Source organism: Eulemur rufifrons, chromosome 6, assembly GCF_041146395.1.
Source record: "Eulemur rufifrons isolate Redbay chromosome 6, OSU_ERuf_1, whole genome shotgun sequence".
Classification (NCBI taxonomy): domain Eukaryota; kingdom Metazoa; phylum Chordata; class Mammalia; order Primates; family Lemuridae; genus Eulemur; species Eulemur rufifrons.
Genome location: NC_090988.1, coordinates 9,264,799 through 9,397,861, shown reverse-complemented (window position 1 = coordinate 9,397,861; position 133,063 = coordinate 9,264,799). Strand labels below are relative to the sequence as shown.

Genomic DNA, 133,063 nt, shown 5'->3' with positions numbered 1-133,063 from the left:
GGACAGGACCTGTGGCGGGAGAAACTGCCCACTGGGGTGCGGGAGGGATGCTGCTGTCCACGGCTCCTTGGCTGGCTTTCCCAGGGACTGACGGCGAGTGTTGTGTCGCTCCGGGCCTTCATCCTGCTGTCCGAATTTAATCTCCTCACGCCTGGGTCACCGGGTCTGAGCTTGAGGTGGAGACCTGAGTATTAGGAGACAGGGAGCCCACCAGCTTCAGCCCCGAGATGTTTATCCCGTCCTAGAAAGGCAATCCGCGCATGCGCACACGCACACGAAGGCCACCCCGTAGTTCCACGGTTCAAAATTCAAAAGGTGCAAATGGACTGCAGTGCAAAGTCTCCCCCACTCTGCTGCCCCAGCTTCCTAGGTCGCCTCTGCAGAGTTTAAGGGTCTCCAGTGCCCTTCTGGACCTGTTGTATACATACACTCACATACTTTCCACATCTGGTAGCGTATCATACATATTGTTCCACACCTTGCTGGTTTTCACTTTTTTTTTAAAGATGGAAGGAGGAGGGGAGGGGAGGACTCTGTTTTTCACTTTTTTAAATGGCTGTGTAGTATTTCATTGAATGAATTTCCATCATGTATTTAGTGAGTCCTGTACAGATGGGCATTGGTGGTTTCCAATCTTTTGTTATTATAAAAAACAAAGTTGATATTTTGATCCTCACATCTTGTGTTTATTTCCCAATGGCTCAGTGCTCAGAGGAGAGAGGAACGTGGTCCACACTCCACCTCTCTGCCAAGCCTGGCACTGGATTCGAAGTTCCATACCACTGAGTCAAACACATCCAGGTTTGCTTTTTCATTCCCCCTAATGCTCTCCAACTTGCCATGATGCACAGAATTTATGCTACTAATTCCAGTGTTCACTAAATTAGGTCATTTTATGTTTTTCTTTCTCCTCTTCTGCCCGCACTCTCCTCCAACCTTGGGATTTAGTTGTAACCAAAGCACTGTTTCAGTTAGTGATGTTACCAATCTCCTAAGGACATAAGCTATCGAATTCCTTACAATCGTGTGGCGTGCTGTAATTTGCAAAGCACCTCCATATAGCATTCTTTCATTTGATTCCTACACAAAAATTTTGAAGTCAGCAGGACATTTTCTAGATGAAAAACTGTGGCTCAGAGGAACTGTGTGGCTTGCCCAAGGTCACCTACTTAGGTAAATGGCAGAGACAAAACTTAAAACCAGACCATCTAACTCTCTGCCTACTGCTTTTCTAACATACATCTAACCCTTTGCCATGTATGTGACATCAAACTCAGGCAGAGTGAGGCTATTCAGACAAGAGGAATTAGGGACTAATTTATTCACATTGATTTTTATTTATTTATTTATGACAAAATTTTTTTTTTTTTTTTGAGAGACATGTTCTTGCTCTATCACCCAGGCTGGAGTGCAGTGGCCTGATCGTAGCTCACTGCAGCCTCAAACTCCTGGGCTCAAGCGACCCTGCCTCAGCCTCTGGATTAGCTGGGACTATAAGTGCCTGCCACTGGCCTCAGCTAATTTTTTTTTTTTTTTTGTAGAGATGGAGTCTCATTATGTTGCCCAGGCTGGTCTTGAACTCTCGGGCTCAGGCGATCCTACCTTGGCTTCCCAAGGCCTATGAGTTTACAGGTGTGAGCCACACGCCCGACCCACATTGGTCTGCTGGGATAGTACACAACATAATTAGGGCAATGCCCGTTGTCTAGGGAGCAGGAGAAAGTGTGTTGGGGAGCTGCCAGGGCTGGAAGCCTCTGACCTCAAAGCACATGCCTAATGTGGAAGTCAGGGTGTGGGCCTGCAAGTTGGGGAACAGCAAGAGAGGAAAAGAATGTACACTTACGGAGAGTTCACCATGTGCATGCTTACTCATTAATCACTCACAGCACTTGGGAAGGACGCTCGTAGAGATACGGCAAGGCCGTGCCAGGTCCCACAGGTCTCATGGTGCTCTGCCCAGCAGATGGGGGCAAATTCTCAGGGCAGGCAAAGGGCTTTGTAAGTGGTGATGCCCAGTGCTGAGCGATAGATTCCAAGCTCCTCTTAGAACCATGTCTTCTTTCTGGGACTCAGGTCCAGTTTCGTGTGTGTGTGGCTCTTTCCTCCCTCAGGATGGGGTTTCTCTCCAGCAGCTTCTCAACTCTTGGAGCACAGGCTTCTGTCAGCTCTGCCACGTCTGTTCACTTCGCATGCTCCGGAGCACTGCCGGGCTGCAGTGATTGGTTCTAAGAAGGAGCTGCGAACGAGGTTCATTGTCACCGCCCCCCCCCCCACCCCCCTGCAGACAGCAGAGCAGCCCCACGGCAGGCGGGGCTCCTAGAGAAGACGTGAACACTGGGCATGCTCTGGAAGGAGACAGCCACGCTTCCCGGGGCACTGCTGAGAGAGTGTGGAGAGAGGCCAGGGCTGGGTTATCACAGACTCAGATGCTCAGACTTAGGACTTATTCTGCGGGTAGTGGGGATGATTGAGGAACTCTGAGGAAGGGAGTGTCGAGATTAGGTGTGCGTTTTAGAAATACCCCTCTGTCAGCAGTTCACTGATTTTTTTCTCTGAACACCGAGAGCACGTGCTGATGACCTGTGCTTCCCCAAATTCGTATGTGGAAGGCCCGACTCCCAGTATGATGGTATTTGGAGCTGGGATCTTTGGGAGAGAATTAGGTTTGGATGAGGTCATGAGGGTGGGCCCCTCGTGATGAGATTAGTGCTCTTAGAAGAAGAGACACCAGCGAGCTCCCTCTCTTCTCCACATGGGTGCCTGGGGGAAAGGCTGTGTGAACCCACAGTGAGAGGGCGGCTGTCTGCAGGCCAGGAAGAGGGCTCTCAGCAGAGCCCCACCATGCTGGCAAACTGATCCTGGACTTCCGGCTTCCAGAACCACGAGAAAGAGATTTCTGTTTAAGCCATGCAGTCTGTGGTACTTTGTCACAGCCACTAGGACAGTGCACGTCCATGTGGCCAGCAGCGAACACAGATCCCTTGCCCTCGTGGAGCTTGCAGGGGGGTGGGGAGGAGGGGGGAGGCATGAAACGCACAATCCAGGTGAAATACACATAGTTACTAATTGTGAAAGAGAGTAACAGATTGGGGAAGACTGGAGAAGACTTTCTGAGGCTATGACCTTCAACCTGGGACCACAAGGATGAGCTGGGGAAGCCAGGGGGAAGCAGGGGGACAGAGCACCGCAGGCCTGGGAACAGCGCGTGGGAAGCCTTTAGGTGAGAAAAGGCTTGGGGAGCAAGTGACAAGGGAAAGTGTCACTAGAGGGAGAGAGTGACATAAAATAAGACTGGGTGCTGGTAGGTGATAGTTCATGTAGGAACCTGTAGGTCTTGTTAAGGGGTTCAGATTGCTACTCTCAGTACATTGGGGAGCCCTTAAAGGGTTTCAGTGAAGAAGTGACATGATCCAGCGTTCATGTTTGAAACTCACTCTGAGTAAATAACGTGAGGCTGGGGTCAGAGGGCTGTCAGGTGGAGCGGGGCAGGGCTGTTGCAGCCCTCCTGCGTCCTGCGGCGAGGGGTTGGAGAGCGCCCTGCAGGCTGCAGGAACAGAGAGATGTGTGTGCGCCTGAGGGCCGGTGGGCAGATGGGTGGGGAAGAAGCAGTGACAGAAGACAGCTGTAGGCACCACGGCTGGAAGGAAGAGCGTGAGTCTAACTTTGAGCAAATTGATTCTGGTGGGAAGTTGGAAACATACCCAGCCTGTGCAGAAAGGAGTTAACACAGTGGGCCTGACACTGCTGTCCTTAGAAACACCTGTCTGCAAGGTTGGCCCTTGGCTGGTGTCTGGGAACTGGGCTCTCAGAGTGTCCCAGTCAATGGTTAACTGATACAGTGGTCCTCCACGGCTAGACTGTTTGTGCAAACAATACGATTTATTCTGGACAATTACCGTCCTTCTGGGAGTCTAGAGTTTTGGTATGTGCTGGGCAGGGGGTGCGGATGTGACCAGCCCCCGGTGAAGACCTTGGGCACTGAGTCTTTAATGGGCTTCCCTGGGCAGAAACATCACATATGTGTTGCTGCATTTTTGAGGCTGGGGGAAAGTGGGCTCTGTATGGCCCCTCCTGGGAGGGAAAGGGGACAGGAGAGCCTCCCATGTGTCCCTCCAGACTCTGCCTGTCTTTGACCTTGTGATCCAGCTTCTGTCCTTACTACCCCACATAGTAAATCTTAGCCATGAGTTCAACTGCATGCTGAGCCCTGTGAGGCCTTCTGGAGAATCTCTGAGGGATGGGGTGGTCTTGGGGGCCTCTGACCCACAGCCTCAGGATTTATTTATTTTTTATTTTTTTGTAGAGTTGGGGTCTTGCTTTATTGCCCGGCTGGTCTTGAACTGCTAGCCTCAAGTGATCCTTCTGCCTCGGCCTCCCAAAGTGCTGGGATTACAGGTGTGAGCCATCATGCCTGGCCTAGGCTCAGGATTTAAATTTGGGAGTAATCAGTATGCAGATAAAAAGGAAACCATGGGAGCAGATGAACTCAGCCAGGAAAAGTGAGTAGAACCCTGAGGAATTGCGTGACTTAGGGATAATCAGAGGGAGAGGATGTGCAAAGGAGAGCCAGAACTCAGACCGTAGCATTGAGGAATGTCTGCTGGATTTAGCACAAGGTCATCAATGACCGTGGCAACACAGTCCCCGTGGGCAGTTATGGGGAGAGGTGGCTCCTTAGGGAGTGTGTGAAGGGGAGCAATTCTCTCAAGTGTGACTGTGGAAGGAGCAGAGAGGAATGTGGGGAAATAGAAACCTATTTTTTTTTTTTTTTTGAGACAGGGTCTCACTTTGTTGCCCAGGCTAGAGTGCAGTGGCACTATCATAGCTCACTGCAGCCTTGAACTCCTGGGCTCAAATGATCCTCCAGTCTCAGCCTCCTGAGTAGCTGGGATTGCAGGTGTGCACCACCACAACTGACTAATTTTTTTATTTTTTTTGTAGAGACGAGGTCTTGCTGTGTTGCCTAGGCTGATCTCAAACTCCTGGTCTCAAGCTATCCTCCCACCTTGGCTTCCAAAGTGGCTGGGATTACAGGCGTGAGCCACCGTGCCTGGCAATTTTTTTAAGGTGGAAGAAAACATGATTATTTATTTTCTTTGCCCACTATATGACAGACTCCAGGCTAGACTCCAGTAATGCAAATGGACACTAGGTGTGACCTGGGACTCATGGAGTCCAGCGCAGAGACAGAAAGGAGCCCAGTGTGCTGAGCATTTGAAAAGCAAAGTGCACAGCACCATGGGGTGTTTAACTGAACCTCAGAGTTTCTTTGAGGGAGGGACTTTTAATCTGGAACTTGAAGAAGAATTTTTAAAAGGATGGATATATAGATGGTTCTCGATTTATGATGGTTCAACTTAAAATTTTTGACTTTATGATGGGCTTATGGGAATATTAAATGCATTTTCATTTTGTGATATTTTGACTTCTCATGGTCTTACTCGGACACAACCCCATTGTAAGTCGAGGAGCATTTGTAGCTACAGGCAGGACTTCAGGATTGGTGGTAAGAAGTGGGCAGTGTTCTTGTATGGTGACTTCCATGTTCTTGTGGGCAGGGTTTTTTATTTTTCCTATCTCAACCTGCTTCCTGCGGTCTGGCACATCTGTAGTCTTTGGTCCTATAGCTTCAGATGGAAACGTTGTTTCAGCATCACAACACACCAAAGGCAGGCAAGCAGGAGGCCCGGGTGAGCATGGCCCAAAGTCAATTGTCTTTAAGGTACATTGTCCTTGGTCCTGTCCCTGCCAGGGCTTCCCCCCCCCTTTCCTTCTCCCACCCTTGGATCTGAGGAGCCAGGTACACCTGGCAGTGAAGCCGGACAGAACAGAGTGACCAGCAGATCAGGCCAGGTGCCAAGCGCAAGACTCCTAGCGCGTGGCGGAGAGCAAGGAGGACCGGCGGGGAGGCTGGGCCTTGCGGGAGCCCTGGTGCTGCGACCGGGTGTGTTGCGCCCTGCAGAGAGCTGGGGATTGTCTTAGCAAGGTGGACGCTTATCTCCTGCGTCTTCATCCTGCTACGGACTTGCCAGAGATTAGAACATGCCTCTTGAATCCAAAGTAAGGTAGAGTTGTAGTGTTCCTCTGGATTTGTGTCTGTACGAATCTGTGAACAGTGAGACCGTGTCCCCTCTCTCCCTTCTGTGGTAAGAGATGCCGTGCTGGGTTCCACTTAGCAGTAGGGGCGAGGCCATCTCACAGTGAAATGTGGCAGGGCCGCGAGCTCGAGGAGAAATTGTAAAATGATTTCCATGGAGCACTGCCGACAGAGCTTCCTGGGGAAGCCTGCTCGGGCTGCTGGACGGTGTGGAAGCTGCCTGCTGGCATGATGCTAAGGAGTATGAGGGTGGGGGGTGCTTGCTGAGCACCCAGACGGGAGGGCAAGGACGTCGAGAAAACGGTCAAGACTGAGGCCGAGGTGCTGGGACGCGGCGTCTGAGCAGCGCAGGGAGAGAAGTGGAGACAGAGGAGAGGTAAAGACAGGTGGGGGAGAGCACACACATGGGGGTGGTCGAGGGACTGGGGGCCCCCTGTGCTGAGGAAGGATACATTTAGTGGGAGCCGGGGAGAGATCTGGAAGGATGGGAGGTGGTGGTTGGGCAGGAGGGTATTTGCGTGCGTGACCTCAGAAGTGGAGAAGTTCTGAGTAATAAGCAACTTCAGGATGTGGCCTCAGGAGGGGCCTTGTTGAGCCTTGTCATCAGTGGGACCCTCTCTTTGATCCGACAGTCACATGGCTTTTCTCCTCCTTCCAGTCTCTGACGCACCTCCCTTCCCAGCTACCCTTTTCCCACTTTCTGGTCCAGCAAGAGGCACTCACAGCATCTTTTCTTACTTCCGGAGAAATTTATTCCACATGTGTCTGATTCATTTGTGTATACAGAAAGTCGAAATCTTCAGTGTCCAAAAACCCTTTCAACTATTTTTTTCTTCCCTTTCTTAGAAACAGGAAGTTGTGTTTGGCTGAGGACAAACTCTGTCGGTGCCCCTGGGACTTACAAGTTGTTTGGAATGAGGAACGGTGAGGTCTGGGGAAGGCTTATTTACTCTCTCTTTTCCTGGGGCAGTCGTGCGTCTGCCAGGGTAGGCTGGACAGCTCGTGGGGATGGAAGACTGGCCAGAATGTTCCCATCTCTTCTTGCTGAGCCCACGGCCTGAGGGAAAGTATGTTCTAGAAGAGACAGGTGGCTTTCTCCCTCCCTGCTTATCAATACAGTTCAGCATGTACTTGTAGGTTGGGTGGCATCTCTCTTCCCAGTACGTGAGCAGTGGCTGGAAGGAACTCCTTTGTTTATTCTGGGGAGTGTGGGTTGGCCAGAACTCAACTTTAAGCAAGGTCTGCTACTTCCTAAGTGGAGTGTCGGAGAAGCTCCCCGTCTGTAGAAGAGTGAAGTGGGAAACACGGCACAAGTTGTAAAGGGGCACACCTGTCTGAAAAGTCTGGCCAGGTCCTTCTGCAGGGTTGACCTAGAAAGCGGACAGGTGCCTGGGAGGGGCTGGTGAAGGGACAGCGTGGGACTCACGACCACCCACGCTGCCTGCTGGGCATTCTGGTTTTACTTCCCTTTGGCCTGTTTGCTTGTATTGTTTAGAATATTTTCATGTGTAAGGTCAATACAACCATGGTATTTGTCGCTTTAATGATCACCCACATTGAGCCAGCAAAAATGTCAGCTTAGATCGGTGACCTCTTTCTTTTTCACGTTCCAGTGCAGCTTTCCTGAAACTGTAAGCTCAGCCAGGGGACGGCAGGAAAACGTGTGGTGCTCGGGAAGAGTTTTCCCCGTAAGACATGCCGTTCTTCAGCCGCCGGCCACCAAAGGAGCAGCCTCTGTTTTTGTTTCTCAAGCGCTGGAGTGCTGCTGCGTCGCCCCCTTCTGCGCTTTCTGTCCCAGTGCCTGAGGAGGGTGCGTGCTCAAGGTCCCTGAGGAGGGTGCGTGCTCAAGGTCCCCGAGTGGCTGGTCGTCTAGCCACGGTGGAGCGAGGGGCGGGGACGCCGGGCAGGGACGTGCTGCTCTGCACCTGGGGAATTCCCTCCCTCTGCACAGAGAGCCGAGTGGGCGTGGGGAAGGACAGAGGAGAGGTCTCAGGGACAGTAACTTAGCCCTACCTAAGATGTCACCGTCACTGTCCTCCTGGTGTTCACCCTGTTCCTGGGTTTTGGGGTTACGTATTCAGTAATTCGCTTCAAATCACCGTAGAGGCAAAAGGTTGTGATGAGGCTGTGAGGGCAGAAATCTGGAAATCCACGGGTAATACCGCGTCCGGTTCTCTCTGGCAAATTCCACATTCCTGTTCACTCTTATAGAGAAACTATTGTGAATCCCCAGACAGCAAAGGGGACCCTGCTGGCTCCTAGAGGGACTTGGTAAGCTGGGGCAGAGCACATGAAGCAAGGTCACAGCAGGGCTCACGAGCCTCCCCTCCTGGGGCCAGGGGAGACCTGGGCCCGGGGAGTCTGGGCCGTGTGGCAAAGCCTGGGGCACCCGGCAACGCTGCTTTAGACTCAACCGTGCAGCGCCCACCACGCCGCTCTCCTTATCTGCCTTTCCACAAGTGGAAAGTGTCAAGACAAAGCAAAAGCCAATATGCCCTTGAGAACTTTCCGATTGTTCCAGTCATGTGTGGTTTTGGTTTTTCTTGGCGGGGGGTGTGGGCATTTAGAAACAATGATGGGTGCCACAGAGGACAGCGGGAAGAACCACGTGTTTGGACACTGGGAAAGAGGAACAGTCCTCATTAAGGGCCCACTTGGTTAAAAATCCGCACGTGAAGGATATAGATCCTAGTGGACATCATCAGAGAATAAGTGAGGATCTAGTGGGAACACGGGTCCCACCACTGCTGGCAAATGTTTCTGGGGGAGAGGGGTGGCTGGCTGCAGTGGGTCAGGGGACAGTAATATTGTACACTTCCATAAATCCACAAAACTCTTTGGTCAGCTATGGAGGAGTAAAGGGCAGAGAATAAACCCGAGACAGAGATTCAGTTATCTTAAGGATGAAAAGTTTGCAAATTCACTATGATGTTAGTGACACCTTTGAAACACGTCTGGCAGGTTCTCGGAGGATTCAGATTAGTGACCAAGGTGCCTACCGAGTCCGGGCCTTCCATCAGAAGGCAGCAGCACCAGCAGCCACGAGGCGCACTGGCTGGAAAACGCAAATCCTCAGCAGAGGAAATACAGTCTTTCCTTCTCTGCGTTGAGAAGGTGGTCGTGGTTGGCCAGGGCACATAATGGTGTGTCTGCCTCTGCGGATCTGTTTTCCGAGTCCCTGGGCTGCAGCTGTTGAGTTTCCAGACACAAACAAGTATGCGTTCTGTGAGCCTGGCCGGGCCCACACGGCCAGGGAGAGCCAAGCTGGATTCCATTCTGCTTTGCACATCAGCAGCTCTGCTGCCAGCTGAACTCCAGGGCAAAAGCTGTGCCTGGTAATGATGCAGGCAGTGCGGATGGCACAGCTGGCCTGGCCTGGGCCATTGGTGGGGGGACACACACGTTAGCGGGGGGGGGGGTTATTGGGGGAGAATGAGAAATGGAAGGAGATGAAGAGTTGCAGAAACATTCATCAGCCTACACAAAACTGGTGCACGGCAAGGACACAATCTGGTTTTGCTAGTCATCAACAACATGCCTGTGTGTGTGCTTGTTTATGCTTAGGTAAGCCGGCCTCCCACTCGCTAGGAAGAATAGGCAGACAGGAAAATGTGGTCAGCTCCATGTCCGCTGCCACCATGCAGGGACCAGCTGCTGGGACAGTAGGGGGCGGAATCCCCTTGTGCCCCAAAAGCCTGAGTCGCCGTTCACACCAGGGCTCCGTATGGCATTATCTCTCCCCATGGCACCCTATCTGCGAAAGGGCCTTGAGAGAAACCTGCAGGGAGGTCAAAGGGGTCAAAAGTGAGGAAAAAAGAGAAGATGCCAATTCAGGTATTTTCCTTCTTTTGCTAGAATGTCCTTTCTTGATGTCATCCCTTTCTTCTCATCCATTTGTGACCAAGGACCACGTCCCTCTACACCAGGCCGTATGGAAAACAGAGCCAGAGTCCCTCTGAGCCGGGGGGAGAGATGAAGGGGGGATGGAGCAGAATAGGGGATTTGGGAGGCTCCCAAGCAGCTTTCAGGCACCGGGCAGGGGGCACCATCTGGGGTCAAAGGCTCACTGAGACAGTTGCAGGTGGCTTGGGCAAAAAGAGTTGTAAGGTGCGGATGAAATGTGGTGTGGGTCGGTGGAGAGCAGGCGCTGAGGTCCTGGGGATGGTGTTACCTAGATACAGGTTTAGAATTCCTGGGATTCTAAGAGAATCTGTGCTTCCAGCTAAAATAAAACGAGGCAGGCCAGCCTGTGAGGGCAACATGGGGAAGCTCAGAGTGGAACGGGATATTCTTTTTTAAGGGTTTTTTAGGAGCCCAGAGGCATCGCATAGCTTTTGTGACCTCTGAGTTAGAAGTTTCTGCTGGCACAGGGATTTTTCAGAGTGTGGTCCCTAAACTAGCAGCCTCCACCTCACCTGGGAACTTGTTAGAAATGCAGATTCTCTGGACACCCCAGCCCACTGGATCAAAAAGTCTGGGGTGGGGCCCACAATCTGTGTTCTAACCAGCCCCCAGCTCACCCCAACGCCCATCAACGCCTGAGAACCACTGGTCTAGATCATGCAAGTGGAAGGTCGCCGGAATGAGTTGGATTCAGCAGGCTTGCAAGAATCCGAAGTAGGCAAGATGCCAGCTGCCCTGCGTGAGTTCAAGGTGAGCTGACCTAGTTTCAGCCTCCATTCTTGGGCTCTGGGTTCCTGCCCTTTCCAAAGAAATAATGAACCAGACCAGACCACTACATTGGCATAAGATCACACTTTAGTTCAGAGACACATTTGCATAAATACTTGAAATGGATCCACCCCTGCAGGTGGCAGCCTGAGAACATGTGGCTCTCCACAGCCGGTGCCGCAGCCCTGGAGGCGATGGATTGTAACGCTGAAGACAGCCACGGTCATTTCTGAAGACAGCCTGGGGCGCAGCTACGGAGCTTGCGTTGACATTCACCATCCTCTCCCTGCCCCACACCTCTCTTGTACTAGTTTTTTCCCCTCTGAGGTAGACTATTTATCGGGGGAAACCAGATAGAAAAGAATTTTCTTCATTTAACTTTGCTAGTCCTTTGCAAACAGGCTGACTCTGTCCTGTTTGGGTCAATAAGTGCACTTTTACCTTTTAACCTATGCCCTCTACTTGAACCCGAGCAAGGTCCAGTCCACTAGACAGCTGACGTTAGGATCTGTTGTCCCACCCCCTCTCCTCCTCCCCTTATGAATTCATGCAGTACCCGAGGGGCTGCGGCAATGGGAGGCCTGGGTGGGCCATGCCATCTCGATACGTACAGTCACCACAGTGGGGACCTTGTCTGCACCCCAGCACCCCACGTCCAGCACAAGACCAGCCCCCGCCCCACTGGATCACAGGGGGCACGGCTGGCTTCCGCAGGGCTTGGCATCCTCAGGTTTCAGAGCCTTGTTGCAGGCGGCGGAGGCCTGGCCGGAGGGGTCCCTGCACTCCACAGTTCGCCGCTGCCAGCCAGCTCCGCAGGTGCCCGAGCACTCAGACCAGTCCCCCAGCACCCACTGCGCGTGGAGCAGCGGCTGGATGACGTTGGTGGTTGCTCTCTCTTTGCTGTTCTGTACGTTGAAGTCCACGTCGTTGGGAACGAAGAAGGTGTATTTGACTTTGGGCGGGAAGACCTCACCAGGCACCGTCAGGAGCTGCACGGTCAGAGGCTCAGGTAGGGGCCGGAAGCTCTGCAGCCGCTCCAGGGTGGCAATGGAGCCGCTGTACTTCAGGATGGTCCCCTTCACCAGGATGTCCTGCTCTATGGCGGAGATGGCCAGGTTGCCGTTGAGCAGGTACCGCCCGTCGGCCGTCTTCACCGCTAGGTAGTTGCCATCGTTCTGCACTCCGGGGTGGCTGCGCTGTTTCACGTCGATGTTAGTGGCACCAGCTGGGATGGTGACAATGTCATTGTAGCCGTAACTACAACAGGAGCAGAAAGACACCGTTAGGACCAGTGGCAATGCAGTGTGGGTCGTGAAGGTGCCTTGGACACTGAAGTGGGCACCCCAGAGGGCTGGGGGTGGCAGGCAAAACCCACGAGCAAATAATTAAGCAACTGCCCCCACATTCTAAACAAATTAGCTGCCGAGGCAGACGGGAATGGCTTCTATGTTGGGATTTTCAAGGATTTTTGCTTCGTCTGGCAATTCTGTTTCGAATGCGTGGGTTGAGGAGTTTAGCTATGTGGTCTTGACGGTGGCACAGAGAGGAGAGGGCAGAGGGGCTGGAAAGCCGCCTCGGAGCAGCCAGACCTGGCGCCTCTCAAATGAGATCTCAGTGTCGCTAGTTCCTGAGATAAAACTGTGCTAGGCCACCGCCATACCCAGAGCTCAAACCCACGTGGGGAATCTGTTCCACACACCTATTCTAGATCCGAACATGATGGAAATCTCACGCCACCTCTCGTCTTGGAGTCAGCTGCTAGTATTTGGTTACTATGGCCCCAGGGCAGGATCGGGGTGAAGCCTGCTGCTTCTGAGCCGCCTTCTGGGTGTGTCCAGACACCGTGAGCACTGTGCTTCGGGGGGATAAGATGTTTTGGGAAACTATTTCAAGTCCATTATAGGCATAGGGCTTTATGTGGGCCGGAGAAAGCTTAGGTCTTTGTTCCCTTCTGGGGCTCCAGGCTGCGCAGGCTAGGGGCATGTCTGCTTAGTGTGGGGCCGGGAAGCTATCCACAGCCCCATCTGTCTAATGCCTCACAGAAGGCGGCTGAGGAACCCAGCTCCTGAATAGCTCATGCTTCTTTTTTCTATATCCTTTGAGCTTAGATTTGAAAACGTCCCAAATTGTCTGCTATAGGCTGATCTGTTCTCTGAGGCTGGTGAGATGAGAGAGTTAGAGATAAAGATAGACACACACACCCACACCCACAGAACGGGGCAGGGCGGGTAAGCTTCAGGAGGTAGAATACTAAGAAGTGAGTGCTTTTCAAAACCCCGAGGGATGCGGGTGGGGGCAGTGGGAGGAGGGATGGATGCTCCTGGAGCCGCCAGAGGTACAGGTATATGTACTGGATGCCGGAGGGCACCGTGTGGCCCATTAAAACACCTGTCCTTGCCCCTGCTCTCCAAGAAGTGCATGGAATGGCAGGAAAAAAACTGTCTAGAACTTAAGAAAACTGGGTTCTTTCTGGCTGTCATTAACTATCAATATAACCTTGGAAGGGTCACTTAATATTTTTGTGAATTAACTTCTTTTCTTTCTTTCTCCTTTTAGAGATGGGCTCTTGCTGTATTGCCCAGGCTGGTCTCGAACTCCTGGGCTCAAGTGATCCTCCCACCTCAGCCCCGCTGTGTAGCCGGGGCCATAGGCATGTGCCACCGCGCCCAGCTAAGTGCCTTCATTTCTTCATCTGTAAAATGATGAAGAATAGTATTGGCCTTGCCCACCTCATAGACTTATTTTAGGAATCAAACGAGACCACGGAAGTGAAAGCGCTTTGGAAAATATTGGCAGTTTTATGAATGGGGGGCATTACTATGTCAGAAAAGTATCTGGAGTTTGCGGATTCATGAAAGCTCTGAGGCTGCTGAGGCCCCTCCTTGGTACCCCTTCTCTCAAGATCCTGCAGGAAGGACAGGGCCTGCCAGGCTTCGGATGAGACGCCCTTCCCAAAACAGGCCTGGAAGAGAGGTTTTCTGGCAGAGGTCCAGGTTGTTCGGCGCAGCGCTGTTGCGGACTGACTCGGAGACGATTCCTCCCTAGCCACACGGCTCCAGCTCTCGTAAAAGTAACCGCTGCTGTGTGTCCGTCCTTCCTACAGGCTAGACACTGTGCCCAGTGCTCCAGCCATCCCACCTCACGCAGTCCTTACGGTGACTCTCGGGCAGACAGGACTGCTGACGTTTTATAAAGAACTGAAGCTCAGCTATGCCCAACCCACATAGCTATTAAGTAGCTGCCACAATTCAAACCTGGGCCTGTCAGAGTCCGAAGCCCATTACGCTCTCCCACCTAGAGACGCCACTCCCGGGACACTCACCTGGAGGGGCTGAGGGAACCGGAGACCTTCCTGCAGGAGTTGCCTTTGCCCCCACACACCCCGCACTTGTCCAGCTTCCTAGGTGAGTCCACCACGTGGTCACAGCCAGCCTTGACACACTGGCCACGGACGCAGATGGCCAGAGTCTCCGGGCCACACAGGGTCCCGTCGATCACCTGCAGTAGGGAGAGGAGAGGTGACAGAGGGTGTGCTCAGCACAGAAGCAGCTGGCAGGTGGGGCGGGGATGGCGACCTCCCTCCCTGTCTTCGGAGCTGAGTCCCAGGGGGATTCTCACCTTGGCCTCGAACACTTTGAACTCACTCCTCCCTCGGGCTCGGCAGAACAACTTGCAGCGGTCCCGGGGGGACACCCCTGCGTACTTGGGGACCCACTGCAGGAGATTCCCGTCCATGTCAGTGTAGTTGTAGGCATTGTACTTCTCACACTGCTGCTCCCTGAAGCTTTTCCCTGAAAACGGCAAGAAACGGCGCGGAGATAACGCACATGCTGCAGCAGGGAGGACCCAGGTGGGAAATGCCTGCATCCCGGGCGCCTTTCTTCCTCTTGGTTTTGGACTCGACCCACCGACGCAGGCCCAGTGTCATCTGGGCCCACCATTCCCAGACACACCCCCAGCTGCATGCGTGACCCTTACTGAGAGGGGCAAGGACTGCAGCCCTCCAGCCTCATGCTACACGTTTTGGGATAAATATCCTTTCCATTTGGGAAAGATTTTCATTCTGTTTTGGAGATGAATAAACTTAGGTAGCAACAGGGAACAATTCAGTAAGCTTGGAAGGCACAGATGACACAGGGAGCTCTATTTTCAGGACTCTGCTGATCATGCTCTATCTTGATTTCCTCATTGACACTGGACATTGGCCAGAGCCTCCTAAATCTACATTTCTAGCTCTGCTCTTGCCCCTCACCCACCTTCTGTAACCCTGGTCCCTGGGGAGGAGCTGCATTTGTATGCACTGCCATCACCTCCAGCCCCAGCAAGGCCAAGCTCCAGATGGTCCTCCCACTAGCTGGTTTGATTTTCATCTGGTGATACGACCATATGCAAGTCTGACGCTGCTGCCTGGTCAGCAGAACATTTGGTGTCTCCAGAACATTCGAGCACCTCTCTCCACCATTTCCAACCTGTCACAGAGTCCTACACGACATCCAGGACTGCTTGTGATTTCAAATGCCTGCCTCCCACTCTCACCGTCACAAGCCCAGGCCTTGCGGCTTCACAGGAACCCTGCATCTAGCCTCCCACACATGCATCTGAAATCATGATGTCACCTGTTGCCCATGCCTACCTTGTCCCTTATGTTTATTCCTACCTTCCCCTTTTCCCCAGGAATATCTCACCCCATATGCCAGGCAAGCCCTCACCATTCCAGGGCAAAGTTTCTAAAGCCTTAATCCATTGTGGATCCTTCTTGTCTTGCAGAACTGCAAAGCCTACAGATTTAACCCAATGCCAGTGTGTCTTTGCACTTCGTTGAATCTCCCTTAAAGCTTTGCTTGTCTTTTCATGCCTGCCAATGCTTCTTGGAGCTGCATGAAGGGCAGTTGGATGGGATGGTGGGAAAAAAACTAATGCTTCCCTCTGATAGTTTGCTGCTGTCCCTTACCACCCCTAAGTTAATGTGTGTGCTCTCTAGCAGGTACTAGGGGATAGGAATACACCAAGAGGAGGTGGAGGTAGTGTTGCTTCCAGCAAGGTCCTGTCAGGCAGTTGCCATGGCCCTAAGGGAAGATGTGCAACTCTTTTCAGAAGGAATGTGCACAGGAATCAGATTCAGAAAGCCTCCCTCCGCCCTGGGCTGAATGTTGGCTGGAAAGACCTTGGAGGTTTGGCTCTGACACTTGCTTTGCAAAACACTTCCATCCTGCACACAGAGGAGGGTTCAGATGCCTCCAGAAAGATTACTATCTTAGACACTGGCCCCTCTGCAGAGGCCCCTCCCTAGTAAGTTTCGTTGGGAGTGACATCCTCTGTCTCCACATCTTGGAAGGCTAGGGCAATTTCTCTCCTTGACTTTGCCAGGTTCTTTCAACATAATGAGAACTGTTTTGGGTCCCTGAGGGCTGACCCCAAGCTCGGTGCCTTGCAGAACCTTTAGGTCTAAGTCACAGGCAAAACCCTGCATCCTGGGAGACCTACCCTCCTCCTCCTCTGGGGAATCTGTTGCAGCAACAATAGCATTTGTTCTGGCAGGTGTGGCCCTAAGTGGCAGTTACCATCAGAGGGGCATTCCTCCGTGTGGCATGACTGGTACTTGGCTCTCCGACCCAGGCAGTATCTTCCTCCGTTCTGAGGCTCAGGGTCCTTGCACTCACGGTGTGAAAACTGTACTCCTCCTCCGCAGGTCCGAGAACATTCTCCCCAGGGTCCCCACGGGGCCCAGCCTCCATCTACCACAGCCTGTAAGATACAAGATCGCATTGAATCAGGAGCAAAGGAGAGGCTTCGGTCTCTGTACAGCCGGGTGGCTGTAGCCCTGACTCCTCCCTCTAGCTGTTCTTGTTTCGGTGCATGGGTTCTGTGAACTGCCTCGATCGTTTGTTCACTCACTGTGTGGCCTGCTGGGCTGTAGGCTCCGTGAACCCGGAGACTGTGCTGGACTCATTAACTGTCCTCCAGGGGACATTTGCCAATGTCTGGAGACACTTTGGATGTTACAACTGGGGAGGGTGTATGTTACTGGCATCTCATGAGTGGAGACCAGGGATGCTGCTAAGCATCCAACAGTGCCCAGGCCTCACAGTAAAGGCTTATCCAGCCCCAAATGCCACAGTGCCAAGGTAGAGAAACCCTGGTCTAAAAGAGTAATCACCAGGGGGTGTTGTCACTAGTCTACCAGCTATTGGTTACGGTGACAGGATAATGTCTAGGAAATAAACAGAATTGCTTTCCATTTTACAACTGATCTATGAGAACAAAGCTTTGCCCTTTGATAGAGTCTTCAAAATGATTATAATTTTTAAATAACTGGCCAGGCGCAGTGACTTATGCCTATAATCTCAGCACTTTGGGAGGCTGAGGTTGGAGGATTGCTTAAGGCTGACCAGCCTAGGCAACACAGTGAGACACTGTCTGTACAAAAAAATAAGTTAAAAACATAGCCAGGTGTGGTGGCAGGTGCCTGTAGTCCCAGCTACTCGGGAGGCTGAGGCAGGAGGATCACTTGAGCACAGGAGTTCAAGGCTGCAGTGAGCTATGATTATGCCACTGCACTCCACCTGGGTGACAGAGCAAGACCCAGCCTCTAAAATAAATAAATAAATTATAAAAGTAATACTTGCTCTTATAAAAAATACAGGAAAATGTAAAAAAAAAAAAAATTAACTCTTCTTAAAAATACTGCTACCCAGATAAAACCATTGACATGATTTTTACCAATATCCTTTCATACTTTTGTTCTCGATATATAATCACACAGATGTGGTGCTTTTATTTTACAAAGATATGCTTCTGCATACATAGAGTACTTTATGATCTGTCTTCTCTCCTTCAAAGCAGATGATAAACATCATCCATGATCATTTCATGTCAACCTCTCCCTGCATTTAGCTTGGCTCTGCCTCTGGGGATGGGTGGACAGACCCCTCTGCTCTCCTCCACGCAGTAACGTGTGAGGAGACTGAACGGGGCAGCGGAGTCCAGGAACCCTGTGTCGGCTGAGGCTCAGGACAAGCGTGCGCGGCTTACCCGGCCCAGGCAGGCTCCCGGGCTCAGCACAGAAGCCTGAGGACGGCCCTTGGCGGGCGCCTGGCAAACAGCGCTGGCCTGGCCGAGGCTGCGAGGCTCCGCGGCTGCTGTTTCCTAGCAATGGCTCCGTGATTCACAGTCGGAGAAATGTGAGCAGCCTCGCCGTTTGGACGTATTAAGAGCCGGGCAGAGAAGCCAATCATTTAAAAACCCTCACTGGCATGGCCTTCATTTTCTTGTAAGCTCACTCTCTTCTGGGCCCAGTTTTCTCTGCCTGGTCAGAGGTGGCTCTGATTCCGTCCCCTCCTCCTAAGTATGGGATTCCCACCATTGCAGTCATTCCCCGGACCTCTAATTATGAGTTCAGCTCTAACGTGGGTGGGCTATGGATAGTTTTTGCTCAATTCTTGAGGGAATGCTCGCATTCCAGGTGGCTCTGTTTGTAATGGGATTCGTAGTGGCTCCGTGTGTGAGTGCCGCCTTCCTGTCTTCACGCGTCTCACCAATCTGCACGAGCCATCGAGTCAGCCCCAAAGCAGCTCCGAGGGGGAGTCCCCTGACGCCTGGAGCAACAGCAGTGCCACCCCATTGACTACGAGTATGGCCCCCAAGGGCTCCTCACTTGTGGATACGTATGCTTTGGTTTGTTAACAGATGGGTGATTTTTCTTAGAAGTCTTGTGTTGCAGCCTGGCCAAAGCCTCTTAGTTCTTAACTCTCAAGTGTGGTTTTCCCCTTGAACACAGCCCTCTGTCCGCCTCCCCTCTACTTTCTCCTTCTCCTCCCCGCTCCCCACAGAGGCCATCTCTCACCTTGGGCCTCTCCACGACCTCCTCAGGCAGACAGCTGCCTTCCAAGCAGAGGTGCCCAGGCCCACAGGGCGTGCCGTCCGCCCAGGGCAGGCTGCCGTTCTTGGTGTGGCAGAGGGGCTCGGCCGCATCCGTGTGGCACCAGAGCTGGGCGCAGACGTCCTGTGCAGAGGTGTTGGGGCAGTGGCGGAAACCCGGCCCAAAGATCTGCTTGCACTGTTGGTCCAGCTCATAGAGGGCCCTGCGGCCTGGGAGGTCTGTGGGGAGGGGCAGGGCCGCGGTGGGGGCGTCTAGGAGGCAGTCTCCTGAGAAACGGGGAAGCAGAGGAGCATGAATGAGGACAGGGCCTCCCCCTCTCAGCTCTCCGTGGCCTCTTGACCCACGGGCTTGACGGTCTAGGCATCATGGCTTCCCTGACCTCCCCCTAAAAACTGTCAATAGTCAATCATCTATGTAGAGCTTATCTAATTTTTGACTATTAGTTGCAAAGTTTTTCAGGACTGACTTTCCTTTGCTATCTAGGATGCATTCCCCTGACATTCAGTGTGTGCCCAGTGAATACCAGCTTGACGATATTAACCCACAGCACAATATAATTGGGATGTAAACGTGCTCTTAAAACCCGGCATGCAAATAAAGCCCAAATATTGCTGTTTGAGTAATCTACTATTTTTGTATCCTATGTGTCCCCACCTCCGTTAATGAGAAGACTCTCGAATGCATTGCTTCAGTGCCTTACTCCAACTGTAATTCCAGCTGCTCTAACCAGGCACCTCCCTCCCACTTGTTGCTCTTCCATGATGCGTCCGCTGCCTCCCTGCCATTGCTGAGCTGGCGCACGATTCTCCTCTGTGCTGTGTTCTTCTAGTCCTGCGAGCTCCGTTCACACCCCTCCTCCAGACAACCTTCTCAGACTAAGTCCACCTGCCTCGTGACTAATGATCTAAACCAGCCTGGAACTCAGGCTGCTGGAGGATGGAGCAAGGGAGAACAGGCTCTGGGGGCTGGTTTGAATGCCACGACATGGGGGCCGGGTGGGACAACCTCCTAGACACACGTCTAAGAGCTCTGTGAGAAAGCACAGCTGGACGGGGAGAAGCAGGGCAGGAGCCAGGCGGTGCCTACCGTGCCCACCGTCCAGGAGCTCCGTGAGGTACATGGCGCTGCAGGGAGACCAGGGCAGCGTCTTGTTCAGGTGGACGAAGAGTGGCGCCATCATGTGGTGCTTGCCCATGGGCCCGAAGAGCCGCGTGCAGGGCTTGGAGTCGTCATGGGGCATGCTGAGGACGTGTCCTGGGGGAGGACAGAGGCTGCTGTCCGCTTGCCCGCCCTGTTCTGCCCGCGTGCTCCCCACCTGGCCCAGCAGGCGGGACAGACGGGGGAGGCATGCGCTGTGCTGACCCGTCGCCAGCTCCTTGTGGGAATGGCCACCCCCTTACTCTCTGAAGATGTTTGTTTCCAGCGTCCCCCTGGGCTTCTCTCTTCTAGGAAGCTCGCTCAGATGACTGAGGAGCACTGACACCCATTTTCCCCCTGTCTCAGCCTGTCTTGAATTTGCATTCACCTCTGTTTCTCTCCTACACGTCACTCTGCACAACTCCTCTCTCCCAGATGCACAGCACCAGGAATCCCCCCGCACGTCTGTCTCGTGCTTTGGCATTCTTCAGGTGACCCTGGATGACAGTCCAGGACACTATTTTAGTATTCTGGACTTATGCCTGGTGTGGGAGTGGAGTTATGTGCAACGACATCAAGTACAATATCTATTTGTATACATTAACACTTGCTCTGTCAGAATTACGAGGAGACCGTCGCTCAGTGTGAGGGCTGCATATTCCTCGGGATCTGGGCTACCTGGGGTCTGGAAGGGGCAGTTCCCTGGGATGCGGTGCCGTGGGCTTTGGCACGGCAAATCTCACCTAGTTCATGGGCCAGAGTGTGTGCTGCCTGCAGCCCCTCATCCTCGATCACGGAGCAGCTCTTGTTGGGGTCGCAGATGGTGCCAATGTCTGCCACGCCCAGGGTATCGCACAAGCCCTCCTTCCCGCAGAAGTTCTGCTTGGTGGGAAGAGAGTGAGAGCGCGTCAGCGTGTGCGTGTGGCTGGCAGGTGGGGCCGGCATGGACACGGAGCTCACCCTGAGCAGCTGGTGAGCCCCTCGCCCGCCGGCCTGTGCGACACCTGCACTTATTGAGTTTTAAGGGGGGGGGAGCAACAGTAGGGCTCGACGTGTCTGGAACCCCACCTAGTGTCCTCGCTCTGTTGGGTTTTTCTGTCTCGTTTATGGTCAAGCCAGTTCACCCACCCTCGGTCTTTCTAACTTAGAGAGTGACCCATGAAATTTACTTTTGTTATAAAACAAAACAAGACAAAGAGCCCACAAAGGCTATGAGGATGGATTTCTGAGTGACACAGCACAGAAGGTCTCCCTCTGTCTTCACACAGGCACTTGTGTGAGGCGGCCTGTTCCTCTGTCTAGGCTGGTGGCAGCCCGGGGCTGGACAGGACTTCCAAGGCTTGTTTTGGGAGGCAGGACAGCGCACAGTGGCTCAGAGCATGAGCCGACAGCAGGGCCGCCAGCAGCCGTGGGTGCTGCCACCGTGGGGGAGGGGCCTCTCTGCGCCTCAGTTTCCTCAGTTGTAGGAAGGGGATAACACCAGTGCTTGCTTGGTGGGGCCGCCTGGGGTGGCACATATTGTCACCCTCTCTTGCCATCAGGAAGCTGTCCAATTAAATCATACCAGATAGGTGTGCAGCCCCCCTACAGTGGGGAAATCTTGGGGGGAGCCCTGGCTACCTGCCCCTATGTTTAGCAGCCACTGACGATAGAACCCCTCTCTTCATTCCAATCCCAGATCTCTTGCTGGGCAGTTTGAGCCCATTTCTCCTTGTTATGTATGACCTCAGCAGACAGCTGGTCACAAACTTTTGGAAAAGCGCCCTTACGGGATTCTTCTCCCTTCCCTTGCAAATACCTCACACTTGTCCTCATGACCTCCTCCCCGTCATTCTGAGCGTGAGGCTTCTGGCGTCCAGCTGGGGCCAGCAGGGAGACAGTTCCCATGTTTGGGCAGGCCCAGTGGTCCTCCCTTTGATCTGCCCGTCCCGCCTCCCCTCCTCCCACGGGCTTCCGGAGCCGGGCACAGACCTGTCTGGTGAGCAGGATGGCCGTGTCGTAGTGCTCAGGATGGCGGTCGCTTGGCTGGTTGAAGCGCCGCTGCCAGTTGCAGAAGTTGCGCAGTGTGAGCCCACCGTTGTCCGACACCTCTGGGCCCCATTTTTCATCTTCCACTATCAGCACCTTTACCACCATCAGGTTGATGGAGTTCCTGATGCTGGGGTGCTTGTAGATTCGCGCTGCCACAGACATTAACATCAGCATGTGGTTCTGTCGGAAGGAAGGAGCAACAGGCAGACAGAAGGGTCAGATCTCACGGCTTGGCCTGCCCACTGCCACCACCTCTTGTCCTTGGGCATTTACTGTGTGCCAGGCTCTGGGCTGAGCATCTGGTATATAGCGTCTCGCCAAAGACCCACAAAATCCTGGGGCCTCCGTGTTATTTCCCTTCATTTTACACACAAGAAAACTGAGGCTCAGTAACTGGCCCAAGATCACAAAGCTAAGGCAAGTGCAGCCAGCATTTGAACCCGGATCTGCCTGGCTCCAAAGCTTGTACACTTACTATCCAGACCAGCTTCATACGGCTATCTAAATCCAAATTAATTAGAACTCAATAAAATTAAAGTTACAGTGTGGCACCGGCCACATTTCAGGTACATTAATAGCCATACATGGCCTGTGGCTACTGTACTGGAGTGTGCAGACAGAAAGTTCCATTAGACTGCATGGCTTATTCCGCCTTAATCTCGACACCAACTGTCTCCCTGCCCACCACCCCACCTCTCCCTGGCCTCAGCCCAGAAGCAACTAGCTGTGTGCTCAAGGTCAGTAGAATCTCCCTCTTAGAATCCAGCCGAACACTTTCCTGCTGTCTGTTGGGGCAACCTCTCCTCTTCAGGGTGGGACTGGCTAACCCTGAAAACTGTGCTCTAAAGTTAAACTCCTCACAGTAGCTAGTCCGCACCAGTCACCGGCACACTGTACACCTGTCACCTTGTCAAACTCTCACGTGGACTCTGTGAAGTAGGTGTCGTGTTAATAATTCCCATTTGATGAATGAGGACGTAGACGGTCACACAGCGATTAAAGCCAGGATGCCAGCCCGGGCGTGTCTGTTTCTGAAGTCCACACTCTTCGCATTAAGTTTTCCGGGGCTCGGCTTCCTGATTTGTCTGGACAGCCTGGAAGGGTCCATGCCCTTCTGCCCAGGGCTTGAGAGAATCTGGGGCCCTGCAGAGACCTGTGCCGGCAGAAAGGGCCCACACCATTGCTTGGCCTCTTCCTGTCCTTGGGCTGCCTACTCTCCCCTGCTGGATTCTGAGGCTGGAGGAGGCCAGATGGCACTCACCCCGCTGCCTCAGAGGCCGCTGGGAGTGTTTTGCAGAGCGGAGAGAAGGGGCAGGGGCAGGCACGTCTGGAGCCCAAGTGTGGCCAGCTGAGCTGCCGCTGGCCTCCCCTGCCTCTGTGCGGCCCCAGCTCTCGGGAACCTCTTTTTCTTCTCCTGTGGTCTGGAAAGTGGGAGTGGAAGGAGGGAAAGGAAAGGCTGGAGAGGGACATTCCATGGGGTGAGGCCATGTGTGGGAGTTCCAGAAGAATCCCATTACTTGTGAATGGGATCTGTCTGTTCACCTCGCAGGCACCGCGCCAGGGATTTTGTTAGCCCCACAGACGGGGTAGGCAGGTTGCTGAGCACGTCAAACACTCCGGCTATGTTTAGGCTGATGTAAACATCTTATCAGCAAGCTAAACTTGGCACTGGCTCCTGGAATTGGATTCCGGAGGGAAAAAAGCAATCACATCATTATGCAACTGGGGTGAGCGCTGAGGAATGGTAGCTTGCTGAGGCGAATTCCTGGCCAGGTCTTTGCTGCGTCCAGGAGGCAGAAAGTCTCCTGGTCTCTCTAGGAAGGGCCAGGATCTGATGGGCCAGGGACCAACCCTTAGAATTTCTTCCAAGGCAACCAGCAACTGTCCTCAGAAGATTTCTTCCCTTTGAGTCCCAATTTCACACTCTGAAAACTGGGGAAGACGGGGTCTTACGAAGAAGGTGTGAAGCCAAGAGATGCCAGCTGCTAAGCGTCGGGCCAAGGCAGCTGAGCACAGGGAACCGGAGACTGGCGGTCTGGGGCGGTCTGCGCGCCGCACTGAGCGGAGGGGAAGCACAGGTCTGCGTCACGCTGATTGTCTCAGGAGATCACTTTCATTTCCAGAGGGCTGACAGGGTTCTGTGGTCCAGCGTTCCTTTCCAAATCCCAAATCCCGGTCCCACTGCCCTCCCCGCCATCTTCCCTCCCACCTAGCTCTTCTGAGAGACAGTGATGGCAACACCTCACCTTTGCAGCGCATCTCACGGTTCCCTCTCGGGAAGGACCATTGAGCCTGGGCAGGGTGCCCGGGGTTCTGTGAGCCTCTGAGTCTCCACCAATCTCCTGAGCTCCAAAGGTGGCCTGACGTACAGCCCATGGGGCCAGGCCACAACCAGTCCCAGAGAAGGTCAGGCGAGCCCCACCACCTGGCATCTACTTACACCTCCCTGCTCCCCAGCCAGTGCAGGCTGCTTGCTGAAGAAGTGAACAGGATCCTGTCCGCCCCCCGCCCCACAAAGTGGGGGGCTCCAGCACAGCAGGTAACCTCCAAAACCATGTCAGGGAGGTGGGAGCCCACTATCAGCCCAGCCAGGGGTGGCCAAACAGCCTTTCTCTGGAATGGCTTGGGGCTCTCGAGCCCTTAACCAGTGGAAGTGTCCTCTTCTGTTGGTGCCCCAGGGAGCTGGAATAGAGAACACCCGGCCAGCTGGCTGGGACATAATCCTCTTGGGTTCATTGAGATACAGACAAGGAGATTCCTTCCTCACAGTCCCCGTGGCAGCCCAGGTCGGCTTCGGTGGGAGTCTAGGGGAAGGCCAGGCCCCGGCCAGAAGCGTGGCCGGCAGCTCCTTCTCCCGTGCAGAACGTTGCCTGTTACACTTCACTCTTCACACTGAAGGTCCCACGCTTTCCCCGCAGCTCGCCTGGGGGGCCAGAAGGAGCAGAGTGGCCATGGGGACACTCTCCCACCTCAGCACCTGGTGTATTCCTCTGTCCTCCCTGAGTCTCTGTCGGGCCTGAGATCATGCTGGGGTTGGGTGGGGAAGAGGTAAAGGAAGAAAAGTGAGAGGAGAAGAGAGAGGGGCCTGCATGGACACCCTCCATGTTCCCCGGGTGGTGTCACCTGTCCAAAGCACACAGCTGTGCAGAACTACCTTAAACACTCAGAGCCAGGGAAAGCTGGAAAAGAAGGCCTCTCTGTTGTGTGGGACAGGAAAGCTGAAACAGCAGTGACTGGCCCCCCGATGGCATATGGCCCTCCTGTCTCCCCACTCTGACAAAGGGTTTCCATCACCAAAGGCAACTCTAGTAACAGCTACGCCTTGTTGAGCACCTATCTGTCCCAGACAGTGGGTCAGGTGCTTTCCATATTTTGTTGCATCCTCAAGACAATGCTAGGACTTTGGTGTCACTGCTTCTATTTTGCTGGTGAAGAAATCAAGGTACAGAGAAACAGGCACCTTGCTCAAGGACACTCAGTACTACTTTGCTCCAAAGTCTATGCCCTTGGTCTTCATACTCACTGCCACCCATCCTTGCTGCTGCAGGGAAAACTGCAGTCCAGCCCAAACAAACCTAAGGCATGCACGCAAGCCGGCACACACCCCACCCCAGGGCAGGGGGACGTGGTGACCTTTGGATACTGAGACATTTTCTTTGGGAAATACTCCCTAACTTTGATCATTCTGACAGCACCAGACACAAGAGATGGAAAAGACTCATTCTTTTGCCAGTGGGCGAACACCATTCACGCATGTATGGCACTTGGCTTTCTCCCGTGAAGACACGGGTAGCTACAGAGCTAGTGGGGCAGTTATCTGTTCTCTTATCATTCCAAACCTTGAGAGTGAAAGATGGTACTGTTAATAATTACGCCAGAGCAGACACAAACTGTCCCAGTGCTGGGCAAACTGGGCTATACAGTGGCCTTAGTGTTCAGAATCTTTTCCCCAGAGGACATAGGTAAGGGGCAGTTGAGATGGCTGTGACAGTCTGACCTGGGAATGCTGTGGTCTGCCTTGGGGAAGAGGAGTGCTACTCTTAGGACTCTCTCTGCTAAGAAGAGAATTCAGAGGCTCTGCTCGCTGCCGAACGCTGGCGGGACAGATTTCCCAGACGGACACCTGGCGGGCACTGCTCATTCTGCTCCAGGTCCATCCGGGACGACGAGCAGCCGCCCCATGAACACAGAGTTAATGGGCTCTTCCGAGGTGGGCCCTCTTTTCAGAAAGCCCCCTGTGTCCGAGCTCGTTAACTCTGAAACCAGATAAGAAGGTGGGAGGTAGGGGCCCCTTTTGTCAGGGGATTAAGTGAACTCAATTGTACAGAGTTCTGGAAAACTTCATTGTCGCTTAGCACTGAGACCGGGCTCTGGAATGGCTAATTCTTTCTCTCAGCCTTGAAGGTGGTTTCTTCTCAGGATAGACAGGGGCTCACACTTTGGCTGGATGCCTTTGGACTGCTGCATTTCAGGACCCACTCCACTACGTAGACAAGTGTCAGAGGGTAAGCAGAGTTCCGGACCCTCATTCTGAGAAAGGAGCAGCATGGCATGAGAACAGAGCCGGACTCAGAGGTTCTGGAGACCTGGGCTGCAGACTCAGCCCTGCCACTTACGAGCTGTGTGACCTTGGGGAGATCACGTGTCCTCTGTGAGCTGCAGTTTCTTCCTGTCCCCTCCACAGGTATTTCCACTGAGGTGATGCCTGCAAAACACTCTGTACATTGAACGTACTCAGAGAGTGGCTGAACCTTCCAGAAGACTGGCTCATCATGAAGCAGCCTCACAGACGCTTAGACTAGAACTGATGGCCTAGTCCAGGCGTCTTGCTTCCCAGGTGAGGACATCTAAGCCCCAGAGAGGGTAAAGGCTCTTTTCATCATCTTCACGTGCCCCCAATTACTAAGACACCCCAACGTGCCTTCCATCTGTGTGCATGAAGTCTCCAGGGGACTCCTTGGAGAGTTATGAAGAACTGGCTTCCATCAGGGGAGGTGGGTCTGGGCAGGCAAGATCTTGGGGCACCAGGACTTGATTTTCAGTCTTCTCTCAGCTGAGCTCATGCATCTGTTTTAGGAAGCCCAGAGGATTGAGCTGTCCTGTGGCATCTCCATAGCTGGTCTGCTCATCAGAGCAGAGGGGCCAGTAGGTGGTCACAGAAACAGCTGTGCACCCCCACATGGTGGCAGCAGGGGTGCAAGTAGGCCAGGACACAATCAGCCAAAGTGCAGGTGGTGGGGCTGGTTCAGCTGAGGAAAGACTTTTTTTTCCGGTTCGAGACCTAGAAGTGGACCCCCCGCCCCCCACCCCGAACCCAGGGAGAGGAACTCAGCCTTCCCAGGTGCCTGGGGCCACTTCTGATGCACGATCCTGATCCAGGTTGGCTGGCTGGGTGTGGAGGTACCTGTGAGTGGCTATGAATGGTCCAGAAACGTGTTTATGTGGGAGTGGGGTGGAGCAAGCATGAGCTAGGCCACACATGAGGATGGAATACCCCGGTGGCCCTGCGACAGAGAAAGCCAACTCGTTTGTGGCAGTAAACCTGGATCTGAAGCTGAAGGGAACAAAACCTGGTGCAAAACATAGCTGAGCCTCCTGCTTCAGCGCCTGGAGCCTGGCACCAAAGCATGTCTGCCTCTAGCAGCTGTGATGTCTGGAGACACCATGCATGTCCTTGAGGCCAATAGTCAACGTCTCCTGTGTCTAGGTGAGAGCTCAAGAGTGAGGTGATGGGTTGGTGCTAAGGAGGACATTTTGGCTCTAAATGCTGAAAAATGGACTTTTCTGTCATATCTTTGAGTTCTTGTTGGTGCTCCTATGTTTTGGTTTTCAGGCAGATGTTAGAAGTTGATCTATGGGTGGGGGGCGTCAGGTAGGGGGGCACAGCATCCCAGCTCTGGGTTCACAATGAATCTGTCTCGGCTTCTTTCTGGTGGAGCCTCCTAGGAAGCAGGAGTGGGGGTCCTAATGAGATGGGAGAAGCCCTCTCCTCGCCCTCTCTCCTGCTACCTTCTTGAGTACTTGCTTGGGGAAAGGAGTCTCGGGGTAGGCAGGGAAACAGATATTAGATCAGCATTGACCCAAGGCTCATGGGGCAGCCTGCCCTGATGGCTCAGAGTGGCCTCACAGTGCTCTGGGAGGGCACACAGCGGAGACTGCCCCAGAGTGTAACCGGCCCCTGCAGTTGCCAGAAGAGCAGCCACATGGACCTCTTACCCGCAGCGCTTCCCCTGCTGTCCATGACATCAAGGTGGGAAAGATCTGGACAGAAAACTTGTCTGCACAGGTGATGCTGATGCCCTTGGTACCCCCAACAGTAGGGCACAGGCTGAGCCTAGAATGGGGTCCCCAGCCAAGGTTGCCATCACTGCAAAAGTGTCAAATGAGCTGCTGCGGTGCCAGGATCCCAGGAACCTGTGACCTCTGGGCAGGTCAGTTCTCCCTGGCACATGTCTGGTTCGGGGCTCCCTAGGGGTAGAGACAGTGCCACCCTCTCCTGGAACCCTTATCTCCTTTCCTCCTGGAAAGACCTTCGCCTGGTCTTTGGGGGAAGTATTGAGACTTAGGGCAACACAGACACCTCCTGTTAATCCAGCACCATTTTTGCATCTAGCTAGAAACAGTCTGGCTACAGCCATCCCTTGGGCTTGGTTTATCTGCCCAGCTCAGTTGAGAGCTGTGTCTGGGATGAGGGCAGCTGGGTGGACCAAGTGTGGTTCTGGCTCCATCAGGAATACAGACCGAAAGGGCACATCCCAGCCCCTCTCCCCTCCTTTTTCCACCAAAGCTTCAGTTTTCCGGGCTGAGCCCCCAGGCAGAAATTCTGTTCCCCTCCCTTTTTGTGCTGGATGTTGGCACTGCCAAGTTCTGCCAGGGCTGAGTGCCATCTTGGCAAGGTAGCCCATGCCCCTTGATCAGAACCAGCTGGGCACACAGAAGTTGGGCAGCCCCTTTCCAGGTTTCCCCTGCAAACAATGTCTTTTACTTATGGCAACCTGGGTTCTGTACCCAAAGGGAATCAAATAGCCATCTCTTTCCATCCATCTACCTTTCCCCACAGCCTCTGGGATCTGGACACAGTAGAGGGCTGAGAAAATAACGGGTGGGGTGGGTGATCTTTCTCAATGTGCAGCTTTATCTCAGCCCCCAGAGGCAGGTGCCTAGGGGGTGTGCTCAGTCCGCCAGGTGCTGCAGGAGATTCAGGATGTGGGGACTGGAGTCTCACCTCCATTTTAAATTGGAAGGAGTATGGGGTGGCAGAGTGGAAGCCAGGGTGGCAGAAGTTAAGAAAAGAATTACTGCTCTTTCTCAGGTGAAAATCTTGTTTGGGGTCGAGCTTGGGAGGATGAGGATTGGGAAGGGTTTTTTCTCGCAGGGATTGGGAAGGGAAGAATTCGTAGACGCTGGGAGGCGTCTGGGGGCCTCCAGGCAAGGTGACTGGGGAGGGCTCTCGGAGTCCTACCTGCAGGTCGGCCCCATAGAAGGCAGCCATGGACGCATCGGCCACCAGCAGCGTTTCCACGAAGCGAGCCTCAGACACAAACCGCTTGGTCCTACTCGTGGCCCCCAGGGGTGGTGGCAGCTCGGTGGCACCTTCTGCCTCCTCTTCTTCGCTCTCCTCCTCCTCGTCCTCCTTTTCCTTCTCCCCCTGGTCGTCGCCTCCCTCCTGCCTCCTCCTCTCTCCGGTCTCCACCTCCCACTCGGGTCCTCGAGGGAGGGGGCGGGCTTCAGCTGCCGCGGCGAGCCCGGAGGCCCCGCGGTTGGTCCCGGGGCCCCAGCGCTGCACGCGGTGCGGCTGCGCCAAGGAGCCCCCCGCGCCCTGCGGCTGGATGGTGAACTCCTCGCCGTCCAGCAGGAAGGAGCCGCTCAGCCCGCGGCACAGGCTGACGGCCGCCAGCGACTCGGGCTCCCCATTCACAGTGCCCGAGTAGAAGCAGCCGCGCAGCCCCCGCTCGCCCCCGGCCTCAGGGCCGGGGCCCCCGAGGCGCTGGATCTTGAACTCGGGCGCCAGGAAGCTGTCGTCGGGCGCCAGGCGCAGCACGAAGCCCTTGCCGAAGGCGGACAGGTGGAGCGCGAGCTCGCCCGCGCTGCCGGGCAACCGCGTGGGCACCACCAGCTCCGAGGCCTGCCCCTCCGCGCCCGGCCGGGCCGGGGCGCCGCGGGCGAGCTGCGGCAGCAGCAGCAGCAGCAGGAGCGGCGGCCACCGGGGGGCAGCGGGGGCGGGGAGCATGGGGGCTTTGGCTGCGGCGCGCGGGGGAAGGAAGAAGCCGGCCCGGCGCGGGCAGGTGCTGGCGGCCCGAGCGCCGCCGGCCGCTCTCTCCAGGAAAAAGCGAATCAATCAGAGGCAGGGCCGGCTCGGCCCGCGGGGCCCGGTGGCGGGAGGCGGCGGCCGCGCTCCCCCGGCGGCCCCTCTGGCTCGCGCAGCCCGCTCCTCCCGCGCCGCCCGCCGCGCTGAGCTCCAGCAGCTGGCGCCCCGGCCCGCGCGCCCGTCCTCCGCCCCTGCCTCCTCCCCGCCCCGGGAAGCACCGAGTGGGCTGCTGAGCCCTTTGTATTTATACTTCCTTCCCGGCTTGACATAAGAGGTTTATTTTTGATCTCTCACTATTCCCGTTTCCCCCCCATGGGATCAGAGAGAAACTGAAAAGAGGGAGAGAGGGGAGGAAAAAAATTTGGATGAAATGTAAAACCAATCAGGAGTCAGCGAGACCCGTCCGCCTTGCCCCTCCTTAAGTGTCAACTCCAACTTTTTTCCCTTCCCTTTAAGCGCGGACCCACGTTAACCCCTCCAATGCTGGACTGACCCTTCAGGCAGAGTCCTTGGGGAGACTCCAGCGCCTCCCTCCTCTGGGGCCAAGTGCCCAGGACGCATCCTCCCAAGAGGCTTCCGCACTGGTCTCAGCGACACTCGCAGGATCCTTGCAGAGACACTCTGGAGATCCGACTGTTTGGAGAGAAGTTTCCAGGGCTTTTAATTGTAAAGCACACGATGGAGGTGGGAAAGGGAATACTGGAATCATGCTCTCCCTAAAAACCACTGCACAGCCTTCCTAATTTTCACTCCAAACTAAAGATCTGGGAAAAAAGGACAACAAAAAACCACCTGGCTAATGCTACCAAGGACTCTGGTACTGCTATGTTCGAGGGCTGGTCGGACAGAGCTCAGCACAGTGGCAAATTACCAGCAGTGAGGTTGGAAAGTCAACATTCCCCTAGGAGGGAAGCGCGTCTCCGGTCCCTGGGAACTGTCTTCTGGAATATTGCTAGTTGCCTGGGCACCTTCACGAAAGGTGGCAAAGCCCCTTTCATTGCACTGGCCACAGCTCCAGGTACATTTGTGTATGAGATCGATTCCTTCTGTCCCACACTGCTGTCTTTCCCTGGGGAAGGGCGTGGAACCCAGGAAGACAGGGATGACATGGACACAGGACCCCAAAACTCAGCATTTTCATCCCACCCCAGTCTTAATGGCACAGGTCAGGATTGGGTCCAGGGTCCTGTCCTCTAATTACAGACTCTAGACTCACCCCTCTCTGCCTTCCTCAGTGTGGGAGATCCATTGGGATCCCCAGCACCGGGGCCTTTAAATCCTTTGCCCAATCACCTGCCCCCAGCTGCCCAGCTCTGTTCTTATCCTGGGGATATTGATAGTTGAGGTCATGGCTGATTCTTTTTAACTCATCTGACCCCTTTCTAGCTATGGTAGTTTAGCATGCACCTGAGACTCTCAGGGCTTGTTACCTGCAAAGTACCTTTGTGACTACGGAACCTGGGGGGAAGCCCTGGCAAATTCCCTCTGAGTGTCCCTTCTTTTTGCTTTCTCAGAAACACAGAGGACAGCTGTGAATTAGACAAAAGGATGAACTTCCCAACCTAGCATGGTGCAGGATCTCTGTTCTTGCATAACTTACAGGATAGGAATAACTTGAGTCTGGGATGTTTTGGGGAAGCACTTCTAGAGGCAGGGGATGGAAGAAATGGCCTCCTCAACCCTTTTCCCAAAACAGGCAAAACACTTCATCACAGCACGACAGTGTAATAGCCTTGGGACAGTCTGACCTGGGCAGGCAATGAGTAATCCCATTTTGCCTCAGCACTCTTGTAACATTTCAGTCATTGGTCTTTACCTTCTTGAAGCCCCTTATTCACCATTTCCCAGATTAAAACTCCCTTTCAATAGCGACGAGGTCCTTTAGGCTTTCCTCTCCCCCCTGTGTAAGCATCTGAGGGGAGTGGGATTGAGAAGCATGCCCATTTCCCCCTTCTCTCCTCCTAGATGTATATTAATGCTGTTAGAGGGAGACTTAACCAGACCACGGAAAGTCTGGAATGTCCTTAGAGCATTCATTGGGAAGGCTCTTGGAGTTGCTGCTGCTTCTTTTTTTTTTTTTTAATAGAATGGAGTGCTCCCAGGGACAGCGTTTTGGAAGCTCCCTTTGGAGAGAGAAGCTAAATAGTGAACTCTGGACTTTATGACAATAACAACAACAACTGCTGCCTGGCTCACTGCCCCTTGCGCCTGCCTGACTTCCCTCTCCCTCCTGGATTTACCCTTCCCCACGGGCTGTGCCTTGCTGGTAGCTTCCAGGGTAGCACCTGCTGTTTGCAATGCAACCACAAGGTGTCAGGCTTACCTTGGCTATGCTTAAACCTAGGGCCCTTGCAGTAGGGACAAAGGTGAGTGGTTTGTAGTAGAAGCCCTTACAGGAGTAGCAGGTGAAAACAGTACAGCAAAGTAAACAACAACAAGCCAATTAGTGAAAATCCCGTAAGGGCATTCTGCCAATTCCGGATTTCCTACGTTACCACTTTCTTCCCAAAATATAGAATTACAGGAGGCTGGGTTGGTAAACTACGGCCCGTGGGCTAAATCCTGCATACTGCCTGTTTTTTTACAATCCACAAGCTAAGAATGGTTTTTACATTTTTAAATAGCTAATTTTAAAAATTAGGAAAAATATTAATATTTCATGATACTTGAAAATGGTATGAAATTCAAATTTCAGTGTCTATAAATATAGTTTATGGGAATATAGCCATAGCCATTCATGTGTGCATTGGCTGCTTTTGAGCTGTAAGAGAAGGGTTGAGTGAGCCTAAAATATTTACTATCTGGCTCTTTGCTGATTCCTGAATATAAAACAGCATTAATTTGGATTCCTCGAATTTGGAGTCTGGGATTATTTAGACTCAGTACCTGTGATTCTTAGGAAATAAGAAACTCAATTTCTAACTTTGAATAGGAAGGGGAAATTATACAAAAAATTAAAATATCTTTGTTTTGTCTTTAATTTTGTATTTAGCAGTTATTCATCATTTAATTAGTTCTTAAATAATTAAAGAACTTTTAAAATTTATGGTACTTTGGGCCTTTTGTGAATTTTAAGTTTTTAATTAACTTATAATATTAGTGACTGGCTATTTTTAAGTTTATAACTGGAGTTGTTTTTTAAAAAAATTTAAATTTTTTTGTAGAGGTTGGGTCTTGCTATATTGTGCAGGCTGGTCTTGAACTTCTGGCCTCAAGCCATCCTCCCACCTTGGCCTCCCAAAGTGCTGGGATTACAGGTGTGAGCCACCATACCTCGTTAATAACTAGATTTTTATGTAATGTATATTATACATTTTTACTATATATTAAATTCTGGTATTATCTAGAATTCCAAACTCCTTATAATTGGAAGAAACTTTAGGGGTAATCTAATCTACTTCTACTCACTTTTTTCAGAGAAAAAGTAGAAATGCAGAGGTTTCAGTGATTTTACCCAAAGTCAAATAACTAGTGGTGGATTTTTTTTCCCTAAAATACTATGGTAGTTCCTACATAAAGTTAAAGAAATTGTTTTACTTCGAAAGTTCACTTATAATTCATACCTTTTCATTAAAATTGAATGCTTACTTTGGGCCAGGTATTATTCTGAGCACTCATTTTCATTTAATTTTCATTTAATCCTTAGTAATAATATCTTCCATCTTTTGAGTGTTTGTTGTGGGCTAGGTACTGTGCTGAACAGCTCACAAACCTTATCTTACTTAATCCTCATGAAAACTGTTGAAAAAAGACATCTTGGAGGTAGATGAAGTTTAGAGAGGTTAGATAACTTTCTTAGGATCACCTAGCTAATAAGTGGTAGGGACAGAGTTCTTAACCAAGGTTGAATTCACAAACTACCAATTAAATATAAAATTTTTCTGGTGAGAATGTCCTACCCAGAATTAATGTCCCTTCGAGCAGAACCAAGGATTAAATCATGGTCTTGCACAGATGGAAGGGACTCTAGGATTTAATCAGGGACAGTCTCCAAAGAAGTCTTCTAAGACTGGCCCTTCTTTAAAGATCTCAAGGAAGGGAATAAACAACTTCTTTCAAAAGCCTGTTGGAGCACTTAAATATAAACAGAGCTCTTTCTTTCTAAACTAAATTATACCCCGCCATTTTTTTTTTTTTTTTTTTACTACAATTCACGTCATTTTCTATAACTTGGGCTATTGTGCAATGGCTGTGACTCTGCATTGCCTGCAGTAGAGAAAGGCTTTCCTGGTCCTTCTCGATCATATTAATGAGCTCACACCCCGGGCAGGCCACGTCTGATTTTTGCTGTTACTTTTGTGCTGATGTTCACCTTGTCTTCCCTTTGGGATACAGGTTTTTGTGAGAGCCACTTATGTGTATGCAAGCATTCCTGTGTATCTTTATCTGCTTAATTCTTTCTTAGTCATAAATAGTCTATTTTTTGGAACCTTTAAAATTTCACTGAGTATTTTGGGAACTATTAATTTGTATTCTTGAGACCACTTTAAGTTCTATCCCCTATAATATGCTAGCTAACTCTGATTACTTTTCCTGCCTTCATCTGGCTGCTCTGGTGGCCACAGTCTCAATGAGTATGTGCCCAGTCCTGCTATCTATGTCACTGAGAACCAGATCTAGTACAAACTTTACTGTGATATTGACACTGACTTGCTTGCTTGCTAATGAGATTTTAATTGATTTTAATACACTGAGAAACAAAAGCACAAACAATCCTTTTTGTTCCTCCTATTTGTATTTTCAGACATTTAGTTGCTGAAGTATTGGGTGCCCAAAGTTGCATAAGAGACGCAAGACTCCAAACACAGTCTAATGGCAGAATATATGAGCAAGACACATATAAAAGCTGCCCAGCATTCCATGTGGAATGCGTCCGTGATTACAATCTGTGCAATCTGTGATTATTACTGTAAATGGCCAGTAAGAGTTATATACACATTTTTTTTTTGAGATAAGATCTTGCCTTGTCATCCCGGCTAGAGTGCAGAGGCATCATCATAACTCACTGCAACCTCAAACTCCTGGGCTCAAGCCATCCCTCCTGCCTCAGCCTCCTGAGTAGCTGGGACTGCAGGTGTGCACCCCCACACCTGGCTAATTTTCCTATTTTTCGTAGAGACGGGTCTCGCTCTTTCTCAGGCTGGTATCCAACTCCTGGCCTCAATCAATCCACCTCCCCCGGCCTACCAAAGTGCTAGGATTACAGGCGTGAGTGATGGCACCCGGCCCACACGCAACGTGCAGTAACAACGGCCACTGTAACAGAGCCTTAGGTCGGGCCTGTCTCACCAAATTATGACCAGAAGGTGGCACTGTTGGAACTTTCTATTAAATCGTTATTCTCCACGCACCAGCACCCGCCTTTTTTTTTTCTTCACTATTTTCAGAGCAGCTTTCTTAAAAATTAGGCATCTCTATCGTGTCATGCACGTCTAAGGCAGCAGTTCTTTAAAACTGTACAAACAAAAAAGCTGAGCGTTGGTCAGAGTTCTGACAGCCAATCACTAGAGAAGGTAGAAGGAGGCGGGCTGCTGTCTTGTTTAACGGAACTTGTGCTTCTCTCCTACTGTCCTTTCTTCTCCTTGATTTCTGGTCTTCATCAGAGCAGTGTCTCTCAACTCAAATTGTCAGTCTGGGAGAGCTGGCCTGGCTGAGATGTCTCCAGGGTCTAGGGCCACCTTAGTCAGGAGGATGCCTGTGTTTCTGTGCACCTGGGTTGGTTGATGCAGGCAACACCTTTCCCCTGAATCTTCACTATTAATTCTAGCCACCAGATGGGAGTCTTGACTCATTTAGCTTTTACAGCTGCTACAAGAAGAGGGTCTGAAAGCTCCCTAAACAATGGACCTCACTTACCACCACTTAACCATTTCTGATTTTATATATACATATACAAATTATGTCAACATGTAAAACTGCACTTATATATCCTTGTTTTAGAAAGGAAGAAAAGAGAAATGAAGGAAAGGAGCTGGGACCTTCAGGATGGAGGGAGATTTCTCAGAGCAAATGAGAAGCTTATTCAGTCATCAAGGGACTTGATGTAAAAACTATTCGGTTTGTATAAATGTGCTTACAGTGAGTTAGAATGCGAAGTGTTAAGAAGATGCTTGGCACATGGTAAGCATATGTTTGTTTTCTATCATCATCATCATCATCATCATTATCACCATTGTGTATACTCCCACCTGGCCTGGTAGAATAGTTGTCAAATATCTGGAGTTTATCTTGCCACCTTTCCCCTCATCTTCAGGGTTTCTCTTCTTTTAGAGTGGCCCAGGGTTCTCATCTGATCTTTTGCTATCACGAACAAAAGGGAATCCAATAAGTCAGGAACGCTTCAGTTTGATAGGAAATACTACTAGGAATGTTTGAATTTTAAGAGATCTGAGAAAGGGGAACCAAAAGAAATAAACAACTAATAATAGAATTTCAGACACTGTGGATCTAGCATGAGGGGGAAACCTGGGAGCCAGGGGCACGTGGCAGGGCCCCTAAGTAACTGTGCTACCTGTTCCTGCTTGCAGCTCTGCAGAACTTTGTGCACAAGGAGCTTCATCATTGCAAGTGTTCAAGCAATGACAGGGGGCACCTGCAGGGTGTTAAAAGAGAATTGTTGGATTGGGTGGGAGATGAAATTACAGGACCTTTAAGGATCCATCTATTCTAATTTTTAAAACACGCTTGAGTAGTGGAGGATTCTTTTGATTCTGGATAAGAAACCTAGTATTTTGTTTTTTGTTTTGGGTTTTAGACATTTATGCCCCATGCAAATTGTGCAGCTGTCCACCGATCCCATTTCCTGAAATTACAAGAGTTGTTTCTTTTTGTCAGAACATTCTTCCTGGAGGTCTGCTCTGTCTGGAGTCCCATCATGCTTGCTGGCATTAGGGAATTTTAAAGAGGGGCACAGACGTTAGAGTGGGTTGGAACCTAAGCGATCCCTTTCTCTAACCTCTCACTTTACGGATGGGGAAATCAAGACCTAAGGATGTCATTTGACCAGAGTCACACAGCTGGATAGCAGGAGATTCTGGGCTAGAATGTGGGCTCTCAGCCAGTGTTCTCTCCTTGTCACATTTAATTCCACTGTGTCCTGCAGAGCAGGATTTGAGCATGACATGACCAAGGTGCTCAAGCTGCCTGGAGGCAGCGCTGACAGTCAAATCTGGGTCCATGGAGGGCAGCGGAATGTACAGACACATTTCAGCATCCTCCCTAACCCAACAGACCACGTTATCTTCACAGACTGCTCCCTTTTGATGTGTTTGTTTTTCTTCAGTAAAAGAATCTTCCATTGTGGAGATATTCAAAATATTTAAAATTTAGCCATACTTAGCAACTTACAAAGGGGTGTTTTACCTTGTGTGAAACTATCTAAGCATGTGAAGGTATCTTCTGATTGTCTCTGAAGGTGATGGAGAAGGAAGAGAGAACCAGGGACTTAGGAAGAGAGTGGGACTTAGAGTAGCCATGTGGCAGGAGAGGAAGGGGGGTAGGTAGATGTGCCTGGTGCAATTGATGGAAAAGCATTTTAATTAGTATTGAAGCTTCATATGTCAAAGGCTTTTTTTCAAATGGTGCTTTATGTGTGTATATGGATGGTCACTCACACCCAAACTCACTCACCCACCTACTCATGTGTGCGCACACACATATTTTGGTGGTGATGGGAGAGGTGGTAGGTATGTCTCTCTGTTTCTCCTCTTTCTCATTTTTCTTCTCTTGCTCCCATCTCTGGGCCACCCCAGTCTTCTCTCTTCTCCTTGGACTTTACTGAATTTTCTTCTTTCCTCCCTTCCTTCCTCAGCTCCCCACTCCCTGTATCTTCACTGTCAGGCAGCAATTCCGTAAACCTACTCTGTGCCGGAGAAGGGCCTAGACACCAGGGGCAAAGAATGCAAAAGACAATTCCTGTGTTCTCATGGTCGGGTCCATCAAGACAACTCCTAGTCTGGTGAAAGAGAGAGTTGAATAGCTAAGTAACTAGAATATCATGTTGCAAGGACAAGAATAAAGCTATATGCAAAAAGCCTGGTATACAGAGTAGGAGTTCAGTAAACATTTGTTGATGGAAGTAATGAATACGTTATGAGAGTTGAGAGAAAGTGTGTTTTGTGTTTTTTTTTTTTTTTTTTTTTTTGAGACAGAGTCTCGCTTTGTTGCTTGGGCTAGAGTGAGTGCCGTGGCGTCAGTCTAGCTCACAGCAACCTCAAACTCCTGGACTTAAGCGATCCTACTGCCTCAGCCTCCCGAGTAGTTGGGACTACAGGCATGCGCCACCATGCCCGGCTAATTTTTGGTATATATATATTTTAGTTGTCCATATAATTTCTTTCTATTTTTAGTAGAGACGGGGTCTCACTCTTCCTCAGGCTGGTCTCGAACTCCTGACCTTGAGCTATCCACCCGCCTCGGCCTCCCAGAGTGCTAGGATTACAGGCGTGAGCCACCGCGCCCGGCCGAAAGTGTGTTTTGATGGGTAAAAGGAAGGTTGGGAAAGATTCCATTTGAGTGATATTTTTGTTGGACTTTGATGAATGAGTAGGAGTTTGCCAGGCCCTGGAGGGAGAAAGCCCATTCCATTTCAGAAAGGTGGAGGCACACACACACTCACACACTCACACACATGAAGACATTAAAAAGCCTGGTACGTCTGAGCAAGGGAGGAGTTTGTCAAGTCTCTCAGGTCTGGAGTGTCAGGGGCTGTCGAGGCACGCAGGCAACAGAGCTGGAAAAGTTTGTTGGGGCTGGTGGCGTGTAAAGGGGTGTATTTGTCACCCTTTGTACTGTGAGCTGTCTTCTAGAGGGCGTTGCAGACTTGTTAAAGACTTTTAAACAGGGAAGTGACATGATCATATTTATCTTTTAGAAAAACAGCTCTGGCAATTACGTGGAATGAGGATTGCATGAAGGGAGAGATTGGATAATGGAGACCTGTTAGGACGTGACTTCAGGAGATGGCAGGAGTCTGAGCTAAGAGGCAGTGGGATGGAGGGAAGACACAGGCGCCCCTTTGAGTTAGCACTGTGGGGACCTGGGAGGTGTGTGGGGGCCAAGTGAAGAGGGGTGAGGTGAAGACAGATGCCGTTGACCTAGTTGAGGAAGACAGGAGGGAGAGGGTGTATGTGGACATGTGTGTTGCTTTGGGCACGTGCATGGAGGCAGGAAGAAGTTGGGTTTTAGGTTTGTTAAGGACCCTCTGGGATATAGGCGTGGAGATGTGACACGTAATGGAGCTCAGGCGCTGAGGGGTTGGAAAGGCGGATATGGGGCCAGATGCAGACATGCGCAGTTGAGGTTGAAGTGAAAGCATGTCCTGCTCTATGGGTATATGGGAAATTAAGGGTTCCCTTCTTTCCTTTTGAAAAGTCTACCCATCTTTGTAGTTTTCCCAATTCCTCCACTTTTCTCTTTTTTCATATTTCCGAAAGCACAGGTGAAATCTGCCTGTCAATCACCACTCTTGCTCTCTCCTCTCCCCCCACACCTGGGGCCTTTCCAGAAACACTAAGCACCTCGGTTTTCCTTTTCAGAGTGCAGTAACTTCCACCCACTTGGGCTTTGTGGGTCTACAAGTGTCTTCCACTTGGCCTGTTGGCTGATTCAAGATGTCAGGGTGGGATGTACCCACAATGTGAAGGAGGAGATTCCTGGTCAGTTCAAGGAGAAAACAGGGAGGGAGGCAGGAATCTCACCTGGGAGTGACTTGACTTTTGGAGTCTCACCAATCACCACTTGAAAGTACTGGACAAGTTGCTGGGCTGCTCTTGCCGGCTTGGCTAAGAAGTGACATTACTGGATCCTTTCACCTCTTGGCGCTCAATGGTGACAAGGGAGGTCTGCACAGAGGTGCAGAGAGGAGGGAGCAAGGGAAGGCAGAGTGTGGAGAGCTTTTATGAAGGGACCCAAGGGGGGAGCACGGCAGGTGTTCCGGGCACCTGGCTCAGGCTGTGCTCTGGGACCCACGTGCAGGTGGGAGTGGGCCTGGGCCAGGGCATTCCGAAGCAGCCTTTCTCCTGTGACCCGCCTGGCTCAAATGATAGTTTCATGTTCTTCTTTAGTTAAATACCAGAGTTGTCTGCCCTTTAATTTCCAGTGTCCTTGAGGACCAGAGAAAACTCACGCCTGTAAGCCTCACGCATATTGTGTTGTGGGGGCTCAGTTGTAAATTGCATCCGCCACTTTGGGCTCATGCTCTCCCCTCGACCATCACGATGCTCATTTCCATTGCACACTCACTTCCACACTTCTGGAGGGAAACTGAGAGGCAGGAAGCCTGTAGTGAGGCAGTGAGGCAGTTCACACTGGTGGTTAGTGAAAGAGAGGGCCAGAGGAGCTATGCACCCCACTAAACCTTTCTAAATGAGGTGCCAGACATTGAGGGCAATAGTGCACTAAGTAGAAGCCCTTTGGATTCAGAAAAAAACCTGATGGATGAGAACGGGGCGGGGGGTGGGGTGGGGTAGATGGAATCAGTTGCTGTGCATGTGCTTTGTTTTTGGAGTCCTTGTTTATAAGAATTGCGCCATCTAGGGCTGTGCTGTGCACAACCCGCACAACTGTCCACGGTAACCCTGCCTGGGAAGGTGTTTTTACCACTCCCTTTCTCCCTCCTGCCACCTTAAAGACCCTTGCTTGCTGGCTGCTATTTGAATTTCTCTCATCAGAACTTTATTTTCAAAAAGACTTTGAACCTTTTAAGGTGTAAATGTACACAAATGGGAGACATCGAAAACTGTTATCAGCTACTTTCCTGTTTGTAAATGAAAAAAATGGCAGCAAATTTTGAGCAAAGGGACTGAGGATGCATGAGAAGAACTAGAGAGCAGAAAGCATAGTGGGGGGGAGGGGGCGTGCTGGGAGGAGACAAGAATGGAGGAGCGGGGTGCAGACGGCAAGGGCTGCTGCCCTGGGTTTCCACAGGCTGCACGCCTACCCCTGATTTCACCTCGATGAGAACAAGAGCTTGCAGCTCACCTCAGTTTGTTTTGGCAGAATAAATTGAATAAATCACAAACTCCTGAAGTGAGAACTGTATTGTATTTAATACTTTCTGATTACAAGAGCCCCGAATAATGCTATTCACTCCGTGGGCTCAATATGTCATTACTAATGACAAGAAGAACATTCTTCTTCTTTCATAAATAAGGAACTCAAAACTCCAGTAGACGGGGTCATTTAAGCAGCACCCCCAAATAAACCAACCTCAAACAGAGCTGGGCTGGGCCCTGGCCTGTGGGCCTGCCATTTGGGCATGAGCTAGACTGTTCCCTGCTCCCAACTTCTCAGACACAGAAGGGCTGGGTGTTGGGCTTGGGTCCTGCCACGGTCTTTTCTGATTTTCATGTATTTTAACAACTTACCCCTTGCAGGAGAAGAGATTTTCCTCCTCGTTGGGCATGGGCAAGGCTTGCTAAACATTCTAGGAGCTGAAGAATGGGATTCTGAGAGCTTATATGAGCCTCCCAAAGTTGTGGGCAAAATTTTGTGTGTGCATGTGCCCCGATGTTTTTCAGGGATGAAGTTCCACGGTGTCTACGACATTCTCCAAGGCCCCCAGATGACCGAGAGATGCTGCATCAGAGCCCGTGTGATTGATGCTGTCTCCAGTGAATGCAGTCCCCTTCATGTCATAGCACTCAGGGAGGGAAGTGACAATGAATGTAATGGAAAAAAATGCTCTTTTAAGACAAATTAATCATACTCCTCTGCTATGAGTGTTCTTTGTGGCTTCTTATAGAAGCTCCAAAGACAGTGGACCGAGACACTTTAGGGCCATCAAGTTAATTGTTAGGCTCGGCTGAAAGGCAACTCATTGGATTCTCATAAATTCCATTTAAAGTGGCTGGTGAGTGTGTGTTCAAGGAGAGTGTGAAGGGAAGGAAGGCAGGAAGAGCCGAGTGTGGCCGGGCGCATATAATAGGCCCGCATGGGGTGCGCCCACGGTGCGAGTGAGCATGGAAACGGGATGGGCTTGCCAGGGGGAAGGCAGCTGAGGTCACGGGAGTCCCCAGGGCTGGAACATGACATGAAATGAGTGTTTTAGTCTAACTCCTGCTACTCAGTGAGCAGGTGATCTTTACCAAGTCACTCAAACTCTTTGCGTCTTAAGTGGCGACATTAATCATTCCTGTCCTATGCTCCCCTCCCCAAGTGTTTTGGTGAGGGTAAAGTGAGATAACATATATCAACTCATTTACAAACTATACAGTATTTTGTATACATCAAATATTTTTATTAGGAGTATTTTATTAATGGGCTGGTGGAAGAGACCACGGTACTTGGAGAAATGATGAATTTTATCCTGGAGCCTTGTCTAAGGTGAAGAGGGGTCTGGAGATGGTCCTTTCCTACTGGTGGGTGGGAGCTTGAGGCTCATGGCCAAGAGCATCTGGAAGCTACTATTGTGGATGCTGATGGCGATGGGAAATGGGCATCCTGGGAGGAGATGAGATAGGAGCTTATTTAGCAGCACAAACTAATTGCTTTCTCAATCCCTATACAGGAGTTGAGGATTTAGCATTCATTTCGTCTCCATTCTAGGCATTTACCCTCCACTGACCTGAAGACTAACGGCACAGCTCTATCCTGAATAGCCAAGAGTGCCCAAGTAATTTGCACTGAGGGGTGTGTGTGTGTGTGTGTGTGTGTGTGTAAATCTATAAAATGCATTGCTAAACTGGGAATCCTGAGATATGAGGGTGGTGGTTGTGATTTAAGACTGTATAAGCGGGGTTCAGGGTGGAGGCAGGCTGGAAATATTTGTTGAGTTTGCCCAAGCCAGATCAGGACCCTTTGTTCTAACCTCCTAGCATCCAAGAGAACAAGTCCAGGAATTAGTACCAGAGGAATTTCTACTTAAATACTTAGCCCCAGGGGCAAAAAACAGAGTGGGTGGCTGAGAAGGAAAAAATAGAGTTAAATATTTCCTCTGAGCAATGAAGAATGGACCCAGGCCAGGGCTATGACATGGGGCCTTAGATGAATCCCCAGAGCTTCAGCCATCTCCACATCTGGGAGAAGATCCGCCAAGGGCTCCAGCAGCCCAGAAGCCAGGCGAGGATGGCAGCTCAGTCGCTCAACACATCCTGGGCCTTCCAAGGGGCTCCTAAAGTTTGTGCTTTTCTAGATGGTGTCTGCTTTGCCCACTTTTGTGGCACAGATTCCATGAAGAGCAGATCAGACACATCTGAGATTTTTTTTTAGGGATCTTTGATAAAGAATGATAAAGATGTAAAGCATGAAAAAAAAATAAATTTGTAAATCTTTTTCCATGTTGCTGCACAAAACCTGCTTTAAATCTGATCTGGGGAGCCGGGAGACTTCCTGCAGTCACTTCCCTTCCCGTTAAAATCTTGCCTAGATAACAGTGCTTGTCCACCCCCCACACCCTCCTTTTATCCTTAATTCTTTTCCCCTATTTTGGGGAGATCCTCCAGGATGCTTGACTTTATAGGTAGGCAAAAGTCATACTTGGTCCTGATGATGGTGGATAATCAGGATCTAAAAGAAGTGAAATCTCAGTCTCCAAACCCAGTCCTGTGGCTGCTTCCTTCTGGCCTCGGGACATCACCTTTTGGGGCTGATCTGCTACCTGCACGTTCCTGGCTCACCCAAGCAGTCAAGTCCTCGGGGCAGTACCATGGGGACCGATACAGAAGTAAGGGAGCCCTGCTTCTGATGAGTTTCCCATCCAGCGTGGCTGTGGCCCCATCTCAGGAGAAGGGTTTAGCACAACTAGCAAAGGGCAAGCAAGTTCAAATTGAACACGCCTGTGCTAGAAATGGAATACATACATGCCAAGAGGAACTAAGGAAAAAGAGCACCAGGAGCTGTGTGAGTTAAATCAAGTGGCTTGCTATAAGAGGTGAGGGTTATTTGGGTAGGCAGGGATGAGGTTGAGAGGGCATCCCATTTGGGAGAAATGCCTTACAGGAATATGCATACTGAGATAACAGGTTCTGCGCACAAGCAGCCAAGCGGATTAATTTAGCCTAGAGCCAGGTTCGCAGGTAAAGAGCAAAGAGAAATGATTTCATGAGATGAACATAGCAGCTGGCTGGGTGGCCTTGGACAAGTAACTTCCTCTCTCCGGCCCTCAGCTCTCTCAAGTCCGACATGAGGGCTGGGTGAAGAGCGTACTGGGCTGAGGATTCGGTCAGAGGGCTAGGAGACTAATCATGTGGGAGTGGTATTCTACGCACTCAGCTCCATGAGATAGCCTTTCCCTATTTTAGAGATGAAGTATCTTGTCCAAAGTGTTACAGACAGTGAGTGACCAAGTTGAAATTAGAATCAGGTCTAATTTCATTTGTTCAGTATCTATAGAGGGTTCCTGTGTGCCCAGCACTGTGTCAGGCCCTGGGGGATTTAATAATGGATGAGACAGATAAGTTTCCACTCTCATGCTAGCGGGAGGAAGTCCGGCAATAAGCAAGTAAAGATCCAATTAGCCCGCGCACCTGTAGTCCCAGTTACTCAGGAGGCCGAGGCAGGAGGCTCATTTGAACGCAGGAGTTGGAGGTTGCAGTGAGCTATGATTGTGCCCCTGCACTCCAGTCTGGGCGACAGAGTGAGAGAGCCTGCCTCTTAAAAAAAAAAAAGAAAGATCCAAGTGAACAAAATAGGTTTAGATAAAGGTAAATGCTAACGGAAAAAATAAAACATGCCATCATGGTTGTGATTTGGGACTTCTTAGATTCGGTGGGCCTGGAAGGCTCCTTTGAGGAGGCTGCATGTGGTCTGAAACCAGGCTGGTGGGTGAAGGGCACAAAGGCCTAGGCCCCCAACCGTTACCCAGGGTGGGAGTTTTGTTTTTTTTTTTCCTTTTCTTTTCATTCTCATATGTTAATAGGGAGTTGCATTTTCATTTCCTAAAGATCTTAAGACCACGAAAAACAGAAGAAGCAAGAGGGTGGCAGCTGTGGAGTCCTACCGTGGAAGGACTGTTGAGCCAATGTGGAAGTCCCCGAGCAGAGCTGGGAGAGACACTCCCGTTATTAGCTTTCCTCCCTTCCCTGTTAGGAAAACCAGAGAACTTCAGAGGATGATGATGGCAATTGTCTTTGAGGGCTTAGTAAAGCTTGGTAGTAGAAGTAGCAGTAATAATAACAGCTAATAAGGATATTAACAGTACTATTAGATAACATTTAAGAATGATTTTAATGTACTTTGAGTGCTTTGGAAGCATTAATTCATTCAATCCTCACAACAACTATAGGAGGTACGTAGTATTATTAGCCCCATTTTCATAATGAGGAAAATGAGGCTTAGGGAGATACAGTAACTTACCCAAGATTGCACAACTAAGGTCTGGTGGAGGGACGCACACAGGACCTCTGACCCTGGGCTCTTAGTCATCACGCTTGTTGCTTCCGAGGGCCTCCAACAGTCACGTAATATTTGACCTGGAAGTGATCTTAGCTATTATCTAGACCAGAGGTTTTTGATGCAGTCCTTTGAAGACCTCTGATCTAGGATAATCTCTCCTCTTTTGGCAGATGAGGAGATGCAGAGTCTGAGAATCAGATCAGTGATGGAAATGGAGTGTCAATCCTGAGTGCTCCTCACCTATACTCAGGTGTTCAGCATGTCCCAAGATCCCCCATTTCTGGTTAGGAACCCCCGGCAAAATTGATTGGGTGAAACTACAGGTTCCCAAGGGGGACAGGCAAGCATTAAATAAGACAATGCACATAAAACTCTAGGTGCAGTGCTTAGCACACAGCAAGTGTGCAAGACATGCTAGTGCCTTTGAGCAATTCCACGTGGCCAGTTTCTGTGCTGAGGAGTGAGGACAGTAGGCTGTGACTGGGGAAAGAGACGCAAAGCACACTGGTGGGGAGGGGCTTCCTCTCCCTGGGCCTGCTATCTTGACTGCCATGCTGCAGCTCTTGCCAAAACCCACTGGTCACAGTGAAAGTAAAACGTCGTTGGAAACCTTGCAAGCCACCATTAAAACTGTTAGGTGTAGGAAAACAATCTCTTGCCCTAAATAAGTGACTTATCATTGCCCTTCGTTGTCTGAGTTTCTCTTTAATTATAGGTCTTCTTTGAACACTCAAACACACAGGGCCTTTGTAAACTTGAACTCCTGCTCTCTCACCCACAGTCCTCCCATATGGTACTCTCCCTTTCATTTACAGATAAACACCCATCTCTTACTCAGTCACATAATGACTTTCAGCTCTTTGGATCTCAGTCAAGGAGGGGACCCCAGCAGAATTATGGGCATCTGAGCCGTCTTCCTGTTACAAGGCCCCTGGGGGCTCTTCTAAGAGTGGGTCCTTTATGGGGAGAAGATAATGGACAAAAAGACACACCGGTCCCCGCTTTCTCTTTCCTTCAACGATAGAGTTATTTATTTGAGCAGCCACTTCCCTAAGAAAACTCCAAAATTCTTCCATACCACCCCTTCTACGCTTAAAATCACTGCACATTCCCCTCTCCTGTCCTTTCCTCTTGCAAACTCAACTCAGAGCCCTTTGGTTCTAGAAAGATTTTCTAAGTCTCAGGAGGGACTAGGAAAGCCTCTTTCTTCCTCGTCAAGAGAGAGAAGTCAATTGTTTGGAGAGACAGGGAGGATCCTGAGGTCGAGAGCCTGTACCAGGGCTCCTTTCACACTAGGTGAGGACTTACAGCTTATCGTATCTTCTCCAGCTGATCCACGCTCGGCCTCGACCAGTGCCCTGGCCGACACTTGGCAGCAATCAAAGCAGAGAATCCCATGGAAGAAGCACCGCTTGATTTTTCTACTGTTTGCCAGTCCCTCTGCCCCTTCCTGGCAGGAAGACGAGCCCTTTCTCTTGTACCTGCAGCCCCAGCACCTGCTCTCCACATCCCCTTCATGCAGGTAAGTGTTTAACCTGGACTCCTCTCCCCCAGCCCGCAACCCCTGATTGGTAGCATTTGCCTATTCGGGTGGTGTAAATCCACCTGAGCTCCTTGTCAAGCGTCGGTTGTGACGGCCCTGAGTGGGGAGGTGCAGAGTGGCACTCCACCTAGTGTTTCCCTCACGTTCCACCTCCCCCTGCTCTCTTTTCTGGGTTTTGACCACTGTCCCAGGGGGTTGGTGGCTCTGGTGGCTCAAGATCATAGATAATAAGTAAAATACTTAGGAAGAGATGGGTTTTGAGTATTGATTGCCTTTGTTTAAAACAGAATTTGTTTAATTGTAAGTTTATATAATTTAATTAAAAATGGCTATTTAACAGCTGGCTGGCAAAATTCCTGAAAATTGAACAGTCTGCAGCTCATACAGCACACCCCGACGCCAGGGCAGAGGCTTGTCCCAGGCGGCCCTGGGTTTGAGAGAAGGGCTCTCCACGTTCCTTGGAAGTTGCTCTTCTGGTAATAGGACATTTACAGGGAGAATTCTTGATTCTGGGTCTTCTAGGGGGACGCTGTGATCAAGAAACAGCAGGAATGTTGCAACAGGACAGAGGAGGAGGGCCTGGGGAGGGGTCAGCGGGAAGTCCTCATTCCTCACTCCTGACCTGAGCTGGTTAAGAGATACAGGTTAAGACCCAGAGGACGGGTAGATGTCCACCGGGGCAGAAGTAACTGATGTGTCAAGGCACTGGGGCATAACCGAGGGCAAAACGCGAACCTAGACTCCAGCACTGGTTTCTCTGGCCAGCCCACGCCTCCTGCCTGAGCTCAACGCCACTCCCTCCCCGCCAAGTGGCTCTCCGCTCTGGAGGCGGGACTGAGTTCTCGGGTGGCCCCTGGAGGCTCGGGGCTGCGAGCTCTGGGAGGCTGGGAGGGGAAAGAGGGGAGGGGCGCCGACTGGGCAGTCCAAAGAGGAGGGGGCCTTTAATAGGCTCACCCAGCGCCTGGTTTGCTGCGCTGCGAGTGGCTGCGGTTTCGAGAAGCCGCTCGGCACCTCCCGCTAGTTCTCGGCTGCAAATTTTCGTCCTTGCACTTGACAGCGATTGCACTTAGCTCCCCAGGGCGCGCTTTGCTTGGAAAGGCACAGGTAGGAGGCGCGGGCTGCCCAGTGCGCGCTCGCTGCTATCGGAGGAGTCCCCCTCCCTTTGGTCTCCTCTCTGGGAGCTGCCGGCTGACGCGGAGCGTTGGTGGTTCCAGTGTGCTGGCTGCACGGAGCCCGTGTCGGCGGTCGGGCAGCCCGGCCAAGCCCCTTCCCAGAGCGCGGCTGTGCGCGGCCCGGCGCCATGCTTCTGCTGGGCATCCTAACCCTGGCTTTCGCCGGGCCACCCGCTGGTGGCTCTGAGCCAGAGCGGGAGGTAGTCGTTCCCATCCGACTGGACCCGGACATCAACGGCCGCCACTACTATCGGGGGGGTCCCGAGGACTCCGGGGATCAGGGACTCATTTTTCAGATCACAGCATTTCAGGAGGACTTTTACCTACACCTGACGCCGGATGCTCAGTTTCTGGCGCCCGCCTTCGCCACTGAGCATCTGGGAGTCCCCCTCCAGGGGCTCACTGGGAGCTCTTCAGACCTGCGACGCTGCTTCTACTCCGGGGACGTGAACGCCGAGCCCGACTCGTTCGCCGCTGTGAGTCTGTGCGGGGGGCTACGCGGAGCCTTTGGCTACCGAGGCGCCGAGTATGTCATTAGCCCGCTGCCCAACGCGAGCGCGCCGGCGGCTCAGCGCAACAGCCAGGGCGCACACCTTCTCCAGCGCCGAGGTGCCCCCGGCGGGCCTTCCGGAGACCCCACCTCTCGCTGCGGGGTGGCCTCAGGCTGGAACCCTGCCATCCTGCGGGCCCTGGACCCTTACAAGCCGCAGCGGGCGCGCTTGGGGGAGAATCGCAGCCGGCGCAGGTCTGGGCGCGCCAAGCGCTTCGTGTCTATCCCGCGGTACGTGGAGACGCTGGTGGTGGCGGACGAGTCAATGGTGAAGTTCCACCGCGCGGACTTGGAACATTATCTGCTGACACTGCTGGCCACGGCGGCGCGACTCTACCGCCACCCCAGCATCCTCAACCCCATCAACATCGTCGTGGTCAAGGTGCTGCTTCTCGGAGACCGTGACACCGGGCCCAAGGTCACGGGCAACGCGGCCCTGACTCTGCGCAACTTCTGCGCCTGGCAGAAGAAGCTGAACAAAGTGAGTGACAAGCACCCTGAGTACTGGGACACCGCCATCCTCTTCACCAGGCAGGTGAGTTGATCTGCCACCTCTTTGGACCCAGATAGCCCCGTTCTCTTAGGGTCACTACCCTTAGCGCTTCAAATCCTCTTTGTGCCGCGCAGTGTCCCCGAATTTAAATTTCGTTGATCTCTTCCCACTCCAACTTTGGAGCATCCAGGGAGAGACCTCTTCTAGGCTCCGCGGAGCTCGGGCTCACGTGCATCTGGGCCACTGGAGGAGCGCCGCTCTTTCCGAAAGTGTTGGCCTGGCGCGGCCAATCAGCGCCTCCTGGATCAGGCGCTAAGGGGCTGGAACCCAGGAAGTTGCCGCCCCGGAGCCGCAGTTTGTCTCCACAGCCGATAGGAGGCGCTGTGAGGATGGTGTTGAAGAGGCGGGAACCGTCTGCCCCAGTTTATGGGGCGTCTAAGTCCTCTCAGGCACCTCTTCCGAGGCTTCCTTTCACTGGCTGTAGAACTGGAAGGTGATCCAAGGTCAGCACCTGCTACATTTCTTGCGGGTAACATGTTGTCCTCGCTCTGTCTTGGGCCGGGAAAACCTGGATTTGGATGGAGGAATCATTGGGATATTTTGTGGGTTGCAGTAAAAGGCCAGACAAGTGCTGGGAGCATCCCTCCTTCACTGCTGTTTCTCCTGCTCCCTTCTCTGCTGGGCCTTGTCCAGGGGCTTCCAGATTGTTCCGAGCAGGCAGTTTAGTTAGGGCACCTGTTTGGGGCTGGGTCTGTTTCGCTTGGAGTTTCAAGTGGAGTTTCACTTGGAGCTGAGTTGGGAAAATCTCTTCTTCCAACCTGTCCATATGCTGTCAAGGGTGACTCGTTTGCCCAGATGTACGCCGCAGAGGAGAGAAGGCAAGGTTCCTCCTGCTCCCAACTCGCGAAAATTCTTATGACCACACTTGACTGCAGGGCTCTACCTTCTAACCTTGCTGGGGTGGAAGCGATGTGAGCTCAGTCAAGAACATTTGGAGACTCCAGCTGCAGGGTGAGAAGGATACCGAGCGTTGGGCTTAGAAAGAGGGACCTACACCGGGAAAGCAGCTCTGCCCTTTTCAAGTCTTTGCCTGGTATATTCTGTCTCAAATAAGCTATGCATCTGTAAACCTTTAGAATCATAGGTGTTGGAGTGATCAGGCACTGTAAAGTTTTTGGATTTTGAGATTTCTCAGATACAAGAGGCTGGAAGGAAAAGGGCCTTCCAAATGATCTGCTTCCTCTGATTTTAGGGGCTGGGACTTTAATCCATGCCATGCTCTTGTTTTGTCATTATCATAACCACAGCATTCTGGGGATGGCAGAGAATCCTTGGTTACTTCTGGGGCTCTAAAACTCCACTGTTTCCACACGGCCACTCAAAGCTGGACTGGCGCACACGGGCTGGAGCTGGAGTCTTCCACAGTAACCCATTTGGCACAGCTAGTCCCTTTCTGGAGTCGAACTTCCTCCTTTCCCAGCCTTCTTCTCCTCCCACCACCTGGTTTCTCTAGGGAGGTCTTTGGCCTGAGTCTATTTCCTTGCTCTCATTCTTCCAAGTGAGGTCTGCTGAGCTGCCACTGCCCAGCCCCTGCGAGCACTGCCTGAGTCATGGGGGACTGCAGAGGAGGTGGCTTCGACCTCTGCACACAGACCAGCTCGGCAGTCAGATTGCTGGGCTAGAAAAAAAAGCAAAGGCCACAAACAGGATATCTGAACAGGCAAAGCAGCTGTTGCCCCATCCGGATGCCCCTGTCGAGGTCATTCACTGGCTCGAAAGTTACGGACCTCAGTCTCTGCAGCCTGGTGGCTAAGGCTGGCTTTTGGAACCAGCCCTAGGAAGAGGACTTCTGCTGGAACGTGGGCCATGCTACCAGAAGGGTTCCGCCTTTTGAAGAAGAAGCAATCAAGCAGAGCGACAGCTTCTGTTTCTCAGTGGGGTGTGCTAGACTCCCAGGGGGCTATGTTGTCCATGCGTAATGTGTACAACATGCGTGACCACTGGGTCAGAAGCAGGGATGTACGAGATGTGACTTTTAGAAGCTGTCTTTGCCTTAGGCGTCTAGAGGGCAAAGCCAGAGAGTGGGGCGGCTGTGTTGGCAGGTCCATCGTAAAGGTACGTGCTTTATGCTTTAGAGCAAACACCTCTTCCCTACCTCCTCAGCAGCACAGACTTCAGAGCCTGCTGCATTCTGAGATTCTCAGGAATGTCTCATTCCTGAACTCCCCTAGGAGGAAGGTACAGTATTCGATGAGAACACCAGTGAACAGCTGCTCTTCCTAGACTAAGTCAGATGTGGTCTCCAGGAACCTTAACTGTCTGGAAAGGAGAACACATTGATCATACAACAAATATTTTGACAATTTGGGGAGTTTACTTAAAGATTCAGAATAAGTTCATGGAGAAAGAGTGCACGTCTAATTTTTCAAAGCAATTGGCCTGCAGGCTCATAACAGCAGGGTGAGGTCAGCACAGGATTGGAACCAGGATCTGCAGAGAATTGGAGCCAGAGTCTTTCTCATTTATTTCTAGGAGGAGAAAAGTTTCTTTGGCGTCTTGTTGCTCTGGGCGGCAGGAGCCAGGCGTGTACTGCTGAGGCTCGGTAGGCCCGCACTCGCTGCGACTGCTCTGTCTTTAGGTCCAGCGCCGTGTGGGCAACTCTTTGTGGTGGAATGGCTTGCATTCATTTATTTTTACATTCTTTTAATACTTATTGATCATCTGGTATTTCCAGGTACTATCCTGGGCTGTGGAGCTACAAATATTAATAAGATGTGTCCTCAGGGCCCAGGAATCACTGTGTGTGGGGAGCCCACATGGCGACAGCTAATTACAATAAGGTGTGCTCAGTGCCAGACAGAGGCCCGTGGGTGGTGGGGTGAGGGGCCTTCTGCTTAGCTCTGGAGCTGAGGAGGAAAAGGCACAGGCTGGAGAGTACATGCGGACAAGGAAGGAAGCTTGCTTTCTACCTTATAGGATGCCCTCTCTCCATCCCACCATCTGTTTTGCTATTTGTGACATTTCTTCCTTTGAACTGACTTTGCTTTTTAGGACTTGTAGTTTATGGTTTTTCTACTTGCTTCTCTCTTCATTTATTTTATTTTTCTGCTGTTCTTAGTATCACTTTGTTTATTTATTTTATTTAAACTTTTTTTTTTTTTTTTAGAGACAGGATCTTGTTTTGTCACCCAGGCTGGAGTGCAGTGGTGCGATCGTGGCTCACTGCAGCCTGGAACTCCGGGCCTCAAGCGATCCTCCCACCTCAGCCTCCTAAGTAACTAGGACTACAGGTGTGCATGACCACAACTGGTTAAGTTTTAAATTTTTGGTAGAGACAGAGTCTTGCTGTTTTGCCCAGGCTGGTCTTAAACTTCTGGCCGCAAGCAATCCTCCTGCCTCAGCCTCCCAAAGTGCAGGGATTACAGGCGTAAGCCACAGCGTCCAGCCTTAGTATTGCTTTATGTCAGTCTGTTCCCTTCTCCTCCTCTCACTCTTTTCATCCATGCTCTCATCTTCCGCTTTTGGGATCTTCAAGGCTGGCTTTTTATTGTCTTTCTCTTCTCTCTTACTTTCTTCATTCACGCTCTGACCTTGCCCCGCTCACTTGCTGCTAGCTTCTCGTTTTGGCTTTGAGCAGTGCCATTTCCGCAGGTGGACGCTCTGTGCTGTGCAGAGTGGAACAGCACTCTGGAACCTCATGTGAAAGGATAGTAACGCACTTGCGATAGGACGGTGAAATTTAGCGTTCAGATGAAAAAGAAGTTAATAATGAAACGATAATAAATATATCACATTTATCTCCCAATGTAATAAAAAAGAATCATGGTATCATTAGGTTCTTTTTTGAAGTCAGACCTTGGAAGATTCTAGGAGACAGGGGCCATCGGTAGGTTTGATATTGAATAGTTTGTTCTTGGTCACTAAATGGAAATGCAGCCCCATTCCTTCTGAGAGGGAGGAGGGGAGGGGTGGGAAGAGAGGGAGGAAGGAGTGGAATATGATTTGTTCCCTGTCTTGTAGGGTGAGTGTCGGAAGATGGGGGAGGAAGGTTGGAGGTAATCTTTTTATTTATTTATTTGAGATAGTATCGCTCTGTTGTCCTGGCTAGAGTGCGGTGGTGTCATCATGGCTCACTGCAACCTCACACTCCTAGACTCGAGCGAGCCTCTTACTTCAGCCTCCCAAGTAGCTGGGACTACAGGCACGCACCACCATACCCAGCTAATTTTTCTGTTTTTTTGTAGAGACAGGGTCTAGCTCTTGTTCAGGCTGGTCTTGAACTCCTGAGCTCAAGCAATCCTCCTGCCTCAGCCTCCCAGAGTGCTAGGATTACAAGTGTGAGCCACCACGCCTGGCCTATTTTTTTTAACCACTGGTTAAGTCAGGAAGTCAAGGGAGGTTTTCTCCTTCCTTAGGTCTTATGCTTCCCCCTGCCTTTGAACCTCTCTGTAGTTGTTCATATCTCCCCCACCCACCTTGCCTTGACACCTTGACTCAGGCATGTGGCACAGTGGAAAGAACACAGGCCTGGGGACGAGGAGACCTGAGTTTGAATTCAGGTACTTGAACTTCCTAGCAATGCACATTGACTGAATCAGCAATTTGAACTTCACTTTCCTCATCCTTAGAATGAGGATAATGATGTTGACATGATACCTAACTTATGGCCTGTTGCAAAGATAAGTTACTGAGTGTTCAGAAAAGGCTCCCAATTATGGCGGTTATTATTATCACAAGTGTATCTTTCTTGTTGCTGTTGGATAATTACCTACAGATCCCTTGCCAGAATTTAAATTTGGGATAGCCCCAATGTAAAGTATTCTGTCTCATTGCCCTTGCAAGTGTCCTTAATGCTTGTCTGATTACATACTCCTATTTTTGTGTAGAAACTGTGGACACTAGTGTTTGCTAATCCCAGTGGTCTGTAAACTCCTTTAAGGCAGGGACCTCTTTACGTCTTTGTCAGCCCCTACACGGCCCCTGCGCGCTGCCGTTCAGTAAGTGATCAGGGACGGCGCAGACAAAGGTGCCAGGCATGCCTGTGGCTACGGGCGCTTAGACTGTTCACCTCCCTTCCTGGGATCATTAATCTGACTTTCGAGGCTGTCGGGCTGCAGGGTTGGGAGAGGGAGTCTTAGGTTCTTCTGGCATTTCATCTTGGCTCTTTGCCATCAGGTTTTGCCCTAGAGAAAGGGGGGGCCCCAGAGCGGAGTGTGTTAATCCACCTTGGAGTCAGCAGACAGGGTGCACAGCAGGGACGGGGTCAGTGTGTCAGCGCAAGTGTGGGGCAAGGAGCCAGGAGCTTGCTCAACCTGCCAGGCGCAGACGTTGCATGAAGAGCACTCTCAGCACCTAATCCCGCCTCTCCCTCTCCCTGGGACCCTCTCTACCCAGTGTCAACCAGCACTAGCTTGAGCTCTAGGGAGGGGTACTATGGGGTGGCCAATCTTTCCCTCTTGAGATTCCCCAGCCCTTTCACTCCTGGGGCGATGTGCACCAGGAGCAGTAGGGAGTCACGTGAGGGCTCAGCTCTGAGGCTGCACTGCCCGGACTTCAGTCCTCACTCTGCCCTCTTCCTCTCTGTCCAACCTTGGGCTCACTGTGTGGCCCCAGGCTAGTTATTTACCCTCTCTGGGCCTCTTCTGTAAGATGGGACTTGATAATGGTATTTTCCTCAGAAAGCTGTTGTGAGGATTAAATGGGCTAATACAGGCAGAGCTCTTGGAACAGTGTCTGGCACATGTAGCAACTCAATAAATGTTAGATATTATTGTATTTGGTGGGCACTCTCTCTTGAAGAGATGGTTTTTAGAGAAGGTTTAGTTTTCCTGCAATCTTTGGATTCCTGTTCTTTCTCATTGAGGTAATTTTTGTTGTTTTGGTTACATCAGTCTCTTGCAATAATACCATTTCATACATCTGGAGGGAGTTATATGCCAGTGAAACCGAATCTGCTAATAGAAGTAAGTAACCTTCCAGGGCGTGTTACCTTCTTCTTCTCCACCAGGCAGCCTTAGTCACATTGCCCAGGCACTGAGTTGTTAGGTTTTATTTCTTCTAGCAAAGCAATCCTCCCATCCTTGGGGATTACAAACAGAAATGGATTTGGGGCTGGCAAGGAAATGCAGTGATGCAGGGAAGAGGTTCAGATGGGAAACGAGTTAAAGGGGCAGTATTGTTACTAGTTCAGGGTGCTTTTCACCAGTAATTACGGTACCCTAACTAGCGTGGTGGGATTTAGACTAAAGAACACAGCTTTGGATGCAGGATCCCATTCTTCACTTAACAGCCACGTGGCCTTGGGTGCGTAATCTCAACTCACTGAGCCTCAGTTTCCTCATCTGCAAAACTAGAGGACAGCTCTGAAGTTCTGTGCATATAATGCTGGGATGCTGTCACGTGTCCATGAAGATGGGGCCTGGCTCTCATGCCTAGGACTTCAGTGGAAGCGTGAAATTGGCTGCGTAAGAACTCACACATCTTCTGCTACATAAGAAAAATTAATGTGTTTGATTTTTATGAGCCCCTCTCTCTCTGTATTGCTGGAAAGCACTGAGCATTGCAGTGCAGGCCTGGGAAGTGAGAGGGTGTGGGAAGGAGGTCTGCAGGGAAGGCAGCTGGTGGGGGTCACGGTGGGGGTGTGTTTGGAGCCACTTTGGTGAGCACAGATCAGGCCACTGCAAGGTGTTATCCTTATTTACTTATTCCAATTGTGGTCCCAATCCTAAATTATTTTATAAGAAGGGACAATTGGAAAAGAATAGTCTGGGAGTGTTAGGTTCTTGGCCAAGATAATTCTTGGGTCATCTGGAAGAGCAGCTGCAGCTACACAGAGAAATGGCAAATTGTCAGCAAAAGTGAGGCAGGCGGGGGCTGGGCTGGGAAATGCCTACACCCTGTAGGAGGAAGGAACCGGAACAGTGTCTGTTTTTTGGAGACAAGTGCCTGAGCTGAAGAGGTTAAGGCAATCTGAGTGCCTCTGAGTTCCTTCCAGAAGGGTGGAGACATTCGATGCCACAGATGAGGCACTACTGGGCCCCTGTACAACGGCTCGTAGGCGTTCAAAGCACTAAGGCCCAGCGGTTCTGCATGGAGTCCCTGACGAGGGGAGAGGTCCAGGCAGAGCCCCTGGCCCCAACAGCTGCGTCTTCCCACAGTGAAGGCACTGGTTTCTGCAGGGCGGCTGCTCTCAGCTACACCCTCACCCTCAGGAATTCTGCCAGCTCTTTCCTTGTTCCTCTTGTTTGATCCAGGGAAACCGGGATTTCTTTTTTTTTTTTTTTTTTTTTTTTTTTTTTTTTTTTTTTTTTTTTTTGAGACAGAGTCTCACTCTGTTGCCCAGGCTAGAGTGAGTGCCGTGGCGTCAGCCTAGCTCACAGCAACCTCAAACTCCTGGGCTCAAGCGATCCTACTGCCTCAGCCTCCCGAGTAGCTGGGACTACAGGCATGCACCACCATGCCCGGCTAATTTTTTCTATATATATTTTTAGCTGTCCATATAATTTCTTTCTATTTTTAGTAGAGATGGGGTCTCGCTCTTGCTCAGGCTGGTCTCGAACTCCTGAGCTCAAACGATCCGCCCACCTCGGCCTCCCAGAGTGCTAGGATTACAGGCGTGAGCCACCGCGCCCGGCCCCGGGATTTCTTGATGGAAAGAACAGGTTGCTCCTGGCCAGGAAGGGCCTGCAGCTGCATGTCTTTGCTGCAGAGAGAATCCGCCCTCCCAGAGACGAAGGAGGCTTTTGGCTGTAAGGACTTCCCAGCCGCAGTGGCGGATGCGGGGCAGCTGAGTCCCAGCGGCTCTCTGGATCCCAGTCTGATTGGGTTTAGCGGTTTCTAGATGGAGGCAGGATAGTGAATCTCCACGTGGGTGCCTTGCACTTTTACGTGAGTTAGTGCTATCAGCTACATGACTTGGGGCAATAGACAAGATTTCCCGAGGGTTCTTTCCATTCTAAAAGTATTTCACTCTGGGGTTCCTTTTATAACCCACAGGCCCAGAGGGCGCTGAGTGCCTGGGGACGGGGGCAGGAGCAGAGGCTTACAGCCCTGGACAGTTTTGGTTGAGGATTGGCCTTTCCCGCGACCAGGGAGCTGAGGCCCTGCGGAGAGAAGGGACTTGGCCCAAGTCACACACCTACTTAGTGACGGGGCCAGGACCAGAAACTGGGCTTCTCAATTCTTATTCCTGTGCCCTCTCCCTTACACAGGACAGCAGTGAGTGTGTGCGGTGGTGTATGTCTGCCCAGCAGGCTCCCCTGCATGCTACAACTCTCAGGCTAGGATTTCCAGGGACCTAACCTTTGCCGGGACCCTATACTCTAGCGTCTAGGGACACTCGGGCCCCTTGGCCCATCCTCCTTCTCTGTGCCCTGCACGCGCCTTCATCCCTTCCTTCCCCGTCTTGGCTCCTCGTTTACAAGCTGCGCTGTGTCCTCGGCAGCCACATTCCCTAAACCGCTGGGTAGGCCAGCTGCCCCTCCCAGGTTTTGACAGTGGTTGTTTTCTAGGTTTCAGAACTCTGGGGAAGGAGAGCTTTCTGGGAAAGCGAGTCTCTGAGAAGGGAGGCAAACTGGAAAGAGAAGGGCATTTGAGGTCCCCTGTGGGGTTCCCAGAGTGGGAGAAGTACCCTGGGCAGGCACAGGCAGCAACCCGGGCTGGGCGTGCACACTGCCCGCTGCTGACACTGGTGAACCCGGTTCAGCCTGGTTGCCCTCTGAATAACTGTTAACTCATTAGGAGGTGTGACTGTCACCTGACCGTGGGAAGCCAAGTTGACCGCTCAGGCGGTAAACTTCTGAGTGCTTTGGGTTAGATTTTGCTGATTTTCTGTCCTGTGGCCACTTTTCCTCCCATGCTCCCTGGCTCCACTTGCTGTGCTGCTGCCGCCTCCGCCCGTGCCAGCGCGGGCACACGCCTGCAGATGTGCACACACGCACACGCGTGCAGACACGCAGCCCTAAAGAGAAACAAAATTGAGAACAGCCCTGCATGTGTGTGTTTGTGTGATCCCTTGGGCTCCCACAGGAGAACCACAGAGCTCTTTCCTGTGAGTGCTGTCTCAGCAGTTGCGGGGCAAGGAGCTGTGACGTGGAGGAAGGAGCACCGTGTTCCCGTCGTGCCGACACTCGTGCGTGTTTCTGCTCTGGGCCTTGAACCTCTCTGAACTTCAGTCTGTGGACGGTGATAGTCATAGTGGTTTCAGGGGATGTCATGAGGATTAAATAGGGTCATGCATGCAAAGTGCATGCGTAGTGTCACCTTTAACAAATCCTGGCTATAATTAACTATGACCATGAGCCCCAGTTTGCCCCTTCGACATACAGATATAACAGTATATCTGCCTCATAAGACTGTTGTGAGGATTGGATGAGATGATGTGTGCAATAGTTTCTCGTAGACTGTAGAGTGCTCTGTGCATTAAAGGCAGAGATAGCATGGAGAGAATGCCAATATCCCCGACTCAACACGTGTTCTCAAAAGCAGAGTGTACTACACAAGCGTCTCATCCTATTCCCAACTCCTGGGCTCTTCAGGGATCTAGATGTGTTGCTGGCCTGTGATGCTCAGTAAGTTCTTTGCGATATCCACCGCAGAAGCCCCACTTTGCCCTCTGCGTCCCCTGGAGACACTTCCTACCAGGCTTTGTCTCCGGAAGCCCTCGCCTCTGCGGCAAGTTAAGCTTCAGTGCGAAACGAGGGGCCTTCCCGCTTAGGTTATGATCCACTTGACTTGTCTGTCCTTCCTAGCAGCCTGTGAGCCTGTGTCCCTTGGAGCTTCTGTAGCCAATTGAGCTGTGTCCAGATGGCTCGTGTCCTCCTCACTCTGCTTCCTCGCAGCCCGAGGAAGCCAAATCTCTGGCAGGGGTGGGTCTTTGGCCAGTGACTCTTTGGCTGAGAATCTCAACTTAATTTGTGGTTGTCCTGAGGGCAGCCCAGCAAGGACCAAGGCCGCTCGGAGCTGGACGGGGAACGCCTTCCACCCCTACTTGCCTCCGGGAGCTGTGACCAGAACCATTTTTCTGGTCTGGAAGGCCGTCTCTATATAAAGCAGTGGCCCTTGTAGTTTAATTTCATACCTCCTAATTTCCTCCCAGAGGATATGCCCTGGGCAGAATTTGGGCAGAATCTTCTCAGCAAGCCACAGAGCTTTCTTCCTGAGGCCTCCTCCCTCAGCCCGGTTGGTTCCGTGAATGCCCCACAACCCCCTGGGCAAAAGGGCGGGGCTGGCGATGCCGTCCCTGGTGAGGAAGGGATGGACTGGAATGTCCCCAGGATGCCCTTTCCTCCCTTCAGGTCCCGTCTGTCACCGTCTCTAACTTTGGGCCGGCTTCTGCTTCTCCCCTCCCCGGCAGGACCTGTGTGGAGCCACCACGTGCGACACGCTGGGCATGGCTGACGTGGGCACCATGTGCGACCCCAAGAGAAGCTGCTCTGTCATCGAGGATGATGGGCTCCCGTCAGCCTTCACCACCGCCCACGAGCTGGGTAAGGCTGCAGCGGGCTCTTGGGCGGAGGGGAGGAAGGCTGCCCTCTGGGGCCCTCCTGGGTTTGCACCTCGTGCTCTGGAGGGTGGGAGGACCTGTGTCTTTGCTCCCTCATGCTCTGAAGCCTTCGGGGTCCTTTCTTAGGGCCCGAGTCTGTCTTGGTGGTGGCTTTGTTTTGCCTACTCTAGCCCCGTTGGCCAGTGATGTGGTCTGAGCACCTCTGCAGAGTGGCTCATCACTTAGACACCATGGGGAGAATATGTCAATGATAAGGAGACACACCTGCCCCCATGGAGCCCACAGCCTGGTGGAGGGGACAGAAAGCACAAGAACATGACCTTGAGGACATTTGCAAAGCAGTCTGTCAATAGGTAGAAATGACTCCAGCCTGAAAACTGTGGACACAGGCTCTCGAGCTTCCCCCTGTTCCTCCCTCGACATCCACCCTGCCCTGCGGCTTCTCTGCACGGCCCGGCCCTGCCCACTGAGCACTCTTGCCTTGCCCCCAGGCCACGTCTTCAACATGCCCCACGACAATGTGAAAGTGTGTGAGGAGGTGTTTGGGAAGCTCCGAGCCAACCACATGATGTCCCCGACCCTCATCCAGATCGACCGTGCCAACCCCTGGTCAGCCTGCAGCGCTGCCATTGTCACCGACTTCCTGGACAGTGGGCACGGTAAGCCAGGGCGGTGGGAGGAGCAAGGCCGGCTGGGAAGGGCCTTCGCTGCTGTCACTGCTGGCGGTGCAGCCTGTCCTCTGTACCTAAGGTGTGCATAGGCCCTAGGAATTGGGTTCTGACATGAGTCTCTTCCAGTTGCCCCTTGGTCCATTCTCTCCCTGCCACTGAGGTTCCGGGCTAGCGAAACCTCACCTTCCCCAGCCCGTCCTAACGAATGTCCCTGGCTCTCTGCAGGTGACTGCCTCCTGGACCAGCCCAGCAAGCCCATCTCCCTGCCCGAGGACCTGCCGGGCGCCAGCTACAGCCTGAGCCAGCAGTGTGAGCTGGCCTTTGGCGTGGGCTCCAAGCCCTGCCCTTACATGCAGTACTGCACCAAGCTGTGGTGCACCGGCAAGGCCAAGGGGCAGATGGTGTGCCAGACCCGCCACTTCCCCTGGGCAGACGGCACCAGCTGTGGCGAAGGCAAGTTCTGCCTCAAGGGGGCCTGCGTGGAGAGACACAACCTCAACAAGTACAGGGTGAGTGGGGGCCGGAGCCAGCGTGTGGGGGCTGCTGGGGGAGGCTGTGGACCTGGGGCCTCCCCTGCCCCCGGTCTCCACTGGGAGGTGCCCATCACAGACTGGCTGTGTGACCGTCACTGTATTGCACTGCTGTGCTGTGTCTCCATTGCCCTGTCTATGGTCCTGTCCCCTTCTCTACTCTTGAGACTGGAGAGCAAAGCTGTGGCAGGTCAGAGAACTTGGTGAGGCCTCAGACACGTGGGAAAAACTTTCACAGGAGGTGGGTCTCAGCCCCAAGCTCTGTGCCTTGTCCTGCCTGGGGACGAGCTCGGGTCCCACAGCTGAACACGTGACGTTAGGAGCGGCTTACGCACTGGCCCCTTCCTGTCTTCCCTTCCCAACCTCTCCAAGCACGTTCCACACTGGGGGGCTGGGGGCCACACAGGCGGACAGCGCTCTGCCTGAGACGCGGCGTGACCAGGGCAGGTTTCTGCAACTCGCCACGTGCTGAACCAGGCTTCAGTTTCTTTGTGATGATTGTTTTTTCTCTTTGAAACATAATTGAACAAAACTTTTCCCCCTCTGATACATAGGAATAGCAATTAAACCAGAACAAATTCACAGCTGAATAGAATAAAAACTTCATATTCTTCAGGGCTTGTTTGGGGCTAGTGCAGGCATTTATACTTTTCCAGGCGGGCATGAGAAGTCTTTCCTCCTCCTCGATCCTGAGGGGACTGGCCCTTCCCCTCCCCTGTTCCCAGCCCGGGGAGGACCTGGTTTAGAGTTTTATATGCACAGAGGTGATATTGTAAAAAAGCATTCACCAAGCACCTCATCAATTGCCTTGAGATGGGTGTGGTGCAGAATTATTTAAAATCGTTTTCTGTGTTCTGGGGATGTATATTTAATGAAACCTTCAGCCATTGACTGGGCAACAACCCTGTGTTCAGGGAACTGTATAAGAAGACACTGTGGTGGTCGGGAACAGAAGTAAACACGGGCCGTGCCTCAGGGGCTCACAGTCCGGGGGAGCTAGAGATGTTACTGTCACGCAAGGCACAGAGAGGTGTGTGTCGTGTGCTAGGACAGAGCACGGGAACATGTTGTGGGTGAACGGGCCGAGACAAGAGTGACGATTCGAGGGGACTGCGAAAACTGTGAGGAGCAGGTTTGACGTGAAGAGAGCCTGAGGGATGAGTTAGATCTCCACGGGCAGAGGTGTAGTGAGGCAGGGAGGTCCTGGGTGGGTCCCCAGGAGGGCTGGGTGGATGCAGGCTCTGTGGGAAACATCTTTGGGAAGGTCGTCTCTGGCCAGACCACACTGCCTGGACTGGCTGAGGGTTTGCCCTGGGAGGTCCTGGGGACAGGTGGGTCACGGCCAGCTCCTCCTCTTGGGAAGATGAGGCTGAGGATGCAGAGACTAGTCGAGAGGATGTTGGATGTAGGAAATGTGGTCTGAGAGGCACCGTCTTTCCACACGCTTTCTGGAATTCTCCGCCTATCATCAGCAAAGCCCACTATGTCTTCATGCTCTTTTCTTAACTGTCCTTTCATCACCTTGTTTTAACTGAAACTTGGCTCTTCATAGAGGACACTGCCCTAATTGGCCAGGGTCAAATCACAAAGTGATCTTACAAATCAGCACAGCCCCCAGGGGTCTCAGTTCCGAAGATCTCACTCTGACCAGCAAGGCCCTACCTTCCCGGCCCACTCCTTCTAGGTTTTGGATCCAACAGTTCTTCGGTCCCCTCTGGGCCCACAATCCATTGATGTAACCGTCTCCCCGTATCTCTCACTCTTTGCAGGACCTCGCCTCCTCCTGAGTGAGCTGAGACTCCCCGGTCCTTTGTTAAAACCACCCCTCACGTGCACTCTTGACTCACTTGCCCTTGTCTCTCTACGTCATGCTCACTTGGACAAGCCGCCACCTGGCTTGACTCCACCTCACTCACCTGCTCAATTGTACCTGCACGGCAGGGTACGGCTGGAGGCAAACGTGCAATTGTGCTCACTGGTCTCAGGTTAAATTTGTGACCTGGAAACTGAGGTGGGCCCATAATGCTGCCCAGGAGTCACATATTTCATTTCCCTAATCCACGCACTCTCCCGACCCCCTAAACCATTGGTTCACACTTCCCCTCTCTCCTCCCGTGACCAGCCCAGCACGTTCCTCTGCGTGTCCACCTCCCACTGGGGACCTTTCTTCCTGTTTCACTAAGAAAAAAGAAGTGATCAAGTCATCAGAAGAGAACCCCACCAGCTCCCCCACTACCTCCACCGTCCGACCTGCTTCTGTGCCCACATTCCCCACGTGCCCCCTTCACAGTGGGCAAATTGCCTGCGCTTGGGTCCGAGGCGGTGCCGTGTGCTCTGTGCTAGAACTCTGTCCCCTCGCGAGACCTCTCGCCTGTTCCAGGACATCACTCATCAGCTCTCTCTCCTGCAGTGCCAGTTTCTCCTGTTCTTGAGTTGACCTACTCCTATCAGGATACGCACCTGCTGCCATTTCTCCCGTCTTACACAACACATTCTCCTGATCCTGCTTCCCCTGCACGTTTCGAGGCCTGTTTCTCTGGCTCCCCTCGCGGCAGCGCTCTCTGCAAGAGCTGTGGCCGCTCGCTCCCCCCAGCCCCTGCCTTCCCACTCCGCTCTGCAGCCGTCCCTGTCAGGCTTTCATGCCCGCTGTTCCTCTGAAATAACTCTCATGAAGGCCACCAAACGGCCTCCATGTTGCTAAGGTCAGTGACGGTTCCCTTTCCTCACCTTGCCCGACCTGCTAGCAGCATTTGAGGCCCCCATGGCTCTCTGTCCTGGAGCCCGGGCCCACTGCCCCCCGACCCTGGCCCTAGAACCCCTGACCACTCTGCCTCACAGTGTCGCTGTCTAGAGGCTGGGGCGCTCCGCGGCTCAGTGCCTGCCCTCCCTGCTCCGCACACGCCATCTCTCAGGTGAGACGTCTAGACTGTGGCTGTTAAGTGCCCTTTAGAGCTTGAAGACTCCCACATTTGCACCTGCAGCCCACGCCTCTCTCCCTAGCTACAGAGTGGTGTGTGCAGGTGAACCTGGACGTCTCCACCTGACACCTCTCATGCATCTTAAACGCGGCATCTGTAAAATCGAGCTCCTCGTCAGCTCCCCCGAACCTGCCTTGTTAGCCCCACGTCCCAGTTGCTTGTGCCCAAAGCCTCATGTCCGGTGTCTCAGCAGTCCTTGTTCAAAATAGATCCAGAATCCAGCCATTTCTCCCCACTGCACCTGCTTTCGCCGTGCCGCTAGCCGACATCCCTCCCCTGGGCTACCGCAGTCGCTCCCTACTCCCTAGCGGGTCTCCCAGCCTCTGCTCTCCTTACAGACTGCCTGCCGTGGCTGCCTGACAGATCCTTTTGAAATGGATGCTAGATTATGCCACTTCTCTGCTGGAACCGTTTGGGGGCCTGGCCCCATCTTGCCTTCCTGTCCTGGTCCTCTGCCTGGCCTGCTCTGTCTCTGTCGGGAGAGGCTGGCGCACTCCAGGCACACCCCTCCTCAGGGTCTTTGCACTCGCTCCCTCTGCTCTTCCCTAATGCATGGCTCACACTGCACTTCCTTCAGGCCTCTGTGCAAGTGGGCTCTCCCCGCCCTGCGGTCCAGAGCAGCCCACCTCACTAGGGTCCTCCAACCCTCAGCCCCGCCTGCTTTTAACCCCATCCAACTCCCTGCATGCACCGGCTTATTTTTATTTATTTTTTTCTGTCTCCCCCATCGGATGTAATTGCTCTGCGGGCAGGGACTTGCTGCACACGGTGTCGGGTGTGCAGTAGGAACCCAGCAGACGTTGGTTGAATGAAGAATGAATGGCACAGGGCAGGAGCACATGAAGGTCTTTCCTATGAGTGGGTGGGAAGAAATGATTCCAGGTAAAAAAACAAGTAGCATTATCTCAGAAGCGCAGGGACAGTGTTAAGTACTGAAGAAGAATTGGAGAGAACGAGGCCTCGGCACGGACTCTCAGGCCTCAGGTGGCCGTCGCTGACTTTTGAGAGCGTAGCTCCCGTGGTGTGATGGGGATGGAACCCAGACTGCAAGGCACTGAGGAGTGAGGATGTGGAAGGAGCAAATGTGGACGACTCAGGAAGTGAGAGGGTGGAGCGAGGTGGGGCGTTAGTTTGCGGAGAAAGCAGGGCGAAGGGAGAGTGGTTTTTATTTTCGTGGCATCAAAGAGACGTGTTGACACAATGAAGCAAGAACAAACCGACAGGAGGACAGACGGAATAAACATGCTGAGCACGGACAGAAGTTAGAGCGTTCACATCCCATGCGGCCAGTTCTCGGTTAGCTCCGGGTTCGTCACTTTGTGGGTGATCCGTGACATAGGTTTAACCCCATGCTTTTACAACTGGGCTCTTCCTCTATTGCCCAACCGATGTGTGTTCAGGGGGTGAAAACTCATTTTACTGTCATCTAAGAAAAACATAACGATGACCGTAAATTTTCTATCCCCTCTCTACCCTCTTAAAAAAACTAAAACAAAACAAAACAAAAAACCCCCCAACTCACTGCATAATCCACTCCAAAGCCAAATCGACAGACTTTTATCTGTGTCTCCTGTTAAACAGTAGAACGGCTTACAGTGACACTTTCTCAAATGCAGCTCCTGATTGAGGTTAAGATCAGTTTGGTCTGGTACAAGTCTGAATTATGGAACATTCACAGATAAAAATATTCAGATATCTCAGGTGACGCTGTTTACTGGCGAGGCGAGGGCTGGCCATGCCTTAGATTTAGAGACTCCTGTGAATGAACTGACAGTAGGTATGGGTGCCCTTTGAACCCTTGCATGGGGTACACAGTACTAGGACTTTTCCTACACATCACATCGTTCCTATCATCTGTCCCCTCAGACCTGAGTATCACCTGCAACCTAAGGCCATTTCCCACTTGCCCAAGCCCAGTTGCGTGGTGTGGTGAGGGCAGAGGCCAGCGCAAAACTTGTCTGGCTCACTCCACAGCCCAGAGGCCTCTCTCTTTTGAGCAGCCTCATTTGTGCCTAGGAGCAGGTGGTGTTTGCTCATTAATCTGTGGACGTGCGGGCCCTGTGCACACTGACCATTTGCGTATCATCTTTTCCCTCACGGTACAAAGTGAATTGATTCAGGTGGGGCGGGAGGGGAGCTTGGGGGCTGCACCAGTGCAGCTTTTCTACAAGCTAAGGGGCTGGGTGTGGCACCTGGACCGCTGAGGAGGATAACAGGCTCTTCCTCACAGGTGGACGGCTCCTGGGCCAAGTGGGAGGCCTACGGGCCCTGTTCGCGCACCTGTGGCGGGGGCGTGCAGCTGGCCCGGCGGCAGTGCAGCAACCCCACCCCTGCCAACGGGGGCAAGTACTGCGAAGGGGTGAGGGTGAAATACCGATCCTGCAACCTGGAGCCCTGCCCCAGCTCAGGTGAGGAGGGGAGGGCAGCAGTGGCCTGGGCCCTGGGGAGAGCCAAGGCTGGGGCCCCCCGCAACTCCGGGTAATTCATGGCCACAAAAGGACTAGCTGAGGTTCCAACCCCCAAGACAAAGCCTGGGAGTTGAGAGGTGCATGTTCCTCTTGGGGCCATTCCTGCATCCGCTTGCCTTTGGCAAGGGTGTGTCCTTCTGGAGGCACAGATTTGGAGACTGAAAGACTCAAGGGAGCGAGACCCTACAAGTCCTCTTAGCTATGTCCTGACTAGGGAACTTGGTGGGAAAAAAACCTACATCTTCATTTTTACTAACCTTTCCATCTAAAATTTAGTATTTTCTTTAGTTAGGCAACAAACTACAATAGTGGCAGGAGTGACTTTGTCACCAATAGGAATCATGGATATTTTCATATGACATTTTGGTTGTTGCAGAATTCTCAAAATGCCATTTATGCTCATCCCTACTTCAAAATTACAGTAGTCATTAGATTCATTATTGAATCTTGTTATTTATTTATTTGTTTTTTCTATTTTTTTTCTTTTTTTCGTAGTTTCTACCTTCTCCAGATCAGAGAACCTTGTTATTTAATGCATTAATAAAGAAGCACATATATCACAGATTTGTTTTAAAATACATTTATCAATAGAATTGATATGCTTTGTAAATATATATAATTTATTTTATGCATTTAATAACATTAGTCTGAAAATAGTCTCAAGAGACCACTGAGAGATTCCATAGCACAAAAAATATTTAGGAAACCTGCCCTGGAGGGAGTTGCAGGCCAGGTCACTGGAGGAGGTAGCATACTGCTCAAGGGATGTGTTTCCATCGGTGCCCTGCATGCTTTGGTTCCAGCCTGCTTTCGTCCTTGGAGATGGGGAGGTCATAGCTTTGCAGAGGTGCATCAAACCGCTGAGGGTGGAGAGGGCTGTTCCGAGCCTGGCAGGCGGGTCCCTGGGAGGGAGGCTTTCCTTTGCACCCCTCCAGTCACTGCCTTTAGCCTCCTTCGCATGCTTCCTCCCTCTCCAGCCTCTGGCAAGAGCTTCCGGGAGGAGCAGTGTGAGGCTTTCAATGGCTACAACCACAGCACCAACCGGCTCACCCTCGCCGTGGCCTGGGTGCCCAAGTACTCAGGTGTGTCTCCCCGGGACAAGTGCAAGCTCATCTGCCGAGCCAATGGCACCGGCTACTTCTATGTGCTGGCACCCAAGGTGAGCGCACTGGGGACCGGAGAGCTGGGCAGGGAGCAGGTCTTTGGGAGAGCCGCTGGCTGAGCTGCCCGGCTCTTCCTTCTCTTCCCTCCTGGGTGCTGCAGGTGGTGGACGGTACGCCGTGTACTCCTGACTCTACCTCCGTCTGTGTCCAAGGCAAGTGCATCAAGGCTGGCTGCGACGGTAACCTGGGCTCCAAGAAGAGGTTTGACAAGTGTGGGGTATGCGGGGGAGACAACAAGAGCTGCAAGAAGGTGACTGGAGTCTTCACCAAGCCCATGTGAGTCTGGGTCCTGGAGGGGAGCACCAGGGAGTGGGTGGGAGAGGGGTGAGTGGAGTTCCCTCTGGGCATTGGAAGCTTGGGTTATATGGGGTGAATGTCAGATCCTGGCCTGGACCCTTGCTGCGAGGCCACTCATAATCTTCTAGGGCTGTTGTTCACGCACTCATTTCTTCATTCAGCAAACCAACACGAATGCAAAGACGAGTGCTCGAGCGGGACCCACCTAGCAGATGATATTCAGGGAGATGGCAGAGTCGTTAGGGTCTCTCTAGCATTCTAGAGTAAGACTGCCTGGCATTCAGGGCTTATTCCCCATTTTCTGCTTGACCTTGGGCAAGTGACTCAGTCTCTAGACTTCTCGAGTCCTCACTTGTAAAGTGGGTATAATACCAATATATTTCACATGTGCTCTTTTTTTTTTTTTGAGACAGAGTCTTGCTCTCTTGCTTGGGCTAGAGTGCGGTGGTGTCTGCCTAGCTCACAGCAACCTCAAACTCTTGGGCTCAAGCAATCCTTCTGCCTCAGCCTCCAGAGTAGCTGGGACTATAGGCATGTGCCACCATGCCTGGCTAATTGTTTTTCTATATATATTTTTAGCTGTCCAAATCATTTCTTTCTATTTTTAGTAGAGATGGGGTCTTGCTCTTGCTCAGGCTGGTTCACATGTGCTCTTGAAAGGAGTAAGGGAGTTGGTCCAGCTAAAATCGTTCACCTAGTACCTGGTGCATAATAATGCTTAGTACCTGTCCATCATCACGATGATGAGGCTGAATCTGACAGTTGCCACCCTCTCCCTGGGCCTGAGGCCCCAACCTTGGGGATGGGATTGAGGTGAGATGGAAATAAATTGCCAAGGGACAGCAGGTGAGAGACTGGGACTGAAAGAGCCTCTACTTCCTGGGAGATGTCCCTGGGCCTCTTGTAGCCCAAGCTCCAGAGTCTGGGGCTCCCCGACTTGAGCTTTCTGAGGTCAAGCACATTCCCCTGGGAAAGTCCTAGCCCAAGTTCTGGAAGAAGTGGAGGCAGGCAGGGCACCTGAGGTCCCAGTTGGGAGTTGGCCCTGAGAACTTGGGAGTCCAGGTGCTGACCATAGGAAGGCGAAGACGGCTGTCCCCCTGGACGCAGCACCTCTGTGGAGCCCCTAGGTGGGTGACCCACAGGGAGGACACCCAGCCCCTTCTCTGGGAGCTCAGGTGCTGTAGACAGATGGAGTTCTCAGGCCGCCCTTCACAGGGACCTGCAGTGGGGAGGACACCCGGGGAGTGGAAGGTACATGCCCCAGACTTGCTTCACTGTTAGGGGCACATGTTCCTTTCACAGCCTGTTGGAGCTGGCAGGAGCCTTAGAAGTCATCTAGCTTAACCCACTCGTGGTACAGATGAAGACACTGGATCCCAGAGACCCTGAGTTGGTTAAAGGCACCAGGGAATTGGTGTCTGAACCGGGGCTGAGCTCCATCTCTGCCGCCGGGGCCATGCACTTCCACTGCACCGAGCTCCCAGCCTTGGGCTTGGGGACCAGAGACTGATTTCCTTCCCTTCCTCCCCCATCCATGGCTGCTGTCTGTTGGGTCCTCGCTGTGTGCCAGGCACTGTGCTACATGCTTATGTGCTGTGGCTTATTTAATCCTCCTTACAATCCAATGTGTGATTACGGGCTGCATATGACAGGTGAGGAAATGGAGGCTTGGAAAAGCCACGTGACTTATTTGAGACCAACTGCTAAGCAAGGAGCAGGGATCTCCCTGACTCCAAAACCTGTGCTTTTACTCCCATGCTAGAATTCAACAAGAGGTAAATTTACTGAAGATTAAATATCCTGGAGTGTGAGGTCCTATGTCCATGCTTCTGTCTGACACACAATCCCCCTTTCTGACCCCAGGCACGGCTACAACTTCGTGGTGGCCATCCCTGTAGGTGCCTCGAGCATCGACATCCGCCAGCGCGGCTACAAGGGGCTGATTGGGGATGACAACTACCTGGCCCTGAAGAACAGCCAAGGCAAGTACCTGCTCAACGGGCACTTCGTGGTGTCGGCGGTGGAGCGGGACCTGGTGGTGAAGGGCAGCCTGCTGCGGTACAGCGGCACGGGCACGGCGGTGGAGAGCCTGCAGGCTTCCCGGCCCATCCTGGAGCCCCTGACCGTGGAGGTCCTCTCCGTGGGGAAGATGACGCCACCCCGGGTCCGCTACTCCTTCTATCTGCCCAAAGAGCCTCAGGAGGACAAGTCCTCCCACCCCAAGGACCCCCGGGGCCCCTCGGTGCTACATAACAGCGTCCTCAGCCTTTCCAACCAGGTGGAGCAGCCGGATGACAGACCCCCGGCGCGCTGGGTGGCAGGCAGCTGGGGGCCCTGCTCTGTGAGCTGCGGCAGTGGCCTGCAGAGGCGGGCAGTGGACTGCCGGGGCTCCCCCGGGCAGCGCGTGGCCTCTGCCTGCGAGGCAGCCCACCGGCCAGTGGAGACGCGGGCCTGTGGGGAGCCCTGCCCGACCTGGGAGCTCGGTGCCTGGTCGCACTGCTCCAAGAGCTGCGGCCGGGGATTTAAGAGGCGTCCGCTCAAGTGTATGGGCCACGGAGGCCGGCTGCTGGCCCGGGACCAGTGCAACCTGCGCCGTAAGCCCCAGGAACTAGACTTCTGCATCTTGAGACCATGCTGAGCGGGGTCATCCCCTTCTCCCCCTCACTCTCTGCCCCACTGGTGTGCTGGTTCTGGCCAGCTGGAACAGTGGGCAGAGGATGGTGGCCAGGGGCTCATGCCACAATGTCACCCACATCCAGGGACAAGGACCGTGGGCCGGGGTGAGAGGTTCCCTCTTCCTCCTGGACTGGCCGGGGGAGCTAACCAATGCACAGTCTACCTCAGGCCCGCTCCTCGGGGCCCAGTTGCGGGGAGAGGTGCAGGTGCTGGCAGAAGGTGCTGAGGCCCAGTTTCCGAGGGACCTGGAGGATGGGCACCTCCCAGGCAGTACTTCAGGGACCCTGTCAGGGATGCACAGGCTGCTGGAAGAGCCATGGCCCAGCAGCTCGGCACCCTTTGGTAGCTCCGGGAGCTCTGAGCCGTCTCTGAACAAGGCAGGGTTTTCATGGTGCTTTTAGCCCACTTTTCTTTCCTGACTGACACGGACTGAACAGTGAAAACTGGCTGGGTAGGTGGGAGCCGAGGGGAGAGTGAGGTCGCGTGTCACCGGAGCCTGGCCACTGCGTTTGGGAAGAGGTGGGTGAGCCCAGGGAGTCCCGAGATTTCTCATCTTCTACACTTGACCCTCCCTTAAAGGATCAGCCTCTCCTCCCTCTCATGTCCAGGCCTTAGGACTAGCGGGAAGATGGCCACTTAGGTGTCCTCCGAGGCTCTGCAGGTAGGAAGTAAGCAGGGAGCCAGCCACCTTCTTTAAGAGAGAGCCACCATTACAAAAGACGCTGACGCCTAGGAAGTGATGGATTCTGTGGCTGAAGCAGGGAGTGTGAGGAAAGATCTGGAGGGTTCTGCTGTCCCTGGGGTTAGGGTGGGTGGGTGCTGAGCTCTGGGCCTGGCTTTGGGGGATGTCACTGTCAGGTAGGGAGGAGGAAGTGCCGGTTCTGATGACTTCTTCCTCCAGAGAGGCACGTGTAAATGAGGCCGGTGCTGTAGGCTCTGCGTTGCTGCAGAGAACCTCCAAGGTGGCCATGGTCCTGTACCCACCGCAAGGGGATGCGCCCCGGAGGGCCAGGTGCTGGACTTCCACGTGCCTGCAAATGCATCTCCATCCCAACAGCCACTGCGATATGCTTCAGGCACGTCACGTTGCATCCTCCCCAGGCCTTGGAGATGGGGTTCACTGTTTGCTACCTCAGATTATTGTCTCTGGGAACACACCCCCGTCCCTCCCCTGGGACAGTAGTGCCCTGATCCTTTCACCACACCCAGCTGTCATCTTCATAGACTGAGCTGCTGCTCCGCCACAGAGAGAAGTGTGTGCATGGCTTCCTGCTCCCACAGCCTGGCCACCTGCTGGGGCCCCACATATGAAGACAGGGTCTCTCTCTTCAGGCTTCTTGGGAGCAGGTTTCAGGAGGCACCAAGAATCAGTGATTTGACCCAGGGGAACTGCCAGAGACTTGTCTGCTTTCTAGACATGGCAGGGGAGTAGAAACCCAGACATTTCCTATAGCTCCAAGTGGGGAGATATTTTGAGATTAGAGCTCCTTTGGCCAAGCAGGGTATTTCTTGAAGGTGCAGATCCCAGTGTGGACATGGGATATTTTTCTTCTGAGTATAGGTAATGAGTCCGGGACCTCAGTGGAGAACTTCATTGAGATAAGATCAAAGCATGTGTCTTCCTTGGAGAGAGGGGTTCAGTCCTTTGATGTGGTTTTCCCTTATAGTTAAAATCCACAAACCAACCATCCGTCCGTCCAGCCAGGCCTCTGGAATGGTGTTCTCATGTTCTCACCTGTTGAGTCCTGGGCTGGAGCCCTTGGACAGAGCTGCTTCAGGGGCTGGAGCGTGCAGCTCTCTGAGGCAGGGCTGCAGTCTTCCCTGAAGGATGGAGCGAGGGGGAGTCCCCCTGCACCAGTGAGCACTGTGGGGCCACAGGGACAACAGGGACCCAGGGCGCCACGTGGAAGCAGAGCTCTGCTAGCTGACGACGGCGCTGTGCCCTGGGCTTGGTGCATCCCCTCTGCGGTGAGGAGGGTGCGCGGGGGCTGTGCAGAGTGGGCAGGGGAAAAGGGAGGGTGGGAGGCAGGTGCTGTCAGTGGGGTGGCTGGCCCCAGCAGAGTGGCTTCTGCCATCAGTCACTTTACAAATCATTTCAAGGAGGAACAACCACTCTTGCTCCTGACACAAGCCAGGCCTCAATACTCTTTTCTGTTGTGGTGTTTTTTCTTTTATTTTTTCCTTTTTAAAAGAAGTATGACCAAGACAACTTGGGAAATTTGTCTTGTTTTTGAACATTTCGTTAATCCAGAGAGGAGACTCAAAGCACAGGTTTCTGGCGATGCAATAAAAAGTTAACGTGGTATGTCGTGTCCATGGGAGAAGAAGAACATTCTGGAAGCTCCAGCAGCTTCTTCAGCGGGGTGGGGACCAACATGGCTTTGGGCTCAGGATTCCCTGGCCTCCTCTGCCTGTCACCTGCACTGATTGGAGGAGTCTGACCCAAACACACCCTTATGGACCTCGTCATACTGGAATGGGGGGCCGGAAGAAGCTGAGGACAGTTTGAGAGACCTGAGTGTCCCCAGCTTGGGAGTTGGCTCCTGAAGGCACTAGACACTGTCATTGGTAGACGCCGCCCCTCTGTGTGTGGTTCTTTTGCATTCCGTGTACTGCAGAGGGATGGAGGACTGGGTGCTGGCTGGGCTGTGTATACTGTGTATACGTGGGAGCTGGCTGCTGAGGTGACAACAGCCTGCTCCTAATAAAGTCGTAAGTATTTAACGTCCATGTCCTGCCTCTGTGACTTCATCTCCTTCATTGTGCATTCCCCGTGTTCATGGAATGCTCACCTTGTGCCAGCCATGGTGCTAGGAGCTTGGAGGCAGCGGTGACTGTAACAGGCACAGTCCCAGTCCTGGGTGGCTCCTTGGTGGGCTGAGGGGCAGAGCTCAGGTCAACGGTCAGAGAGATGGGGTCATGACAGATGGTGGGAAGTGCGAGGAAGATGCCAACGGAGGCTAAGAAGAGAACTTGGGTCTGGGTGTTTGTGGAAGAACCAGGGAAAGGTCTCAGAAGATGGGACCCCTGAGCTGAGACTGATGAAGGAAACAGCAGCTCTGTTAAAAGGGACAGGGGCCTGGGGGCCGGCGGAGTGGGTGTGGAGGGCCTGAGGGAGGGGCTCAGGGGCTGCGTGTTGGGGAGGGGGTGAGGCACACAGAGGCCAGAGGGGCCCTGCCGAGAGGGCTTCCAGCCTCCTGCCTTAAGAGGAACCCCAAAATTTCTGAGGGAAAGTTTCACTGTCTTTGGAGAATGTTTCCCTCTTCCTAGTTCTGTTTTGACCCGGCAATTTTAGCAAATATACAGGCATGGGAGAGGGTGTGATGCATTTTAAAAAACATCTAGAAACTTGTATTGGTCCCAGGCCTGAGATCTTCGCTTGGAATCTCACTTCCTATCTGCAAAGTGGGAAGGGTAGATTTAATGTTTTTTAAGGACGCTTTCAGCTTTAACACTCTGGGTTTCCGGGCGTGGTTATGGTTTAGACTTTGGTAGCTGACTGTTTGGTTTCAGTGTGGGGTTCAGAGAGGAATAGTTTTTCCCTTTGGACTTTCCTGCAGGGTGAGGCCATAGGGGAAAGCTGGGAGAGCAGCCCCTTGAGGCATGTGGGTGAGGGGTCTGGGCGGGGTGCTTGCACAAAGTTTCAGCACTTGATAGAAGGTTCTGGAAGAAAGAGGAAACAGCCAGAAGAGTTTGTGTGACTCTATGAGCTAGCTGGAGGCCTGGAAGGGACCTGGAGGGGTCTGGCTTGATGTCTAAGCTGAAGTCAGCAACTGTAAGATCTTTGTGAAATTGCCAAAACGTTGTCACATTCCTAGGGTTACTTTTGTTACCCCTTCTGGTTTCTATTGTAGCCACTGCCAGCAAAGCCTTTCTAAGGAAAAGGTCCCCTGGGCTGGCTGGGGGATCAGCAAATAAACGAGGAGGCAGAGGAGGCGGGGTCCCATCTGGCGGCCTGGCCTGGAGGCGCGGAAGAGCTCCAGGTAAGGTTATGGAGGGCAACAAGCCTGCCTGTATTTTTAAGCTTTCTGGAGAAGGAAGGAGCAGTTGCCTAAACTCACCAGCCTTTGAAGAGGCAGGAACAATTTGCTTTGTAATCCATCCAAGGGAGGGAAAAGCATTCTTGCCTTAGTGAGAAAAAGCCTCAATACTTGCAAGAAGGTCTTGACCCCTGAGTCGCGCTCTGCCCGCGTAGCAGCCCTGGCTGGCCCCGGCAGGCTGAGCTGGCACGGCCCGGGCAGCGCGTGTGACCCGGGAGTCTTGCCGTTGCTCCTTGGCTTGCGTCCAGGCTTCGGTGGATGAGTCAGCTCCGAAGCCTGCAATCCCTGCAACAAATCCCAGAGGAGCGGAACGTCTCCCTTCAGCCCCTTCAGATGCCATGGCCACGGTGTCACCACCACCCACGGCAGCTGCGAGAGGGTTGCCACGAAACGCCCCCTGCGCCCAAGCACAAGACCGAAGAAGGAGAGGGCAGCGGCGCCAGCCCTCGGCTCCCACCCTTCCCCTGCCGCTGCAGGCACCGGAGGACTTCTGGCCGCCCGCCCCAGCGCTCGCCGGCCCGGGCAGCGCTCCCTTTGTTTTGCTCTCCCGAGCTGTGGTCAGTAACGTAAATCACATTCCAAGCACTGACCAGGACGTTGTTAAGGAGGAGGTGAGAGTTCCTGGCCTCCGGAGGCATTCCGAAGAAGAAACAGAACTATTTGTTTCCGAAGGAGCACAATTTTGGCAGAAAGGGCAAGATAGAGGGAAATGAAGAGAGAAGGGAACCTCCTCATTAAAAATTGGGTTTGGGAGAAGGGTGAAAATATTGTCACGGTGAATAGCTGGAGATTTTAGCTGCATCCCTAGGTTGTTACAAACAATCCCCTTCTCATTCCCCCTGACCCCTCCGCCCCTGCCTACCCTTCCCAACCTGGCCACAGTCCCAGACAGTGTACAGGGGCTTCAGCCACTGCTGCCCAGACCTCTGGCCAACTGTTCGATGACCTCATGGGACTGGGATTCTAGTCTCAGCAGGGAGGACCCATCACCTCTGCCACGGGTAATTAAGCAGATACTCTTGATGTGGTTTTCGTTGAGGATTTTGAGAAGAGAGCCTTTGGGAGTCCGAAGGCAACGTGTGCAGGAGGATGACATGACCTCTCCAAGAACGCTCTCTGGGCCGGGTCTGTGGAGCATGGGAGTCTGGCTCCAAAGCTTCACACAGCACCTGGCCCGGGGCTTGGGATGCAGGCAGTAATCAGTGCATGTCCGTAACACGGGGCCTCCCCTGGGAACGTGCACCAAACCAGGAGGGATGAAGGAGACTGTCTTCTCTGAAACTACGAGGACGCTTCTTGGTGCAGGCTCTGTTCTGTCCACACACGTGGCCCCGCCGATCTTCACAGCCCCTGTAGTGCTGGTGCTCCTTGCAGCAGCCCGCTTGGCTCATCGTGCACTTTGCTTGGGGAATCACATGATCTCTCACGGCTTCAGTTAAAACCAACGTACCGATGGCTCCTGAATCTGTGTACCCCTTTTGCCCACCTGTGCTCACTCTGCCCCCTGCACGGACCTCCAGCATCTCATCATTCATCCAGGGACATCTTCAGACTCCATTCCCTTCCTGCCTTTCCACTGCTGCTCTGCAGGGCGGCACCACGTCTTACCTGGAGCGTGTCAGTAGCCCGCACCTGTCCTCTCTGGTTCCAGATTCATCCCCTTTCAATCTTTCCCCCACGAATGACTTTTAGCCTGGACAGCAGGTGCCCCATTTTGAGCTCTCACGGCATCCTCTGTGTCCTCTGACATTGCACTGATTGTCTGTCTCTTTAGTTATACTCTAAGGACCTTGAGTGTAGGCCTTAATTGCCCTTGCACTTAGTAAGTGCTTGACACACAGTACTAATATAATAATACCCATCACCCAGCATTAACTATATTTGAGTATTGTGTTAAGGGCTGTACCTGTGTTATTGTATTTATTGTTCATAATGACTTTATCAATTATATTCTATCACTGCCCCCCTTTACATACATATGAGGAAGCTGAGGACCAAAGATGTTAGGGACCTTGTATGTGTTCCCCCAACTTGTAAATGGCAGAGTCAGGACTCTGAGCTCCTATTTGTTGAATGAGTTGTAGAATGAACAACTTATCCTGCTCTTCACGAGACTCGCGTTTTGTTGGGGTGACAGGCACAAGCAAATGATCATGATGCAGTGTGAGAAGTGCTGTAACAGGTTTGTTTATAGATCTATGAGCTTATACAGGAAGCAATTGCAGTCATCACTTTGCGTGGACCTGGGAAGACCTCACAGAGGAAGCGATGCTTGAGCTGGGTCTTGAAGAATGAATGGAATTTGTTGGGTCAACAAGGAGATTCCCTAAAGCATGACCAGCATGCACAATGGCATGGAGGCATGGCTGCAATGTAGCATGCATGGGAGAGTGTGGTAGGCTCAAAGGCCGGCCTGGGCTGGCCAGGGTCTGATCACAAAGGCCTTCTATGCCACATTGAGGAGTTTGTGCTCTGCTTGATAGGCAACAGAGATCCAGGGAAGGATTTAAAATCAGATCAGGTTTTTATCAGCTCACAACTCTGGCGAGCTGGTAGTAAGCATGGGTTGAGATGGGAAATGACTGTTTGTAGAAAGACCAAGTAAGAGGCTCCTGCAATAATCCAGAATTAAGACCACGAAAGCCTGGCAGTGTAAGTGGATTGGAGAGGATGACATAAATTCTAAAAATATATAGGACTAGTAGGAGCTGGTCTTAAGAGCTGTGTGCAGGGTATGACAATAAAAGCAGTGTCAGAGGAAACTGAAGATTAATGTTTTCCATCTCAACGATTTCCTTGCTTTATGAAAGAGTATAAAATTGGGCTATCCCTTGACACATGGATATGACCATGCAAGCAGTGTAGGGGAAAAGTGGATATACTTGATTTCCTCTTGGGATTAAGTTTCTAAAATATAGTACTGCCACACTTCAGAGGGTTGGGATGATTGATACTTTGTCGTGTTGTTCTTCCTACCGTGCCTCCTTACTCACTGCCTTGATTCCTGGCATCATATCCCCTACCTCTAAGCTTAGTATTCTGTGGTTAGCTTGGCACCAAGAAGACATACAAGAAGACAGAAGAGATGGAAAAGAAAAAGGAGAGAGAGATCAGAGGAAACAACAGGGATAGTTCACATACACTAGTATGAAGCAACTGTATGGTATTTCAAATGTATTTCAGCATAGGTCATATAAACAGATTTATTTTTTAATATACCCCCTGTATCTTTCAATTAACCATACATTGTGTATAATATACTTCAGTACTCCTATCTCAGGATGGGAATAGCAGAAACATATGTTAACGGAGTTATATTAACTCTGGGGACAATATCACTGGTTATGAGATATTATGGCTCCATATGTTTCAGCAACATATGTTACCCATAAGGAATCCTGTGGCTTTAATGTGTCACACACTGTGGGCAGCATTGGCAAGAGAGTTAGGCTGAGAAAAATGAAGATCTGAATGAGAAGGTTGTGCGTTATATCTGGGCAAGGAAGCCCTCCTGAGGCAGTCTGGCGAAATCTCCTTGTTGCTCAATCTCTACCTGAAAAAGAGATTCCAGCAGTTAGGCCACTGCTATCTTCTCCCCACCCTCCTGGGAAAGTTTGACACATATCGATTGCCTTCGAGATCATTAGATAAATACCCAATTGCTGAATGGGAAAGTTTCTCCTAATTCCCATGAGTCCAGGGTACTATGTCTTGGTACGTTCACTTTGTTCTTATTTCTTCAAAAGCCACCTATGTAGACATGGCTCTGGTGGCCTGGGAGCCAGGAGACCCAGGCTTTCGTCCAGGCTCTGCGAGCACTGGGCCAGTGATTGATCATGTGCAAATGGCTTGACTTCTCTAGGTGTCCATGTCCTTGTTTGTTAGACGGGACACTGGACTCGATCATTAGTTACACGTCCCTTTCAAGCTCTAAGACTCGTCAATTCCATAAACTGAAAATCTCAGCTCTAAGGGGATTTTCAAAAGCTTTTGTCTGCCACTTCTTCTGAAACAAAAGGAGATGTATCTTTTCTGCTGTACACTCTGGAAATTTCCATGCTTCTCTGCTCCTATTTGGAAGTTCCTTACCCAAGGCTTGTCCACCAGCTCTTCTATCTGGAGGCAGCCCTCTAGAGGAGAGTAAATATTTGAGAAATCTCAGGATATAGATTAGCCTTGGTGGTTTCTTTAGTTCCTCGTGACTTTTAAAGTAGTTTTAGATGTCAGCGACCAGGAAAGTGATACCTCTTTCTATTTCTTCCCTGGAGGTATCATGCCCATACCTATCAAACAAAATCTGTTTTGAGCTCTGCACTGCCGCCCAGTGGGTAGCTCTCATCACTGCATTTTCTCTGTATGGGCCTCGGGGACAGAAACCTGGACTCCTGCTGGAAGATGAGACAATGAGAAGGCTGCTGCTGTTGTTAACAGAGGGTTTTCAATACACAGGCACTGTTAAGTGTTTGTATGTTGTACATGTTATATGTGTTCACAGGTCATAAGTGTTTATGTGTTACATGTTGCTTGTTTTCACAGTGCCTTGATAAACTACATTTTATTATTATCCCCATTTTGCAGATTAGAAAACTGACATTTATAAAAGTTGGCAAGTGGTAACTGGCTTGGTAGAATTTAGGGTTAAAAACGGTGAAAATGGTTCCTCCTGGGCCTCTGATCTCAGAGAGATTCTAAACAGCTAAGTTTCTGTCTCAACCACTATCTCAAATGTCAGAGAAGAATGGGTTTAGTGATGGGCAGTATTTTCAGTTCAGTTCAATAACTATCTGTTGCAGTGTGTGCATGCTTGGAGCAGTGGGGAATAAGAAAGAAGCCAAAGGCATTGTCTTTGTCCTTAAAGGGCCTATAGTCCAGGTCAGGGCATTGTGCACTGCGTATCTACTTGGAAATACAGAAATATTATACGGTAGCCCAAACCAGTCTATGGAGGAAGAGGAATTGAAATGGATGAGGAAAGTATGGCTCAAATTTGGAGGCTGGGGACGAGAGCCGGGAGGCGGCATGGAGGGCCTCGGAGGGTAATCTCCTTGAGGTAGGGGCTGTGTCCTTCCCTGTTCTTTCTCTTCTCCTTCCCCCCTTTCAATATTTTATTATTTTCTTAGTATATTCCAGAAGTACGGAGGATGAGGGATGCTATCTGCACTCTGAGAGCTCATAGTCTAATGGCGAGACCGTATGATTGCCCTGAGCAAAGGCATGGGGCAGGGACAATTGAGGACTCTTGGCGTGGAGCAGGGGCGCCATGCCTGAGAGGTGCGGTGGGCAACAGGGGAGCAGAACCAGGCCGTGGGGGGCTTGCTTTCTGCTCAGAAAGTGTATGCTGAGCCATACCAATGAGAGTCTGGTTTCTAAACAAGGGAACAGAATTCTGAAATCCTGCCATATTGACTTTCCTAGGTAAGAGAAATGAGGAGAGGAGAGAGGAATATAGATTTATATGCTTTGTGCCAGAAATGAGTCTCTGCATTAATGTGTTGAGCTCTTTGAAACCAACTATGGAGAACTCTCCAATACTGCCGAGCCAGTGCCTGTCTCCACCCAGAACTATTCCTGGGGGGATTTAGCAATGACAACAACGACATATTTAGCAACGACAACCATATTGAGTGTTAGTGTTGCGTCACTTCCTGGTCATTTAGTACGGTCTCTGCAAGTTTAAGGAATTGCTTAGGGAACTCAAGAGATGATGACCCTAAGCTGAAAGGAGAGAGAGAACAGGCTCCTTGACGTCTGTGCAGTTGAGGGTTCTGTCATTTTCCGGAGTTTTAAGTATGTGAATGATTCTTTTCTTTTTTCTTCCCTTTTTAATTCCCTCTATGAAAAAGGTCAAATGCAATCCAAAAAATGAAACAGGCCACATAGAACAGGAAGCTAATTTAGTCCAGGGAAAGAACTATGATGAATTATTTAACAAACCATACACATACAAAACTCAAAGCTCCCAGGCAATATGTACTGACTTATAAAATATGCTTCTTATTTGACGTGGGAACTCCTCTTGATGGATCTAACCTATACAAACACTCACTCACAAATATGCAAGCATATATCTGCAGGAATGTTCATTACAGCATTGCTTGCAATTGAAAAGGAAGAAAGAGGGAAACAAAGGAGGGAAGAAAGGCCAGGCATGGTGGCTCATGCCTGTAATCCTAGCACTTTGGGAGACTGAGGTGGGAGGATTGAGCTCAGGAGTTTGAGACCAGCCTAAGCAAGAGCAAGACTCCATCTCCACAAAAAAATAGAAAAATTAGCCAGGCATCATGGTGCATGCCTGTAGTCCCAGCTACTGGGGAGGCTGAGGCAGGAGGATCACTTGAGCCCAGGAGTTTGAGGTTGCAGTGAGCTATGATGACGCTATTGCACTCTACCTAGGGAAACAGAGTGAGACTCTGTCACACACACACACACACACACACAAAAGGGGGTGGGGGGAAGAAAGAAAGAGAGAAAAAAAAGAACTTAGATACCTACCAGAAAGGGAATTGTTTAAATTAATTAGAGTACATTTACAAAACAGAATTCTATGTGGCAGTTAAAGAGAAATGTGGTAGAGCTACATATTGATTTGTTAGGGCTGCCAAAACAGGTACCACAGACTGGGTGGCTTAAACAACAGAAATTAATTTCCTCACAATTCTGGACGCTAGAAGGCCAAGATCAAGGTGTCAGCAGGGTTGGTTTCTCCTGAGGCCCCTCTCCTTGGTTTGTCTTCTCCCGTGTCTTCACGTGGTCCTCCCTCTGCATGTGCCTGTGTCTTAATCTTTTTTTCTTATACGAACATCAACCATATGGGATTACGGCCCATCCTGATGACCTCATTTTAACTCAATTACCTCTTTAAAGACCCTATCTCCAAATACAGTCACAATCTGAGGTATTGGGGGTTAGGACTTCAACGTATGAATTTTGGGGAAACACAATTCAGCTCATAACAAGCTAAATATATATTCATGTGCAAAGGTGCCTAGAATTGTTAAAATCAAATTGCAGATCAGCATTAATATAATAAGTATGATAACCTTTTGATAACAAATAGTATATGTGTAACATATATGTATATATCTATACCAAAAAACATTTGAAAGGGTACATGCCAAACATTTAACAGTGGACGTCTGTGAGAAAGTGCTGGACATCACAGTGAAGGGGGTGTGGCTGTGTGGGAGTGAACTGTGGGCATTTCCCTCCGTGTTTGACTCCTAATTTGAGAATAGGCTCAAATCCTGACTTTGCCCCTTTGTAACGGCTTCTCTAAACCTCTGGTAATGGGGAAAATAATATTTTTGTGACGATCAGATTAGATAATGAATGTAATGCATTGGGCACCTAGTATGACTAATGGGTATGAGCTATTCTTATTACTATGCTAACAAAGAAAAAAAGCTCTCATTTGCAATTTATGGTAAAGAGGTGTGGTGTTCCTAATCCCTGAGTGGTGTTAAATCCTCTTCAATTTAATTGAACAAATAATTGAGAGTCTACCATATATGCAAGACACTGCACTAAAATGTGCAGAGGAATGAAGGCAGTTTGACACTGTCTGCCTGTGAGTAACTTAACCACAGGCAGATACGGCCGCGTCTATAAAATAAAAAACCCTAACTGACAGGGGAACTATGACTGTTTAATGAGGAAATATCTATAAAGCGCTTAGTAAGAATTCAATATATGGTAATGGTGGTTGTTATTATCATTGGCTTCTCTTTTGTAGCAAAACCTACCTGGGAAATTAAATTTAGACGGCAGCTCAGGAAATAAAGACTCAGGAAAAATTACTTAAGGGAAGTGTCACAAGCCATGAAGAGCCTGGCTCATTCCAGACATCTCTCGAAGTAGGTCGCAATACCTGCGGTGGCTGTTCAGGGCGCTGTCTGCCAACACCAGAGGGGAAATCTGACAAATTTCCTCCTCAGTATTCCTTTTTGGTCACCAACGACTTCTTTAAATATAATTTCGCCGCAGAGACAAGTTATAGCTTCTTGGATGATTGTCCCCACCTAAGAGACTGGCTTCTTTTTGGCATTTGCTTTGAATGGATTAGTTCTGAAAGGTTCTTGCAGATTCTTGTCCTGTCCCCGTGTCTTAGAAGACAGTGTTCTTTGTGGGCCCCTGTTAGCCCACCGCGACCCTTGGTCAACAGCACCGTGGCCATCATGGTGGTGCTGGTGATCCTGTCGCGGGGCTCTGCTGTGCTGGTCTCGTGCCCAGGCGCAGGCCCTTGGACTTTGCGTTCGGGCGCGTGTGCATCCGCGCACCGCGAGCGCCCCAGGGCCGCGTGCGCTGCTGCTGGCATCCGAGTCCTCCCACTTCGTCTTAAGAGATGGCTTGGCAAGCCCAACTTGACAGAAAATAAAAAAGAGTATTTGGGCCAGACATAGGGGACTATTCTATTTCTTCTTTTTTTCATTCTTTCGTTTGGGGGAAGTCATGTGAAATTGGCTTTTTTAGTGAGAGAGATGAGGAGAGAGGAATATATGCTTGGCTTTGTGCCGGGGCGCTGGGGGTGGGGGCAGCCTGGAGAAAGGGTTGCAAGAAGAGGCCCAAGGAGAGGCGCTGCGTGGCCCAGGGCCTGTGCGGGGAACACCGCTCGTCAGTGGGGACAGCCCAGGTGAGGGCCCGAGGGGGAGTCACACCTGCAGGGCGAGCGTGGGAGGGCGTGCGGGCAGCCAGGCGGCCGTGGAGGGGGAGGGCTGAGGCACAGGGCCTTGGCTCAAAGATCCGGGTCCGAACTCGAGTTTGACTCCTTGGGAACTCCGGGTGACCTCAGGTGATGTTGCTCCCCTTGCGCTTTGGTTCGCTTAACAGTAAATGGAGAAATAGCGGCACCTGCCTGATAGGTTCACTGAGGGGACTGAGTGAGGCGTGCCAGGCAAAGCGCCAGAATGCCCCGCACCTGGCTGTCTCATCCCCCATGTGTGCCGCGCGGAGGCGAAGGCGGAGAGAAAGGGGGGTCCTCCCACCCTACCCGAGCCTCCTCCCCTCCTGCCTCTCACGTCTGTGTTACTCCTACGGCTTCTTAGTGGACAATGTTCCTCCCCAGCGAGGTCTCGTTTCCAACACCCCAGGAGCGGGAGGTGGCACCTCCTTGAGCATCAGCCACCAGGGTCCCTTTAGTGCTGGAACTTACCGGCTCTGGACACACAGGCTCGGCTGGCAGGGAAACGTGCCTCGGCCACAACCGTCGCTGGCTAGGCCTCTGCCTCCCGCCTTCTGCCGTGTGCAAGGCCTGGCCCTTCTTGGACTTTCATGTTGGAAATATGACGTGTGACTTCCTTGCCTGGGGAAGCCTGAGCCAACCGAGGCTGGGCTTATCTCTTTATTCAACACAGTGTTTGTTTTAGAGAAATCAAAGCATGTTCTTTCTCTGCTTTCTTCAAAGGGAGGAAAAGAGCAAAGCTGGCTGCTGCCTGGGGACAGGGCTGCCGAGCTCAGGGCGTCAGAGAGAGCTTCCTTCTTAGCCTCTTTGCTTGCGGTCTGGGCACATCCCTTTCTTGGGCCAATCTTTACAGAACTGGATTGTGTCAGGATACTCAAACCCAGGGCTCTGCAGTGTGCAGTCTCTCTGACCTTGGCTCTGGGAGGGGAGGGTTCACCGTCTCCATGCTCCCCCCACTTCCAGGTCACGACCCTCCACCTCTGGCACTGCTGACTGCTGACGCCCCCCACCCCCACGCTGGACTCTGCTCTCCAGGCTCCTCCTTGCTGGGCCACCCCCTCCATTTTGTCACATCTGTAGCTCCAGCTGCAAGACTAACCAGCTTCCCTGACAGGCCATCCCTCTTTCCCTCCCATTTCTGCTCCTTCTCTGTCCTTCTCCCCATCCCAGACCCACCAGTCCCTAGGGCCGGCACCACATTCTCCCTCCCCCACTCCAGGGAGGGCGGAACCCTTCATCCTCACCACCCCTTCCACTGAGGGTCAAAGTTTCTTGTTGCTGGCAGTGAGGGAGCTAAGCCCAGCCACTGGGTGGGAACAATCAGCCCATTGTTTGAGATGCTTCTAGGAGCATTCAGAATCCACTGGGTCACCGGGTGCCCTTGGCCAGCACCCGAGGACAAGGCCTACATGTGAACTTGGGGCCTCATGGAGCAGTTGAGTCCCAGCAGCAGCAACGAGTCGTCAGTCGCCCCTGGATGGTGCTTTTCAGGGTTCAAATCCCTTTTCCTATTCAGAATCCTGCATGATAAATGTTTTAAAAGCATATTTTTATTATGGGTATGTTCAAAGACACAAAAGCAGAGAGAATAGAGCAACAGAAGCCCAGTACTCACCGCTCAGATTCACAAAGCCCCGACTTTCTGCTGCTCGTTTCCTCATCCCCCACCTCTGTGCAGTGCTCTTCTCTTTAACTTGCAAACAGTTGACGACTTTTGAGATGAATTTGGCACATGCCCTTCTGCCTCGGTAACAGGAAACCAGTGCTATTATCATGGCTTATTGTCATGGCTTGTGTTTTACACTCAGGAGTCCTGATCTCTTTTAATTGATACCTCAATTCAATGGCAAAGTATTGTCAGAAAGAACAGCCCAATATCATGCCGGGCTGAAAATGTAATTTGGGGCAGGCATTTTCCTACATCCAATCAGACAACATTAAATAATGATGAGACTGGCCAATTTAGGCAGCTGCCTGGCGCTGAATGCTGGCTGGGGACTTGGTCTTTACTGCAAGCCCTTTCTGATCCTCCCCTAAAAGCAGGCCAGGAGCTCTTCAGCTGCAGCCTTGCTGATTTAGTGATGGGGCAGGCGAGGATATTGCCCACAACATTGTTCCTTTTTTAAAGGAATGACACCATAATTCTTTCTTGAAGGCACCTCTGAGAAAAGGTTTATCTTTCCTGATAACTGGTATAATCTTTTTTTGTAACAACGAGGACTATGAACATCATTGTGTTTTGCTTTTTGCCTTGTCTACCAGGAAGCTTAGTGCTAAATATAAAGCTCAGTTAGCATGACTATTTCACCTGTGATTTCAGTTAACTTATCTCCCCCATTTCCTCTTCCAATTTCTCCCCTTTATCTTTATGGACACAAAGATTTTATTGTACTCAAGCTTCATTTCCTTTGTTTAAAATTAGGAGTGGTAGAAATTAAAACCCAAAGCAAACAGAATACAACTGCACGTTTCCTACGATCCTTGTCCATAGAGCTGCGTTTGTGAGAAACACAAAGGGTTTAAGCACCAGCCCAAGATCACACCTTCATTAAGTAGCAATCAGATCTTATATATGTGCAGTACATTTACACTTTACAATTTATGGTTTATACTTCTAAAAGGGCTTCCTCATATCTTGTCTTGATTTATTCTTGATTTATTCTTTCAACAAATACTCACTTCCCACTTTATTTGTTTCATACCAGGACCAGTAAAGATAAAGCAAACGCTTGTCTTTAGGGAATTTACAGTTTAGGGAATATCAGACACGTTCATCTAATTATAACACAAGATTAAAAGTGTGGGAGTGTTTTAGGTAAAGTTTATTGGAGTGGAGAGGAGGAAGAAGTTATGTGAAGATGAGGAAGGAGGGCAGACTGTGAAGACAGGTGACATTTAAGCTGATTCTCGAAGGAGAGAGAAGGTAGGGACATGTGGACCTTTTGTTATTGCTACTATCCCTGTTTTACAGAGGATGAAATCAGGACAGGAGAGGAAGGAAATTTTCTCTACTCAGCCAGTTCTACATCGTTACTGTTATAATCATCCCATTGGCCTCTTCATGTTGAAGGTTGGTCCTGTGGCTTTAAAGCAACCGAAGTCTAGATTATATTTGTTCTTAAGTGAAAATTATGGTTTTGTGCTACATAATAACATCTCATTCAACGACAATCAGCAAATGCAATGATGGTCCCGTAAGGTTCTGATGGAGCTGAGGGGTGTGCAGAGGTCACGGCCTGCCAGGGCTGGGGGCGTTTGAGCAATACAGGGTCAGGATCATAATCTTTAAAAGAGGTAGGATTTGACTCCTGGTTGACTTGCTTCATTATAAACACTGGATATTGAAATGAAGTTCATGTTTCAGAGAGTTGCTATAAGGATAAAAATTTTTTAGAGTGTGATGTCAGCAATATGGCTGACTAGAGATGCCTGGCACTCCTTCCACAAGAAAGGACTGAGGTATAAATAAACAGGTAAGATTTCCCTGGAGTGTCAAAGGGAGAGTGGTGGCATGCAGTGGGGAGTGGAGACAAACCTGTGGTGACTGGAAGACTAGGAGGGCAGTGTGGGGCCACCCAGCCTCTGCAGCCCTGTCCCCCCCGCCTGGACAGGATCTGCTGAGAGTTAGAAGGGACTTCCCATTTTGCAGAAAAGGTAAGCAGAAGATCCCCACCCGCCCCTAATGCCACCACAAACACCTACAGTCCTTACTATAGGAGAATCCCACAGTCCTCACAAGCCCTGAGCTCGGTTTGGAGAGCTGCTGGGAATTCACTCAGCTACACTGCCCCAGATTAGGAGCACAACGTGTACACTCCCCACCGCCCCCTGTGTGTCATGCTGCTGCAGCACCGCGCCATCTTAACAACAGAACCACCTCTGAAGTGCACCCTGCTCTGGGGACCAGTAGTCATTGAACTTCTCCAGGTCTGGGGCTCCATCTTCATTCCGCCAAGCCCACACAGGTGGCTGAACACCACAACCCTAGCAGCATGAAACCTAGGTCCAAAATTGTCTGTGATTCTGGTCCTGCAAAGCAGGGAAACCAACTCCTGCCACCCTTATATCCAGCCAGAGGAATAGCCTGGCAGTCCTGCCCTGGGCAAACCTGCCCCTTGAGCTGTCCAAACTGCCATGCATCCTCCTCAAGTGGGAGACGCCCCCAACCCTTGGAGCAGCTGACATACCCCTGGGCCAGCAAAACAGCTATGTACTCACACCCAGGGCCTGAAAAACAGCCCTGTGGGCTGCCTTTGGCAGACATGTCCCCAGGTTGGCTAAGCAGCCTTGCACCTGTGTTCTGGGCCTGAGAAACAGCCTCATGGGCCACCTCTAGCAGACATGCCCCCAGGCCAGCTGAGCAGCCTTAAACCCACATCCTGGACCTGAGAAACAGCCACACAGGCTGCTCTTGGCAGGCATATCCCCAGGCCAGCTAAGCAACTGTGTTACCATGCTCCTGGCTGCAGTGACAGCTCTGTGGTCCCAACCCCAGCTCCAAGTTGGCTGACCCATCATGTTCATACATGCACCCCTGATCTGAGAAACAGCCCGATGGGCCCACTCCTGGCAAACTGCACCACTGCCAGCACAATCTCTGTCAGCTAGAACACAGAGACACTTGCAAATATCACTAGCATGGATTACAGCTGAAGAAACTACATGGAGACTGCACTGCTGTGTCCACCTAGAACCAAAACCAATGCACCCAACCAAACCAATACGCTATGAGCCTTCATACACATAAGTCTTTCCCCATGAAACCTCCATAAAATTGGAAAAGGTGACTTTTCCACCAGATGCATAGGTATGCATAGGGACACAACAAACATGAAAAAGCAAGAAAACATGACACCTTCAAAGGAACATCATAATGTTCCAGTAATGGACTCCAATCATAAGAAAATATGTGAAATGCCAGAAAAAGAATCCAAAATAATCTTAAGCAAACTCAGTGAGATAGAAGAGAATACAGATAGACAATTCAATAAAATCAAGAAAACAGTTCATGATTTGAATGAGAAAATCAACAAGAAGATAGATATACAAAAAAAAAAGAACCAAACAGAAATCCTACAGCCAAAGAATTTAATGAATGAAATAAAAATACAAACAAAACCTTCAACAATAGACCAGGCAAAAGACCACAGACAGATCTTTTGATATAACACAAACAGAAAAAAAATAAAAAAATAAAAAATGAAAAAGGCCTACAGGATTTATGGATCACCAGTAAGCAAACAAATATTTGCATTATGGAAATTTAAGAAGGAAAAGAGAAGGGAAAGATATAGAAAACATATTTAGTGAAATTATAGCTGAAAACTTCCTAAGCCTTGGGAGAGAGATGGACATTCAGGTCCAGGAAGCTCAAAGAACCCCAAATAGATTCAACCTAAACAGGTCCTCTTTGAGGCACATTATAGTCAAACTGGCAAAAGTCAAAGACAAAGAAACAATTCTCAAAGTAGCAAGAGAAAAACATCACGTCATATATAATGGAATCCTTGTTGGATTAACACTGGATTTCTCAGCAGAAACCTTACAGGCCAGGAGAGAATGAGATGATAAAGTTAAAGCACTGAAGGAGAAACAAATAAACAAACAAACAAACAAACAAACAAAAAAACTGTTAGCCAAGAATATTATACCCAGCAAAACTATTCTGCAGAAATGAAAGAGAAACAAAAATTTTCACAGACAAGGAAAAACTAAGAGAATTCATCACAGTCCACTGGCCTTACAAGAAATGCTCAAGAGAGTCTTACATGTGGAAGTGAAAAGAGGTAAACATGAAAAACTATAAAACTCACTGGTAGGGCAATAGGTAAAGGAGAAAGAGAAAGGAATCAAACCTTATCACTATAGAAAAACCACTCAACTCCCAAAAATAAACATTAAGAGAGGAAGTAAGGAATGAAGGATATATAAAACAAACAGAAAACAATCAATAAAATGACAGGAGTTAGTTGTAACCTATCAATGATAACCCCAAATGTAATCTTTTAAATTCTCCATTTAAAAGATAAAGACTGGCTGAGTAGGGAAAAAAACAAACAAACAAACAAACAAACAAAAAAACCCGAACTATATGCTGCCTACAAGAAACTCACTTCACTTGTAAAGACACACAGACTGAAAGTGAAGGGATGGAAAAAGATACTCCATGCAAATGAAAATGAAAAGCAAGCAAGAGTAGCTATATTTATATTAGACAAACAGACTTCAAATCAAAAGCTGTAAAAAGAGACAAAGAAGGACATTATTATATAATGATAATTTAATGGGATCATTTCAGCAAGGGAATATAACAATATATATGCACCCAACACTGGAGCACCCAGATATGTAAAGCAAATATTAGATTTAAAGGGAGAGGTATACCCCAATACAATAATAGCTGAGACTTCAGCACCACATTCTCAGCCTTGGACAGATCATCTACACAGAAAACTGACAAAGGAATATTGAATTTAAACTGCACCACAGACCAAATGGACCTAACAGACATTTACAGAACATTTCCCCCAACAGCTGTGGAATACATATTGTTTTCATCAGCACATGCAATATTCTCCAGTATTGGCCATATGTTAGGACACAAAAGTCTCAAAAAATTAAAAAAAATCAAAATCATGCCAAGCATCTTATTTGAATACAATGGAATAAAACTAGAAATCAATGACAAAAGGAACATTCAAAACTATACAGGTACATAGAAATTAAACAACAAATGGAATAAAAGTACCTCAACACAATAAAAGCCATGTATGAAAAATCCACAGCTAACATCGCACTGAACAAGGAAAAGCTTTTCCTCTAAGAACTAGAACAAGATAAAAATGCCCACTCTCACTACTCTTATTCAACATTGTACTGAAAGTCCTAGCCAGAGCACTTAGGAAAGAGAAAGCAAGATAAGACATCCAAATTGGAAAGGAGGAAGTCAAATTGTCCTGTTTGCAGATGACATGATCTTATATATAGAAAAACCTAAAGGCCCCACCAAAAAACTCTTAGAACTGATAAGCAAATTTGATAAAGGTGCAGGATACAAAATCAACATACTAAATCAGTAGTATTTCTATACATAATCAATGAACTAGCTGAAAAAGAAATCAAGAAGGCAATCCCATTCACAACAGCTACAAAAAATACCGAGAAATAAATTTAACCAAAAAGGCGAAAGACCTCTACAAGGAAGACTACAAAACACCAATAAAAGAAATTGAAGAGGACACAAATAAATGGAAAAACATCCCATTGGAAGAATTAATATTGTTAAAATGAACACATCATCCCTAGCAATCTACAGACTCAGTGCAATCCCTATCAAAATACCAATGACATTCTTTATAAAAATAGAAAAAAAATCCCAAAATTTGTATGGAACCACAAATGACCCAGAATAGCCAAAGTAATCCTGAGCAAAAAGAACAAAGCTGGAGGCATAACACTATCAGACTTAAAAATATACTACAAAGATGTAGTAATGAAAACAGCATGGTACTGGCATAAAAACAGATACCTAGACCAATGAAACAGAATAGAGAACCCAGAAATTAATTCCCATATCTATAGCCACCTGATTTTTGACAAAGTTACCAGAACACTCATTGGATAAAAGACAGTCTCTACAATAAATGGTGCTGGGAAAAGTGGATGTCCATATGCAGAAGAACGAAACTGGACCCCCCCCCCATCCTATAAAAAAAAAAATCAACTCAAAATGGATCAAAGACCTAAATGGAAGACTATAAATGATAAAACTACTAGAAGAAAACATAGGGGAAACTCTTCAGGACATTGGTCTTGGAAAAGATTTTATGAGTAAGATCTCAAAAGCATAGGCAACAAAGGCAAAAATAAGCAAATGAGATTATTTCAAACTTAAAAGCTTCTATACATCAAAGGAAATAATCAAGAGAGTGAAAAGACAACCTATAGAATGGGAGAAAATATTTGGAAAATATTCATCTGACAGGGGATTAATGTCCAGAATATACAAGGACCTGAAACATCTCAACAGCAAAGAAAATAAAATAATCTGATTAAAAAATGGGCAAATGATCTGAATAGACATTTTTCAAAAGACATACAAATGGCCAAAAAATACATGAAAAAATGCTCAACATCACTAACCATCAGAGAAATGCAAATCAAAACTACAGTGATGTATCATCTCACTCCAGTTGGGATGGCTACTATCAAAAAGACAAAAAATAACATGCTGGTGAGGATTCGGGGAAAAGGGAACTCTTATACACTATTTGTGGGAATATAAATAAGAATGGCTACTATGGAGAACAATATTGAGATTCCTCAAAAAACTATAAATAGAACTGCAACATACTCTAGCAATTCCACTCTGGGTATGATTTATCCAAAGGAAAAGAAATCAGTATATTGAAGAGACATCTGCACTTCCATGTTTATTGCAGCACTATTCACAAAACAACCAAGATGTGAAATCAATGTAGGTGTCCAACAACAGATGAATGGATAAAGAAAATGTGGCATACTTACACACAAGGGCATACTATTAGCCATAAAAAAGAATGAAATTCAAGGCAACATGGATAGAACTGGAGGACATCAGGTTAAATGAAATAAGCCAGGAACAGAAAGTTAAAACTACATGTTCTCACTCATATGCGGAAGTTAAAAATCACTGATCTCATGGAAGTAAAAAGTAGAACAGAGGAAACTAGAGGCTGGGAAGGGTAAGGGATGGGTTTAAGATCATAAATATCAGTGTCTTCCACCTCCACACCTTGTTCCACTAGAAGGTTTTCAGAGGCAATGACACACACGGAGATGATGATCTCCTATGATAACAATGGGGAACAGGGAGAGATTTGTTAAAGGATACAAAATTACAGCTAGATAGGAGAAATAAGTTCTAGTGTTCTACAGCACTGTAGAATGACTATAGCTAACAATAATATTTAGTTTCAAATAGCTAGAAGGATATTGAATGTTCCCAACACAAAGAAATGATAAATGTTTAAGATGATGGATATGCTAATTACCCTGATCTGATCGCTGTACATTATATGTTTTTAAACATCATTATGGACCCCATAAATATGTACAATTATTATGTGTCAATTAAGGAAAAGATTGTAATAGACCTGAAAAATTCCCATTGCCTAGTGAAATGATAATCCTCATAGTATGCAGTGCAAAGCATTACTCACGTGTTTGCAGTGATGCTCATGTAAACAAACCTATTGTGCTGCCAGTTGTATAAAAGTCTGGCACATACTATTATCTATAGTACGTAATCCTTGATAATGTTAATAAACAGTTATGCTACTGGTTTATGTTTTTACTATGCTATACTTTTAATCATTATTTTAGAGTATACTTCTACTTATAAAAAAAAGTTAGCCATAAAAAAGCATCAGGCAGGTCCTTTAGGACATATTCCAGAAGAAGGCATTGTTATCATAGGAGATCATCATTTCCATGTGTGTTATTGCCTCTGAAGACCTTCCAGTGGGACATGATGTGGAGGTGGAAGACAGTGATATTTATGATCCTGACCTTATATAGGCTTGGGCTAATGGGTGTGTTTGTGTCTTAGTTTTTAACAAAAATGTTTAAAAAGGGGAAAAATTAAAAATAGAAAAAATCTTATAAAATAATGATATAAAGAAAAAAATTTTTGTCCAACTGTTCAATGTATTTGTGTTTTAAGCTAAGTGTTATTACAAAAGTCAAAAGTTGAAAAATATTAAAAAGTTTATAAAGTAAAAAAGTTATAGTAAGCCAAGGTTAATTTGTTACTGAAAAAATAATTTTTTTTTCCTGTCCCACTAAACTGATACACCTGTGTGGAGTAAAAATTTGAATATATGAACACATAATTACATTTCAATACTGCTGACAAAAAAATATGAGTACAAAAAAATTCTCCAGGTAACAACCAAGATTTTGAATCCTCCTAAGTGGTCCACTTATTTAATGTGTATTGAGTAAAACCAAAATTCTGCTACAACTGAAGACTATGTAAATCCTGAGACTTGGTTTGAAAAAAGAAAACTTTAAAAATAAATTTAGTGTAGCCTAAGCGTTCAGTGTTTATAGAGTCTACTGTAGTGTACAGTAATGTCCTGGGCCTTCACATTCACTTACCACTCACTCACTGACTCACCCAGAGCAACTTGCAGTCTTGCCAGCTCCATTCATGGTAAGTGCCCTATTAAGGAGTACCATTTTGATTCTTTTATACTGTATGTTTACTGTACCTTTTCTATGTATAGATCGTGTTACAATTGTCTACAATATTCAGAACAGTAACATACTGTACAGGTTTGTAGCTTAGGAGCAATTGGCTATACCATATAGCCCAATGTGCAGTAGACTATACCATCTAGGTTTGTGTAAGTACACTCTATGATATTTGCACAAAGATGAAATAGCCTAACAATATGTTTCTCAGAACATATTCCCATGATTAAGTAATGCGTGACTGTACTTATTTAATGATATTTAAACTGCCACAACCCAAGCCTTTGTATTTTGGGCAGTAATTTTTTATTTGCAAGGGACAAGAATTGTCTTGAGCTAACTTAGGGTAAAAAGGCCTTACTTCATGAAGGCCAGTGAAATATCTCAGATAGTTTAAGGAAGGATTGAAGAACCAGATGAGGCTTTCCAGCATTTGGTGTTGTCAGTGTTTTGATTTGTCATTCTGAGAGCTCTGTAGTCATATTTCATTGTTGTTTTCGTTTACATTTCCCTGATGACACAAGATGTTGAGTATCTTTTCATATGTTTATTTTCTCTATGTCTATTTTTGATAGTGAGGTGTCCTTTTAGGTCTTTGTCCCATTTTTTTAACCAGGTTGTTCATTTTCTTCTTGTTGAGTTTTAAAGAGTTCTTTATATATTTTGGATAGTAGTCCTTTATCAGATATATCTTTTGCAAATATTTCTCCCAGTCTGTGGCTTGTCTTCTCATTTTCTTGATAGTGTGTTTTGCAGAGCAGAAGTTTTTAATTTTGATGAAGTCTAGCTTATCAATTATTTCTTTAGTGGGTCATGCCCTTGGTGTTGTACCTAAAAAGTTATCACTATACCCAAGGTCATTAGATTTTCTCTTATGTACTCTAGGAATTTCACAGTTTTGCATTTTACACTTAGGTCTATGATCCACTTTGAGTTAATTTTTGTAAAGGGTGTAAGGTTTGTGTCTAGATTCATTTTTTATTTTTTGCATGTGAATGTCCAGTTGTTCCAGTGCCATTTGCTAAAAAGACTGTTTTTGCTTCATTGTATTGCCTTTCCTCCTTTGTCAAAGATTAATTGACTATATTTTTGTGAGTTTATTTCTAGACTTTCTATTTTGTTCCGTTGATTTATGTGTCCATTTTTTGTTCACCAATATCACATTGTTTTGATTACTGGAGCTTTTTTTTAAGTCTTGAAATAGGGAGGGTCAGTCTTATTGATCATGGAGATTCAGTCCCTGACTTTCTTCTTCTCTTTCAATATTGTGTGGGCTATTCTGGGCCTCTTATCTTTCCATATAAATTTTAGAATCAGTCTGTTGATATCCACAAAATGGCTCACTAAAATATTGATTGGGTTTGCACTGAAATCTATAGATCAAGTTTAGGAAGAACTGATATCTTGACAATATTGAGTCTTTTTATCCAGGAATATGGAAAATCTCTCCATTTTTTAATATTTAGTTCTTTGATGTCTTTCATCAGAGTTTTGTAGTTTTCCTAATATAGTATGTAGTTTTCCTCTTGTATATATTTTGTTAGGTTATACCTAAGTATCTCATTCTTTTGGGTGCTAATGTAAATGGTATTGTGTTTTTAATTTCAAATTCCACTTGTTCATTGATGGTATGTAGAAAAGTGATTGACTCTTGTATATTAACCTGGTACCTTACAACCTTGCTATAATCACTTATTAGTTCCAGGAGTGTTTCTGTTGACTCTTTTGGATTTTTACATAGACACTCATGTGATATGTGAACAAAGACAGTTTTATTTCTGTATTCACAAATCAGTATACATTTTATTTCCTTTTCTTGTCTTATTGCATTAGTTAGGGCTTCCAGTATGATGTTGAAAAGAAATAGTGAGAGGAGACATCCTTGCCTTGTTCCTGATCTTAGTGAAAAAGCTTTGAGTTTCTCACTGTTAAGTATGTTAGCTGTAGATTTTTGGGAGATGTTCTTTATCAAGCTGAGGAGTTCCCTTTCATTTCTAGTTTGCTGAGAGTTTTTTTTTTTTTTTTTTAAATCATGATTGGGTATTGGACTTTGTCAAATGCTTTTTCTGCATCTATTGATATGGTCATGTGATTTTTCTTTTTTATCCTGTTAATGTGACAGATTACATTAATTGAGTTTCAATTGTTGAACCACACTTGCATACCTGGGAATAAATCCCACTTAATCATGGTATATAATTCTTTTTATACATTGTTGGATTAGACTTGCTAATATCTTGTTGAGAATTTTTATATCTATGATCGTGAGAGATATTGGTTTGTAGTTTCCTTTTCTTATAATGTCTTTGTCTGGTTTTGGTGTTAGGGTAATGCTGGGCTCATAGAATAAATTGGAATGTATTCCCTTTGCTTCTATCTCCTGAAAGAGATGGTAGAGAATTGGTATAATTTCTTCCTTAAATGTTTGGTAGAATTCACCAGTGAACCCAGGTGGACCTGGTCCTATCTGTTTTGGAAGATTATTCATTATTAATTCAATTTCTCTACTACATATAGGTCTATTCAAATTATTTCTTTCTTCTTGTATAAGTTTTGACAGATTGTCTTTTTAAAGAAATTGGTCCATTTCATTTAGGTTAGCAAACTTGTGAGTATAGAGTTATTGATAGTATGTCTTTATTATCCTATTACTGCAGGATGTATACTGTCCATGAGATCTATAGTGATACCCCTTTTTCATTTTTGATATTAGTAACTTGTGTCTTCTCTCTCTCTCTCTTTTTTTTCTTAGTTAGCCTAGTTAAAAGCTTATTGATTTTATTGATCTTTTCAAAGAACCAGCTTTTGGTTTTATTGATTTTCTCCATAGATTTTATCTTTTCAATTTCTTCAATTTCTGCTTGATTTTTATTATTTCTTTTCTTCTGCTTACTTTGGATTTAATCTACTCTTCTTTTTCTAGTTTTGTAAGGTGGAAGCCTAGATTATTGATTTTATATCTTTTTTCTTTTCTAATATATGCATTCAATGCCATAAATTTCTATCTAATTGCTTTCACTAAATCCCACAAATTTTGATAAGTTGTGTTTTTATTTTCATTCATTTCAACTTGTCTAAAGATTGCTTTTGAGATTTCTTCTTTGACCCATGTGTTTAGAAGTATGTTGTTGAATCTCCAACTATTTTGGGATTTTTCAGCTATCTTTCTGTTACTGATTTCTAGTTTAATTCTATTATGGGCTGAAAGCATATAATGTATAATCCCATTTAAAGACATTTGTTAAGCTTTGTTTTATGGTCAAGAATTTGATCTACCTTGGTGAAATGTTCCAGATACGCTTGAGAAGAATGTGTATTTTGCTGCTGTTGGATGAAGTAGCCCATAGATGTCAATAAGTGTCATAGATGTCACAGATGTGCAGTTGATTGATGGTACTGTTGAGTTCAGCTATATCCTTACTGATTTTCTGTCTTCTGGATCTGTCCATTTCTGAGAGAGGGGTGTAGAAATCTCTAATAATAATAGTGGACTTGTCTATATCACCTTGCAGTCTATTAGATTTTTGCCTTACTTATTTTGGCACTTTGTAGCTAGGCCAATACACATTAAGGATTATTGTCTTTTTGGAGAATTGTCCCCTTTATCATTATGTAATACTCCTCTTTATCCCTGATAAATTTCCTTGCTCTGAAGTCTGCTCTGTTTGAAATTAATATAGCCATTCCTGTTTCTTTTGATTAGTGTTAACATGATATATCTGTCTTTATCCTTTTACTATTGATTGATATGTATCTTTATATTTAAAGTGGGTTTCTTGTAGACAACATATAGTTGGGTCTTGTTTTATCATCCATTCTGACAATCTCTGTATTTTAATTGCTGTATTTAGACCATTGATGTTTAAAGTAATTATTTATATAGTTGGATTAATATCATCTACCATATTTGTTACTATGTTCTACTTATTGCCCTTGTTCTTTGATCCTGTGTTTTTCTTCCACTCTTTTTCTGCCTTTTGTGGTTTTAAATGAGAATTTTATATTATTTCATTTTCTCTCCTTTCTTGTGATAACAGTATGCTTCTTTTTCTTTATTTTGTTTTTTAAACTTTTTAAATGGTTACCCTAGAATTTGCAATATACATTTACAACTAATCTAAGCCCACCTTCAGCTAACACTATACTGCTTCATAGGTATGGCAAATACCTTATAACAGCAAAATTCCCTCCTCCCATTCCTTGTATCATTACTGTCATTCATTTAACTTACATATAAGCATATATATTATATATTAATATAGTATATAATATATATTAAATATGTATATGCATGCATAAGTATACATAATGAATTACATTGTTGCTATTTTATCTTTTAGGTCAGTAAAGATAATAAAAATAAAAATTTCACCTTCACTTATTCCTTCTACATCGATTTTCCTTTCTTTATGTAGATCTGAGTTTCTGACTTATATAATTTTCCTTCTCTCTGAAAATTTTTTTAAAACATTTCTTGCAATGCAGGTATACCGGCAACAAATTCTCTCAATTTTTCTCTGTCTGAAAAAGTCTATATATTCCCTTAACTTTTGAAGGATAATTTCACAGAGTACAGAATTCTAGGTTGGTTTTTCTTTTCTCTCAAAACTTTAAATATTTCACAACATTTTCTTCTTGCCTGCCAGTTTCTGTGGAGAAGTTGGATATGATACAACTCTTATATTTGCTCCTTTATAGAAAAGTGGTTTTTCTGTCTGACTTCTTTCAAGATTTTTCTTTATTTTTGATTTTATGCAGTTTGAATGGGATATGAGTAGGTATAGCTTTTTGACATTTATCCTGATTGGTGTTCTCTGAGCTTCCTGAATCTGTGGTTTGCTGCATTAATTTGGGGAAATCTCAGTCATTATCACTTCAAGTATTTCTTCTATTCTTTTCTCTCTTTCTTCTCCTTCTGGTGTTCCATTACACATATCTTATACCTTTTGTGGTCCCATGGTTCTTGGATATTCTTTTTTTTTTTTTTTTTTAATCTTTTTTCTCTTTGATTTTCAGTTTTAGAGATTTCTATTGAGATATCCTCAAGCTTAGAGATTCTTTCTTCAGCTGTGTCGAGTCTACTAATAAGCCCATTAAAAAGTATTACTCCTTTCTGTTCTAGTATTTTTTTTTTTTTTTTTTTTTTAGACAGAGTCTTGCTTTGTTGCCCGGACTAGAGTGAGTGCCATGGTGTCAGCCTAGCTCACAGAAACCTCAAACTCCTGGGCTTAAGCGATCCTACTGCCTCAGCCTCCCGAGTAGCTGAGACTACAGGCATGTGCCACCATGCCTGGCTAATTTTTTCTATATGTATTTTAGTTGGCCAGATCATTTCTTTCTATTTTTAGTAGAGACGGGGTCTCACTCTTGCTCAGGCTGGTCTTGAACTCCTGACCTTGAGTGACCCACCCGCCTCGGCCTCCCAGAGTGCTAGGATTACAGGCGTGAGCCACTGCGCCCGGCATTGTTCTAGTATTTTTGATTTTTAGCATTTCTTTTAGATTCTTTCTTAGAATTTCCATCTCTGCTTACATTGCCCATCTGTTCTTACATACTATCTACTTTGTTCAATAAAGCCTTTAGTATATTAATCCTATTAATAGTTGTTTCAAATTCCTGGTCCAATAATCCCATCATCCTTGTCATATCTGAGTCTTATTCTGATGCTTTCTTTGTCTCTTGAAACTGAGTTTTTGTCTTTTAGTATGGCTTGTAATTTTTTCTTGATAGTCAGACATGAGATTAAGACATGATGCCAGTAAGTAAGCCTTTAGTAATGTGGTAGTAAGATGTGGGAAGAGGGAAGTATTCAGTAATCCTATGATTAGGTCTCAGTCTATTAGTGAGCCTGTGCCTCTGGACTGTGAACTTAATGAGTGCTTCTCAGTTTTATTTTATTCATCCTCTTAAATGGTACATGATGGCTATAGGTGTCTGGAGTTGGGTATTTCCCTTCCTCTAGGTCAGCTAGGCTCAGAAAAACACTTAAATAGTTTAGGCTCTGGTGAAATATTTGCTCTTAGGGGAAGGCCTTGCTAAGAAGAATGGAATGCTCTGGTGTATTTCAAAAATGTTTTTTTCTTCCTCTCCCAGAAGCACAAGGGGATTTTTCTTTGATATTCAGTGTGAGAATATGGAGGCAAAACTCACAAAAATGTGGGAGTCCTTCCTATGGTTGAGTCTCCCTGGAGTTTTAAACTCTGAGACTTGTCCACACTGAACCTCTGGCAATTCATCAATTATAGTTTAGATTTTCCTACTCTAGTACCTCCCATAGAAGTTTCTGCTTATGAACTTCTGTTCTGGTGAATTGTGATTCTCTGTATTCGACTGTCTTTCCAATTTTGCAGGTATCGGTTTTTCCTGTGACCTCACTTCTCTAGTGTTTCTAGGAAGAGTTGTTAATTTTCAGGGTTGTTTTCCCCAGCTTTTTACTTGTTGTTAGGACAGAGCAGTGACTTCTAAGTTACTTACTTGCTGGACTGGAATCCAGAAGTCAGCTTGGCTTTTTTCACTCAGCACAATTCTCTGGCAATTCATCCAGGTTGTTGTGTATATCAATAGTTTGTTTCTTTTCAATTCTGATTAGTAGTCTATGGGATGGATGTGTCACATGTTAAAAAAATTATTCACCCACTGAAGGATGTTTCAAGTTTTTGGCTTTAATAAAAAATCTGCTATGCTCATAAATATTCATATGTGGGCTTTTGTAGAAAAATGTTTTCATTTCTCTGGATAGAGTGCAATTGCTGGGTTGTATGATAGCTGCATATTTAGTTTTATGGGAAACTGCCAAACTTTTTCAGATTGGCTGTGCCATTTTATACTCCCATCTTTGTGATTATTTTTTATTTTAGCTATACTGATAGGCATGTAGTGATATCTCATGTGGTTTTAATTTGCATTTCCCTAATGGTTAATGGTGTTGAATATCTTTTCATGTGCTTAATTTGCCATCTTTATATTCTCTTGGATTAAATGTCTCTTTATGTATTTTGCTCATTTTCCCATTGAATTATTTATTTACTTTTTCTTTTTTTTTGAGTTTTGAGAGTTCTTTATGTATTCTAGATACTAGTCTTTTATCAGAAATTTGTTTGTAAATACTTTCTCCCAGGCTGTAGAACATTTGATAGGGTCTTCTGTAGAGGAAAAGTTTTTAATTTTGATGAAGTTCAATTTGTCACTTTTCCTTTTTTAAATTGTAATTTTGTTGTTATCTAGGAGGTCTTTGCCTAGGCCTGGATCCCAAAGATTTTCTGCTATTTTAAAAACAGTCATATAGCTTTATGGTTTACATTTAATTCCATGATCCATTTGGATAAGTTTTTTTAATAAAGTGTGAGACTTGGATTGAGGTTCACTTTGCCTCTGGGTGTCCAATGGTTCTAATACCATTTGTTGAAAAGGCTATCTTTCCTCTATAAATTGCTTTTGCCCCTTTGTCAATAATCAGTAGGGCCTATTTGTGTAGGTTTATTTCTGGGTTCCCTATTATGTTCCACTGGTTTATGTGTTTTTCCCTTTGCCAATGACACACAGTATTTATTACTGTAGCTATATAATAAGTCTTGGAATTGGTAGATGGCCTCCTCTTAATTATTTTTATTTTTAAAAATTTCTTTAGCTATTCTAGTTCCTTTACCTTTCATATAAAGTTTAGAATAATCCTTTCTATTTCTACAAAAATCCTTAATAGCATTTTGATAAGAGTTATGTTAAATCTGTATATAAATTTGAGAATTGACATCTTTACCATATTGAGTTTTCTAATCCATGAACATTGTATTTCTATTCATTTATTTAGGTATGTTTTCTTTCACCAGCATTTTGTAGTTTTTAGCATAAAACTTCTGTACAGGTTTTGTTAAATTTACACTCAAGTATTCATTTTTTTCCAGCAATTGTAAGTGGTATTGTATTTTCAGTTTTGATATCTATGCATTTATAGCTACCATATAGAAATATAATTGAGTTTTCTGATGTTTATTTTGTATTTACAAGCTCACTGAAGTCATTAATTCTAGGAGTTCTTAAAAAAGTAGGTTACTTGGAATGTTCAACATATATAATAATGCCATCTGAAAATAGGGGCAGTTTTATTTCTTCATTTTGGATCTGTATGACTTTTATTTCTTTTTCTTGCCTTATCACGCTGGCTGGAAATTTCAGCAGTATGTTGAATAAAAGTAGTGAGAGTGGACATCCTTACTTTGTTCTCAACTCGACAGGGTGGTGGATGATAGCATTAATTCCTCACCATTAAGTTAGCTGTAGGCTTTTTGTAGATACTCTTTATTGGGTTGAAGAAGATTACCTCTATTTCTAGTTTTTATCATGAGTGATGTTGAATTTTGTCAAATGCTTTTTCTGTATTAACTGATATTATGATCATAAAATTTTTCTTCTTTAGCATGTTAATATAGTAGGTGACACTGACTAGGTGTAAACTGAATCAGCCTTGCATACCTGGAATAAACCCTACTCAGTCATATGTGTAATTCTTTCATGCATTGCTGAATTCTATTTGCTAATATTTTCTTAAGGATTTGGGCATTTATATTCATGAGGAATGTTGGTGTGTAGCTTTCTTTTTTGTGTGCTATCTTTACCTGGTTTTGGTATTAGGGTAATGCTAACTTCATTAAATAAATTGAGAAGCATTTCCTGCTTTTCTATTTTTTAGAAGAGATCGTATAGAATTGGTATAAGTTTTTCTTTAAATGTTTGGCAGAATTCTTCAGTGAAACCAACTGGGCCTGGAGATTTCTTTTTTGGGAATTTTAAAGTTGCAAATTCAATTTCCTTAATAGTTGTAGCATCATTTAAATTATTTATTCATATTGGGTACATTGTGAGTTTGTGTTTTTCAAGAAATTAGTCCATTTCATCTAAGTTTTTAATTTATGCAAGCAGAATTGTTTTTATTATTCCCTTATTATTCTATTGCTATTTATGAGATCTGTAACAATGTCCTCTCTTTCATTTATGATACTATTAATTTGTGTTTTCTTTCCTTTTTCATTGTCAGTCTTCTTAATGGTTTGTCAATTTTATTGATCTTTTCAAAGAACTAGTTTTTCTCTTCATTGATTTTATCTATTGTTTTTAATTTCATTGATTTCTACTCTTATCTTTATTATTTCCTTTCTTCCACTTGTTTTGGACTTTTTTTTTTTTTTTTTTTTTTTGCTTTTTTTCCCATAGGTTCTTGAGGGAGGAGCTTATTGATTTGAGACTTATACGTTTTTTTCCCTAGTGTATCATTTAGTTATCCTTCTTCTTCTTCTTCTTTTTTTTTTTTTTGGTATAAACAGGGTCTTTCTCTATCTCCCAGGTTGGAGAGCAGTGACACAATGATAGCTCACTGTAATTTTGAACTCTTGGGCTTCTGTGATCCTCCTGCCTCAGCCTCCTGAGGAGCTAGGATTATAGGCACATGCCATCATGTCCAATTAATTTTTTTTTAAGTGATGGAGTCTTGCTATGTTGCCCAGGCTGGTCTCAAACTCAAGGCCTCAAGCTATCCTCTCACCTCAACCTCCCAAAGTTCTGGGATTACAGGCATGAGCCACTGTAACTGGCCATCATTTAGTTCTATAAATTTCCCTCAAGGCACTGCTTTAACTGTGTCCCACAAATTTTGATATGTTGTATTTTCATTTTCATTCAGTTCATTGTCTTATTTTTATTTCTCTTGAGACTTTCTATTTGACTTATGGGTTATTTAGAAATGCATTGTTTATTTCCTATTATCTTTCTGCTATTAATTTCTAGTTTGATTCCACTTAGATTGGAGAATACAGTCTATATGGTTTCAGTTTTTAAAAATTTGTTGAGGTTTGTTTTATTGTCCAGGATATAGTCTATCTTGTATGTTCTGTGGACACTTGAAAAGAATGTGAACTCTGCTTTTGTTGGGTGAAATATTTTATAAATATCAATTAGATCCTATTGATTTATGGTGATATTAACTCTTTTATACTCTTGCTGATTTTCTGTCTAGTTTTTTTAAAAAAAAATTGTTGAAAGAGGGGCATTGAAAACTTCAACAATAATTATAAATTTGTGTATTTCTCCTTTCAGTAGTATCAGTTTTTTCTTCACATATTTTGCAGCTCTGTTGTTTGGTGCATGCACATTTAAGATTGCTATGTCTCTTGGTGAATTAACCCTACTATTATTATATAATGCCCCTTTCTGTCTTTAGTAATTTTCTTTGCTCAGAAGTCTGCTTTATTTGGAATTAATATAGCCACCTATTTTCTTTTGATTAATGTTTGCTTATTTTACATTCTTCTACTTTAAATATGCCTGTATTTTTGTATTTGAAGTATGTTATAAATAACATATAGTGTCATGGTTTTTTTTTTTTTTTGTTTGTTCGTTTTTTGGAGACAGAGTCTTGCTTTGTTGCCCAGGCTAGAGTGCAGTGGCATCAGCCTAGCTCACAGCAACCTCAGACTCCTGGGCTCAAGCTATCCTCTCACCTCAGCCTCCCGAGTAGCTGGGACTACAGGCATGTGCCACCATGCCTGGTTAATTTTTTCTATATATTTTTAGTTACCCAGATAATTTCTTTTTATTTTTAGTAGAGACTGGGTCTCACTCTTGCTCAGGCTGGTCTCAAACACCTGACCTTGAGCGATCCTCCCACCTCGGCATCCCAGAATGCTAGGATTCAGGGGTGAGCCACCGTGCCTGGCCTAGTGTCATGTTTTTAATCCACTCTGCCAATATCTGTCTTTTAATTGATATATTTAGACCATTTACATTTAATGTAATTATTAATATATTCAGGCTTAAGTTGGCCATTTTATTTTTTGATTTTTCCTCTCTGATTTTAGTTCTTCTGTTTTCTTTTTCCTGCCTTCTTGTGGGTTACTTGAACTTGTTTTAGAATTCAATTTTGACTTATCTATAGTGTTTTTGAATATAAGTCTTTATATAGCATTCTTAGTGCTTGCTCTGGATATTACATTGTATATACATAACTTGCAAGAATCTACTGATACAGTCATTTTACCAGTTTGAATAATATGTGGAAATCTTACCTTCCTTTACATCCTTAGCCTTTCCTCATTTATAATATAATTGTATTAAATATTTTTCTACATTTAAAATCACATCAGACTGTGCTACAATTTTTGCTTCAACTGTCAAACATTATTTAGAAAACTCAACAGGAAAAGGAATATATGTATTTACCCATATTTTCACTATTTCCATTGTTTTTCCTTTTCGATGTTCCAAGATTCCTTCTTTTATTATTCCCTTTTTGCTTGGAGAACTTCCTTTAGCCATTCTTTTATGGTAGACCTGTTGGTGACAAACTCTCTTCACTTTCACCTAACGGTGTCTTGATTTTCCCTTCATTTCAGAATTTCAGAAGGATATTTTTGTTGAGTGTAGAATACTGGGTTGACAATTCTTTTACTTCAGTACTTGATAAATGTTATGCCACTTTCTCATAGTCTTCATGGTGTCTGGTAAGAAATCCATTGTCATTCAGTTGTTTCCCCTCTCTACATAAAATGTCATTTCTCCCTTGTGGGATCTTTTCTTTGTTTTTAGTTTTCAGAAGTTTTCTTTGATGTGTCTTGGTGTGGACTGCTTGCATTTACCCTTTTGGGTTTCCTTAGGTTCTTGAGTCTATAATGTTTCTGTCTTTTGCTAAATTAGAGACGTTTTCAGCCATTATTACTTCAAGTCTTTTTCAGCTCGGTCCTTTTTCTCCACTCCTTTTAGGACTATAATTATTTGGATGTTAGATTTTTTTTTTTTTAATAATTCCACATATTCCTGAGTCTCTGTCCATGTTTGTTCAGTCTATGTTCTCTCTGTTGTTAATATTGTATATTTTTTACTGTTCTATCTTCAGGTTCATGAATTCTTTTCTCTGTTCCCTTTGTTATGCTGTTGAGTCCATAAAGTGAGTTACAGTATTTTTCAGTTCTAAAATTTCTATTTGGTTCTTTATATCTTCTATTTCTTTTCTTAGACTTCCCATTTTTTCATTTGTCTCAAGCATGCTCATTGAAGTATTTTTATAATGGCTGCTTTGGAATCTTTGTCAGATAATTCTAAAATCTCTATTATGTTGGTGTTGGTCTAGATGTCTTTTTCCATTCAAATTGTTTTCCTATTTATTGGTATGATGAGTGATTTTTAGTGGAAACTTGTACATTTTGAGCATTATGTTATGAGACTCTGAATTTTATTTAAACCTCTATTTCACCTTTTTTCCCCCTTAGACACCATTCCAGCAGGAGAAGGGCACTGAGTCATTGCCAGGTAGAAGTAGAAGCTCAGGGCCCCCATTTGACCACTAATGAGAGGAGATCCTCGTTATGGCTGGGTGGGGGTGGGACTTTCAGCTCCTCACTAGGCCTCCCCTGATACTTCCTATCTGAGAGGGGTAGGAACGCTTAGTCACTGCTTTCCATGTGGCTTCCTCTGATGCAAACTCTGCAGAGTGGGGGAAGAACACTTCATTATTGCCACATGGATGGGTGTGAATGCTAGGTACCCCTTTGGTCTCTACCTACACTCGGAGGGAGGGTGTCTTATAAGGATAAAAGTCCCAGCTCTCTTCTTAGCTTTCTGTGACAGCACTATGTAGGGTGTTGGTGGCACCTTGTTTCAGCCTGGTGAGGGTGGTGAAGAGTAGCTCCCTGCTGGCCTTCGCTGATGTGAGTGTGAGTGGGTCACAGCCTTTTCTGTGATGTTTGGCTGGAAGAGAACAGTTATTATCTAAAAGTTTTCTGTTTTGCTCAGCGATGCCTTTCTTTGTCTAGAGAGGGCAGGCCTTTGTTGGGGTTTTATCTGTCTTCTTATCTATTGGCCCGTCTTCTTCAGTGCCAAGTGTGATATATTTGAGCCAAAAAGAAAGCCCAGGTTGCTCCCCACTGTGTTGTCCTGCTGGCCTGTCTTCTCTCCGCTGTCAGTGGAGAGTGCCCAGGGCTTTTAGCTGCACTTAGCAGGAGGAATAGGCAAAAGTCTGTCTACTCTATCGTTCTGAAAGTGGAACTGCAGCACTCCTCCTGAAGCCTCAAAACAGTTATCACAACAATTTAAATTGAGGCCTAGGCCGGGCGTGGTGGCTCACGCCTGTAATCCTAGCACTCTGGGAGGCCAAGGTGGGAGGATCGCTCAAGGTCAGGAGTTCGAGATCAGCCTGAGCAAGAGCGAGACCCCGTCTCTACTAAAAAATAGAAAGAAATTAACTGGACAACTAAAAACATATAGAAAAAATTAGCTGGGCATGGTGGCACATGCCTGTAGTCCCAGCTACTTGGGAGGCTGAGGCAGGAGGATTGCTTGAGCCTGGGAGTTTGAGGTTGCTGTGAGCTAGGCTGACGCCACAGAACTCTAGCCCAGGGAACAGAGTGAGACTCTGTCTCAAAATAAAATAAAATAAAATAAATTGAGGCCTAGAATCCTGGAAAGGGAAGCTTTAAATTTTTTTTAATTTAATTTTTTATACTTTATTAAGTGTATATGTGTTTACACTTAAGATTTAATAGCCAAGACCTGTGTAAGCTGCTTTACTAATGTCATCTCATTTAAACCTCATAATCACCCTTATGGACATTGCTATTACCTTGAATTTCCAGATCAGGAGACAGGGCTTGGTGAGCAGTTGGCTGAGGGTCGCACAGAAGCAAGGGCAGGGCTGGGCTCTGAACCTGCACCTGATTCCAAGCCTGAGATTCTAACCGTTGTGTTTGTCTGGGAGGTCTGACAGGCTGCTGGCTCACGGGTGGCTTGTTGACTGAAGGAGTTACGTGGTTTGGCCACAATCTTCCTTGCTGTGGTCACTGGTACCTGTCAGGATCCCACTGACCAGGAAGGCACGTGGGTGCAATTCTTAGCCCGTCTGGGTGGGCCCAGGATCTCAGGCCATCTCTACCCACTTTCTAGTCTCCAAACCCACACAAGTAATTTCCCCTGGATGGGGTCTGTCTCATCTGCCTGCCTCATGGGAACTTGGAGTTGTTTAAAGGTTTTGACCAGGTTATGCAAACTAGTGCCCACCTTAGTTTGTACCCCTGAATGTCTACACTAGAAAAGAAAACCACCCTCCACATAAGGAGCTCTTTGGCTGTGTGCACGAGTGCCTGTAAAAGGTTTTCCCTTGCTGGGTTTTCAGCTCAGGAGGCCTGGTTTAAAAACAAACATCAAACATTTGTCTTGGACCTTGACCAACTCCACCAATCCCAGCTGGGTTGGGGAACCTGAGGCCTTAAGGCCACATGTGGCCTTCTGGGTCCTTTAGTGCAGTCTTTTGACTGAATCTAAATTTTACAGAACAAATCCTTTTATTAAAAGGGGTGCAGCAGAGAAAGACAAACCTTTCCTTGCCTCGTTTGGTGCTTAAAAAAGAGCAGTCTTTAAATCAGAAGGCCACAGGTCACCCAGCCCTGGCCCTGGCTGGAGCGGAGAGCCCCTCTTCACACCGTGGCCTGTGTGGGGCCTGCTCCTTCTGGGAGGGGGCTCGAGCTGGGGCGGGGGGAGCTGAAGGGCTGGCTGTTCTCCTTGCACCACACCTGCGGCCTGTACTAGCAACACAGACAGAGCTCAGAATTTATAAGTCTCTAGGAAATTTAGCCATATGTGAACAGACATGAAGGTGCTCGCTGATCCCCACTCTGACATTCTAGAATCTGTGACTCTTTTCCCATAGGCGGAAAGGACGGTGTCGAACATGAGATGATGAAGAGCAACGGCTTTGGAATCAGAGACATGCTAGTTCAATTTCAGCTGCACCTGTAATTGTGTGTCATCTGGAAGGTTCCTTACCGTCTTTGAGTTTCAGTTTCCTCAGCTGTGAAGCAAGGATGACAATAGCTGACTGCAGGGGAATGCCTGGTAGGCGGTAAGCACGGAACAAACAGCCTCTGAATCAGTCAGGGTCTCCAGAAACACGGAACTAATGGGTTTTACATGCACGCGTGCACACACACAAACACACATATATCACATGTACATAGCTATAGACAGGTACAGATATGCAAGAGGAGAGTTATTATGATAATTGCCTCATGTAACCATGGAGGCCAAGACGTCCTGTTTTTGGGCCACCTGCGAGCTGGGGAACCAGGAGACCCAGTGGTGTAATTCGGTCTGAATCCGAAGGCCTGAGAGCTAGAGGAGATGGTGTTCGAGGGTAGGACGAGATGGATGTCCCAGCTCAGAAAGAAAGAGAGCAAATCTGCCCTCCTCGGCCTTTCTGTTCTACTCGGGCCCTCGATGGATGGATTGATTGATGCCCACCCGCATTGGTGAGGGCGCATCCTGCTTACTCAGTCTACCGATTCAATTGCCAATCTCTTCCAGAAACATCCTCACCGACACACTCAGAAATGATGTCTGACCAGCTATGTAAGCATCCCTTAGCCCAGTCCAGTCGGCACATAAAATTAACCATCACAGCCTCTGTGCTAGATACTTGGAGTGCACACGAGTCATGGCATCATCACATTGCAACGTCATATTCTTGTGACTCATTTGCCCTTTAAAATTATTCAGTGGGTGCAACATTGCCTGCCCTAGAAGGAAACTCCATCAGGTACATCTTACAACGCTCTAAGTTCCGAATAGCTTCCATTCAGAAACTGGACATTGGTCCAGTGCAAGATACTTAAAATTCTGAACTAGATTTAATGTTCGATCTCCTCCCTGCCCTTGGCTCGGGTGAGCCTAGGTGGGATGCCTCTGGCGCTGGCAGTGGAAGGGAGCGGGGGGCAGGTGAGAAGAAGCAGGGAGGAGAAGAGGAATTAGGAAAGTTGCACGTGGCTATGCAGATGTCCCCTTGAATCTGAAACTTTAATTTTGGCATCCTTTTGTACACTTAATAGGCCCAGCTTTAAATCCTTTTGAAATTATGGTTACACTCCCCCTCCCGGCTGAGTCCTGGTTGGTTTCCTCCCTCTTTGCCCTCCTAACAAGTGGCCAGGGTGTGGTTACCCCACAAGCCCTCTTTGAGGCTTACCTTGTTCCCCACACCTTTAAAGAACTGGCCCCAAATGAACGGCAATGGTCTTTGGTGCTGAACTCCAAGTCCAGTAGGAGGCCCGCATAGACAGAGATGCAGATTCAAGTGGGCATCTGCATAGACATGGGTGGCTGTGGGTGGGCGTGACTCGGTGGACAGCGGCCAGGCCCCAGCACTGACTCTTCTGCCCCAGCAGAGCCTCAGCTCAGAGGTTGGCAAGATTTCTGGTGTCTGGCCCAGGTCAGAACTGGGGGAGGCTGCAGTGGGAGGCCAGAGGGGGTGATGGTGGGGGAGGCATTTCTCCAGGCTGCTGGCTCCCTGGGCCGCCCCAGGTGGTCTGGAGTCTTCAGGCTCCTTCCCTGCCTGGGCTCCTGCCTTGCCTGCCTTTCTCACAAACTGGAACCCGCTGGGGAAGAACCTCACTGGGGAATGTTGGCAGAGAGGAGGGCAGGGGGTCGGAGGGAAGGGCACAGTGCCCTTTTCCGGACTGCCTGCAGAAGCAGCTGGATGGGACTCCGACTGCTCCCCTTTGCTCCTCACTCAGGACGTCTCTGGGCGTGAAAGTCAGCCACAGCCTGAGCTCTGAGCTGGCCCGGGGAGCAGCCCTGTCCGTCCTTCCCCATCTGGGCTGATGCCTGTGTGCTGGCTTCAACAGAGCACACACCTAGTTCTCATGCTGGGGCTCAGGCCAAGTGGCCTCGTCTCCCCTGCAGCCTCCACGTGGCTCCAGTGGGTGATTTATAGCTGCCTATTAACTCCATTTAAATGGCTCAGCTTGGGAACATCTGATCTGTGGTGGAGCAAGCTGTGATGTCTGCAGGGACATATGGTCAGGCTCTTCTGGGGACAGATCAGGCTCATGAAGGGACAGATGCCTGGACTGTTGCTGCCTGGGAAAAGCCAGGCTCCCTCCTAACTCATCAGAGGGCAAACCAGACCTTCTCCTTGCCTCAGCCATTGCCCTCGGCGTGGCAGGGTCCTGAGGCTCTGCTGGCCCCCTTGCTACCAGTGCTCCCCCTGGATTCTGGTTCTCTTGGAGGGAGGGGGATCAGAAGTCTAGACCAGTGGTTCATAAACTTGGAGTTCTTGGGAAAACACAGATTACTGGGTCCCATCCCCAGAATTTCTGATTCAGTAGGCTAGGCTAGAGGCCAAAAATGCGCATTTCTAACAAGTTCCCAGGTGACACTGATGCTGTTGGTCTGGGAGCCACACTTTGAGAACTACCAGTCCAGACCAAACCTGGCTCTGGGCCCCTCCCGGGGAGGGTTGGAGAGCAGCCAGGGCTGAAGTGGATGACTGATTGGCTTTAGTCTAGAGAGATGAAAGATTTGGGCGAGAAAGCTTTGAGATGCTGAGTTCCAAGCAGAGATTTCAGGGACTCAGATTGCAGATGCCAAGTTGTTTTGGAGCATAGATCTCGCAAGGTCCAGAGTGGACTTGAGGCAAATTGTGCTGATTGAGTTAACACGTTGACTGCCATGTGAGTTGTATTTAACTCACGGTAGTTTTGACCCTGGGGCCTCATGATCACATGTAACTCACACGTCTCTACCTTGGGAGCTGCGTGAACTATTTTTTAAGTTGCATGTGACTCACGCACAGAAAACAATAAAAAATAATTTTTTTCATTAAATTAGAAAGGATCATTTTGTTTTTGAAGTTTTCATTCTATTTTCATGATAAAACATCGTGGCCTCAAGGAAAAAAAATTTTTTTTCTAGTTAAGTGAGAATCAGCCCCAGATCAGTCTGAGACACGGGTCTGAGAACCCAAACAGCAGAACCCATGTGGAGAGACGCCGTGCCTGTGGTGGCTGGCTGGGTTTTTGTGTGGCCTGCCCCGTGAACCCCGTGGGAAGATGTTGGACCATCTGAAGGATTGTCTTCTGGACAGGCCAAGAGACCTCAATGTTGGCTCCAAAACTCTGCTCCTGATGGCTCTCTGCTTTCGGACACCTTCTCCCTGTCTCCTCCCACCACCCCCACCCCTCAGGGTGAATGGCAGCGCTGCTTCCTCATTGCCACCTGCGACAAGGAACCAGGTTCAAAGCACCTGCTCCAAATCTAATCTACAAGCTCCTGCATTGGGCCCCGGGGCTTGACAAGGTGGCTGAGTCAGCTGTACGTGTGTCCTGTCTTGATCACGAGCTTTCGGGGGCTGATGTCTGTGTCCCTGGTTAGCAAAGTGCAAGGTGCAGTTCAGGCTGAGGCTGAAACAGCAATGCGGTGATTTGAAGCCACTGCAGTGCTTGTGCGCAGGGGAGGAGATGAAATCTGAGCCCACGGGCTTCTCATCTTTCAGCAGAGCTGAAGGAGCAGGGCGGGGCTCCGGCTGTGGACCGGCACACAGAAGGTTGGCCCTGAGAGAGATGGACATCTTGAAAAGTGACACTCTGCTCAGCAATCCATCCTTGAAAGCTTTCCGCCGGGCACGTGGGGAGGCCGTGTGAGGACACCCCTCTGCTTGCAGGAGCTCCCTCTGGCCTCCTTCCTTGCTCTTTCGAATGCCTCCTTCAGCCACGCACCCTGCCTCTTGGGCTTTGGTAATTCTCCCCTCCCCAGCTGCCAGCCCTGGGGTGTGGAGTTTGTGGCCAGCATGGAGATTCGTGAGGGTGAGGGTTGCGGGGAGAGGGGTACAAAGTCCATTCTGTGTTTGCGTTTGGTGTAGCTGGGGATAGCAGAGCAAGAGAAACAACAGAGGAGAAAATTGAAGTTCAGAGAAAAGCAACTTGGCCAAGGTAGCTCTTGCTTGGCAGAACTGGGATTTGATTCCAGGAATCCAAGGCTCTGGCTCCAAAGCTTGGACTCCATTCCTTGTCGGAGCTGTCCTCTGAGGCTCTCCTGAGAGCCACCCATAGGTGCTGGGGTAGCAGGAGGGCTATTGTGCCTTTGCATGCAAGTTATCTGCACGCAAGTTATCTGCACCTGCGTAGGCATTCAGAGGACACTGTCTCTACATTATGTGCCCATCAGGGTTTAATCAGGGAAGCAGAGCCACTGTGCGTTACGGACTCAGAGATTTCCTATAGGAACGAATCCTTACACGAGGTGGGGGGAGCTGGACAGAGTGGGGAGTGGTCAGTTTGAAAGGCTGAGTTGCCCAGGTGGGCCCCCATAGAGGGAGCTGGGGGAGAGTTGACAGGAGGACAAGCAACGGCTGACAGCCCAGAGCCCCCGTGGGGGGACAGGGCCAGTATTCGGGGGAAGAGCTGGAGGAGGAGCGAGGAGGGTCCTGTGGCTCTGCCTGCCCTCTCTTCGGTTCTCATGGAGGGAGGGAGGTCAGACATGTGGACCAGTATTTCTCCGCCACTCCGCAGCTCCCTGTCACGGCGTGGAATCTCACCCTTCATGGAGTGATGCCTCTGCTCCACTTCTGCCTCCAAAGCCATTGCAAGCCCCACTTTTGGCCAACTCTAGGATTCTGGGAAATAGCCCAGTGTAGCCAAGCTGTCCATAGAATGATTGCCACAACATATTTTTGAGTTTTGAGGTTAATAGCCTTTAATTTCCTCCTGCTTGCGTTCACTGGCTACAAAGCCTTACACCAGAGAGGAGGAAGAGAGGAGAGACCCTAGGGGCTCCAAAAAAAAAAAAAAAAAAAAAAAACAACCAACCAACCAAACAAAAATCTCTGGAAGAATTTCTCTACTGGTAACTGAAATTTACAATTTTTCCTTAGCAGGCAAACTCCTCATGGCAGCCCTGCAGGGGCTTGTCCCACCGCCTGCAGCCAGGGTGATCCAATGCCCTCGTTTGCCCCAGTTCCGAGTCGCATCTCCTGTCCCGGCATAACCACTGACCCTGCCTCCTTGCATTCCCAAGCGTTTGCACACAGTCGCTGGGCCTGCTCCTCCACACTGAGCTTGCACTTGGGGGTGGATGAGGAGGGTGAGGGAGCCGAGGACAGAGGAACTGGGGCTGCTGGGGTTCCTCCAGCCCCCACCTCCCGCCTTTATCACCCCTGGGTAACCCTGGGGATGAGGTAACCAGGCTGCCACAAGACCTGGAGCTGGAACGGGGAGGAAAACAGAAGAGCTTCCCTGTCCTGCTGCCCCTTCGCTTCCCAGAAACTTCAGGAAAATTCCTGCCTGGTGTTTCTGCCCTTCCAGGGTCCCCCCTCAGCCCCCAGTTCCTGGGTTTGGTGTTTGCTCTGCTGAGGGACGCGCTGGCTAAGGCCGACAGTGGCTCAGTGCTGGCAGCAACCTCAGCTTGTCCTGAGGCTGACAGGCTGAGGGCCACCTGAGATCTCAGGCTGCACTTGCTTCCCTGGCCATCTGCAGAGTGTCGCTGCGGGGGAGGGAAAGGCCCAGAGCGGACAGAGGTGGGGCGTGGTGTCTTGGCGACACCGTGATCTGCAGGGCACGATGCTCCCTCCCGGAGGAGGGGTCCCATGTGCCTGACCTCTGCGGTACCCCATGCCCACAGAACACAGATATTTTGGTAGGTCCTTCTGAGGAGGCGAAGTGTGGCCGCTGGCCTCTCTGGAGGGGAACGAGCTAACTGTGAGAGTGGTTTCTGTCTGCACAGCTCCTGTGGCGGCTCTGCCTGGCCTCACACAGAGAACGACACTCTGTAGCAGTAGCAGCCCCGCCTTGCCTCCGAGCTCTGGCCTTCACCGGCTGTGTGGTTTTAGATCACTTCCTTAACCTCTCTGAGCCAGAGGAGCTCTTCCTCATCACATGGGGAGGGTAATAATCACCCTGCAGGTTTCTGTCTGGGTTAGGTTAAGTCCCTGCGTAATGCCTGGCACATGGAGAGGCTCAGTCACCATCTCCTTGCCGCTCAAGGCCATTTGCTTAATTCAGTTTCAGTTCAGCAGACCTGCTCGAGCCGGGCATAGCTCTAGCCCACGCTTTCTTGGAGAATCATGCTTTAATGAAGTCAGCGGTTAATTGAAATTCAAGGCTTTTTTTTTCTGTATTGCATTCATTATGTATATATACACCCATCCCCTCCCCCACCCGGATCTGCCTGACACCCGATCAATGTTATTCCTAAATGTGCTCTTAGGTGATGATCAGTGAAACCAATTTGATGGTGAGTACATGTGGTGCTTATTTTTCCATTCTTGGGATATTTCACTTAGTAGAATTGGTTCCAACTCTATCCAGGAAAATACAGGAGGTGCTAGATCACCATTGTTTCTTATAGCTGAGTAGAACTCCATGGTATACATATACCACATTTTATTAATCCACTCATGGATTGATGGGCACTTGGGTTGTGTCCACATCTTCGCAATTGTGGACATTCAAGGCTTTTAACATCTATTTCCTTCAGGTCACCGGTTGAAGATATGAATGAAGAGATCACGAGCTTTGTCAAAGGTGTTGTACACGAATGTGTCTGTAGAAACTTTCCAGCTCTTGCAGGAGAAAGCAGTCTCTGGCTACTGTAGAACCTGCAGGGGTTGGGCCCAAATAAGTGCTGTGATCAGAGGAGAGAAAGCTCGGGCTTTGTTTGGGGGAGGAGGATGCGGCCTGGGGCAAGTGACTGACCCTGCTGAGCCTCGCCTCCTTCTCTGATTAGTTGTGGTGGCACTGCCTGCCTCCCAGGGTGACTATAAATATTAAGACACCGTTTATACAAGTCACTTAACAAGGTGCCTGACACGAAGCAATCATGCATTCTTGACTCTTGCTGTTGACATTCGGGTGTTTGTCCTCAGCCGTACCCCAGACTTGGCTCAGCTGTCCTGCCTGGCACCCTCTAAGCACTTCTGGCTCTTGTCACTTGTTGTCTTCCCTAGGTCACTTCTGGTCACCTGACGTGCTGTCCATGCACCCCTTTCCCTGTCCAAATGCTTTAAGACCCCATTGGAGTCCATCTCCCCACGAAGACCTCCCAAATTTGTCTCCTGAGTTCCTTCCTTTGCTTGACACTCGTTACCTGCTGCTCAGAGTTCGTGCGCGCCTTCCCCAGGCACAGGTGGTCTCCTCTATCCCGTGGGCAGTCGGATCCTCGCGGATGTGAAGTCTTTCTTTCCCATCTCCTCCCAGTGCCTGGTGCTGGGTCCTGCACACAGTGGTATCTGGCGACAGTTTACAGAATTTCAGGCACAGCCTCCCTCCTAGACCCAAGCTTTTGTGGGAAGACAAACTTGAGAACAGTTGAGTGTTTATCCCACAGATTCCTCTGTTTCCCAACAATATGCTCAAGACTGCGTCTGTCCTAACCTCCCCCTCATCTCCCAACATGCAGTTCAGCATTTAGGAGCCTGACGCTGGAGGTATGAACATCCTTCCTGGGAAAAATGTTGGCCCCAGAGCAAAGATGGGTGGCCACTGTGGCCTTCTTTGCCATTTAAGCCTGGTGTCTCAAGGTAGCCGAGGCTGTGGTGGGTGTGCGCCAGCGAGCAGACAGAGCTGAGGGAGGGGGGAAGGTGGGGCCATCCTTCACCCCGTGAACCCCTGAGTTTGACAGAAGCAGAGATAGGGGAACTGCATGAACATGTTTTTAGCTATGGCATTCTTCCTTCCAACTTAGCTTACTTAGAAGTTTGTATATAAAACAAACCAAGGTAGAGCTGCTCTGGGTGAACCCGAGGCCGAGAGGCTTGAGGAAACTCCACCGAGCCCACGGTCGCAACTCTTGGTATCACAAACCTCATTCTTCTTGCCAAAAAAGGAGGGATACTAGTGTTTAGTTTTGGTTTTTTTTTCCCCCTTTTGAAAGTGCCTTGCGTGGATAGGACCTGACATTTAGTGCACACTTGAATTTCCCATCATTCTAGGAGGTTATGCAACCTAAAGGTCACATTCCTGCTTTAGGCTCCTGCCCCTCCCTTCTGCTACAGTGCAAAGCGTGTGAACGTGGTGCTGGGTGGATGGGAGGGTCTGCAGACTCGGGAAGCAGCAGTGTTAGGGCGCTGCGTGCTCAACAGCCTTGTCTCTGTCTGGGTTGGGGGCAGCAGGGTCCCCCTGAGAGGGGCCGCCATGTGTCGAGTGGGGTGTGCGGTGTAGCGACGTGGGTGTCTGCGTGAGGCCTGGGTGGGCAGAAGGCCTGAAGGGGAGAGTGTGCACGTCCTTCTGTGTGTGGTCTTTCTCGTCGCAGCCACGGGAGGCTCTGGTTTGGATGTCACTCTCAGCGTTGGAGGCTTTTGGGCTGCTTCCAGCAGCGCTGGTTGGTGTTGAAGGGCCCTGGGTGATGGCTGTGGGAATGGCACCAGCCTGCCTGGCCTTGGAGGTGGCTGGTTTTCCTCCGCGTCCCTGGGTGTGGGCAGTGGTGTCACAAGCTGTGTGGGAAAGCAGGGCCGCCCGGGGTGGAGCACGGGACAGCTCGGGGGTAGTCTGGGAGGGGTCGGGGAGGGAGGCAGGCGTGGGAGTCTTGAGGAATAAGGAGAAAAGGCTTTGAAAACCGGGATAAGGCACAGGCGTTTCTCCAGCACTTGGCTGTCTTTATCTCTTCAAATTAAAGCCAGGCCTCTATCGAAACGTCCCACTGAGGCTTCTGCTGAGAAATTCCAAAAGCTGGGGAGGAGTGGGTAGTAAGTGGGACTTTTCTGCCTCAGTTGATAATGTGTGTGCTAGGCTGGACAATACAACATTTTCGTGTTTATTCATTCATCAACTAATTATTGAGCACCTGTGGTATCCCAAACCCTGGCTTAAGGGATATATAAAATACAAGTCATACTCCTTGCTCTCAAAGAGCTCACTGTCTGGCGAGCATGCAGATAAACAAACAGATGGTGATATGATAGCATCTTGTATTATCCATGCTGATAGACATCAGTAGTATGTATACTATTGATATACTATCCTTGGAGGTTCATATAAAACATGAAATACACTGAATAATATATACATTATATAAAAGGTAAAGAACAATGGCAAAGTGGTTGGAGATTACATATATATATTAGATATTATATATATCCAACTATTATGTATATAATATAAAGCTCCAAGTACTTTGCCATTGTCCCTTACCCTACCCACTTGGATAATTTCTGCAACATGTCTTTGCTATTTAGTGACATGATTGGACTTGAACCCTCCAGGGTCCATTTTTTAATCACCCTACCGCATGGCCTCTCAGGAGGTGGATATAGGGTGCAAGGGGAGATTGGAAATAAGAATATGGCCAGCCCTCCGTGGTGTGGCTTCCCACCCTCGGATTCCATCACCTGTGGGTCTAACATATGCTGTTCTCGGGCCGTGGAGCCCACGGAGACGGAGGCTGCCTGTTTCCATGTGCGGGTTCTGCAGGGCCAGCTTGAAGACTCGAACACCTGTGGACTGTGCTGTCCACGAGGGTCCTAACTCCTATTCAGCTCTGTTCCAGGGCGTCAGGAGAGGCTTCACAGAGCAGTTGTCAGGTAAAGCCTAGTGTTCCCAAATTTTGTCTGCATCTGCGTCGGGGTGGGGAGGAAGGAAGGAAGAACTGCGCGGGCGTGGACGTGAGGGAGAACAGGGCACCTCATTTCAGGTCAGCCTGGAGCAGGCGCGGGACACCCCGCCAAGCCCTCCCTTCCTGTCACAGAAGGCCATGTCGGCCTCCTATCAGCTGCCTGTAGCGCAGGCTCCAGGCCTCCCTATGACAGCAGTGCTGGGCGCAGCCGGCTGGGGGACGGCGTGCAGGAGGGTGGGAGGAGGGAGGCTGGAGCCGGTCTGTTTCCCAGCAGCGATACCATCCCAGCGGCAGCTCTGCCAGCGGGGCCGGCGCAGGCGCGGCGAGGGGGACTTGAAGGAGCCATCTGCGATGTTGCTCAACCTCCGGCACGTGGAGTCCGACTGCCGGGGTCAGCTGCGAGCCGTGCGTTGCTTCGCGTCCCTGTCCTGCGGCCTGCTCTCTGGCGCGCCTGGCCCGCTGACGGTGAGGCTTGCCGGCAGAGGGACGCCTGTCTCCTGGTTCTGGCCGTGCTTCTCTAGCCAAACAGATGCTTAGGACAAATAAACAGACCAGCGAGCCTTGGAGAGGTTGTGTCAGGCTTAGTTGAGACATGCTGTCCTTTTTGAAAACTGTTGACGTGCTTGAGGAGATCAACATCCGGGGCAAGATCGTATCTGGCTGCATGTGGAGGCCAGAGTCTCGGCTCATCCGTGATGACGGCAGCTGCTGGGCATGTAACGCTTCACTGCGCTCGAAGCCCTGAGGTCACCAGCCAGCAAACAGTGACCCGGGGCCTTGCATTCACCTTCTGGGACTCCAAATCCTGAGCTCTTCCCCTGCCTGTGTAGACTCAACAGCCTTGGTGGATCAGTCCAGATGACAGTAGAAGTCCCCTCGGAAATCGCAAGCCGGGATTTGACTGATTCTGTGATTTTATTGGTCACAGGTCCCTTGTTTCCTGTAAGAGAACAAACTCGGGAAGCTGCTGGACCCCCTTGGGAGCCTGGTCTGAGAGGTGGGCGGGACGGCTGGGCTGGTGCCCGTGTCAGACCTTCGCCATCCCGGGTGGGGAGGGAGCCAGGCACAGGAGGTGAACAGACCTGAGGTTTTGAACACTGCCCCATTTGGCAGGTCCTTGGAGGAGTTCCTTAACTTCTCTGAGCCCAAGCTTTTCTCCGGCTAAAGTGGGGATAACATACATGACAGCGCTTGGGGTTTTGTGCGGCTTCCCAGGGCGAGCATTCGACAGCTGTAACCTCCCTTCCCACTTCTGGCCCGGCTTGTTCCTCAAGTCTAATTGCTCGGCCCCTTTCTTCTCCTCTTACTTGCTGCCTCCTTCTCAAGTCATGCTGTGCTCCTCAGCACACACGGATGGCTCCGGTGACACTAAGCACGTGGCTGCCACACTGCGCCCACCCAAACTTGCAGGAGGGCGTGGGGGGCCTGAGTGGGACAATCCCCGGCACCGTGCGTGGAGAGCGCTGGCCTGCGCACCTGCTCAGTTGCGGTAACTGTCACTATTGTAGTTACGTGAGACTCATGAAAAAAACTTTCAATGAGTCACAGAATCTTGGGGCTGGAAGGGACGTTTGCCATCATTCGTCCCTGTTTCCTCCTTAGCAGGTGCGGCCTCTGAGGCAGAGTAACTTCAGATCTGGGAGTAAGTCCCAGGACCAACTGATTCGTTTGTTCATTTCACACACATTTATTGAACACTTACTCTGTGCCAGGCACTGCACGTCGGTCCATGGAGACCAGTAAGACTCACGCCAGCTGTCAAGGGCTCATGGTCTACTTGGGGGACAGACACGTATACACGATGCAACACGCTGGGGAAAGGGCAGCAGTAAAAGCATGAGGGTCCCTGGAGAGTGCAGAGAAGGGACCATCATACACCCTTGAGACTTCAGCAAGAGCTTCCTGGAATTGGCAGTGCCCGAGCGAGACTGTAAAGAGGTAGAAGCTCATCAGTGACATGGTGGTTGTTGGGGGTGGGCCACGTGGTAGGTTCGCTATTTCTGGTGAGGGAGAGGACAAACCCCATGCTGTATTCAGAGAACTAAGCAGCTTCCTGACTTCTGCAACCAGGTTCCAGGGAAGAAGTAGGTGTTGAGTAGGAGTTTAGAAAAAGCAAGATAAGTTAATTGGTGAGGTGAGATTCTCCACCTGAATGAGGCTTTGAAGGCAGAAACAACACGGTTGTGTGTGGGGTGCAGCAAACGGATTGGAGTGGCGAGGCAGAAACTGGTGGAAAGCTCTGAGATCTACCCCCTTTCTCAGCTCCTCTCCTCTGGATTATAGAAGAGCACTCACGTCTCCTCAGCACGTTTGCTGCAGAAGCATTGGGATGAAAGGAATGAGGAAGCAGGCCTGTCACCTGTGAGCGTGCCGGGTGTGCGGTTGAGTGTGGGTGTGTCACCTCCTGGAGGGCAGAAGGCTGAGTTGTGTGTCATGAGCAGGGTCCTATGTGGCTGGTGCAGTCAATACAAACGTCACAATTTTCTCAGTTACCTGCTCACTGCCCGGAGAGGGCACGGGGTATGTCACATGAGGAAGGCTTCTTGCACATTGGGGGTTAGAGGGTCACCTCTCAATATGCAGAGGATTCTAATACATTTCCTGTTATAATTCTGTATTAGTCAGAGTTCTTGGTTGTAAATTAAACAAACAAACCTACTGATAAACTTAAGTCTAAGATAAATTGGTTGGAAGGTATTTATTAGCTCTTAGATCTCTGGGAAGATTAGTGCACCAGTTTTGGGCACAAACCAGGGAAAGGCTCAGCCGAAATCCTACTCTGAGAGCTCTGGGCTCAGGAGGTGGCTCCTGGTGTCACACCCTTGCCCACTACTGTCCCTAGAAACTTGCCATCACAGGAATGGCCTCCTGACACTTCTAACTGATCCTTGGCTTTGCTGCACTGACTCAGAATTGAGCCCTGCATGGAAGCCTCTGATTGGCCACACTCAGGTCACGTGCCCTTTCTCCAGCTGCCAAGGAAAGAGGGACGAGGACCCATGTGCCCCTTTCGGCTTCCATAATAAGGGAACCCTGTCTCCCACCTCATTTGAGAGTTCCTCCCTGAATAGAAGAGTGTTTGAATGCTGAGTGGCCCCAAATGACAAATAACGACCATGCTTTCTGACCTTCCAGACCTGGCTCTCAAAGACATTTTGCTCTCCAAAGCTGCCCACCCTTGATTTCATAGCGATTATGAGGCCTGAGGAACTAAGGCATTTTCTTGACCACACTTAGAAGCCGCCATCTTTAAAATTCTTAATCAGGCTCTTCCACTTCCTTCCCTGAAAACTCATACCATTTCTCTTTGAGTGAAAAGAAATATAACTAAGTGTAAATGGGATTCCTACTTCCTCTGAGAGATTCCTGTCAGCTTGTCCTGTATTGTGTACATTAGAGGCAATGAGTTGTTCAAAAGGAAAGGGGCCACTTAGTCTCTTAGACTTTTTTAGCTTTTCTCTGCTTCAACAAATGGCATTGATCATGCTTTGTCACTGTTTAAGGCTCAAGTTAAAACACTCAGAGCCACCTAGACAATTCTTTTCTTTTCCTTTTTAAAAAAAAATTTAAAAATCACTTTATTGAGGTATAATTGATATACAAAAAATTGTACATATTTAATGTATGTAATTTGATAAGTTTGGACATATGCTACGCCTTTGATACCCTTACTACAATCAAGGCAATAAACGTAGCTGTCACCTCCAGGTCCTCCACCTCACCTTTTTTATGGAAAGAACACTTAACATGAGATCTACCCTCTTAACAAAATTTTAAGTACATAATACAGTATTGTTGACTGTAAGTGCTGTGCAGTACAGCAGACCTCTAGAACTATTATAATTCATCTTGTATGGCTGTAACTTTACACCATTGAGCTACAGCTCCCCATTTTCCCTTCCCCTTGGTCCCTGGCAACCACCATTCTATTCTTTGCTTCTATGAGTTTGTCTGTCTTAGATAGCTCTCATATGTGGGACCAGGCAGTATTTGTCCTTCTATGCCTGGCTCATTTCACTTAGCATAATGTCCTCCAGGTTTGTTCATGTTGTTGCAAATGGCAGGATTTTCCTCCTTGTCAAGGCTGAAAATAATATTCTGTTGTATGACTAGACCACATTTTCTTGACCCATTCATCTGCTGCGGGACATTTAGGTTGCTTCCGTAACTTGGCTCTTCTTAATATTGCTGCAGTGAACATGGGAGTGCAGGTATCTTTTTGAGATTCTATTTTCTATTCCTCTGGGTATGTATTCAGAAGTAAAATTGCAAATTTAAAATAGAACGACCATAGACCATTCTTTTTTGATCCTTTAGTGCATCTAATTTGGGTTGCCCAGGAACCCACCCATCTATGGGTTTACCTTGTGGAGTCCGAGGGGAGGATTGGGGACCCTGGGTGGGGATGTGGGTTTTAAGGCTCTTTGGAATTCAAACAAGGCTTGTACTGATTTACCATAACAGGAGAATTTGGTTGTGGCCCCAAAACAGGCTGAGAGAGTTCATCTTTTTAAAGGGGGTCGGTTCTCCATTAGTCAGGGTACTAGCGTGATCCAGGGAGGGAATAACTCAGGCCATTTGCTTTGCTTCCTTCCTTTTCTTGCTCCCTTATTTTTGGCCAGTTTGTTGCTTTCTAATCCTGTCACTGGAGGATGAAAGAAGAAAGAGGAGGTAAAACTTGTCCCATTGCCTTTACATCTTATGCGCTCTCCAGAAAAAGTTTTCTTGGGGATGGCTAAAGATGTGGTAAGTTAAAATGAAATCAATACATGGTTTATTACCCATGCCTTTCTGCTGCCCTCTAAATTCTCTTCCTGTCCATGTAATCTCTTCATTATGCTCCAGGAACCTTTCCAGAGACCGCATGACCAGGGTCTTCAGGAAACCCCGTAGACATGAGGTTTCATCAGCAGAAACTATGGCTGTTCCAAAACCAGAAAGGAGATAATTTGAGTGTCCTCAATTTTTTCAAAGGTCAGAGTTAAGACTCCCACTCCCAGGATCTTTATGGCATCAAACTTGCCTCACAGTGGGTAGGGGGCCAGAGGGGAAGGGTAACATTTTAACAGATCATATTCCTAAGACCAATTCAACTTGAGGAATAGAATTTGGAGAGGCCGGAGGGAGCAGGACTTTGGTTCTTTAATCGCTCGGGTATTAGCATTACGGGAGAGGTTCCTGGTCACTGAGGACCAGAACTGTAGCTACTTCTCAGCCTAAGGCTTGGAAGGTTCTGTGGAGCCCAGGGTTCAAAGCCTTATTGTCAGGGCACTTGAATGTTGCAGGCAGGTGGTATTACCAAGCAGGAATGATTCCTGACCTGCAACTCCGCTTTTCCTCCTTTCTCTGCCTCCCCTTCCCTGGACGCCAGTGACCCCGAGGCGCATTCCTTCGTTATCACTCTTCCTTCCACAGATGGTCAGGCACAGCCCAGGACACCAATCCGTGTGAAAGTTCACCAGGCTGGTGGGAACGCTGCTCCCAGAGAGACTCTGACTTGTTTCAGAAGCTTATCTTCTGGCACTCGCTCTTCCAAAGAAAAAGGCTTGGGCAGGAGGATAAAAGAGGCAATCCGGGTGGATGTGAGATGGAGCCAGTTCTGAGCAGACTCACAGCCCGCCCCAGGGAGGACAGTAAGAGTAGAATGGATGTTGCCTAAGTCCCTCACCTACAATTTGTAAGAGAGAAATACGTGTGTTCACCTTCTCCCCTCGCTCGGCCACACCCAGGGTCATTTGGGATGGCACAATCAGCTGGGCTCCGGTGGGGTTACCAGGTGGAATAATGGTCACCCACAGCCGCCCCCTCAAGGGAGGCTGTGCCCAGGGTGGTTTCACTAGGAGAGGGTGTGGACGAGCTGGGTGTCCTGGCTGTCGTCTCTGCTAGCTGTTGGAAAGTTTAGCACATGTGTGCATGTACGTGAGAGGGAGGAAGTGTGTGTTTGTTGGGTCTTACTTGCTTAGGATGGATGCCTGGATTTGAGGCCAGGGCAATGGTGTGTGGGGGGCAGCTCGGGGGGTGGGAGGGAGGAGGGGAGTGGTCTCAGCAGGAACTGGGAGGCAGGAGAAACGTGGGTGGCAGGAGAAACGATGTTAAGGCTGAATGGAGTTTGGAAGTCTTTGGCTCAGTTAACACACTGACTGCCATGTGAGTTGTATTTAACTCAGGCTGGTTTTGAGCCGGGAGCCTCATGAGGCAAAATCCTGCAGCTGGTTTGTGAAAATGTTACTTGTTGATGTCCTTATTGTTACAATTAATATTGACAATTTAATTCTAAAAACATGGATTGCATTGCATAAAACTCACACACAGAAAACAATAAAAAATAACAAATTAGAAAGGATCGTTTTGTTTTAATAAAACACCATGGCCCAGGGGAAAAGTTTTTTTTTTTTTTTTCCCCCTAGTGTGGTAGTCAATGTGTTAAAAGGATGAAAACATTTTTTCTTTAATGCTGAAGAAATAATTTTATGTTTTTCCCTTCTCTTCTTTGGTTCTTTTCATATAACAGTTTGTCGAACTCTCTGTAAAAACAACAACAAAAAAGTCCCTCAGATGGGTTCAAGCTACAGGACGCCCAGCTGTGCTCCCGGGAAGGTGTGGCACAGGGGCCCGGCGGGCTGGGCCGGTTCTGGGACGCTTCCGTGAGGGCCTCCACCGTGCTAGCGCTCCCTGCCCACCCACCCATTTGGGAAAGCTGCTCCTTAGCTTCAGCTTTTGTTTTATTTTTTGTTGGCATTTTTCTTCCATCCCTTTTAACTGTGTCCAATCAAACTGGCACATCTGAGGCTTGGGAAGACAGGGTGGAGCCACCCCGTTACTCTGCCTATCGAATCCTGGGATTTCTGCTTCCCATCCCATCCTGTCTTCCGTCCCCAACTCGCCGGACCTCTGCTGACATCATGCTTTATCTCTTTTCACTGTGTGTGTCTAACTCTGCCCATATGTTTTGGTATTAAGGGTGGGGGATGGTGTAGCAAAACCACAGAGAAAGAGCCGTGTTTTCACCATCCTTAGCCATTCAGATCCTCGTTTGTCCCATCCTTTCTCCGTTTTGCAGACGGAGAGCTCTGAGTTACAGGGGACAAAATAAGTTGCGTGGCTGCTTTAATGGACCAGTAATGAGTGTGGCTTTGGACTCCTCATTGGTTCTTTGAACACTTATTTCCTTTTCTTACCCAATTTTAGCTAATGAGGGGACAGTCGAATCATGGAATTTTACAGTTGGAGGGATCCTTAGAGAACATTGGCACACACGGGCCTTCCAATGGTGACCTGGAAAGGCCCCCTCAGAAGTCACTCACTCTATTTCAATCAGGGCAGTTTCATATCTTGAACTTTGGCGAGTTGGGAACCCCTCTGTTGTATTTCAAGCAACTTCCAGCTTTAAGAGATGAGTAAAGTGAGCGAGGCAATGAGGGGAAAAACCTGAAATGTTTTCAATCAAGAGCTCTATTTGCTTGCAATCTGTCCATTACTTAAAAAAAAAGCAAACCAAAGCCCTAATATTTTAATATTTAGGTGGCATTTATCAAGATAAGAATTGGAAACGCTTTACATAATTTTGGGGGAAAAACCATGTGAAGTTTTTATTAAAAATACTTTTTTTTCACAGGGTGAGAGAAGATTGTTGTCAGTATAAGTGAGCACAGCGTGGGACAAGCTTCATTTTTATGTCTTAAGAACATAAATGGTGGGGACATAGTGATGGGAGATAAGGTCCGAATGTTGGATACCAATGTTAAGGCTCTGACCAAACTTCTTCTTAGTTAGGAACAAGTTGTTTTCTTTGGGTGTTGAAAGTAACAGAGTCTAGGATAACAAACTGGTGAAAGTAGAGCTTGGTGATCACCTGGTAATTTATTGCCACCATTGTTACTTCTCTGCTAGAAATTCTTTGTTATTATAATCCTAAATGGAAAGATCTCAGTTGACCTCCAAGGGGCTGACTACACATAATTAGAACAAAACAGTCATAGAACCCAATTTGTAGCTCATCTATGCAACTGTGCAGTGAAATCTGACTTCAGCATATCCTAGTATCTTGCCTTGCCCAAATATTCCTTTTCTTGGTGATGGCTTGAAACAGAAACTCAGAATTATTTAAATTTTAGACCCCCTCGAGAGTGAAATCACCATTCTGTTCATCCATTCCATCAATCTATTCTACCTGTCATTAATTCTTAGTCCGTTTGTGCTGCTGTAGCAGAATGCCATAGACTGAGTAATTTGTAATAAACAGAAATTTACTGGCTCACAGTGCTGGAAGCTGGGAAGTCCAATTTCAAGGTGCCAGCATCTGGTGAGGACCTTCTTGTTGCATCATAATGTGGCGGATGGCATCGTATGGCAGAAGGGCAAAGAGAGGGCAAGAGAGAGAGGGCCAAACTCACCGTTTTATAAGGAACGTGTTCTCACAATAATGGCATTAATCCATTCATCAGGGTAGAGCCCTAATGATCTAATCACCTCTTAATGGTACCACCTCTTAATACTGTTCCAGTGGCAATTAAATTTCAACATGAGTTCTGGAGGAGACAAACATTCAAACCATAGCACTCGTGCATGCATGTGTGCGAGAGAGAGAGAGAGAGAGAGAGAGAGAGATTGCTCACACACGAGTGTGAGAGAGTACATGCGAGTGAGTGAGAGAGTAGGAGAGAGCTAGGGCTAAGAGGCTGGTGCTAGGTGGGAGTTCTGGGGCCCTTCAACCCTGCTTTATCCTGAGCAGCTCCTCTGTGGTTGGCTGTTCATATTACAGTTGCCTGGTAGAGCTTCACAAACTGTAGTCACGGATACAAGTAGACCTTGCTTTGTTTAAGTCATAGTTTTCAAGTTTTTTATTTAGCAATGAAAAATTTTTTCTCTATAGTATCTTCTGATTACATATACATATATGATATTGTGATAAAATATATGTGATAAATAGAATATGGAGAATAGATAAAACCAGAATGGATCTAATTGAAGGAAGGGTGGAAGGTCCAGAACCCTGCCAGCTTGGCTTCCCTTGGTCTTCCGAGATACTTTCATGGAATGTCAGGATTTCAGGGGACATGGCATGGAAACCACTACTCTAGACAAGTGTGTATTTAAGGTTATATTTAAGTGGAGTCTTTTCAGATGAAATAACATCTCATTTGCCCAAAGGATCCTCTGCATTTAGCTGCTGCGGAACAACTGCAAACCGACAGCACTGGAGAAGGATTTTAGGGAGTCAGTGAAGTCGCATTTCTAACCAAGGAGCATAGCTGCAGCCCTTGAGGAGCAAAGGGGTTAGCTAGGCCAGGCGGCTTAGGATCAGCAGAGGACTGGGAGGCGTCCCTGATGAAGCTCATTGTGAAAGGGGGTGAGTTCGCCATGGAAAGAGAAGCCAAGCTGGACGTTGCCCCCGGCATCGAGGTGGTGGTAGCTCCAGCAAATCCTAAGGAAAGGTGCTGTGGTTTGTATGTGGCATGGAAAGACTTCAGGTCACTACCATGACCCTCAGAAGGTCATTTTCTAACACTAAGTCCACGATCTGCTCCTGTCACCACTGCCTCCTGCCTGGATCCTTGCATTCCTGACACCCACCCTGCGCCCATCCTGCAGGCAGGCAGCAGGACTCCTGAGCTCCCCGGGCTGCCAGGGGCACCCAGTCAGCAGGCCCCTGTGCCCTTGCTCGGTCATTCCATTTGTATCTGGAAATCAGGATTTCCTGAGTGACCTGAGGTACGGCATGGGGAGGAGGTTCACAAGAAGGTGGTGGGATTCCGTAAGGCAGAGGCTGAAGAAACCCAAAGGGTTGGTTCTAGCTGGGGACTAGTGAGTAATGAGACCTTTAATTTTCTTAATCCAACTATAAGATTTTCTTAATTGAAATGACCTCAGGAGATTTCATGGACAATCCTACCATGGCTTTTTACTTTAGGAAATCTTTGAACACCTCGGGTTGTCAGAGGTCACATCTGTGCAACGGGCTACTGGAGACACACTAGCTTTTAGGAGATGCTATGTCAAACCCATGCCTCGGCTGAGTTGTCTGCTTTCTACATGGTCCATCTCATAATAACTCAGATATGACTTTTTCAGATGCTTGATTGGGGGTGGGGTTCAGACGGTCTACGAGTAGACTTTTTCTCTGTGGAACTCCAAAAAGCTTGTGGTGATCTGATCCCTGGCCTAGGGCCTCTTTAGCTCAGTCAATTAATTCTAATGACACATATTTATTGCACATGGTGTTGAACACATCAGGCAGTGCTCTAACTGATTGAGACAATCTGATACAGTAATGGAGGGTGGGTTTGAAACATTAATGATTTTAAAATGTAGTCAGGAACCTAAGGGTCTGGAAAGACAACACCAGACATTATTCTTGTGTTAAAAACCGTTCTTGACAGTGGAGGAACTGGTTCAGGGTGCCTGTGTTGGCTATTTTGCCTCTGCTCCGTAGGTGGGGGTCGGGGACAGTTCTTGGCCCTCCACGCCAGTGTGTGTAATCCTCACGGCAGGCTCCCATGTCTTCTGGGTGGGCTTGTGTCTTTTGTTACACATTTGTCCCTGAATCCAGAACACTTCTGAACTCTCCTGGCACTGCTCAGGGGGTGGGCAGGCTGGTGAGAGCCTCAGGCCTAATTTGTTCGCCTCCCTTCAGCCTTTCAGTGCTAATTCATTTGTTTGTATTTGAAAAAAAAATCTCTAGTTATTGTCTATACTTTATTTCCCAGAATTTGACATGAAAGTCGTCATTGTTTTAGTTAGTGGCCTCCAAAGGAATAAACCATCTGAGCAACAACAACAAAAGCAACAATTCTCGGTGGTAGGAGCTTCAAACTGTTTGACTTTTGAGTCTGGGTGTCCATTTTGTTAAAGTCGAATGTGCACTGAACTTAGGGTGGGTATAAGGGAGGCTGTATTTATTTTTAAACTCTTTTTGGCTGTAATGAAAACCAGCTGCTTCTCCAACAAGTGCATTACTTTTCCCATAGAAAGCCTCACAGACAAACTAAAGCTACAGCGGTTTGTGCATTCTGACATTTCCTAATTTAACCTCGTGTGCTTTACCCTTGACCTCTCCGTCCTTCTGCGCCTGACCACGCATGGATGGATGCCTTCCCGCCTTCTGCACTTGCGGCACCCATGGGCATTTTTAGTTTGTGGAGGACAGATGTGGGATCTGGCCTACTCGGTCTCCTGGGGTGGACACGGAGGACCTGTCCTGAGCAGAGTGGCCCCACTCATCTGGGCTGAGGCCCGGCTTCCCTGCTCCTGGTACAGCTCCAGCTCCAAACTGGGCACAGCATTTCGGGTGCCAGGAGCTCGTTCCTCCACAGGCGCCAGGCCACTGGGGCATCTCCACTCGCCTTTTCCCTGGCGGAGTGGCACCGAGTGACAGTCCTTCCTCAAGTGTCTGGGCAGATGCGTGGGAGGGCAGGGGTGGGAGCAGGGATGCAGCCCGGGTCTGGCCTCGGGAGAATGCGGACGAATGATTTACTAGGTGCTTCCTTTGCTCACAGGGATGGCGCAGGGAGGTGATGGAATGTGCTTTTCCCGGTAACAGAATGCTTTTGGCGGGGACACTTCCCACTTATTAAAAACGGGGCAATGAGGTGAGCTATACATGCAAACCCACATATTGGAAAATCCAGACGAAATAAGTAAGGGCAAGGAGATGGAGTGGAGACTGCCAGGAAGAAAGAAAAGGTTAAAAATAGGCGACGAGAAGAACAAAGAGGAGTGTTGGGACTCGATGGGCCAGAGTGAGAGTTCTGAAAAGGCAGAAGAACGTCAGTCACAGTCAGGGAAGCACAGGAGGGACTTTGCTCCCCGTCCGACAATTAACAGGTGCGGTGGGGAGGGTGGGGAGGGCGCGGGGAGGGGTGACGGGAGATTGAATTTATAGGTCAGTGGAAGAAACGGGCAAGAATGAGAATAAGGAGCTCAGGGATTTTCAGGTCATTGGACACCCCTGAAGCTGCGGGTAATGTGCATTTCAGAATGATTTGGGCAAATTTCCGCAGAACCAATTCAGAGAACCTGATATAGCGTGTCTTGACTCCTTTTGGAGGGACATGCTCTGTAGGACCAGAGACAGACACACAGCTGAGCCTTTATAACCATATCCGGTTTCCACAGAATTCTCTTTCTTTTGGTTCCCATCACGCTTGTCTGTGTTCAAGTATATTTAGCCCTTGATTCTGTTCAGCTTGGCGATTGTTCTTGTTACTCATTCAGTTCTTTTCCGTGTATTTTCTCCTTCCTCACTGAGATTCCTAGGGACAGGGGAGTGCCTTGCATTTCTGTTGTGTAAGTCACAGCCTTTGGGAGTGGTGGGCAAATGGTAGGTGTAGAGGGCATGCAATTAAATTTGACCTGCCGCTCCTGCATATTTGTTTTAGGTTTGGCCTCAGGTTCCTCCGTCCCTAAGGAACTGTGACCTAGCTGGTTGTGCACACAGGATGAGAGCCACTCTGGTAATAGGCAGCTCAGTCCAGCCAATCGCAGGCAGACAACTGTTTAAGCCGTGTTCAGATAAGGCAAGTGCCAGGCTGCAAACAGTCCAGCTGTTTCTGTGCCTCACTTCTGTTTTCTGTCCATTGCTGTCTGCTTTCTGCCCGTGTGTGTTATCTTACCGTGCGGCAGCCCGGGAGTCGCTCTGAACCTACTCTGGTTCTGGGGGCTGCCCGATTTGCAAATTGTTCTTTGCTCAATTAAACTCTGTTAAACTCGATTTGTCTAAAGTTTTTCTTTTAACAAGGAACAGTGGGGCAAATGAGGACTCCATAGGCAAACCCAGCCAGCCTACCTGCCACCTGCCTTCCTGCCCCCCTCCCTCTCTCCTTCCCTTCCTTCTTGTATTTATTGAACACTTACTAGGTGCCGTGCACTGTTCTAGGCCCAGGAGATGGGCAGTAAACAGGCGGACAAGCTCTTAGGTGTTAGCAGGAGAGAAAGACAATACAAACGGATGAATACATGCATCACGCTCCTCGCGGTGGTCCGTGCTTTGAGGCGGGTAAGGGGGAGAGAGGGTCAAGGGCAGCAGGAAAATATGTTGTGGGCTCTAGGTTATGTGGGGTGCAGGGAATGTCCTCTGACTCTTCAATATTGGTGACATTGCATAGAGACCTGAATGACATGGAGGCTCTTTAGCGGGGAGTGGTGCAGCTGCTGGGAGCAATGAGGTTTGAGGAGAATGGGGTCCCTGTGCTGGGAGGGTGAGATGAGTCTGCAGTCAAGTGGGTGGGGGTTGGGGGGTGAAAGCAGAGAGGGAGCAGCCAGATTGCACAGGTTCCTGCAGCCATGGTTAAAGAGTGAGCTGGTCTCTATCCCCAGTGAGGTGGAGTGCTCTGGCATGGAGGGTGGACTTATACTGCAAGGGCTATGACAAGATCTGAGGCTATTGTCAGCTTGGACCAGGTGGCAGTGGCTGAGATGACAGAAGTGGTTAGATTTGGGATCTTTTTGGAAGATGGAGCTGACAACATTCATTGATGGGTTTGATCTGAGGAACAAGAGAAGTAGAGGAGTTAAGGAAGACTCGAGGTTTTTGGCCTTGTCGAAGATGTGTGTGTTATTCGGTTTTGTGACTCTGGACAAGTCGCTGAGCATAGGAAGCACTGAAATGAGACTGCTTAATTAGTTCTGCTGGAAGGTCCCAGGAGACCCAGGCCAACGGGCCAGTCCTTATTTTCTGGAGTGTTCCCTTCAGACCTGCATATCTTCTTTTGAATGGCTTTAGCTTTTCACATGCTGCGCCTGCCACTGTGCCCGCACTCTCGGCTTCTCCCCGGTTGTGTCTGAGTCAGGAATCAGCTGAGGCGGAGCTGGCTTTTGAACCCTTTTGGTCAAGACTTCTTGTCCAATACTTCTAAAATGTTGACAAATTTCTGGAAATCACAACTGCAGATGTACGGACTGCTGTACTATGACCCAGTGAAAAACCCTGAAGAAGCTGAGAGCGACCGTTCCATGAAAATCTCCAACCTGTGTGCATCTGCACTAAGATTACAGCTTATGCCTGAGTGACCTTAGCATCATTTTCATCCAGTTTGCATCTGGGGACTGATTGCCAATTTCTTTCAAAATCCTGTTCTGACTTTGTAAACCCCCCAAAATTTGGTTTTTATTCCCACTTGCCTTTATTTTTGGCTTTGCTTTTGCTACGTGCTGTGCTTAAAACTTTTTTTTTTTTAAAGCATTCCAAGAATTTAACTTTGGCTCTTGTGGGTAAGTAGCCTGTTTATACACCATGATCCTGAGGAACCAGAAACCCACTAGTGGAACCATGAAAAACTTGTGAAGAACAGGATATCCATGCTCCCGAAGCAAGGTTTAGGATCTGATAACAACTGTATCTCTCAACCCAAGGGTGGCTGTGGCAGAGGCTGGTACACGCTTCACCAAAAGGATGGGGTGGAAGAGGAATTGTGGTGTCGGCCAGGATGGGGCAGTGGTGAAGGCAGCCCTTTGGGGTGTTGCAAAAATTTAATCGACAGGTGTGGGGGTGGCAATTAGGCTGAGATGCTCCAGTATCTTGGGTTCCTGTGTAAGCAAACTGAAGCCCAATGTAAACAGTGAAACAAAACTTCAATTTTACCGAGTAGAAATCACCAACTAATCCCTAACTAGAGGCTTTACCAATCAGAAACTGCCCACTGATGTGAACTAGGGACTCCCTGCCCTCGATTATAAGGCAAACACTCAGCTGTAGCCAATCAAGTAATTTCTTCACTTTCCTTCTGCGCTGCTCAAGGGGAGCTCTCAGAACCTCTTCTGGTTCTAAGTGATGCCTGATTCATGAATTGTCCTTTGCTCACATGAACTCTGCTAAGTTTAATGTGTCAAAAGTTTTTCTTTTAACAGGAGGACCGCAGCTCCTTTCAGCAAGCCATGTAAGAAAAGGGCTATTAATAAAATTGTCAAGTGCTACTATAAAGAATTATTAAAAAATAAAGTACATGTGATTAATTTGTAAGCAGATAGATAAGAATATACAAGGAGAGGTGGAGGATATAGCTTGATGGAAGTTTCTCAGTGATAACACTGGAGCAGGTAAAAGCATCACCCCTGGGGAATGGAGGAGGGGAGGTGGAGAGCAAGGACTGTGTCAGGCCTTTTAGACCAGGCTGTGTGGCAGCCAACAGCCTGGGCCCATCATAATCACCAGGGAGCTTACGAACTTATCTCAAAGATTCTGATTCAGTGGGTTGGGTTAGGGTCTAGGAATCTGTTTTCAAAAGTGAGTTGCCTCCCATCATTACAAGGTGTGGCTGATTA

The 133,063-nt window shown here is 48.7% G+C and overlaps 2 protein-coding genes across 2 annotated transcripts; one reads left to right on the top strand and one right to left on the bottom strand.

Moving 5' to 3' along the window:
• Window positions 1–11,454: 11,454 nt before the first annotated feature.
• On the bottom strand, window positions 11,455–30,045 carry ADAMTS8 (ADAM metallopeptidase with thrombospondin type 1 motif 8). The gene is made up of 9 exons (XM_069468688.1): window positions 29,278–30,045; window positions 21,756–21,995; window positions 20,528–20,663; window positions 19,734–19,901; window positions 18,612–18,913; window positions 16,330–16,513; window positions 14,387–14,559; window positions 14,091–14,266; window positions 11,455–12,025 (listed from the first exon to the last, which is right to left on the bottom strand). Exons 1-9 carry the CDS (start codon window positions 30,043–30,045, stop codon window positions 11,455–11,457), a joined length of 2,718 nt encoding a protein of 905 aa, XP_069324789.1.
• A 17,925-nt stretch (window positions 30,046–47,970) lies between these two features.
• ADAMTS15 (ADAM metallopeptidase with thrombospondin type 1 motif 15) lies at window positions 47,971–73,225 on the top strand. Its single transcript, XM_069468687.1, has 8 exons — window positions 47,971–49,256; window positions 59,569–59,701; window positions 60,210–60,377; window positions 60,615–60,898; window positions 66,128–66,305; window positions 67,343–67,524; window positions 67,629–67,804; window positions 69,689–73,225. Exons 1-8 carry the CDS (start codon window positions 48,300–48,302, stop codon window positions 70,461–70,463), a joined length of 2,853 nt encoding a protein of 950 aa, XP_069324788.1. The 5' UTR covers window positions 47,971–48,299; the 3' UTR covers window positions 70,464–73,225.
• The last annotated feature ends 59,838 nt before the right edge of the window (window positions 73,226–133,063 follow it).

Coding starts and splice junctions, on each gene's coding strand:
- ADAMTS8 (XM_069468688.1), bottom strand. CDS start 30,045: ATGCTCCCCGCCCCCGCTGCCCCCCGGTGGCCGCCGCTCCTGCTGCTG. Junction 19,902..20,527: donor CACTCTGGCCCATGAACTAG/GTGAGATTTGCC, acceptor GTCCTCCCCCAG/GACACGTCCTCAGCATGCCC. Junction 14,560..16,329: donor GGAGGAATGCCCCTCTGATG/GTAACTGCCACT, acceptor TGCCGTTTTCAG/GGAAAAGCTTCAGGGAGCAG.
- ADAMTS15 (XM_069468687.1), top strand. CDS start 48,300: ATGCTTCTGCTGGGCATCCTAACCCTGGCTTTCGCCGGGCCACCCGCT. Junction 59,702..60,209: donor CACCACCGCCCACGAGCTGG/GTAAGGCTGCAG, acceptor CCTTGCCCCCAG/GCCACGTCTTCAACATGCCC. Junction 67,525..67,628: donor TCTATGTGCTGGCACCCAAG/GTGAGCGCACTG, acceptor TGGGTGCTGCAG/GTGGTGGACGGTACGCCGTG.